The sequence below is a fragment of the Mytilus trossulus genome, chromosome 3, assembly GCF_036588685.1.
Source record: "Mytilus trossulus isolate FHL-02 chromosome 3, PNRI_Mtr1.1.1.hap1, whole genome shotgun sequence".
In the NCBI taxonomy this organism is placed as follows: domain Eukaryota; kingdom Metazoa; phylum Mollusca; class Bivalvia; order Mytilida; family Mytilidae; genus Mytilus; species Mytilus trossulus.
This window is the reverse complement of record NC_086375.1, coordinates 36,469,604-36,613,782: the sequence shown is the minus strand read 5'-3', so window position 1 is coordinate 36,613,782 and position 144,179 is coordinate 36,469,604. Positions and strand designations below refer to the sequence as shown.

General features: G+C 31.7%; 4 protein-coding genes and 2 long non-coding RNA genes across 8 annotated transcripts; 5 read left to right on the top strand and 1 right to left on the bottom strand.

Moving 5' to 3' along the window:
• Positions 1 to 51,582: 51,582 nt before the first annotated feature.
• LOC134711365 (uncharacterized) lies at positions 51,583 to 61,260 on the top strand. Its single transcript, XM_063571919.1, has 5 exons — positions 51,583 to 51,633; positions 52,114 to 52,276; positions 54,840 to 54,890; positions 58,897 to 59,046; positions 60,982 to 61,260. The coding sequence occupies exons 2-5, from the start codon at positions 52,183 to 52,185 to the stop codon at positions 61,242 to 61,244; spliced, it is 558 nt and encodes a 185-aa protein (XP_063427989.1). The 5' UTR covers positions 51,583 to 51,633; positions 52,114 to 52,182; the 3' UTR covers positions 61,245 to 61,260.
• Positions 61,261 to 66,797: 5,537 nt separating this feature from the next.
• Positions 66,798 to 84,708, top strand: LOC134711364 (uncharacterized). 2 transcript variants are annotated; one of them, XM_063571917.1, is made up of 6 exons: positions 66,798 to 66,901; positions 71,440 to 71,604; positions 72,304 to 72,460; positions 73,921 to 73,956; positions 82,297 to 82,446; positions 84,247 to 84,708. In XM_063571917.1, exons 2-6 carry the CDS (start codon positions 71,470 to 71,472, stop codon positions 84,501 to 84,503), a joined length of 735 nt encoding a protein of 244 aa, XP_063427987.1. In that variant the 5' UTR covers positions 66,798 to 66,901; positions 71,440 to 71,469; the 3' UTR covers positions 84,504 to 84,708. The 2 variants fall into 2 exon arrangements, with proteins under 2 accessions (XP_063427987.1, XP_063427988.1); XM_063571918.1 differs by having other exon boundaries at positions 66,868 to 66,908.
• Positions 84,709 to 95,828: 11,120 nt separating this feature from the next.
• On the bottom strand, positions 95,829 to 114,132 carry LOC134711361 (GRIP and coiled-coil domain-containing protein 1-like). Of its 2 annotated transcripts, XM_063571915.1 has the most exons (11): positions 114,084 to 114,132; positions 112,846 to 112,966; positions 112,141 to 112,280; positions 110,534 to 110,566; positions 109,091 to 109,231; positions 106,810 to 106,899; positions 106,249 to 106,377; positions 105,264 to 105,458; positions 103,687 to 104,056; positions 102,901 to 103,043; positions 95,829 to 97,396 (listed from the first exon to the last, which is right to left on the bottom strand). In XM_063571915.1, exons 2-11 carry the CDS (start codon positions 112,928 to 112,930, stop codon positions 96,584 to 96,586), a joined length of 2,139 nt encoding a protein of 712 aa, XP_063427985.1. In that variant the 5' UTR covers positions 112,931 to 112,966; positions 114,084 to 114,132; the 3' UTR covers positions 95,829 to 96,583. The 2 variants fall into 2 exon arrangements, with proteins under 2 accessions (XP_063427985.1, XP_063427986.1); XM_063571916.1 differs by lacking the exon at positions 110,534 to 110,566 and having other exon boundaries at positions 95,832 to 97,396.
• On the top strand, positions 97,713 to 98,823 carry LOC134711363 (uncharacterized). Its single transcript, XR_010106179.1, has 2 exons — positions 97,713 to 97,907; positions 98,740 to 98,823. It is a non-coding gene; the product is annotated as an uncharacterized LOC134711363 (long non-coding RNA).
• On the top strand, positions 101,891 to 102,723 carry LOC134711362 (uncharacterized). The gene is made up of 2 exons (XR_010106178.1): positions 101,891 to 102,400; positions 102,640 to 102,723. It is a non-coding gene; the product is annotated as an uncharacterized LOC134711362 (long non-coding RNA).
• Positions 114,133 to 114,357: 225 nt separating the features above from the next.
• On the top strand, positions 114,358 to 139,994 carry LOC134711360 (ESF1 homolog). The gene is made up of 15 exons (XM_063571914.1): positions 114,358 to 114,405; positions 124,354 to 124,734; positions 125,530 to 125,616; positions 126,129 to 126,221; positions 126,905 to 127,077; positions 129,177 to 129,303; positions 130,355 to 130,514; positions 130,923 to 131,034; positions 131,463 to 131,619; positions 133,200 to 133,358; positions 134,336 to 134,490; positions 135,324 to 135,444; positions 135,939 to 136,000; positions 136,808 to 136,966; positions 139,689 to 139,994. The coding sequence occupies exons 2-15, from the start codon at positions 124,368 to 124,370 to the stop codon at positions 139,977 to 139,979; spliced, it is 2,223 nt and encodes a 740-aa protein (XP_063427984.1). The 5' UTR covers positions 114,358 to 114,405; positions 124,354 to 124,367; the 3' UTR covers positions 139,980 to 139,994.
• Positions 139,995 to 144,179: the final 4,185 nt, after the last annotated feature.

The following is a 144,179-nucleotide window of genomic DNA, read 5'->3' as shown; positions in this document are numbered from 1 at the left end:
TGAGGATATGAAGGTAGCTTCTCCGTTCATTTTTGGTTCGTTTTGATACGAAATTCTGCTATTCAGAATATCTTTTCTTCCATATGTTAACGAAACTTGGTTGTTGAGTGATGACTCAAAACTATGCGAAACGTCAAATTGACTTCTTTTTTTCTTGAAGAGAGTTTCTAGTCGTGAGGCAAAATTATTGGAAGTTCCTGAGTGTGAAAGTTTGGCTGTCATTTCTTGATATTCCTGGAATGGCGTCTTTATATCAACAGAAACAGTTAATCGGTCATTTGTGCTGACTAATGCATCTAGTGTTATAGTTTTAGAATCAGAGTAAGTTATTTCAGCTTGAGTACGGAAGTTACTTAGTGGGCCATCGTGACTGAGTAACGCCTTAAGATTGCCATAATGTTTCACCGGTGTTTGAAGAGTTGCAGATAGAATCAATGGTTGAGATGTAAATTGCAAGTCACCAATAATGTCTTTTTTGTTCTTTGAAACTTCCAGATGACATTTAAAGTTAGAAAGTTGACCATTGTGTGTAAAGGCGGCTCTCATCTTTTCATATCCGTCATGAGGTGTGTTGACAGTAAGCTCTGTTACTAGTTTTGGATCAACCGTTAATTTAACATTAGCACCCCAAACTTGTTTCCCGATTTTCAATTCCGACTGACATTTGAAGTCGCGTAAATTCCCGTCGTGTGTTACAAAAGCGGACATTTTTCTGATGCTCTTGAACGGTGTGGATATTGAAACGTCTGCCTTCAGATTTGTTATAAAGTTGAATGTCAGGTCTCCCTCAATTCCCTCCTTCTTTCCCCATCCAATCTTTGCTTTTGTCTTGAAACTTGTACTTTTGCCTTTGTGTACAAAGAGAACTGTGATATCATCCATGATCGGAGATGCAACCTTTAATGTTCCTTTCATTCTTTTGGCATTTGTCATTTCTATGTCTACATTGATTGGCTTATTCTTCCCGTATTTTATGAGAATGTTAGAATTAATGCTTTTTCTATTTCCACTGTGAGAGAAGGAAGCAATGGTATCTTCAACAAGAGATGACTTCATAGTGAAGGAACCTTGGAGACTATTTCCATTATGGTAACTGATATCCAGTTGATGTTTGCCATTTTTGTCATACTGTAAGTAAACCCCAGATACGAATTGATTCCATGTTCCTTTGTGGCTCAAAGTAGCCGTTACTGGATGGTAATTAGGAAGACGTATTGTGACTGCAGCTTGGTAGTTTTTGTTGTATTCAACAGCAAGCTCAGCATAGTAAGTTTTTCTCTCTGGATACTCCATCTCAACTTTCGTAATGCATCCTTTGACGGTAGGTTCGTGTGTTAAACCGGCTGTTAAACGTTGTAATTTTTCAAAAGGAGTTGCAATACTGACATCAGCACTTAGCCTTTGTCCATCTAAAAGGGTTCTTGATGTCAATGATACGATCTTTCCTGGTAAGTATTCAACCTTGATATCGGTTCTCGATTTGTCATTCTCAGGGCGGTTTGAGAAGGTGATTTCACTGGCTGGAAGTTGTTGGTATTGAGTTTCGAGTCTTACATTACCAGACACACCACCAATTCTGTTAAATGTAGACTTGAGTTGAATTCTTCTTACAATTGGTTGTAGTTCAAAGCTGGCAGAGGAGGTCATTGCCTTCGAATTTCCTTTAAATTCCATCTCTGTTCTAAGTCTTCTAAATGATTCAAATGGTGTAGATAATGTAACCAAAACATATTTCTGAGATCCGGTTTTCAATCGTCCTTCTATTGCAACCATTTGTTCACCTTTCAGTAAGAGATTCCCGGTAGCAATGAGTTCACCATTTTCAGTTTTAAGATGACCTTCACTTGTAAAAAGGTTTTTGCTATTGTGGCTCATCGAGAGAATGGTGTCCATGGAACTGTCTCTATGTAAATGACTAACCATAAGTTGTCCTTTTCCAAATGGAGTTGTGGAGGTCAATGTATACTGAACGGATGCTTCTTTCCATGCAATATTATGTCTGCCCTTAATGTTAAAACCATAATGCTCTCCATTAATGTTGGTTGTGATGACTGTTGTAATATCATTGAGTGTATTACTGTGTTGCCATGTAGAATCGTATTGGCTTGTTGGTGAAGAAAGAGATAGTTTACCGCTCTGCTGGATCATAAGACCTGCTCTATCATGTGTGAGTTTGCCTTTGTATCTGTATTCATTTCCATTAATATTAAGAACTAGGCTGTTTTCGTTAGTTGTATCCTTACTTTGATGACTAAAGTCTAAAGATACGGTTTGGATGGATCGAATGTTAGATTTGACACCAGCATGTCCCAAGTATATGTTGTTTTCTTTCTTTGCAGATGCATCAACCCGTATAGAATTCTTGTTTACCTGAACAGTTACAAGGGATTTCAAGGAGTCTTTAGCATCATGGGAAATTTCTAGGGACGAGGTTTCAAATTCATTAAATGGTGTCTTGATGTTTAGAGATCCTTGTAATTGACGAATGCTCACTGTTTTTTTCAGGGAAAAGGCAGCCGATATTTGGTTATCTGGTTTCCAGTTGACATCAAAGTTTGTTTTATATTCGCTTGGGTCTGACAAATGGTTCATGCCAAGTTTAACATATCTTAATCCTTTTGCTGCAGTATGTACTGTTAAGCTGCCTTCGATTTTGACTAGATTGTTACCATTTTTCTGTTTCAAAGATGCGTCAACAGATAGTTGTTCTTTTCCGTGAGATATTATGTCAAAATGTGCATTTTCGTTTTTGCGATTTATGTTGATTTTGTTATTTTGCAGTGGACTTCTGAATTCAAAGCTTGCATCAATATCTTGAATGTTGTTGTATGTGAGTTGAGTGTCAACAAATATTTGTTTGTCCTTGTCTGCATTAACATCCCATTGAATGTCTAAATGTCCAACATAGATCGGTCCCTTCTTATTTGCTTCAAATTCACCTTTGACTTTTCTTGAAGGCACAGACACATCACCAAAAAGTCGTAAAAGTGCTGCTTTTTTGTATTGAGAACCAAATTCTACCGAATAGTCATTATTTAGTCGAAATTTGACACGGAAGTTTCTTGGATCTAGATTGAGCAGTGCTTCAAGATGGACTGGCTTCTGTCCGGACATACTTATATCAGAGCTGACGTCATACTCTTCATCAGACTGTTTAAGATCTTTTACAACTTTTGTTTTGTGTCCAACAATGTTTGAAATCAACTCATTTGTATATCTCCTTTTGTTCTTCTGTTCAAAGTTATTCGCAATGGAAAAGTCTTTATCATTCCATTTCAGACTTACATCCCCAGTTAAGGATGTAAATTTTTGGGACTTGTTCTTCATTACCAATGCAGCGGATATTGATTGCTTCTTGCCGTATGATAACCCAAAATTAGAATTAATACTCTTTGGATTGTGAGAATGCATACCTTTCAGCTTAAGATCTAATCCCTGAAAGTAGCAATATGATTATGTTATTATTTCTAAATTATTTTCTACTATTCCACCATTATCAGAATTTTAAATGTATATATAAGATGATATGTAACATATCGATTATCAAATAATTTCAATCGAGTAAACTCGCATAAAGTAAACCTTAAGTATGGTCCATTTTGGTCTTGGAGGTCCTGCGCTTTACCAATACAAAACTATACACATAACCGTTATCAGTGATCATGATTTTGATTTTGTTACCTGTATTTCAAAAATTAGAGTGTACTTTAAAAGTGTCAGGAGCCTGTAATTCAGTGGTTGTCGTTTGTAACTGTCTGTCATAACAGGTACGTTTTTATTGTTTGTTTTCTCAAATCAGACAGTTATCTTTTTTATTGTTTCACATTTTGTCATGTCAGTTGCTTTAATTCGCTTGATATAGACTCCGATGAATAGTTGTCTCATTTGTAATCATATCACACCTCCATATTTTACATTGATATACTATTTTCCATATGGCATTGCCTCCTTTATTTTTAGACCAGCATTTACTTTAATGAATGTATACTATCTAAATCAAAAAGGGGGATAATGGAGAGAGAAAAATAAGCATCTAATGGTATTCTATATTATGGTTTTCTTACCAGAGCCAGAAGTCGAATATCACCAGTTATATCTAATTCAGATTTCTTCCATCCCAGTTCGTGACGTACTAATGATGTAACAAAGATACGCTTGTTTTCATCCTTTGGTTTTGCACCATATCTAAGGTCAAAGTTCACTTTTGTCAATCTTGCTTTGTTGTTCATGTCTGTGTTGATAACAACATTGTAGTCAGCATTCTTCTTGAAAGTTAAAGATCTGTTAATATAGAAAACATTTTCATTTATTTTTTTCCCTTCCATCTCAATAATTAGCATTCCTAGAATTCGGTTCAGAGTACCAATGACTAGACATCCTTTTCTAGTTGCAGTTATGATGTAAAACACATAATTACGTTTCTGCAACCTTATATTATAGACGACATTCATGGCTTGTTAAATACTTTATGTTTTAAATACACCTTTTGATATCAAGGTGTAATACCACCAAATCATGGTAAGTCACATCCGGTTGCATACGAAAGTAGGTCTAAAAAAAAATTGCCTTGAATTTAACAGTTGTATAAAATTTACCCTGCATTTTAATGCACTTAAATTTTTCTGAGTCCTAAACATGTATGTTTGGTGTCTGAAAGCATCATTCCTTTTTGATTTGATGGTCTTAAAAAACATTTTGGATAGTTAATAAAATTGAGAATGGAAATGGGGAATGTGTCAAAGAGACAACAACCCGACCAAAATAAAAAAACAACAGCAGAAGGTCACCAACAGGTCTTCAATGTAGCGAGAAATTCCCGCATCCGGAGGCGTCCTTCAGCTGGCCCCTAAACAAATATATACTAGTTCAGTGATAATGAACGCCATACTAATTTCCAAATTGTACACAAGAAACTAATATAAAAATAATACAAGACTAACAAAGGCCAGAGGCTCCTGACTTGGGACAGGCGCAAAAATGCGGCGGGGTTAAACATGTTTGTGAGATCTCAACCCTCCCCCTATACCTCTAACCAATGTAGAAAAATAAACGCATAACACTACGCACATTAAAATTCAGTTCAAGAGAAGTCCGAGTCTGATGTCAGAAGATGTAACCAAAGAAAATAAACAAAATGACAATAATACATAAATAACAACAGACTACTAGCAGTTAACTGACATGCCAGCTCCAGACTTCAATTAAACTGACTGAAAGATTATGATTTCATCATATGAACCTCAGGCACAATCCTTCCCGTTAGGGGTTTAGTATCATACCATCATAACATATATGAGAAGAACATAACCCGTGTCATGCCAACAACTGTTTTTAGAATAAATGTCTTTAGTTCCGACGCAAAGACCTTATCAGTGACTCAATATTAACGCCAAAATATGCAATCTTTAATGACTTGACAACAGTATCGTAATTATATCCCTTCTTTATCAGTCTATTTAAAGGTTTGTAAAGGTTACATAGTTACCAAATGTAAAAATCGGGTTGTTCACTTCCGGTGATGGGTACTTTGTTATATGCAATGAAATGTAGTGTGAAATTTTCACTGTAGCACTGGGAAGGATTAAACTTTATACATGCAAAGTACTTCGTTGGTTGAAATAAAGGTAAATTCTGTACATTTTAAAAAAAAGTGCCAGTTAAACAAAGACTAATAGGGGAAAATCAATGGTGGTATTACACCTCAATGTGAAGCATATAAATATTTTAAAGAGATAATTAACAATAATGTATTAACCGACTATACTGAGAATTCACATTCGAATAAAATCTGTTACATGAAAGCTAAATAAAATGTATCACTAAAATTGGAAGTCCATTTTCTTTTGTAACAGGAAAACGTTAGAATTTAATATAATTGATATATGTATACCTGTTACAGTGAATTTGTATAATCAGAGATTATGTAGAATCCCTGATTTTTCAGGGAATATGTAGAATCACTAAAATCATTAGTAATTATATATAATCCCTGAAAATGACCAGTGATTTTACATAATCACTGAACATTTTAATAATTATTCTACAAATTCCCTAATATGATTTCAGGGATTATGAATAATTTAATGGTCCTTTGTTTGATAGACAAAATTAATATAGACAAATTATAATTTTAAAATTTTCTTTAAGTTTCTTTCATTTTCCTTGCCAGATGAAATAATTTTGCTTTTAAACACAGGGGATGATCTAAAAGATATAACCAACGCAAGGTTTTGAGATATAGTTGAAGACTTCAAAATTAAAAATATTAACCTTCCCTTAATAACGATGGATTTACATGTATTATTTGTTGATTAAAAGCCATTGTCAAATGAATATCCATGCTCTATTTGTAAATCCACAAGCATGTTATTTGTGATACATGTCAACTGTGAGAACTTAGGCTTCTAAATGTATAGAAATACAGGCAGAACTTGACAAGTAGAACAAACTTTAAGAGTAAGCTTGCATATTCTCATAGCAATTTCGACATGATAAAAAAGAAAAGAGAAACCCAAAACACATAATGGCAATTCTTAAAAAAAAGGTCTAAAAAGGGATATTGCCTGACCAAAAACTAATGGTATCTTTATCTTTCTTGCTCGAACCAGTTCAAGATTGCAAATTCCAATTTATTTATTTTTTTAATATTTTTTGTGGGGGGTGTACCTTCGTATGATTTTACTGAACTTTTTATTTCTCTTAGGCGTGTTGTTAAAATCTGATTCGATATGTGCAAGAAAAAGGTGTTAAAATGTGGATATTGTGGTAGAAACAGATGTGAAGCATTTTATTTTAAGATATAGTGTGAAACATTTTAATATAGTGTGCCTAACTTTAAAAAAAAATGATTTTATCATTTTGATATATTGTTGCAATTTTTGTTACTTTATTATGTTTTTATGTGATTTATAAAATAAATTATTTTATCTTTATTAACTTTCTTTGTAAATACATCTATTTCTTCATTTCAGTTATTATGTAGAATCCCTGACCTTTTTCTAGTGATTCTACATAATCCCTGAAAATTTCAGGGATTCTACATTATCACTGATTATACAAATTCACTGTAACATACCTACCCTTTACCAGCCATTAACCAGACACTCTTGGTGAAACCATAATTGATTTTACTGTTGAATGCTATTTTGTCCGCACTGATTCTGGGGATAACATAAGCAAGATTAGCTCTGGTGACTACAGCCGTTTTCCGAAGTATAACGTTTGAATTTCCTTTTGCTCTAAGAACTGGAGTTCTGATGTCAACTTTTGACTGATAACGGACGTTAGATTTCCTTAAGGTTCTCGTAAGTTTTGCTAAAACAGACATGCAGAAAATTATATTTTAACTACTACTCTATGGGATAGCTAAACTTTTTTCATTATTTATTTGTTCGATATCCGGAATTCTTATATTGCTCTTAATATTATATTTTAAAAGATTGACTAAACATTCAAGAGGATATTTTGCTTGATGTTATTGAGACTTTATTCATATTGATTGATTGACTTAAATAAATTGTAAAAAACTTACTGAACACTTTCACGGTTTTGTCCAATAACCTGTCAAATGTAATGTCTACCAAAATAAGAGCACCACTTTTATATTCCATTGATCCTCTAAGGGCTGTAACTTCGTCCTTTGGTGTACGGATGCACAAATAAGGCATTAACTTTGTTGCTTTGTTTGTTTGTGTATTTTGCAATCTGCTTTCAAAACTATAATCCATCCCAGGTTCAAAGGAGATGGATGTTTTTATAGAAGACATTGCTTTCTTGGAAATCAGGTTTACTGAAAAGAACATGTCAATTTATTCTAATATAACGTTGATATATAATATTGAAAATATTAAAAGTTCAGTTTTCTTTTTTATATTGATCCATTTTTTTCCATATATGTCATTGATAGGTTATCTACTTTGAACCGAACTCGATTTGTTATATTTTGAACAATACCAGACAGTAATCTGACCCCATCGGTATACTTGCTTTGAGAAATATACCATCATGTGTTTAACTATTAGCAGGTTTATTTTTAAAATGATTTCCTTTGAAGTTTTGAATATTTTATTTACTTAAATTTTACAACATTTGAGATATAACTGCACACAAAATGTTTGGGCACGAAACCCATTTACGGTATAACCCATAACCTACCTTTTGACTGAATTGGTTGCTTAGATAGTCCCTTTATGGTAAATTCACCATTGAAACTTTTGCCGACATCATACTCTACAGAACTGCTGAGTCTTATATTTTCCCTCTTCGGTATGATGATTTCAATGTATGGATTGTAAGTATAAAGCTGTCCTTTCCTTGTTCTGATCCATTCTCCAGTCACAGAGTATTCATCTTTGTCGTCGATAACAAGTCTTCCAGCCACTTGTTTCTGTTGATTGTCACCAACCAGTGCCCCTAAACATTTAAATCTTATTTACTATTTGATTATATTTCCGTAAATGTTCATATTGTTTGTGAGACAAAAAATATTACATCTTTAATAAAACAATTCGTCGACATTTATATAACTAGTAATACATAGAAAAGCAGACATATATTCTTTTATTCTTTTCACAATGGTCCACAATTATACGTATAGTTAAATAGTATGAAAATTCTGGTTTAAATTATAAAATTTAGAGCTGTCTTACTAATTTATACGAACGAAAGCGAGTTATGACTACACAGTGCTACTAATCATTTCATATATACCTTTAAGACAAAAATGCAGTAATCATTTCTTATATTTACAGCTCTTCAAATTTGAATTAATATCTTTACATTAAAGCTGATTTTTTAAGCACAAAATTTCATCATAAATTCAAACGGTTTATGTCTTTCTTATGATGACATTTATTTACCTCTAACTGAAACTCTCTTCCATGGTGAGATCATGCTTATTTCGAGCAGAGGGTCAGATCGAACAAGACAATCAAAACTCAATTCGCGGTCTACCTTAGAGCCTGGGGTGCTGAAGGCTACTCTAGCTCTGAATTCTTGTTTATCCTGCAATCAAAAAAGGGGTAATATATTGTATTTATTCAGCAAAAAAGATCAATTTTTGCATTTGACACAACTAAAAGCTTAATATTTGCGTTTTGTTTTCTGTGTTTTTCATTTGTAATTTTGAGTCGGGCATTCAGTATAAAAAAAGCTAACAATTTCGGTAAATGTGGGAGACAGACCATAGCGATGGGAGAAACTCTTTGCTAAATGTCGTTTATGGAAAATTAGGAATTCAATAAAATATAACAAAACGCCTAAAGCACCTCAAGAAATATATAATATCTGAAAACATAACTCGAAAAAATAATCTAAAATGTTATCTTCAATTGAAAGGCATTGACGTCATCGATTAGACAAAATTGAAGTTGGTGATAACCAAAAATTTAGACAATAAATATAGTATTAACTTCAGACAAAATCGTTTTTTTCTAGTGTATTGTTTCATCAATATATACATACGTACAAAAATGATAAAAAAAAATCCTGCTTCACATGTGGCACCCGTCGTGTTGCTCATGTTATTAAAAATCCGGTAAATAGTCTTATTCGGTAAGTGACATTCATGAAAAGGAAAGAGGATTGTAGTTACGACGTAAAAAAAACATATCCGATATCATTTGTGAAACGGTTATCCCATAACGGTCAACCAACTCGTGAAGGCGTCAGTGAAATTTACGAAGGGATAATTTCAACTTCAACATTTGGAATTCTTGGTTTAAATAACTTCCTTGTAAGTATCAACCCTCTATGAAGGACATCAAGATAGGAAATACAAGCGCGGGAAAATCGTATCAATTGGGAAATATATACTCCGTATGCATGCGTTGCTGGAATGTTGCTGCATAGAAATGTAGAATTCACAATTGTTAAGCTAAAATCATCTCGTTTGTCGTATAATTTTGTGTTCAACCGACCCCATTGTCAATTTCTAGATGTAAGTCAAGATATGAGGTAGTTTTATAAGTTTTAAATTAACAAAAAAAAATAATAGTTTGCAAACTAATTTTGAAGGATTTCACTTGTTTCTTTGAAGTTTCTTAAATAAAAAAGCATTCCTTCACCGAAATTATATTATTGTTTTTTTTTCATTCATGTCATATTATTCTAGGCATTTGGTCATTCAAGATGATTGCATATTTTTTTGTTGTTTGATACTGTCTAATCAGGTATAATCACCTTATTTTTATTAATAAATTTTAAAAGAGACTTTTTTTTTTTTATTGTTATGGCATTACCTTTACAAATTTGTATTCCATGTTGTAACTTTCATGTGTGTCACGTTTCAGAAGAGTGACTCCAGCACTTACTGGTCCTGTCATTGGAAAGTATGGAGCATCGGCTTTCAATGATGCATTTGGATACTGAACTTCGACACAGAGTTCCAGTCCGGTAATCTTGGCAAGTTTGTCTCCAGAACACACTTTCTTAGTCTGTCTGTTAGCAGTAATCATTTTCTGTTCTCTCTCGGATTCACGTTGGACAGTGAAAAAACCAGTCCTGTTGATAATAGACAATACCTATGTTATACAGATAAAATGCTCTACGGAAGCCAAATTATGCATCAGGTTTCTTTGATGACTTTTTATTTAAATTTAAGACGATCAATGTATTACTTATTTAGAATTCCATAATGTATAATCTTAAGATTATTTGTTTCAAGAGCGAATCATATTTCTATTCTTCTATAAAAGAATAAGACAAAATAATAATAGAAAGTTTTCAAAGCAATAAGTTTAAAATAAAATATAGAAATATTACATACTTGACATTGAAAACTTCCATTTTGTCAAATGGTGTTTTGATCTGTGCACTTAGTACTTTTCCATTTTTCAATTCTACGTGTCCTTCGAGAGAAGAGGAGGAATGCATAGTGGAAACCATCTTCATTCCACTTTTTGTTACAAATGCATCTACACTCATTATACTGTTGATCTGGACAACGCCACTGTGGAAACATTGAAATATTTATATTTAGAAACTGCGGCATTTAAATGAACTAGCATTGAATATTATATTTAACTAAGCCTGGAATAAATCTAACGAAGCATGATTGTTTTGTTAACGTAGAAAGCATTGTCAAACAATAATTATTAAAACAAACCCCACATATACATAAACACAATAAAAACTATGTTGGAGGTGAATTTTATTCGATTTTTTATGGTTAATATAAACTATTTTTTCATTGCTCTTAAATTTTTTTTGGCAACAAGTGTTCACATTTATATAAACTATCCCCATAAGCAACACGTTTCATTACATATGCCCAACTGATAGTGATCCTACGTCTTAATAAGTCACTTATGTATTCCCATAATTTATAACAAATTTAATTCTGCCAGAGATTTTCCCCATTTGACTTTTACCTAGTTATTTGATTTGATTTCGTCCGAAGACAGTTTCCAATCTTTTAATATGCCAGTCATACTTTACTAACCTTGGTTTCATATATCCATCCAAAGAAAGACTTGGTGATCTGTCTGTTATTTTTGTCAAATCCATTTTACCAGAGGCACGTAAATCAACGGTAGCTGATCCATCAATGGTCAAATTTAATGGGAAGCCAGCCATTGTTGGAATGATGACGCTGCTATCCAAGAACACGTAGCTCTGTGTGAAAGAGTATTCTTGTTTCTTGGCAAGAGCCATAAGAATGTCCAAAATATTGATTGATTTACCATCAGTGATATCACTAAGTCCTGTGAATCTTGTAAACAGTAGCTCATTTCCAAAAACTCTCATGTACAGATCTCCTTTCAATAAGTCAGATTTTGTGTCAAACTACAATAGCAAATTGATCTTGTTAAGAAGGGTTGTATTTTGGTTCAGTAAAACAAACTTAAATCGATACAAGTCATATAAAACAAACCAAGCTTTAAAATTTTGCACTATTTATCTACAAAAGAGTTCTTAAATTTGTAAATCAAAATGATATTTGAAATAAGATTACATTAAACCAATGGCACATTTTCAGACTAGATATTTAAGATATTATTAATGATGAAATTACCTGTCTGTCGATGTCTTCCATTTTTGTATTACTGATTCCTTTAATGTTCTGTTTTGTGACTTCTTTGACATCCTTTTCCTGGAAGTATCCGTTAGGTCCGAAGTAAGATTCAAGATAATACTCAAGTCCCTCCATTCGTCCACCGATTTCTAACAGGTTGACGGAATGTCCAAAAAGGTCGAATGTTATGTTAGTCATGGCAGATCTTGGTAAGAAAGATTTTGAAGACCACACAACATTGCTGTCAATAGAAGCTCCAGTATTTAGTTTCTCAAGGAAGAAGGAGCCTTCGTAGTTTCTGGAATATTTTAGTTTTTCAAGATCGAATTCTTTCTTCAGCGCCTGGTCGTTGATGATATTCTTTATGTCTTGTTTCAGTGGGCTTGAAGTCTCCATTAAATTTGTTAAATGAGACCATACATAAGAACCAACTTGGTTGACCTCTTCTGATTCAAGTACATTTCTAACACGAGACAGGACATTATCTGAAGGGCATGTCATAAGCGCCTGGTATGAAGCAATTCTCAATTCGGAATCCTCGTCTTTGTTCCTAAAGATTGTCATGACGTCGTCTCGCTGCAAGGGAGTATACGATTTATATATATTGAAGTACGCAATGTATGATGTTATACACTAGAATAAATTTTGCATAACTATTATTAGTGTTGTCTTTTATCACTTTATGAGTCATTTACACTAAAAAAAAAATTAAGCAGACTTAATTGGAAATTGTACAAAATTACAAATAAAAAAACTTACGCTTATTGCGCATGGCATGCGACGGAAGGCTTGTATAGCGGAAAGGCGGACTTCAGTGGGATTCTCTCTCTTGGTCATACAGTTCGAGATAGTTCTAATGGAATTACTAACGAATCCAGCATTTCCAAGTGATCTAAGACTACGGATCACCTAAAAAAAGTTTTAAAATTAATCTTAAATGATACATGAACTTTCTTTAACCCCAAAAAACAAAAAAAATACTTTACACTTCTGATTTAATCAACTATAGCAAATCCAGCATTTCCAAGTGATCTAAGACTACGGATTACCTAAATAAAAGTTTGAAAAAGAATCATATATGATGAAAGAACCTTCATTAACCAAGAAAAAAATCGATTATACACTTCTGATTTAATTAACTATTGCATCTTTTTTTATTCTAAAGTCATATAAAACTTAAATATTTAACAAACTTGTAATTCCTCAGGAAGAGCAGATTGTGTTTAACCAGTATTTAAATTGTTCACTTTTAATTCACATCAAAAAAAGTTCCATATATGTAAATTGTACATTAAATAAGGTCAGATGTCACCATTATATTTCACATACCTTCCCAAGATTGTTTTTGTCTACGTAACATCTAATACCAATCTTGTCTTCTATAGAAGCGATAATACTTGCAATGCCCACATCCTTTTCACATTCATTTTTCTTGCAGTAGGCATATATGAGTGAAGACACACCCAGCATAGCCTCCTCGTTGTCCTCGGATGATATGAGTGGCTGTCAATAAAGAAAAACGAAATCAGAGTATAAACCTGTTGAAACTAAAACCATTTTGAGCATGGCAATAGACTCTTATGTTCTTGAGACAAAGTTTCCGATTTTAAAGTGATGAGTTTAGTAATGTTGACCTTCAATGATAGAGGCATTATTCGCAAGATTACAATATAGTGCTCAATTTTGACAAATGTTTTTGTTTATAAAATTCCACTTTATTCAAAGTTTGATATATCGTAGGAAAATTGAATACGTTAAGTCACAACTGAAGTAACAAATATTTTTTTCAAACGAACATAAGACCTACTTTTACTTCATTCAGCATTTCTTTTGTCGGGTCTTTGATGAATGATAAAGTTGTTAGCCACATATTTGCTTCCATTCCACGAACTTCTTTCATGTTTATCAAGTTAGTAATAAGTCTCAATGAAGCTTTTGTTCCAAGCATTGGAACGGCATCAAGGAAGAATTTTCTGCAAAGAAAGTGTTTTATTGTCGAGCCTTCGACTTTATAGTCCGGCGGCTTTGTGAAAAATTGTGCACATCCTGTTACAAGCATGAAATTTGGCATAGACCTTCCTCAACTATTACTCTTTTATTTCAGATAGGGAGGCATTTGAAAAAAATGTCTCACTTCCGGTAAAATCCAAAATGGCGGACGTCATACTTAAACCAGCCCAATATCGAAGGCTAGCGTGTAAAAATGTCCTATTATCATGCTACTATCATAATATTTGATACAGACCTTTGTGTTTTACTACTTTTTGATAAATTAAATAGATTAGATGTCTTCAGAAACCCCACTTCCGGGTAAAATCCAATATGGCCGACATTGTACTTAAATAAGCTTATTTTTTAGAGAGGGTTATTGAAATGTGTTTTAACGTATCGCTACTATAATTGCATTGTGTATGAACCTTTCTTTGGTGCTTCTGATGGAGATAATGTATAAGACATATGTCTTAAAAACCCTTACTTCCGGAAGTATCTAAAATGGCGGACATAGAAATATTAATTTTTAATTCAAATTTTCACTTTTTTTCAAAATGTAAAGAAAATGATTTTATTTTGTGCTGTCATTAAACTTTTGACTTTAAGTTATCCCCAAAACCACTTATTCTAGCATGTTGTAAATATTTAGATATAAAGTTGACACTTCCAGTTAAAAATATGACGTAAATTTCAAAGATGAGTCCTCAATCTATTTCTTCGATGTAGAGTTTTGGATAGATTGATTTAAACATAATAAATCACTATAGTACTAAAAAATATTTAAAATTACTACTATTTGGCCAAGAATACATGCTTATTCACAGTCACCACCACATGCACACAAGGCAGTGCACATGATACCCGATTTTACACATTAAAAATAACCGCGGCATCCTTTCTTACATCCATAATATACAAACTTCTGAAAAAATGATGAGGTCTCAGAAAGAGTTTTTTTTAAAGGGACCCTCTTTGTCCCTTCGCAATCCATTAGTGACAAGACTAGGTAGCATAAGAGTCAATCCAAAGCTCGTCTCACTAAACAACTGCATGCTTGCGAAGACTAGAACAAGTCGTGGGAATAGCCTCACTTAAAATGCGTTTTCCCTTTAGTGCAAAAATTGACTTTCTTGCTTCGTTAATCATGTTAGATCTGATAAGTTTGTGCGATCTTACAGTAAACCCCGGTGATTAAGGCTGATCAATCATCATTCTTTGTGTTAAAGTCACATCTTCAAATACCATCAATGTCTCCCACGCAGTCATTTTTTTCCTTTTCAAGCAAAGAGAGAACAGTATCACAACCCGTAATAAGGTATTGGTCAGAAATAAAAGTGTGTAATAACTCATTGCCTAGTGCATTTGAAAGGCCATTGATAGATATTAATCCAAAGATTTTTGCCTCCCCAAATACAATCCATAGTTCGTCTGCCCCTATGTCATGGAATAGCGAAATAGTATTGACAGCATCATCAGTGACTGTTAATCATGACACGTTTAAGTGCGTGTTTCACTGCATCAGACACATGCACCATGATTTAAGTGTCAGTCTCTTTATGTGAACATGGTGCTACACTTAAAATACATCACGTGGTGAATAAGATAGAATATCCTGAGCATTTGTTGCTACAACTACCATACTCATCAAAGACTTCATTCACTCTTGTTACAGTCTCAAGGTATTTCATTAAGGTAAGGACATAATACCCAATCTTCATACTCGTTAGAAACACCTTGAAACTGTAACAACAGTGGATGTAGTGTTGGATGTGAACATAGACAATACTGGTAGTTTGAAAGCTGCTAAAAGAAGCAAGGGCAACATTTAGGGGAAAGGGAATACACAGACGAACCCAGGATCAAAATTGGGAAAGGTTTCTGAGAGATGACGACAGTAAGAAAGAACTTTTAAGTTTTCATTCACAGGAGCTTGCTCAAAATAATTTTGAGTACAAGGTAGTTGAAGCAACAAATGCTCAGGATGTTCAGTGTTATCCACCACTTGATGATGTTTCAAGTTTAGCACCATGTTTACACGAAGAGACTGACACTAGAATCAAGATAGATGTGTCTGATGCAGTGAAACATAGACTTAACTGAGTCATGACTCAAACAGTCGATACTGATGTCATTGCTGTTTCGCTATTCCGTGACATAGGGGCAGACACTTTTTGGTTTGCATTTGGAAGGGGAGAAGTATAAGATATATATATCAATCAATGACCTTTCAAATGCACTAGGCATTAAAAGATAACACGTTTGCTGGAAAAGAAACTGCGTTGCTGACATTAATGGAGTTTGAAGATGTGACTATAGCATTTAGAATGATGATTGACCAGCCAACATCACCATATGGATTTGATGTTTAATGTCATTGAAAACAATACGTGGTTTTGTTGGAAGATCGAAAAAAAAAAGAAACAGATTAGGTTTTAAACAAGGCAAGAAAATATTTGTTTTTGCAGAATTTATAGATGTGAGAAACAATACCACAGTCTTTGTAAATGTTGGAAATCTGCTCTCCGATTGTGAATTCCGGACTACTGAGTATGCTGATTGGGTATAATGTCCTTACCTAAATAAAATACCTTGAAACTGAAATAAGAGTGGATGAAGTCTTGGATGCGTATGGTAGTTATAGCAACAAATGGTCAGGATATTCTATCTTATCCACCACGTAATGTATTTTAAGTTCAGCACCAAGTTCACATTAAGAGGCAGACACTAAAATCATGGTGCATGTGTCTGATGCAGTGAAACACGCACTTAAACGAGTCATGATTCGAACAGTCGTTAATGATGATGCTGTCACTACTGATTAGCTATTCCGTGACATAGGGGTAGACGAACTATGGATTGTGTTTGGGAGGGCAAAATACTTTGGATTAATATCTATCAATGGCCTTTCAAATGCACTAGGCAATGAGTGATCTGAGTGATCTGAAACACTAATTGTTATCCATGTCTTTACCTGTTGTGATCTGGTTCTCTCTTTGCTTGAAAGGGGGAAAAAGACTATGTGGGAGACATTGATTGCATTTGAAGATGTGACTTCAACAAAAAGAATGATGATTGATCAGACTAAATCACCGGGGTTTTACTGTAAGATCGCACAAACTTAACAGATGGGTATAACATGGTTAACGAAGCAAGAAAATAACGATTTACGCAACAGGGACGGCTTTTTGAGGCTATTCCCTAAACTTGGTCAAGTCTTTTCCAGCATGTTAATCATGAAATATACTTAGGTAGGTGTTTAGGGAGACGAGCTTGGGGTTGGCTCTTATTATACCCACTCCAGGCGGGGACAAAGAGGATAACTTTTGAAAAACTCTTTTTAAGGCCTCATCATTTTGTCAAAAGCTTATACATTGTGGATGTAAGAAAGGATACAGCGGTCATTTTTAATGTGGCAAATCGGGTATCCCGTGCACTGCGATGTGTGCATGTCATGGTAACTGTGAATAAACATGTATTCTTGGCCAAATATTAATAATTTTAAATAATTTTTAGTACTATAGTGATTTTATTTTGTTTTAATCAATCTATTCAAAACTCTACATCGAAGACATAGATTGAGGAATCATCTTTGAAATTTACGTCATATTTTTAACTGGAAGTGTCAACTTTATATCTAAATATTTACAACATGCTAGAATAAGTGGTTTTGAGGATAACTTTAAGCCAAAAGTTTAAAGACCAGCACAAAATAAAATCATTTTCTTTACATTTTGAAAAAAATGAAAATTTGAATAAAAAATTAATATTTCTATGTCCGCCATTTTGGATATTACCGGAAGAAAGGGATTTTAAGACATATGTCTTATGAATTGTATCCCTCAGAAACAATAAAGAAAGTTTCATACACAATGTAATGATAGTAGCAATACGTTAAAACACATTTCAGTTACCCTCCCTAAAAATAAGCTTATTTAAGTACAATGTCAGCCATATTGGATTTAAACCGGAAGTGGGGTTTCTGAAGACATCTTATCTATTTAATTTATTCAAAAGTAGTAAAAAACAAAGGTCTGTACCAAATATTATGATAGTAGCATGATAACGACACATTTTTACACGCTAGCCTTCGATATTGGGCTGATTTAAGTATGACGTCCGCCATTTTGGATTTTACCGGAAGTGAGACATTTTTTTTTAATGCCTCCCTATCTGAAATAAAAGAGTAATAGTTGAGGAAGGTCTATGCCAAATTTCATGCTTGTAACAGGTTGTGCACAATTCGTCTGAAATATGCTTGTAGCCGCCGGACTATTATTCAAAAAAGCGAGACTAAGCGATCCTACATTCCGTCGTCGTCGGCGGCGTCCACAAATATTTACTCTGTGGTTAAAGTTTTTGAAATTTTAATAACTTTCTTAAACTATACTGGATTTCTACCAAACTTGGACAGAAGCTTGTTTATGATCATAAGATAGTATTCAGAAGTAAATTTTGTAAAATTAAAATTATATTTTTTCCGTATTTTACTTTTAAATGGACTTATTTTTTTCTGCGGGGAAACATTACATTCACTCTGTGGTTAAAGTTTTTAGAATTTTAATAACTTTCTTAAGCTATCCTTGGTTTGTACCAAACTTGGACAGATGCTTGTTTATGATCATAAGATAGTATCCAGAAGCAAATTTTATAAAAAAATAAATCCATTTTTTCCGTATTTTACTTTTAAATGGACTTAGTTTTTTCTGCGGGGAAACATTACATTCACTCTGTGGTTAAAGTTTTTTTAAATTTTAATAACTTTCTTAAGCTATCCTTGGTTTGTACCAAACTTGAACAGATGCTTGTTTATGATCATAAGATAGTATCCAGAAGCAAATTTTATAAAAAACTAAATCCATTTTTTCAGTATTTTACTTTTAAATGGACCTATTTTTTCTGCGGGGAAACATTACATTCACTCTGTGGTTAAAGTTTTTAGAATTTTAATAACTTTCTTAAACTATCCTTGGTTTGTACCAAACTTGGACAGATGCTTGTTTATGATCATAAGATAGTATCCAGAGGCAAAAATTATAAAATAATAAATCCATTTATTCCGTATTTTACCTTTAAATGGACTTAGTTTTTCTGCAGGGAAACATTACATTCACTCTGTGGTAAAAGTTTTTAAAATTTGAATAACTTTCTTAAACTATCCTGGATTTGTACCAAACTTGGACAGAAGCTTATTTATGATCATAAGTTAGTAAATTTTGTATAAAGATAACTCCATTTTTTCTGTATTTTACTTTTAAATTAACTTTGATTTTCTTCCAGTTAACATTACATACAGTCAGTAGTTAAAGTTTTCAACACATTTATTAGATTCATTAACTGTCCTAGATTTTTACCAAACTTGGACAGAACCTTCTTACAATCATAGGATAGTATCAAGAGGAATATTTTTATTGATTTTTTGCCTCATTTTTGTTGAGCCTGCGATTTACAGCAAAAGTAGGCGAGATACTGGGTTCCGCGGAACCCTTACAATTTTTTTTTCATCAATACCAATAAAACATTTAAAAAAAATCATCATTTCAAAATGTATTAAGCTTCCTAATGCTTCAGATAAAAAAACAAACTATAATTTGGTTGCAAGCGTTTCAAATTGAATTTGATATTTGACAAGAAGAAAAGCTAAATGCCGCTTACTCAACTCTTCTTTGATTCGATGCACAGAATCGGGTTCCTTTCACCTTTCTGTAAATCTGTTCCAGATCATCACTTTCTAAAGCCTTCATCAGTCTAACCAGTCCAGAAAACAAAAGTGGAGTATCTGGTTTCACACTGTCAGATGTGGATACACAAATTTCATTCAGTTTACTCATGACATCCCTGGGTGTACCTCTACCACCGTTAGAATGCACAAACGTCAATGGAACGCGGTGTCCAATGGAAACTGTAATACAAGTACACTGGTTCTTATAAAACTCGGAAATATTTCTGTTGAAATACATTGTAAAGATTCTTTTTATACTTATTTTATTAAAGAATGTTTAATTTTTATAGTTTGATGAGAGAAATATTTTTCAAAATTTACTATTTGTTATAAGAGTCAATTAACATTAAAATGATTCAGTGATATATCTTTCAATGTTTTCTTACTTGAGCTAGAATATGATACTCTTTCTGTTACATATTTCAATGTCTGTTTGGTCTTTGTTATAGCACCACTAGATTCCCTTGAGAATGGCCGGAGAACATGTTCCTCTTCACATACACTGCTCTGTAGTATACCAGCCTTGCTGATGTCTTGTGAACACTCATGGGTACCTTTTATCAATGGCAGAGACTGAATTTCCTAAAGATGTATATCAAGGTCCATTGTGAAATACATATATTCGACAGAACCGTCAATGCATCCGTTATAAAACTTTGCTTATTATTTATTCATTGTGTCTTCTGTTAGTTAAAAAACTCATTTATAGTTATATCTGTCTAAATACATGTACTTTTTGTGTGTAAAATCCTTTTATGTGTAAATAGAAGTCATATACAAAGTAAACGTTTATTCTAGTCTAAACGACGTATTCAATGTTCTTATCAAAATACTCTTATAGAAGAAGACGGATTGGAAGAAAGATAAAATAATAATTAAAACTTACAGATTGAATTTTGTATGGTGTTCCCTGCATCATTGTATTGTATCCATGTCTATCTGTACATCCAAGCAAGTCTTTGCTCTTCTTGATTGTTCTGGAGTACCATCCGGTGCTAGATACAGTATACGCTGTTTTGCATTCCCCGGTGATGTCGGTCTGTTAAACAAAACAAAACAAAACTAAGTGGTGAATATAGTTAAAGTGTTGTGTATATACTTTTTTTGCTGTATCGATTATGATTAATAAAACTTTGATATAATTACCATTTAATCTTTAACATAAAGGTGTAATTGTTAAATTATTTGAGTAAAACTATGATATAATTCTGTTTACCTCTTGGACTGTTTGATCCAGTGTCAGGTCATCCATTGAGTTTTGAACTGCTGAGAGGATACCACGTTTGATGTTAAGTACCCATGTTTTCTCAGGTATGGATGTACAAAGTTCTACAATTCGACCATCTTGGAAGGAGAATGCCAAAGCAGATTTTTCAAGGTTAGTTCTAAACTCTCCGCTCTTGTCGGCATCTATCAGTGTTTCAGGCGTTTTTGGATCTGATTCCAATAGTCTAACGTTGCCGAGCTATAGATTTGAGAAAAGAAATGTTCTTATACCATCGAAAACCAGAAATTAACTGCAGATTAGTGGTTAATATAAAAAAGAAGATGTGGTATGATTGCCAATGAGAAAACTATCAACAAAAGACCAAAATAACACAGACATTAACAACTATAGGTCACCGTACGGCCTTATAGGTTATTAGGTCCTGACATGATTTTAGACAATACTTTTTTTTTTAACATTTCTACGTAAATCAATTCAGTAATCATTAAGAAACAAAAGTCCGCAAATGCCTCAGGCAAAGTTAGTTTGAACAATGTTGAATTTTTCAAAACAATATTACAATAATTACAAATAAACAATAAAGATATAGGAATTCGGAAACGAGAAAAAATTAAATAGATCCGTCTGCTTAACTCAGAGAAAGTTGACATTATATGAATTTGGCTATTTGTATACCTCTGTTCTAAGTATTTACGCTTCCTTGGGTTTCATTTATTTTTGGCTTGAGCTTTCCTAATTAAGGTTGATTTATAAAGTGTTTTAAGTGAATACATATTCAGGTATCGCGAATCGAATTTATTCGTTCATAGTGTGTTAATTTACGGTTTTTTGATTACGTTAAGCAATCCAATTGATATTTTATCGTGTGTTTTTAGCTCACCTGGCCCGAAGGTCCAAGTGAGCTTTTCCCATCACTTTGCGTCCGGCGTCCGGCGTCGTCCGTCGTCCGTCGTCGTTGTTAACTTTTACAAAAATCTTCTCCTCTGAAACTACTGGGCCAAATCAAACCAAACTTGGCCACACTCATCATTGGGGTATCTAGTTTAAAAAATGTGTGGCATGACCCGGTCAACCAACCAAGATGGCCGCCACAGCTAAAAAAAGAACATAGGGGTAAAATGCAGTTTTTGGCTTATAACTCAAAAACCAAAGCATTTAGAGCAAATCTGACATGGGGTAAATATGTTTATCAGGTCAAGATCTATCTGCCCTGAAATTTTCAGATGAATCAGTCAATAGGTTGTTGGGTTGCTGCCCCTGAATTGGTAATTTTGATGAAATTTTGCTGTTTTTGGTTATTATCTTGAATAGTATTATAGATAGAGATAAACTGTAAACAGCAATAATGTTCAGCAAAATAAGATCTACAAATAAGTTAACATGACCAAAATGGTCAGTTGACCCGTTTAGGAGTTATTGCCCTTTATAGTAAATTTTTAACCATTTTTCGTAAATTAAAGTAATCTTTTACAAAAATCTTCTCCTCTGAAACTACTGAGCCAAATTAATCCAAACTTGGCCACAATCATCTTTGGGGTATCTAGTTTAAAAAATGTGTGGCGTGACCTGGCCAACCAACCAAGATGGCCGCTACGGCTAAAAATAGAACTTAGGGGTAAAATGCAGTTTTTGGCTTATAACTCAAAAACCAAAACATTTCGAGGAAATCTGACATGGGATAAAAATGTTTATCAGGTCAAGATCTATCTGCCCTAAAATTTTCAGATGAATCGGTCTATCGGTTGTTGGGTTGCTGCTCCGGAATTGGTAATTTTAAGGAAATTTTGCTGTTTTTGGTTTTTATCTTGAATATTATTATAGATAGAGATAAACTGTAAACAGCAATAATGTTCAACAAAGTAAGATCTACAAATAAGTCAACATGACCGAAATGGTCAGTTGAACCGTTTAGGAGTTATTGCCCTTTATAGTCAATTTTTAACCATTTTTACGTAAATCTTAGTTATCTTTACAAAAATCTTCTCCTCTGAAACTACTGGGCCAAATTAATCCAAACTTGGCAACAATCATCTTTGGGGTATCTAGTTTAAAAAATGTGTGGCGTGACCAGGTCAACCAACCAAGATGGCCACAAAGGCTAAAAATAGAACATAGGGGTAAAATGCAGTTTTTGGCTTATAACTCAAAAACCAAAGCATTTAGAGCAATCTGACTTGGGGTGAAATTGCTTATCAGATCAATATATATCTGCCCTGTAATTGTCAGATGAATCTGACAACCTGTTGTTGGGTTGCTGCCCGTGAATCGGAAATTTTAAGGAAATTTTGCTGTTTTTGGTTATTATCTTGAATATTATTATAGATAAAGATAAACTGTAAACAGCAATAATGTTCAGCAAAGTAGGATCTATAAATAAGTCAACATGACCGAAATGGTCGATTGACCCCCTAAGGAGTTATTGTCCTTTATAGTCAATTTTTAATTAACATTTCCACTGATACTTCTGGGCCAAGTTCATTATAGATAGAGATAATTGTAAGCAGCAAGACTGTTTAGTAAAGTAAGATTTAAAAACACATCACCATCAACAAAACACAATTTTGTCATGAATTCATCTGCTTCCTTTGTTTAATATTCACATATACAAAGGTGAGCGACACAGGCTCTTTAGAGCCTCTAGTTCTATGTTGTGATGTTATACTATTGTTTCCAAAAAATGGAGAAGGTTTGGTACCATTGAAACGTTTAATCCCGCTGCAAATGTTTGCACCTAAGTCAGGAATCTGATGTACAGTTGACATTTGTTTATGTAATTTAAACGTGTTTCTCGTTTCTAATTTTTATATAGATTAGAGCGTTAATTTTTCCGTTTGGATGGTTTCACACTAGTGATTGTGGGGCCCTTTATAGCTTATTGTTCGGTGTGAGCCAAGGCTCCGTGTTGAAGGCCGTACATTGGCCTATAATTATTTACTTTTATAAATTGTTATTTGGATGGAGAGTTGTTTCATTGGCACTCATACCACATCTACTAATATCTATATATAGATATCTTTTTAGCCTGGTAATTAAATATTATAATTTTGGAGCAAAGAAAACATGAATTTTCATTAGACTAATAACTTCAAGTATTTACCCGAATATTCATTTCACATTTTGAGACGACATCGATGTAAACTTTGGCAGTCAACTGAACTCCGGCTTTTTCCTCGGATGCCCCTTGTACTGTTGTGTCGACGTCGGTTGTGTAGTCATATTCGTAGGTTTTCCGAGTCTCGTATCCAAACTTCTTTTTGTCTGCAATAAATGTATATGTGATATGCTAAAAATGCTAATTTTTTTAACTAAAGTATTTTAAATGTGAAATAGTAAAGGATTAGGCAAAATTGGTAAGGGTTATAATATAATGAAAAACAATAAAAAAAATAATCGAACCTAATTAAAAAAATATTGCAGGTTCTTTTATTTGCTATTTTCACTTTTGCTTTAACTTTTTACATGTTCTGGATTGATTTACTCTACTATCTATCCTTTATTTTTAAAAAATAAAACAAAAACGCCAAAAAAGTGGTAAAAATCTTAATCAAAGTGTAGTTACTCTTATAAGGAGACGGTTGATTTTGACAATTGAATTTATTTATAGTGCTTGTCCTGTTGATCGTTTTTGCAATTTAATGTTTCTCTCAATTTATTCTGGATTTCAAGATAATATGCAAATTAAAAAAAAAAATGGTAAAATTTTTCATTTCAGTGCATTAACTCCAATAAAATATCGTCTGATCATTTTGACATGAATAGACAAGAGATCAACATTCGTAACAGTTTTGCCCTGGTAAGATTTTTTCTATTCATAACGGTTTTCAAACTAATTACCAACACTTGAATTTCACTTTATCTTCTATATTTAGTCAGTACGGCCATGTTGGTTGGCAGGCGAGGTCATCATTTTTTAAACTTTTCATCAAAGTTTCAGAGCAGAATATTTTTGGGAAAGGGAACGGATGACTACGACAACGACGACGGAATACGACAAAAAACGGACGACGGACGCCAAGTGATGGTAAAAGCTCATTTTGCCCAGTGTGCACGATGAGCTTAAATGAGGATGTCCATAAAACAATGCAAAATCAAACGTTATCAACCAACAAAACGACTTTAAACAACTATCATGATTCTGGATTTTTAAGCTCTTCAACTTCGTAATTCATTTGGCCTTTTTAACTTTTTTGGATTCGAGCGTCACTGATGAGTCTTTTGTAGACGAAACGCGCGTCTGGCGTATATACTAAATTTAGTCTGGGTATCTATGATGAGTTTATTTACACATTTTCCAAAGAAAAGAAGATTTGGACCTGTGCAAACTACTTTTGTATCTGATTTTACTCATAATTAAATGTAATATTTTACCTGTACAATGTGTTGCACATGAATCTGTTCTTAAAGTTGATCCTGAAAATAAAAAAAATATTAGTTAAATGTTTTTACGTGGGGTTAACAAAAACAATAAACATATTGAAAGGATCATAATTGTTGTTATAAAACTTGTATTGCTGGATCGCAGTCTTGTAAATAAATACCCCAAATCACCATTTGTTCTGACTGAAAAATTAAAAATTAATCTACGTAATGATTAACCGTTGTAATGTCGTAGCATATTGTAAAACTATTAATTCATCTAAATACACTAAAACAGTTAATTTTTGATAAGCTTGCAAAGCTGAACATTTTCCGAAAACCTCAATTTTTTAAATATAAAAAAGATATTTCGCTTATCAAACTGTCCGGATTTCAGGAAAGGACAACACTACTTTACTATAAGTTAAAACTTTTGTTCATAAACGAAATAACAAAAATTTAAGTATTCCAAATAATCTTTTTTATTGATGAAGCAAGAAATCGTTCAAAACTCAAATTACTGGAAACAAGGAAAAACCTTAATGCATTTATAACATAATTACTATCTGCATAAGAAAGAAAACAAAACATAAAAAATGAATGTATCTTTGATATTGCATTGATATCAAATCTGTCATATATTTCATTTTTAGAATAGAAAAGAAAATACAACTTACCCGCCCATGTTGATGCCACTAAGGCAAGCAGTAGAACAAATGTATGCCCCATTATGGAGCTGGTGGTTTGTACTAGGGCTCAGTTTTTTATGAGGTTGATCGCTAGTATACTACTCCTGAGGTAAAAATGACATTGATCTAATGACTTTTACTAGTAATTACGACTGACATATTTGGGACTTTGTAACCGTGTCAGTTATCTTTTATCAAGATATATATTTACACATGTGTTTATAATATGCAGGCACAATGTGTTTATGTCGCAATTACACCTTATATAGATGAGGGATAGGAGGGTGCTGATCCCGAAATCCCGGGGTTAAAAACATGAAATCCCGAAATCCCGGGCTTAAAAACACGAAATCCCGAGGTCCTGAAATTCGAAAAAAGAATTCCCGGATCCCGAAAGGGTCAATCCCGGAATCCCGGGATTAAAAACACCCAATCCCGGGGTCCAGATAAAGGTCCTATCCCCCCTCTATATAAGAATGCAAGATTTTGATAGGTTGATAGCTAGTGTATTTTTCGCATATTTCAAAATTTTCCCCTCATTTCAAACGAATTCGCCTGTTTTTCACCATTGTCGGTGAATATGCCTAAAATACAACGGTATTTGCCATTTTGGGTATTCTTTACTAACCCTTGCGAGCCAATTTCCGCCAAAATTTGTCGGATATGACGTTACTAAAAGAAAGCGAGTTAACGCGTATTAGTACATGTATAATTGCTGCGGTTCTATGGTAATATCCACTTATTTAATCTAAAAAAAAATGTATGCACAAACATGTTTATAAATTACAGCTCACAAGTTTTAACTTCACCTGTACAAAAAGTTTCAATCCATATTCTATGCGCGTGTTCTGATAAGCATGCACCAGCTGTGATACATATCCAGTTTCAGTGAAAGACACTACGACAAGAAATTGGACACAATTGCACTATTGTCATATCTTTAACAGATATATCATTTTATATAGGGGTATTTGCAAAAAATATCAGACTTAGAACCGAATTTACTGGTATTTTTCGCAAATAGCCCCTAATAACATGATATATTTGTTCAAAATATGGCAATAGTGCAATTGTGTCCAATTTCTTGTCGTAGTGTCTTTCACTGAAATGGATATGTATCCTGTCGACAAACTTAATTCCGCTTCATTTAGAACGCATATAAATCTATTGTGTCTGAGCGTTGATTTACAACAAAATCTTGAAATTTTGAAATCTATTTTTTGAAAAATCGGTGTTCATCCTCACCTGCCTTTTTGTGTTTTTCATATGAGGTAACTTAATGGCATGTGATATCTTAAACCATTGTCGTGATGTTAGCCTATTCATTTACTGTGGATTCTTTTTCTAGAATCAACACTTCCTTAATCTGTTGATGAAACGGACTCTCCAAATTATATTGTTTCCTTTGTGTGCCTAATTTCATTTAGTTTGAATTGGCTAATATATTGATATCAATTCACTAATGTTCTTACCTTTAAGGTAGCACAATACAAAGATTTTTCAACTTCCAATTGATTTGCAAACGTTCTTACTTTTAAGGTAGCACAATACAAAGATTAACTTCCAATTTCCAAACTTTTAAATGCTGTTTCTTTCTTAAGACTGCATATAAATGAATAAAAGAGGTATATATTGATAGATAAAAGAATAATCTTTTAAATAAATGTAATATTTTTGTAATGCAATCATTATGTAATAAATTATTATGCAATTAATGGCAATATCTTGGGCAGTTCACTTGAAATGAATTTAGCTATAGGAAATTTTACCGAAACCTTAATAAACATTCAGCTGGAGCTACAAAAGTGTGTCTCAAATTATTGTTGTATTCCATTCTCTTTTTGACTAAATTTTTAATTAGTGTAAACATCCTTACCACATAAAAGTAGATAACGCTTGTTTGATAAGGTGTAAAATTTGATCTTTACATTCTATCTGAAATCTGAGACACCCTTTTGTATATAATGACTCTAGAAACAACATAAACTAAAATCAACCCTCTAGGGGTATCCATGAAGAAGGTAATTTCAATTGAAAGTGGAAATATCTTGTAAAATGTTGTAGTCACAGTTAACATTATAATTGATTACATAATTGTTGTATAATACTAATATTGCATTTATTTGAAAGAACTTTTATGAATTTTCAAGCATTATAAAGAAATTTGTGGCATTTTAAAACTTGGGAATTGGAGATCTACAATCTTTGTATTGTGCTACCTTAATTTTTGTAATTTCTATATGCCTTCATTTGGAATCGAATCCTCCCTTGAAATTCGTTATTTGAGGAAGACATTAACATATCGACGAAACATCTCGGCTACCAATGGGTTACAATTTAAATTTCTATTTTATACATATAGATAAACAGATAATACACATCGGTTCAACGGATGAAAGGATTTGTACCTTTATATATACATAATAGGCAATCGCATAGTATTAGTTGGTAGCCGCGTGGTTAGCATGGTTATTTTATTATGACTATAACAAGATTTAATATTTATAAAAGAATAAATTTCATATCGTTGAATCCTCAAGCAAAACTCAGTTTAGTAGACTATATTAAAACATTGTTAGAAGAATATATCTCTCACTATTTTTATCTTTTAAAAATTAGAGAAATCATTAGAAAAATATTTTATATCGTACAATCCCGTTATCAAAGTAACAGATAACCATGCAGAAATATTGTATTAATTATAAACATATCTGAACTAACATTGAATTTCTATTTCTTTTAACTGACTATATGTTACTGTCTGTGTTTGACACCAGGTACTGAATAAAATTTTATCAATAGAAAAAAAGGTTAAGATCATTGAAGTTATAGATAATGCATATTTTAAGGTTTTTCTTGTCGTAGAACACACCGAGGGGTGTCAGGATTGATCAAATGAAAGACCGACCGGAGGGAGGTCTTTCTTTGAACAATCCTGACACCATGAGGTGTGATCTACGACAAGAAAAACCTTAAAATATGCATTATCTGACTTATATACCGTAAAAAAATATTAATTTTATAAAGATTTGTAAAATTTAGTATCCTTTTTAACCGACAACACTAAAGTGGGATATTCCTTTCTAATGCGTTCAGGTTTTAATACGCCCTGCGGCTCATCTAAAATGTGAAATAAAACTCACTGAATAATTGAGATATAAACCTTTTAAAAATTGTTATCCATACACAATAAAAAATATTACTGTAACTGCATGAAGTAAGACACAAATGTATTGTTGCCATCCGATAACGGTGTATGACAAATACAAGACACATTGTAAGTTATTTATTGTATCACTTAGCTTATGGAAAAGGGGGAGGGTATGGTTTTTTTTTTTCGTTTTGTTATGTTATTTCTATCGCGGAAAAGTTGTTATTTATTAAATCATTTTACTTGAATCGAATGAAAAATTCAGAAAAATTGTCTTTCGAATAGCAATACATTTTGTTAAAAGATAATCAGGATAAAATTATATACCCTCCACACCCGACCCTTTCGTGAGTTACGTTAATGTTATTCAATAGAATATAAGATTATTTTATTAGTTGATCATTTGATAAAAGGTATACATAAATTTTAAAAAGTTACGAACTGACAAGAAGACGAATATAAATACATGTAGGTGACAGTATGATTTCCTATTCAGTGTGTATCGTTCTGAACATGCATGAAATATTGGCCACTGGACGTTAAGCAATCAACCTATTCAGTTTGACTCAATAAGATTTTCAAAATCTTACACACGAATATGTTAAATCTGGATTTATTTTATGAAAGTCTACATTAAAATTCATCTGACCTATATGATAATGTTTCTTTATTATAGCGATAAATCAAAAAAATTTCACGTTATTTGTTTCTAAAATTAAATTGCGGGTCTACAATGACGGTTTCTTTTACATCTGTCTTCGGTTGAACTTTAGAAAATAAATTTCCAAATCGGCAACAAAAAACTATGAGACGAATAAAATTTTAAAGTAAATCATAGATTGCATGTTTATCAAGGAAAATAATGACCTTACACAGGTCATTATGTTATGCCTTGGAGAATATACCATTGAAACATGGTATCGTCCGGGTTGATTCTGAAAAAGAATAACCTGACGTTCTGAAAGAAAATAACTCCATATAGGTATATAAGTAAAGATAATGACTTATAGGTTTATGTTTGAACCTCTGCAATCTCTTTGTTGTCCCTTTTCTTAAGTTTTTCCTGTTTTTTTTCTTGTTTTGTATGTTATGGTGGATATTTTTGTAACAATTACAAGTTAACCGTTTATTTTTGGATTATTTTTGGCTATTTCACGAATATGAAACGAAAATGATTACAATTTATTTGATCATTTTTGTTTTAGAAGAATAATATGATTTCATCTGTTTAACTAAATAATTTTGTAAAAACTTATTCGCAAATTCCTATGCGGTAAAAATCGTTATGGTCTTGATTTAAGCTTTTTGCTAGAAATTTCGGTAACATACTTAGTATTGTACTTTATGTATGCTCTTTGGTCTGGTTGTTTTCTTTTTGACCCATTCGTATTTCCATTCTAAATTTCAATTGAAATACGTTCGAATATGTATTGGTATAACATAAAAATAAATCTGTTTAAAATTGAGAATGGAAAAGGGGAATGTATCAAAGAGACAAAAACCCGACCATAGAACAGACTACTGTAACAGAAGAATGTCACCAATAGGTCTTCAATGTAGCGGGAAACTGCCGCACACGGAGGCGTCTTTCAGCTGGCTCCTACAGTGATAAAGGACGTTATACTAGACTCCGATTAAACTTTTATGTGACTTATTCATTGAATTATTGTATTTATTGTTCCTTTTTTATCAGGCACTGATAAAAATACATAGAGATATATTCCATAACTGCATCAATCGGAATACGATATTTCTCCACTCGAGACAGTTAAATGTTCACATAAAAAACGCAAGGCTTGCAAAGCTTTTCAAATATTCAATATCTAAATGTCGTCATACATAGTCTCCTTTTTTGTGATGTCGCAATACGATTCAGAGGCAAACAAGAACATATTCATTTTTTGGTGGTTTGTTTTGTATATGCGACTCTTTGTATTTCTTTTGTTATTATTACGTGACTCTGTACTTTAAAAGATTCCGGCAGTATTCTTTTGGTCTATTATATGTCATTATGATATATTTCTATTATGTATTACTATATACGTTGAACCACAAACGTCAAAATCATCCAATCACGTAGTGGAATTAACTATTTTGGGATTCTCATAAATTCTACCTATAACTTTTGGACAAGTTTAAATCTTGGTCTATTTCTGTAATTTGTTCTTACATACTTTTGATTTTTTTTAACTCTGTATGCTTACATTGCCTATGTAAATTGTAAAACTGTTTGTATGCACATTGAACGACAAATTAATGTGACGTATAATAATTTTATGACGTCAGACACTCTAGTAAATCCATGTTTTCGTAGATAGATGTTTTTGTGTTCTGTTAAATTGTCCCTTTTAAAATTGTTATGCGATGATGACTGATGTACCCATATTTTGACTATTTTATTAATTGTGACTGTTTATTTAACGCATCATGTAAATATAACGGAATTTGATGAGACTGTTATTAAAGAGAGAGGGTTAGCGCTATAGCACCAGGTTTAATTCACCATTTTCTACATTTGAAAATGCCTGTACCAAGTCAGGAATATGACAGTTCTTGTCTATTCGTTTTTGATGCGTTTTGTTATTTGATTTTGCCATGTGATTATGGACTTTCCGTATTGATTTTCCTCTGAGTTCAGTATTTTTGTGAATTTACTTTTTTTTAACGCCAGAAACGAATTTTGACTATTGACGATTTGAAATCAAACGAGCCCTCATGTTGATTAAAAAAGAAAATCATCAGGTATGATTTAGGGTAAATATTAGAAAAATAATTAAGACAGGTCTGAAGTCAATATATCAATCTTTTTACTGTTAATAACGACGCTTTCTGAAATCTACTCTGAAATGCAATAACCTATTTTACAGTGTAGGACTGCATGATGTTAAATCAACAGATTAATCTTGCTTAAAGTAATAGAAGACATTATTTTTTTACGGTATAATTATGTTTTTATATTGTATATTAAATCGTTATTTTAGAATTCAGTGTTTTTTTTCCTCTACTGAGTTTTTGTTTATTTTGTATATGTTTAGTTTTTGTTTTGTTAGTTGACTGAGAGGATTGAGATAAACAAAACAAGTTTAAAACAGTCACATGTTTATATGTTTGTTCCTATTTATTGACCTCGTTAAACTTTTGTTTGTCATTACATTTTAATATTATCGGCTATTTTTAGATTTTGTTTAAATTATTGTTTTTATTCACAGCTTTTCTTCAAAGCTAACAAAACATATATACTTGATAGTTGTCGTCTCATTTGAAATCAATTCATAACTCCTTATTTATAAGAGTAAATAAACTCATCATAGATACCAGCCTGAGGATTGAAATTTTGTATTTGTGCCAGACGCGCGTTTCGTCCAAAAAAAGACTCATCATGCAGTGACGCTCGAATTTGGTAAGTCATATCCGATTTGTTGTTCGGCATGAAAAAAATAATAATGTTCAGATAATGATAAATGGAGTTACATAAAATGACTTTTTCTAGTAGTAAAATTGTTAGAAGAATTATTTATCTTTCAAGTCAGAGAAAAGAACATTTCTTATTAGAAAAAATATTTTATATCGGACAATCCCGTTATCAAAGTAACAGATAACCATGCAAGAAATATTGTATTAAATATAACCATATGTGAATTTACATTGAATTTCTATTTGTGTTAACTGACTATATATGTAACTGTCTGTTTGTACATTTCAATGTTATCGGCTATTTGTAGAATTTGTTTGAATTATTGTTTTTATTCACATTTTCTTCAAAGCAAACGAAACATATATACTTGATAGTTGTCTCATTTAAAATCAATTCATAACTCCTTATTTATAAGAGTAAATAAACTCTTCATATATACCAGGATTGAAATGTAGTATTTGCGCAAAACGCGCGTTTCGTCCAAAAAATACTCATCAGTGAAGCTTGAATTTGGTATGTCATATCCGATTTGATAAAAAAAAAAGCACGTTGTTGTTCAGCATTAAAAAAATCAATGTTCATGTAATGACAAATGGGAGTATATACATTGACATTTTCTAGTTCTTTCCGAAGAGATCTCGTGATTAATCAAATTAACGTTATACAATGTAAACACGTAATATAAAAAGGCCTTTCAAACAATCAAACAGTGTAAGAAGTTGACACAACCTAAGAGAGTCTCCGAAATCCAGTAGGGACAAAAACATGCAGTGGGGGTTCTTTCCCCATAGAACACAGTTTCACTCTTCCATATTGATATAAATAAATAGATGTGATATGGATTCCAATGAAACAGTTATCCATCAGACATCAAATAACATAGATGAAGGCTACTATACGCCAGACGCGCGTTTCGTCTACATAAGGCTCATCAGTGACACTCCGATCAAAATAGTTATTAAGCCAAACAAGTACAAAGTTGAAGAGCATTGAGGAGCCAAATTCCAAAAAGTTGTGCCAAATACGGTTAAGGTAATTTATGCCTGGCATGAGAAAATATTTAGTTTTAAAAAAATACATAGTTTTGAAATAGGAAATTTATAAAAATGACCATACAATTGATATTCATGTCAACATCGAAGGGCTGACTACTGGGCTGGTGAAACCCTTGGGGGCGAAACGTCCACCAGCAGTGGCAGGTACCAGGAAAATAATTTTGTACGCCAGACGCGCGTTTCGTCTACATAAGACTCATCAGTGAGGCTCAGTTCAAAAAAGTTTTAAAGCCAAACAAGTACAATGTTAAAAAGCATTGAGGAGCCAAGTTCCAAAAAATTTCGCCAAATAGGGTTAAGGTATGCTTGGCATAAAAAAATTCTTAGTTTTTCGAAAAATACATAGTTTTGTAAACAGGAAATTTATAAAAATGACTATATCATCGATATACTATGCGGCTGGTGATATTATCGGGGACAAAACGTCCACCAGCAATGGCATCGACCCATTGGTGGAAAAAGTAATCGAAGGTAATATTTGTATGTATGTTGGTGTTTGAGTTTATTGCACTTCAGTGTTCCTGTTGTTACATTGTTTTCCTCTTAGAGTTAATGTGTTTCCCTCGACTTTTGTTTAAAACCCAGATTTGTTTTCTCACAATTGATTTTTTTTACTTTCGTATACCACTGTTGCCTTTATTTACATCAAATGTTTGGTCAAGCTTTGCTTGATTTGTTAATGAATCTCTGAATTAAGATAAATGATGGGGGGGGGGGGGGGGCAGTGTCGTTCTTCTGTTTGTATGAACTTAATTTAACAACATATATGTCTTTCTTTCCTTTCCAGATTACCTTAGTTCGACCTCCGTTTCTTGTTGAGTTTCCTTGACTTTTTAAAATGAATTCTTCATCTTTGGATTGGATATTTTAGAAAAGTAGGCTATAAATCATTTCCATACAAAAACACTGACTACTGAGCTAATGCTACCAAGGAGACTATCAATACACTAGAAGCGGTATCGACATAGACGTCGTAATTTAAACGAAGTAAAACTGAAACCATTCTGGATTTGGCTTTTGTCAGGAACACTAAACAAAATTAAAGCATTTGAAATTTGGAGCTTTATGATACACAGGACTTAAACAGAACACCTCATGCCATCGTATATCAACATCACCTGTATACTGCAATAGACACCTGATAAAATTGCATGTGCATTTTAAAAATTGTCGAAAGGCGTTAGACATTTATATTAAATAATTCGTTGATTGATAGTTATGAACTATAGCGTCCATCCCATCAGTAAATTTAAATTCCAAATATTAGATAAAATTAGCGGACATCTGTTTCAATAACAGTTTCATGGCGTCTAGTTGGTCGCTAATGATGGCATGATGGCATATTGCATATTTAAAAGTATTTTAAAACTTCAAAACTTTCGTAAGACAAATAATAGGTTTAACTGAAATAATTATGTTGAAAATATGTGTTATTTTTGGTACTGTAGTTTCATCCATTCCAAATAGTCATTGTTGCTCTACAACTTCGTACTTTTTTTGGCCTTTTTAACTTTTTTGGATTCGAATTGTAGTGGATGTACAAAAACAAATCGGCTGACATAATCTAAATGTTTTAGATTTGTCGGGGTTATGAATTATGTAAGCCTATGAAGGGTTGTTATTTCTAAATCACCGTCGTTATTACATTCTGTTCTTTTCGGTTAATATTCAGCTCCAATACTTTTTTCTATGAGTTCATCAGACAAATGTAAATTGTTTACTTTTTGTGTCTTGTACGTGTTTTTGCGACGCAATAAAGCGAGATATTTGGGACTGCTTTTCCGACGAAGACGATGGCGACGGATTCGTATCAGGTGTCTGCTTAAGTTAGTTTGAAACGAACAGTTGTGATTGATCATTGCTTTTTACTATGAAATTGCATAACTATAATTACATATCAGATTAACGACTATCTTGAAAGCCTGCCATATAGGATATGGTCCATTGACTTTGAACTAATTAGCAGTGGTCAATGTTAAATTTTCTGCTTAAATTAGTTTGATGGGATCTACTTAAGATAGACCAATGAAATGTATGTATGAAGTTGTACTTCTATCAGTTTATACATTTCGGTGTTGACATGAATATCAATAATGTGGTCATTTATATATATCATTCATTTCCTGTTTATAAAACTTTGAATTTTTCGACAAACTAAGGATTTTCTTAACCCAGGCATAGATTACCTTAGCCGTATTTTTGGAATTTTGGATCCTCATTGCCCTTCAACTTTTTACTTGTTTGGCTTAATAGATATTTTGATATGAGCGTCACTGATGAGTCTTATGTAGACGCGCGTCTGGCGTACTAAATTATTAACATGGTATCTTTGATAACTTATTATAATGACCCGGTCACACTAGTACACAATCTCAACACGCTCGCCGCGATCTAAATCCAATTTAGATGGTGGTGCGGTCGCTGTAATGAGTAATGAATGTAAATTTTCTATGTTTTCACGAAGCTTCTACATCCTCATTACGCTTCTACAACGATCCCGCTATGAATAAACCACGTTATTACCACACGTGTTTTGCGACTTCACTACGATTGTCACGATCTTACTACGCTCATCACGTTCTCACTATGACCATAACACGATTTATCCCATTGCTCTTTTAATAACAATATCATGGCCTAGTCGTTAAGATTGTGCATTTGTCCATGATTGTAAGAAGCATTTATTCATATACATGGTCTTGTGTTTCCATGGTTCAATTGAAATTTATGTTTCAAACAAATCTGGAGATTCTATATACCAGTATTTTATGTGACATGACTTTTATATAAATCGAATTTGTCGTAGTATGAACGTATTCAATTCGTAAGAAAATCAGGTGAGGACGACATGAACGTGCTAGAATCGTATTATGGTCTTGAACAGCGTGGTATAAACTTTGTATAGTCTTAGTAGAAGTGTGGTCGGGTCGCGGTCAGAACGTGATGGTCGCAATGAGGTCGAAGTAACGTCGCTGCAAGATCATAGCGCCGTTTCTCCGACTAGAACCGCGCTCTCACTACGCTTCTTCTACAACCTGAGTTCACCATGACCACACAAGATTGTTTTCAACATGTTTGAAGTTGTTAACGCGAAGTTAGATCATGAAGACCTCAGCACGAACGTGCCACGACCTTACTGCGGTCGAGCTATTTTTTTCTGAGATCAGAGTGCGATCGTGGCCTTATGTGACTGCAGTATTACAGATTGACTGCTTTTTCGAGGTACTGCAACCTGGGATATAATCCAGTGACTGTGAGTTGAGTAGCAATTTACAATGCTAAGATTCCAGCTTAAGTAAGATTGATACGACCTACTTGTGAAAGATCAATAATATTAGGTATGAAGTTGTATTACGTTCAGTTCATATCTGTATGATGACTGTTTATATGCCCTTCGGCTTTCCGTAAAGTATGGTCCAGTGACTTTGACTTTTAACTTACCGAATAAGACTTATAACCAGGTTTGTACTTACACGAATAACATGACGGGTGCCACATGTGGAGCAGGATCTGCTTACCTTTCCGGAGAACCTAAGATCACCCTCAGGTTTTGGTGTGTTTTTTGTTAATATATCCACCACTAGGTCGATGCCACTACTGGTGGACGTTTTGTCTCCGAGGGCAACACCTGCCAAGTAGTCAGCACTTCGGTGTTGACATGCAAATCAATTATATGGTAATTTTTAGAGATTAACTGTTTGCAAAAGCATAAAATTTTCGAAAAATTAAGGATTTTCTTATTCCAGGCATAGATTACCTAGGCCGTATTTAGAATTTTTGGGTCCTAAATGCTCTTAAAAAAGTAAAACCACAAAAACTCCGAGGAAAATTCAAAAAGATAATACAAACACATTTACGGGATGTATACTAGTAAGTACCGAGTCACAGCAAATGGATATCACATGAAAAACAGACAGTAAAAGTAATATTTATAATAGAACAAAGACAAATGAAAGAACAATATAACACGTTTTGAAGATGATAGACATAGTCAGTACGCATAATCTTTAGATCAAGACTATTATGTAGTATTTGTGAAGTTGATACGGAATATTTATCAACAAGGTCTTGGTCCCTTTCGATGAACTTTTTTTAGAAAAAGGACGAAACATTCTTTGACATGCTCCTGGTTTATGCACTTTCTGCTCAGATACTGGTGACGTTTAACAAATACTAAGTAGGATATGCAAGCCCTTGAATATCGAGTAAGTTAGGAAATGTATATCCCATATGCAGGTGAAGTTGGTATATTGCTACTAAGGTGGAAAGGGGGGAGGGAGTGATTAATTTCAAAATTGAAATCGTGTCGTTTGTCATAGATAACTTTGGACTCGTTTGGCTTTCAAACTATTTTGATCTGTTTGTCCCTGCTAAGTCTTATGTTGACGAAACACGCCTCTAGCGTATTAAATTGTTAACCTGGTACCTTTGATGACTATTTCCTCCGACTTTAGATTTTCTATGTTGTATTTTGTGTACTATAATTACATGAATATCAATTATATGGTCACTTTCTATGAATTAACTTTTTAAAAAAAAAGTATGAATTATTTTAAATATTAAGGACGTTCTTAACACAGGCATAGATTACCTTATCCGTATTTGGCACTAATTTTTGGAGTTTTGGGTCTTTAATGTTCTCCACCTTTTTTTTAAAACTTTTTAACTATTTTGATCTTAGCGTCGACGTGACTGATGAGTCTTGTGTAGACGGGCGTCTGGCGTATCAAATTATAAGCCTGGTACTTTTGATTGTAACCATTTACAACACTGGGTCAATGCCATTGCTGTTGAACGTTTCATCCCGAGAGTAGTCAGTACTTCGGTGTTGACATCAATATCAATTATATGGTCCTTTTTTAGCTCACCTGGCCCAAAGGTCCAATCGAGCTTTTCTCATCACTTTGCATCTGGCGTCTGTAATCGTCGTCCGTCGTTGTCGTCCGTCGTCTTCGTTGTCCGTCGTCGTAAACTTTTACAAAAATCCTCTCCTCTGAAACTACTATGCCAAATTAAACCAAACTTGGTCACAATCATCATTGGGGTATCTAGTTTAACAGATGTGTGGCGTGACCCGGGCAACCAACCTCTATGGACGCCACGACTCAAAATAGAACATATGGGGTAAAATGTAGATTTTGGCTTATAACTCTGAAACCAAAGCATTTAGAAAAAATCTGACAGGAGTAAACTTGTTTATCAGGTCAAGATCTATCTGCCCTGAAAGTTTCAGACGAATCGGACAACCAGTTGTTGGGTTGCTGCCCCTGAATTGGCAATTTTAAGGAAATTATACCGTTTTTTTGCCCATTACCTTGAATGTTATTATAGATAGAGAATGACAGTAAACAGCAATAATGTTCCGCAAAGTAAGATCTACACAAAAGTTAAATGACTAAAATGGTCAATTGACCCCTTAAGGAGTTATTTTCATTTATAGTAATTCTTACCAATTTTTCGTAATTTTTTGTAATCTTTTACAAAAATCTTCGCCTCTTAAACTACAGGTCCAAATTTAATCATACTTGGCCATAATCATCATTGATGTATCTAGTTTAAAAAAATGTGTGCGGTGACCCTGCGAACATACCAAGATGGCCGCCATGGCTAAAAATAGAACATAGGGGTGAAATGTAGATGTTGGCTTATAACTCTGAAACCAAAGCATTAAGAGCAATTTAGACAAGGTTAAATTGTTTTGCAAGTCAAGATCTATCTGCCCTGAAATTTTCAGATGAATCCAACAACCGGTTGTTGGGTTGCTGCCCCCGAATTGGTAATTTTTAAAGAAATTTTGCCGTTTTTGGTTATTATCTTGAAATTTTTTATAGATAGAGATAAACTGTAAACTGCAATAATGTTCAGCAAAGTAAGGTCCACAAATAAATCAACATAATCAAAAAGGTCAGTTGACCCCTTAAGGAATTGTTGCCCTTTATAGTCAATTTCTAATCATTTTGTAAATTTTGTAAATTTTTGTAAATTTTAACAAACTATTTTCTTCTGTTTCTAATGTGCCAAGTTCATTATAAATTGAGATAATATTAAGAAGCAAGAATGGTCAGTAAAGTAAGATCTACAATCACATCACCATCACCAAACACAATTTTGTCATGAATCCATCTGTGTCCTTTTTTTAATATGCACATAGACCAAGGTGAGTTACACAGGCTCTTAAAAGCCTCTAGTTATAAATTTCCTGTTGACAAAACTTTGAATTTTGCGAAAAACTAAGGATTTTCAAAAACAGAGTTAATATTTGTGGAAGTCGCCGCCGACGACGACGACAAAATGTAGATTTGCTATGGCTCGCTTTTTCGACAAAACCTGAAGGCTGCACAAAAACGTATTCATGCTCTTGACAAGAACAAAACATATTTTTACTGTTGTCAAATGTCCAAATGTCGCTGATTTTTTTCTCTGTCTACTGATGTTTCTTTCTTCTGCTTTCGCAAACAATTGATCATTTCTGAGAAATACCATGGAAGCTATATGAAAACATTATAATCTAGAAATTAGTATATTTCAGAAATAAGATCACTATAATAAGCAAGGACTAAACAAATCAAATTATCAAATACTACTCATGGCTAAAGAATACGTAGAATACGGTATCGTTACTTTTTGTATCTGACAAACAAATGTCAAAATTATAAATAAAGAAAATGAACAAAAATATTGTTTGATTTGCTACGAGACAACTCAGTACTACCGTTTTAAAAAATAAGCACAACTCCTACCGTTAATTAAGCTATATAAGCCATGAAATGACAGGATGAAAATTAATCTAAAGGACAAAGTCAGAGGCCTGCTAATTGTCTTAAATAAAATTAACAGACAAAAACAAACAAAAAAAAACCAACTAATTTAATATGAAAGCAACAAACGAGCGTTCAACCTTCCCTCCACCAAACGACAGTTGTGTAACCAGCACAACAATAGAACAAAATGTGGAAGTCATATACAGAAGCCTTGATATTCATATGATGACGACATAACCTTTGAATCAGTTTAATTGAAGTCTGGAGCTGGCATGTCACTTATTACACAGTGTGATAATGACATAAAACGATATACATAGGGTTGGTAAATTTGAAATGCTCGAACCGTTTATGGTTAATAATTCATCTTACCGACTATCTTAACAAGTTGCATATAGATTGGTGGTCTATCAAAGTGAAACATTATTTAAGATTTAAAACCCTATTTTATTAGTCTATACAAATGCAAATGCCAACAATAACTACTTTTTGTTAGCTTTTAATATGTTTTCTGCACTCATTTCAATCGATTATCGTCAATTAAATTATTTTTGCCCGCGCTGAACGTTACGATTTTTTTTCTCAACTGACGTAATACCACTACTAATGGTAACGTGACGGTACCCAAATTGCACCTATTTTGACAGTTTTTCACCTACGTTTTTTATGATCAAGAAATGAATGAAATTAATGTGTTTATTTTGTAGCCCTGTCCTTCTTTATTGTATAGGTACACCAATTTAAATTTAATCCATATTGAGTCATTAAAAATGGGTTTGAATCAACCTCCAAACTATTCATGATTCTGTAATGAGGAGTTCCCAAATTGCATCCATGCTTAAATTCACATCGTCAAAAGTCTTATAACCGAGCTCTTGATTAATTTCTTCAAATATTTTGAACAATTGGATATTAGTCCATGCTAACTCTTCGTATTTTGCGAAATGGATACTTATAACTTATTGTATTTGCTACTTTTAAACAGATGACGTTTGGTGACGTCGCATGATGACGTTTTCGTTCATTTTGCTTTTTCAGTAAACAGTCCATCTGTTGATAAATACTGTGAACGTTTTGTGTATATCTAAATATGTTTACCTATGTTGAAAGACGTGCATAGTATCAAATCATAAAAATACAAATTGTTTAGTCACTGGGAAATCTTGTAAGATTTCCATTGCTATTTTTTTCTAAATAGGTGCAATTTGGGTACTCGGTGCCATTTGGGTACCCTCACGTTATATGAAAAACACGCCTACTGACCCCATATGAGTCACAGTCTCCACGCATTCACATTTAACCAATCATATTCCAAAAAAGGTATAAATGATAAGATACAAAAAGAAGATGTGGTATATATGATTGCCAATGAGACAACTTTCCACAAGAGACCAAAATGACACAGAAATTGACAACTATAGGTTACCGTACGGCCTTGAACAATGAGCAAAGCCCATACCGCATTGTCAGCTATAAAAGGCCCCAAAATGACAAAGTAAAACAATTCAAACGAGAAAACTAACAGCCTTATTTATATATAAAAAATATGAACGAAATTTTTTTAACACTTAAACAAACGACAGCCACTGAATTAGAGGCTCCTGACTTGGGACAGGCACATACATACATAATGTGGCGGGGTTAAACATGTAAGCGGGATCCCAACTGTTTATACCTATTTTAAAGAGCTTATCTATAAATACAAAATAGCAAAATATTACGAAATTAGTAGCACACAATAAGTCAGCTGTGAAGAGAATAAGTTCTAGTTTGATGAAAAAAGATCAAGCATTTATGAAAATTGTCCATAACCGTTTTCTACATATGCAACCTGTACCAAGTCATGAATATGACAGTTGTTATTTATTCGTTTGATGTGTTTGAGCTTTTGATTTTGTCATTTGAAAAGGGATTTTTTAGTAATCGAATCATATAGAAAAAAATTACGCAAACATAACATGTGTTCAAATATCACATTGACCATCAAAAGCGATGGGCAACGAAAATCACATGTCAAAGAATTAAATACATTACAATGACCAAACGTTAAAGACTAAAAAAATAATTACAATCCACACAATTGACACAATTCCGTCCTTCTTTTTCACAGGGCATTCTAAACATATCAAACATTATTAATACACACATGGTTTTTAATGTACATCAGACCCGGATACTGATCATTGATGCATTAAATTTTTCAGTGATACAATACAAAGTAGCACACATTTATACAGGTAAAGGCGTAATATTTGTTAAATATTTTAAATATCAACAATGTCGATACTGTATCTGGTAATTTTCAATTTTTTTAATGCAGGTCTGCGTTTTACAAATACAAGCATGTTATTATTTCAAGTTTTATATTGCTGTTTGATCCCATTCGTAAATAAAGGCAACAGTAGTAAACCGCTGTCATAAATCAATTGAGTGAAAACAAATCCGGGTTACAAACTAAAACTGAGGGAAAACATCAAATATAAGACGAAAGCAAGACATCAGAAATACTATATGAATATAGAATAAAGATTACGGTAGTCAAGGTACATTTATTTTTTCGGCTTTGTTTACTTTTACACAGTACATGATGTTTAATGCAAATATTATATATACATATCACCTCTTGCTACGCTACGTGAGATCTTCTTAAATGGTGCTTAACGATATCTTAAAGAGTGCAAATTTATACCGAAATCGTCTTTTTGTTGCCGTTATGCGTTTTGAGCATGGCTCCTTTTGTAAGGTTTTGATTTTTTTTTTATTGTTTTGCCAGATGTTCGGAATTTTCTGATTTTATCCATGTATTACCATTAAAAAAGGCCCGCAACATGTAACCCCTTCTTTTATTTTCATATTTTTATCACATAAAGTTTAAAAGCTATAAATTTGAAACTCTAGTGAAATCCTTGTTAATTTTCATAGTTTGTGAAACAAAACAAAAAAGGCGAATAATAAAAGTATGTCAATTCTAGAGCGAATCGTTTCCCGCCAAATTTTCAATGCTTATACCAAACATGCACAGATGCCTTTCATTTTTTTCTGCTTTTTATGTACCTTTATTTATATACTATCATTTTAAAACAATCTCTTACAACGTATTTAGAATTTTTGGGTCCTAAATGCTCTTAAAAAAAGTAAAACCACAAAAACTCCGAGGAAAATTCAAAAAGATAATACACACACATTTACGGGATGTATACTAGTAAGTACCGAGTCACAGCAAATGGATATCACAGAAAAACAGACAGTAAAAGTAATATTTATAATAGAACAAAGACAAATGAAAGAACAATATAACACGTTTTTAAGATGATAGACATAGTCAGTACGCATAATCTTTAGATCAAGACTATTATGTAGTATTTGTGAAGTTGATACGGAATATTCATCAACAAGGTCTTGGTCCCTTTCGATGAACTTTTTTTAGAAAAAGGACGAAACATTCTTTGACATGCTCCTGGTTTATGCACTTTCTGCTTAGATACTGGTGACGTTTAACAAATACTAAGTAGGATATGCAAGCCCTTGAATATCGAGTAAGTTAGGAAATGTATATCCCATATGCAGGTGAAGTTGGTATATTGCTACTAAGGTGGAAAGGGGGGGGGAGTGATAATTTCAAAATTGAAATCGTGTCGTTTGTCATAGATAACTTTGTACTCGTTTGGCTTTCAAACTATTTTGATCTGTTTGTCCCTGCTAAGTCTAACGTTGACGAAACACGCCTCTGGCGTATTGAATTGTTAACCTGGTACCTTTGATGACTATTTCCTCCGACTTTAGATTTTCTATGTTGTATTTTGTGTACTATAAGTACATGAATATCAATTATATGGTCACTTTCTATGAATTAACTTTTTAAAAAAGTATGAATTATTTTAAATATTAAGGACGTTCTTAACACAGGCATAGATTACCTTATCCGTATTTGGCACTAATTTTTGGAGTTTTGGGTCTTTAATGTTCTCCACCTTTTTTTTAAAACTTTTTAACTATTTTGATCTTAGCGTCGACGTGACTGATGAGTCTTGTGTAGACGGGCGTCTGGCGTATCAAATTATAAGCCTGGTACTTTTGATTGTAACCATTTACAACACTGGGTCAATGCCATTGCTGTTGAACGTTTCATCCCGAGGGTATCACCAGTAGTCAGTACTTCGGTGTTGACATAAATATCAATTATATGGTCCTTTTTTTAGCTCACCTGGCCCGAAGGTCCAATCGAGCTTTTCTCATCACTTTGCGTCTGGCGTCTGTAATCGTCGTCCGTCGTTGTCGTCCGTCGTCTTCGTTGGCCGTCGTCGTTAACTTTTACAAAAATCTTCTCCTCTGAAACTACTATGCCAAATTAAACCAAACTTCGTCACAATCATCATTGGGGTATCTAGTTTAACAGATGTGTGGCGTGACCCGGGCAACCAACCTCTATGGACGCCACGACTCAAAATAGAACATATGGGGTAAAATGTAGATTTTGGCTTATAACTCTGAAACCAAAGCATTTAGAAAAAATCTGACAGGTGTAAAATTGTTTATCAGGTCAAGATCTATCTGCCCTGAAAGTTTAGGACGAATCGGACAACCAGTTGTTTGGTTGCTGCCCCTGAATTGGCAATTTTAAGGAAATTATACCGTTTTTTTGCCCATTACCTTGAATGTTATTATAGATAGAGATAAACAGTAAACAGCAATAATGTTCCACAAAGTAAGATCTACACAAAAGTTAAATGACTAAAATGGTCAATTGACCCCTTAAGGAGTTATTTCCATTTATAGTAATTTTTACCAATTTTTCGTAATTTTTTGTAATCTTTTACAAAAATCTTCGCCTCTTAAACTACAGGTCCAAATTTAATCATACTTGGCAATAATCATCATTGATGTATCTAGCTTAAAAAATGTGTGCGGTGACCCTGCGAACATACCAAGATGGCCGCCATGGCTAAAAATAGAACATAGGGGTAAAATGTAGATGTTAGCTTATAACTCTGAAACCAAAGCATAAAGAGCAATTTAGACAAGGTTAAATTGTTTTGCAAGTCAAGATCTATCTGCCCTGAAATTTTCAGATGAATCCAACACCCGTTGTTGGGTTGCTGCCCCCGAATTGGTAATTTTTAAAGAAATTTTGCCGTTTTTGGTTATTATCTTGAAATTTTTTATAGATAGAGATGAACTGTAAACTGCAATAATGTTCAGCAAAGTAAGGTCCACAAATAAATCAACATGACCAAAAAGGTCAGTTGACCCCTTAAGGAATGTTTGCCCTTTATAGTCAATTTCTAATCATTTTGTAATTTTTGTATTTTTTTGTATTAACAAACTATTTTCCTTTGTTTCTAATGTGCCAAGTTCATTATAAATTGAGACAATTGTAAGAAGCAAGAATGGTCAGTAAAGTAAGATCTACAATCACATCACCATCACCAAACACAATTTTGTCATGAATCCATCTGTGTCATTTGTTTAATATGCACATAGACTAAGGTGAGTTACACAGGTTAAAAGCCTCTAGTTATAAATTTCCTGTTGACAAAACTTTGAATTTTGCGAAAAACTAAGGATTTTCAAAAACAGAGTTAATATTTGTGGAAGTCGCCGCCGACGACGACGACAAAATGTAGATTTGCTATGGCTCGCTTTTTCGACAAAACCTGAAGGCTGCACAAAAACGTATTCATGCTCTTGACAAGAACAACACATATTTTTACTGTTGTCAAATGTCCAAATGTCGCTGATTTTTATCTCTGTCTACTGATGTTTCTTTCTTCTGCTTTCGCAAACAATTGATCATTTCTGAGAAATACCATGGAAGCTATATGAAAACATTATAATCTAGAAATTAGTATATTTCAGAATTAAGATCACTATAATAAGCAAGGACTAAACAAATCAAATTATCAAATACTACTCATGGCTAAATAATACGTAGAATACGGTATCGTTACTTTTTGTATCTGACAAACAAATGTCAAAATTATAAATAAAGAAAATGAAAAAAAATATTGTTTGATTTGCTACGAGACAACTCAGTACTACCGTTTTGAAAAATAAGCACAACTCCTACCGTTAATTAAGCTATATAAGCCATGAAATGACAGGATGAAAATTAATCTAAAGGACAAAGTCAGAGGCCTGCTAATTGTCTTAAATAAAATTAACAGACAAAAACAAACAAACAAAACAACTAATTTAATATGAAAGCAACAAACGAGCGTTCAACCTTCCCTCCATCAAACGACAGTTGTGTAACCAGCACAACAATAGAACAAAATGTGGAAGTCATATACAGAAGCCTTGATATTCATATGATGACGACATAACCTTTGAATCAGTTTAATTGAAGTCTGGAGCTGGCATGTCACTTATTACACAGTGTGATAATGACATAAAACGATATATATCGGGTCGGTAAATTTGAAATGCTCGAACCGTTTAAGGTTAATAATTCATCTTACCGACTATCTTAACAAGTTGCATTTAGATTGGTGGTATATCAAAGTGAAACATTATTTAAGATTAAAAACCCTATTTTATTAGTCTATACAAATGCAAATGCCAACAATAACTACTTTTTGTTAGCTTTTAATATGTTTTCTGCACTCATTTCAATCGATTATCGTCAATTAAATTATTTTTTTTGTTTTTGTTTTTCTCAACTGACGTTATACCACTACTAATGGTAACGTGACGGTATCCAAATTGCACCTATTTTGACAGTTTTTCACCTACGTTTTTTTATGATCAAGAAATGAATGAAATTAATGTGTTTATTTTGTAGCCCTGTCCTTCTTTATTGTATAGGTACACCAATTTAAATTTAATCCATATTGAGTCATAAAAAAATGGGTTTGAATCAACCTCCAAACTATTCATGATTCTGTAATGAGGAGTACCCAAATTGCATCCATGCTTAAATTCACATCGTCAAAAGTCTTATAACCGAGCTTTTGTTTAATTTCTTCAAATATTTTGAACAATTGGATATTAGTCCATGCTTACTCTTCATATTTTACGAAATGGATACTTATAACTTATTGTATTTGCTACTTTGAAACAGATGACGTTTGGTGACGTCGCATGATGACGTTTTCGTTCATTTTGCTTTTTCAGTAAACAGTCCATCTGTTGATAAATACTGTGAACGTTTTGTGTATATCTAAATATGTTTACCTATGTTGAAAGACGTGCATAGTATCAAATCATAAAAATACAAATTGTTTAGTCTCTGGGAAATCTTGTAAGATTTTCGTTGCTAATTTTTCTAAATAGCTGCAATTTGGGTACTCGGTGTAATTTGGGTACCCTTACGTTATATGAAAAACACGCCTACTGACCCCATATGAGTCACAGTCTCCACGCATACACATTTAACCAAATATATTCTAAAAAAGGTATACATGATAAGATACAAAAAGAAGATGTGGTATATATGATTGCCAATGAGACGACTCTCCACAAGAGACCAAAATGACAAAGAAATTGACAACTATAGGTTACCGTACGGCCTTGAACAATGAGCAAAGCCCATACCGCATTGTCAGCTATAAAAGGCCCAGAAATGACAAGGTAAAACAATTCAAACGAGAAAACTAACAGCCTTATTTATATATATTTTTTTAACACTTAAACAAACAACAGCCACTGAATTAGAGGTTCCTGACTTGGGACAGGCACATACATACATTATGTGGCGGGGTTAAACATGTAAGCGAGATCCCAACTGTTTATACCTATTTTAAAGAGCTAATCTATAAATACAAAATAGCAAAATATTACGAAATGAGTAGCACACAATAAGTCAGCTGTGAAGAGAATAAGTTTTAGTTTGATGAAAAAAGATCAAGCATTTATAAAAATTGTACATAACAGTTTTCTACATATGCAACCTGTACCAACCTTTTCACAGTGCATTCTAAACATATCAAACATTATTATTACACATATGGTTTTTAATGTACATCAGACCCGGATACTGATCATTGATGCATTCAATTTTTCAGTGATACGATATAAAAGTAGCACACATTTATACAGGTAAAGGCGTAATATTTGTTTAATATTTTAAATATCAACAATGTCGATACTGTATCTGGTAATTTTCATTTTTTTTAATGCAGATCTGCGTTTTACAAATACAAGCATGTTAATATTTCAAGTTTTATATTGCTGTTTGATCCCATTCGTAAATAAAGGCAACAGTAGTAAACCGCTGTTCGACTGTCATTAATCAATTGAAAGAAAACAAATCCGGGTTACAAACTAAAACTGAGGAAAAAAATCAAATATAAGAGGAAAGCAAGGCATCAGAAATACTATATGAATATAGAATAAAGATTACGGTAGTCAAGGTACATTTATTTTTTCGGCTTTGTTTAATTTTACACAGTACATGATGTTTAAAGCAAATATTATATATACATATCACCTCTTGCTACGCTACGCGAGATCTTCTTAAATGGTGCTTAACGATATCTTAAAGAGTGCAAATATATACCGAAATCGTCTTTTTGTTGCCGTTATGCGCTTTGAGCATGGCTCCTTTTGTTTGGTTTTGATTTTTTGTTTTTGTTTTGCCAGATGTTCGGAATTTTCTGATTTTATCCATGTATTGCAATTAAAAAGGCCCGCAACATGTAACCCCTTTTTTATTTTCAGATTTTCATCACATAAAGTTTAAAAGCCATAATTTGGAAACTCTTGTGAAATCCTTGTTATTTTTCATAGTTTTTGAAACAAAACAAAAAGGCCAATAATAAAAGTATGTCATTATTAGAGCGAATCGTTTCCTGCCAACTTTCAATGGCTTATATCAAACATGCACACATACCTTTCATTTGTTTCCGTTTTTTTCGTTCCTTAATTTATATCCTATCATTTTAAAACAATCTTTTACAACGCTTGGTATTTCAATTTGGCACCACTTTATGAAATTTGGGGTCCTCATTAATGCTCAACTTTTTATTTTATTGGCTGTATAACTTTGTTGATCTGAGCGTCACTGATGAGTGTCATGTAGACGAAACGCGCGTCTGGCGTATTAAATTATAATCCTGGAACTTTTGATAAATATTAGTTACCTTTAAAACAAGGTTTAATCCACCATTTTCTACGTTAGAAAACGCCTGTTCTAAATCAGGTAATAAAATAGTCGTTTTCATTTGTCTGATGTGTTTTAGATTTTGATTTTGACTTGTGATAATTGACTTTCCGATTTCAGTTTTTCTTGAAGTTCGATATTTTTGATATTTTACTTTTGACTAATTTTAATATCAAATAATTGACAATTACAAATGTTTAAGTTTAGTGTGTAAGATTTTTGTGAAAGAAGTCCTGGATCTAGATATAAACGATGATTAAGATGTCTTATACACCATCAAATTATTGAGAAACAACCTATGTGTTCAGTTTTGAAGATATTTTGAAATATCGAAATACACAATAAATTACGTTGTACTGTTCCTATTTTCTTTCAGATTTACAGCTTTAATCCAAGATTCTCAATTAAAAAAAACATCAGTTAAACTACAAATGAACTTATATTCTGAGGAGTTAAAATTATCCTTGGCGGCCATCCTCGTTAAATTCAATAAATTTCACGTTTCATTAGAAGTTTCTATCTTTTTGTTATCAATAAAAAAAAAACCAATAACAATGTCTATTCCTGATTTTCGACTATATTCAAAATCTAATTTTTAAACTGCAGATATTTACCAATAATTTTGATAATAGAATGGATAACATATAAGCAAAAAATGTAAAGTATTAATAGGAATGGAGATAATTGATAAGAAATAACCTAAATAAATTAAGGCAACAGCAGTATATTAACTCATCAAAGATACCGCTATTTGAAATTCATAAATCGATTGAGAAAAAAACAGATCCGGGTTACAAACTAAAACTGAGGGAAACGCACCAAATATAAGAATACCACGACACAACAGAAACACAACATTAAAATGTAACACACTCAGAAACGAGATATATTATAACAATGGCCATTTCCCTGACTTGGTACAGGACATTTTAAAGAAAAACATGGTGGGTTGAACCTGGTTTTGTGGCATGCCAAACCTCCAGCTAAAATGATCATGTTAAATATAACATTAAAATGACAACATTACATGACAGGAATACAATACAAATAAATGGGAGAAAATATAGGACAGAGAAACACACAAATAATAGCTAACAAAAGGTAAACTAAAGCTACAGCATAAACATTGCATCTACACGTGCCATTTTTATATCTCAGCATTATGGATGGCATTCTTCAAAAAAAAATTTAGAAAGGCAAGAGGAAACTAATTTCTTCTGATTGTAAAAGAAAGATTTAACACCCATCCGGATATGTAAATTATATGATTTCACCTATTGGTGTTTAGAAAGAACCATATGTCGTAGATTTATCTGATATAAAAAGTATTATTCTTTTTTGTTTTAGTCCGGTTAATTCCATCAAACTCGATTTAAGAATGGAGAAATTGAGACAAATTGCTATTGGGACATGTATTGCTGGCTTTCTGATGGTCTTAAGTGGGATTGTAACACCAGGATGGCTGATTTATGACTACAGTGAGGAACAATTAGAGACGCAATGGGAGACAGAGGTTGGCCAATTATTTTTGTTCATGGCAATAAGAACACGAATTGGATTCAGTAAATAACTATCAACAAATTTTTAAATTTGAAGTTAATATTTTTTTTAGATAAAGACAACAGTAGTATACCGTCGTTCGAAATTAATAAATCGATTGAGATAAAAAAAAAAAAAAACAAATCCGGGTTACAAACTGAAACTGAGGGAAATGCATCAAATATAAATGGAGACCTACGACACAACGGAAACACAACAATAAAATGTAACACACAAAGAAACGAACATTTCTAGCAAAAATACAAAAATATAAATCAATAATAAGACATTGAACATAGAAAAGACGATGATTTAATGAAGATGTGAGGGTACTCATATATGAAAACAAAAATGAAGTTTGTTCTGATTAATAGATGTTTTAACTCCATCATGGTAAAATTACTCCGTGTACATGTAATTCAGCCCTATCTGGGTTGTGGAGATGGTCAATTTTTATATGCTAAATTTTTGCAACATATAAATTTTATAATGTTTGACAACTTTCATTTATAACATGGTATTGAAAGTTTATTAATCGTATTCAATATTGTATTATGCAGCTAAACATATCTCTGCCAAGCAAAAAAATTAAAGCAGCAATTCGAAAAACATCAGGTATGTATTCTTTAACAATTGGAAGACGTATCTGATTGAAATGATAAAAATCAATATCATTTTTGAAGTAAAAAAAACCAAACCAAAACAGTAAGCATAATTCAGAAAATTTGCTGAAATCAAAAAAGAAGATTCTAGACAAAAATGCTTTAGGTTAGATAAATAGAAATTAAATAGACAGCAATACTCAAGTGAAATTGTGGGTATACGCCAAACGGACAAAAATCTAACGACAAACCTTATTTTTTTTCTTATCTAATCATTTTGGCCAAAATTCAACATTATGGTGATTGTCCAGATACATATATGTTCACAACCAATTATGATAAGCAATAAAACAGTGTAAATCCATGTAGAATTATGTAGATTGTTTTGATATTTATTTTTTATATTCTTAATCTTTGAACCCCACAAAAAGTTTTATGATCTTTGACAAATGGTTCGAAATTAATTAATCATATACAATATTTTATTATTCAGCCAATTTCTGTAACGGTTGCCATTTCAAGAGAACGTGATCTTCCAAAAATTTTTTTTGGGCCATTTTATATGTGCTTGTGCTCGCCTTTGGATGAATTATGTGTTCTGTTTTCGTCAGGGAATTTTATAGGGTTGATAGAAAATACAATCCAAGATCATTCAGGTAATTTCTATTTATCGATTTAGTTACTGCACATTTAAAAATGAAATTTATTACATTTTATGGAAACATGTAGAACATGTCCTGCATTTATTCCACATTCACACCTTGCACTGTTGTGCAAACGTACTATTGAAAAGCCTTCTTAATTATTGACAAATGAAACACAGAAGCATTATGAAGGCTGTTGTGTTATGATTAGGACCATTCAACACAGATATTAGCTGCCTTGGCTTGACTAGGAATCTTATGAAAAATGCAGTTTAAATAACAAGAGATATTAAATCTCATATACACTCAAAAATGCCGCCACGCATATCCTTCGAGGAAATCATATAGCTAGGGCCTTTAGAGATACAGCACTACTTTCAGAATTTCCGCTGGAAATTTTGAATTTTGCAAAAAAATATAAATTGTGGTGATTAAAATGTGTGTTGGACGAAAGAAAGTCATAGTTCGACTTTCGGACTCTCTGCCTGATCAGACATTACTGGGTCTCACCTTGAACTCGTTGTGACTTTGAAAGAAAATCAAGAATCAGCTGATTATATTAGGAAAATCATACTAAAGTTTATCTTATAAACTTCAGGAAGTTATTGTTTTGAAGTGAGTAATGGCAATTGTTTTATTATCAGCAACGCAAAAGTTTGATGCATAGTTTTACTTAAAAATTTTCTTTTTAACGATGGTCCGGAAGAGAAAACTGTTGTTAAGAAGAATAACATTGAAAAGAAAAAAAACTGACTCCAGTCTTTATCCTCCAACAAGACGGAGGTATATGATAAACCTATTGTAGATAAATGTCGTGTCACCCGGTAAAAAAAAAAATGATGATGTCATGATCTATTATAGCAGTTTCACATTTTTTTGTAATTAAATAGATATAGGAAGATGTGGTGTGAGTGCCAATGAGACAACTCTCCATCCAAATAACAATTTAAAAAGTAAACCATTATAGGTTAAAGTACGGCCTTCAACACGGAGCATTGGCTCACACCGAACAACAAGCTATAAAGGGCCCCAAAATTACTAGTGTAAAACATTCAAACAGGAAAACCAACGGTCTAATCTATATAAACAAAACGAGAAACGAGAAACACGTATATATTACATAAACAAACGGCAACTACTGTACATCAGATTCCTGACTTAGGACAGGTGCAAACATTTGCAGCGGGATTAAACGTTTTAAATGTTCATTATTGATTATTACAAAGGAGATTAGATAATAGATATCAACATTATAAAAAAAACCAACAATGTGACAAAATGATTATTTCTTTTTCGAAAGAAGGAAAAAATTAAACTAAAAATAGGTTTACTTTTGTAGGCAAACAAAACATGGAAGTGGCAAAAAATGTATTGTTTATATAAACAAATGAGGTGGTAAAAATAAAATTGACCCAGTTTAAACCCTTACTACATTGCTCGTTGTTTTCAGAAAATTTAATGTTGACGTATCCTATTTATTTTTAGGGACCCTATTCAACCATTTGATTTAAATAAAATGAGGGAGATTTATCATTTGTATTCTCAAATACCTTCAGGATAGTTGTAAATTCAGAAGCGTGTGGATCATGCGTCTTGAAAAAACATAGAAACAACTGTTTTGAGAAAAACGAGCAATTTTAAAGCCGAAACGTATAACAAAGATCAATCCTCTATCCCCACCGATTGTGAACTAACCCTCAGCGAAAAGAAGGGATTTACTAGTTGAGCAACACTGATTTACTCTTGCATATTCTCATGTTATCCTTATCCTCTGTTTATAAGTGATTTTTAACAGCTATTTCTTACCCTTTTGCATTTCTTAAGGTAATCCTCTGTTTATGATCAGTGTTTTCCTTTGTACTGTTTTATAGGTTATTTTTATTTTGTAGTCGTTTCTTTTTCTTTTTATAATAAAAAATATTTATGATACTGTGGGGTTGTTATTTCTATTTTTGTTTGAAGATTTTTTTTTTATTTTTTTTTATTTTTTTGTTAATACAACTCTCGTCACAAAAGAAACACAACACAAAAATGCAACACACACAAAAACGAACTATGATATAACAATGATCATTTTTTGACTAGGTACAGGACATTTAAGAAAAAATTGTGGGTTGAACCTGGATTTGTGGCTAACCAAACCTCCCACTTTATGGCAATGTTAAATTTAATATTAAAATGGCAACTTTAAATGACAGGATTACAATACAAATAAATTGGGTAAACATACAGGACAGATAAACACACAAATAATAGCTATCAAAAGGTACCAGGCTTTTAATTTAATAAGCCAGATGTCACTGACATATCATATAACAGTCATAAGATGGCCGTTATGTAAATATAAGGTTAGGATAGTTTCGAAAGCAACGACCCTAAGTATTCAGGGTGTGACATTGATATTAAAACCACTCATATTCTTGACTCCTCAAAACGATTCTTTAATCTTAGCAAACATGTTTACAACATACAAACTCAAAATATATCAACATATCCACACAAATATATAAGAATATGTATATGTTACCTTTGCAATAGTTTATAGACCATTGATGTACGATTTGTATCATTTTAGATACAAACTTTAAAACAACGATGGGGTATCTGCATATATCCATAAAAACACGTAAGTTGTTCTTTTACTATAATCATATTTCGACTAAAACTAAACAGATGTTTTAAGTCGCAATTCAATACATATTTTAAAAATATATATTTGAAGCCGGTGTCATGGATATTAATGTGGTTTGTGTTTTAAAAGGAAGGCAAATGTAACCAAAAGGGACATTTAAAATCATATGTCGAAAATAAACTGATAACGCAATGACTAAAAAAAGGAAAAGACCAACAACAGTACATAAAACACATTATTGATTGAATCAACACCTAGAACAGAGCAAAACGAACTCCACAAATACACTGGAGGTAATATCATGTGCTTAAGAAAGGTAAGTATCCTTCTCAATATGTGGCACCCATTAAGTTACTCATGTTAGTACAAACCCGATAATTCGGTAGGTCACATTTGAGGGAGGGGGAGGGGAGTGAAAGGATTGCAGTTTGTATAATTGGAACATATACGTTTTCATCTCGTGTATAAAAATTGACGAATTGACGATATCAACTTCACCAATTGGAACTCGCAGTTTAAAAGCTTCCTTATAAGCGGCAATCCTCTTAAAAGGAAATCATGATATATATATTAGTCGAATGCGTTTTGTTTAGATATACTTATTCACTTTTTTGGTCTTTTGGAAAATGTTGTTTGTGCTGTTTTTATACCCTTCTACAACGAAATTTGTTTTACATGCACACGTATAAAAATTACGGGTTTTATCCAACGCAATCATAGGTTTGAACGTAGTTTTCAATTTAGACTCGTTTATATGTTTTTCGTTTGGGCTTGTATCATATTTTCCCTCCGGTTTATATGATCCGTTTATCCTATATTGACTCTTAAAATTCAAGAGTTTATCTAAAAATGAGGGTACTTTTTATATGGCCTTCCAAATACCGTTTCGATCCCTAACATCACTGAAGAGACATTTATTGTCGAAATCCGGATCTGGTGTACTAAAATTTTTTTACACCGTATGTTTGTGGCATAACATCGTGGCCACAAGTTAAATGTTTTTTTCTGTTTCATATTAAATTTATATTAAAGGGAAACTTCGCAAAAAAATCAAAAATTGATAGTATGTTCATTCTGTATAAAAATGCCTAAATTCATATATATTAAAGTTTTATTCTGCTAGATAAGAGATCACCATCGATTTTAAATTTAGAGTATCAATTCCTTGCAGTCGGCCATTTTGTCACCACCCCCGATTTGCACCCGCGATATGTCTAAGGACCAAAACTACAGTTACCCGATGTAGTCGTATTTGCGTGTCGATATCTTGTCAATCGTATGGTTGTTTTATCCGACTAGTTAAATAACTAAGTTGATACGGAAATTTTTTTATATTTTTTTTTGTTTGATAATCATGATCAACGTCATAATCTGTTATTTATAACAATAATGATAATATTGGAATTAGTTAAAAAGTAAAAATTTCAAATCATAAATATTAAAGTGTTCCTTGAAACTTGAATTGTTTTCGGAAATCTAGTTAGTTCATAATTCTTTTATGTAATAAACTCTATTTAAATAAATTAGGATCTTCGCTCCACTGATCACCCGCATGGCTAAAGGTATTACTCCCAAAGGTATTGCAGGGGGGGGGGGGGGGGTGAGGTGACACGTCCAGGTATTCAAGCGATTTCCTGTCGAGCTTGCAAATTCATCAGCGTTTCACCTCTTAGGGTATTGATCAGTGTACACGGCCGATAACTTAAAACTTTCCATTTTGAACTATTAGGTGTATATTATGCATCTCTATCTTGCGTGTCCGAAAGTGATATAATATACTAGTCATTACTAAACTCATATGCTTGTTTATGAATAACATTTCTGGTTTGAAGAAAATTATTTATAAAAATATAAATAATACCAAAAAATAAACAACAGATTTGATGAAATAAAAGTCTATATACATATTTTTTCCAAGGGTAAATTTGGTAAAATGTAATGTATGATCGTTGTCAATGATGAAGGACAGATCGGACCATACCAGAAATATTGCTTTAAAAAAATGTACGCACTTTTCAAATATCTGAAGTATTCGTGCGTTGTGAGATTTGAAATACTTTTATGAGAACATTAATTCCTAAATAGGTAATTAAAGATAACTTTGGATGGACTAAATTATATAATTGCAATTGTTAATGATCTGTTTGAAATATTTAAGGCTGACGATCCTAATCTAAAATAGTACAATTTTTAGTTCATACACTCGTGATTAGAAGGCTATTTTTATTTATGAATTTATACTTCAATTAAAATAATTAAATATTTTATCGTTACTGAATTAATCAAAAGTCATAATTCATTTAAAAGAGATCTTATCATGCTTATGCAAAATATAAAAATATACAACAGCTATCCAGTTATTGTGCGACCTTATTATTCCCGTTAATTAATTTTAATTTTTTTTTTTACATTTCTGTATCTAAAACTTTGACTGACTCGAAATGTTGTTCACACCTGCAATGCCAGTAAACCGTGACGCCTATATTTCACTGAATGAGGATCAAAGGATTAGAATTACATAATGATATCTTTTAATTACCTTGAGTTAACCTAGGCATTCAACATTCTTTAGGTTTCACAAAACAATACACATTTTATTTCCACCGTACAAGCAAGTGAAAATGTTTGATGGAATGAAGCAAAAAGGTCAGAATACAAACATGTATTTTTGATAAACAATTGATCATGTCAATTTCATATGTTTGTTTGAAGTATTTTTAGAAAAAAAAATCATAAAAATTTTCTTTTGTATGAATTTGTATGAATTAATTTTATTATTAAAATTCGTTTTAAAATATCCACATGATCTCAAAGTTGCATGGCTATCACTTACTTTTCGTTGGTTAATAACTACACCAAAAGTCGTCGATGCGCTTTAAATCGCGTTATTAGATGGTTAACGAACAAGACTTAAATGAGATATTTTCACTCCCGGCATGCATCAAGGACTTAAACTGCGTCACATAAGTCAGGAAGTTTCAAGAAATAACATTAATAATTCCCAATTTTCTTCTTTATTAGATTCCATATCAAAATAAAACTGGGTGAATATGTTTTTTATTGTATTATGAACATAATAAGATGAAAAGTGAAAAATCGAGAATTATCCCTTTAAGATCCATTTTGTTACATCTTGTGATCAATTTTATTTGGCAATCGCCAATGGCAGTCAGCAGGCGAGTGTGCATTATAGACAAAAGTTGGCCCATCTTGTATCGTTAACAGAAAATCTATTTTTGATTTTTAAGAATTATTCATAGCGTTTTGTTCATTTCGTTAATGTGTTGATTTATTGCTAATAGTTTGATAATCAATAAAATCTCTATCGAAAGAAAATGAAAAAAAAATATGAACAGAGTCTTCGATTCAACATTATACAGTAATCGCATTTAGTTCATATATACGTCCTGTTTTGTGGTTCGAAAACAAAATTGTATATGAGAAAATTTTGCTTTGTTTTATATTGAAGGATTATTCGACCGCATAGTTGTTTAACATTAGTTCCACTTATGCTATTCCTATATTATTTTTTTCACATATACGAACGAAGAGGGACAGCACAAATAAACTACTGATTTTAATTTTGAGACTAAAATCATTTTATGCACTAGTTTTATCATTTGATTTAAAAAAAAAACTATATGTCGTAAATTCTTAATATACGTCTGCTCAATAAAATGCCTTACATCTTTTACTTCAAATATGATATTGGTTTTGCTTATGTATGTACTTCATTTTCAATATTGAAATAAAAACTATTCTTTCAAAACGTTTAAAATTGCAATCCTTAGCTATTTAAATTCATTTACAATTTGCTTACATAGTCGAAGATGAACTGTATTCTACGCTGCAGTCTTGTAAATATATAATTACTTTAAGGTAATTGTCCTTATTTAAATACATTTGTGGAACTAGCTCTACCTCATCTTTAATTTGTCACTGTTTAAAGAACAAAATCATGTTGTATTTTCAATCATTTAATTTTTCTTTTTCTTTTCAGTGCTTGATAGGTATACTGCCCTAACTGTTGTCTGCACACTAGATTTGATACTGTCATTTGTCTCGTTGGTTTTAATCTTAGTGTACAACTGTAAACGGTATCCACGGAAAAGACTTGGAGTTATTTGTAGTATCTCTATGATTCTCTCAGGTATCAAACTAATTTTCTGAAGTCATATTTTTTAAATTTAAGTACTGTATTTCTTTTTAGCTCATCTGGCCCGAAGGGCCAAGTGATTTTTTCTCATCACTTGGCGTCCGTCGTCGTCGTTAACTTTTACAAAAATATTCTCCTCTGAAACTACTGGGCCAAATTTAACCAAACTTGGCCACAATCATCATAAGTGTATACGGCCACCATGGCTAAAAATAGAATATAGGGGGTAAAATGTAGATTTTGGCTTATAACTATGAAACCAAAGCATTTAGAGCAAATCTGACACGTGTTAAAATTGTTTATCTAGTCATGATTTATTTGCTCTGAAATTCCAGAGGAATCGGACAACCGATTGTTGGGTTGCTGCCCCTGATATGGCAATTTTAAGGAAATTTTGCCGTTTTTGGTTTTTATCTTGAATACTATTATAGATAGAGATAAAAAGTGATCAGCAATAATGTTCAGCAAAGTAAGAACTATAAACAAGTCATCATAATCAAAATGATCAGTTGATCCCTTAAGGAGTTATTGCCCTTTACAGTCAATTTTTAACAATTTTCATTAATTTGGTAAATTTATGTAAATTTTCACAAAATATTTTCCTATGTAACGAAAGGGCCAAGTTTATTATAGATAGAGAAGTAGCAAGTATGTTTAGTTACGACGTAATGAACATATCCGATATCATTTGTGAAACGGTTCTTCCATAACGGTCAACCAAATCGTGATGGCGTCCGTAAAATTTACGAAGGGATGATTTCAACTTCACCATTTGAAACTCTTGGTTTAATAGCTTCCTTGTGAGCAGCAACCATCTATCAAGAAAGTTATGATAGGAAATGCAAGCACGGGGATATCGTTTCAATTGGGATATGTGTACCCCGTATGCAGGTGCTGCTGGAATGTTACTACTTAGAAATGGAAAGTTCACAATTGGAAAGATGAAATCATCTCTTTTGTCGTAAAGTTTTGTTTCCAATTGACCCTCATTGTCAATTTCTAGATGTAAGTCAAGATATGAGGCCGACTTAACTGTATCTGTAGTATCATTTATCTCTAGTTCGATGGGATGGATGAGTTCAACGTAGTCACCAAATTTTGAATTATTTAGTGAAAGAACATCTTCTATATAGCGGAAAGTAGAGTTAACAGATATGGCTAACTTCTTGTCCTTCTTTCTAAGAAGTTCCTGTATGAAGTCAGCCCCATAATAATAAAGAAACAAGAAAGAAAGAAATATTTTTATTATTTTAATATGCACATAGACCAAGGTGAGCGACACAGGCTCTTAATAGCCTCTAGTTATTAACAGTCTCGCGCAAGTAAGTTCTTCAACTTTATACATTGTACCTTAATTCTAAAAAAAGTTATTAAATACAACAAAGACGGTTTAAATACATATGACATATGGACGAAAGATACTAGAGGAACAGTCAAACTCTTAAATAGAAAATAAACTGACAACGCCATAGCTAACAATAAAAACGACAAACAGACAAATAAAAGTACACTGATCACTGCAAACACTACCAAAACTCTGGGTAATAGCAGGTGATCCGGAAGTTATTAGTCTAAATAATTGGGTATATACTAACAGAAAACAGGTACCGAACTTTCCAAAGAATGTTCACTTATTTTTTTCATTATAAGTAAATAGTTCATATTTTTTGTTGTTGATAGTTAACATAAACATGCCAGCAATTTTGAATTGTCTCCCACTTGCACAAATACTTGCCGTTTAATCTATAGTATAAATACAAAGAGTGGCTATCAACCGAAGCTGCTTACTTTCTTCATATTTCTGTTTCAAACATTCAAAAATATTACTTTGTAAAAATGTAAGCAGAAGAACAACACTCATAATGATTTCAAATAAATATTTGAATGATATATAAAAATATATTTATTCGATATTTTCTTTTTTTTAAGGTACGACCACTTTCCTCTTTACATTGATATATTTGATAATGTACGGACGCTTCACGAACTCTCTGATTGTACAACCGTTTACAGGAGCCTTTGATTTTAGTTTTCCTTACTCGCCTGTACTGTGTATCTTTGGATCTATCATGTATTTTGTTTGTGCCAGCATACTAATTAAGCTGACAATACAATCAAAAGGACAGTTCAATTATGAGATGATGGTGATTGACATATCAGAGGGTGGAAGCACATACATCGCAAAGACATAAATGCTTAGGATTTTTACTTTTCTATTCTAACTTTTCAATAAGTGAATCTTTTTTAATTAACATATCAACATATAATCATTCATGTTGAATGCGAATGCAGAACTATTATATTATTCGGACATTTCTATTCTTGATGTTGTATTTAGTTTTGTTTTAGCCCAAATGATGCGTCTTAAACATCTTTTATAAACTATACGACTGTCGTATCAGTTAAATGTTAATCGTGCTTTAAAACCAGGTTATCTCCACCATCATTTACACGAGCAAACGCCTATACCACAACAATAATATGACAATTGTTTCCATTCGTTTAATGTGTTTGAGTTTTCATTTTTGTTATTTGATAAGGCGCTTTCTGTCTTCAATTTTTCATGGAGCTTGGTATTTTTGTTATTCTATTTTTTTTATATTTTTCTTGTGGTCTTAAATTGGAGCAATTCAACATGGAAACAGAAAAATGCGTTTGTCCCACAGTAAACAATTTCAGGTCCGCTACTTTTGCTTATCATTATTGACGATATAGTAAATGACTTTTAATCAAACTTTAACAAATGTTTCTGAAAACTTACTAACTCTGAATATAGTCAACATACGTTCAGATAGATAATCAAACAAACCAATTTAGTTAATTTCAAGTATTCCAAGGTAAATGTAGGTATAGTCTGAACAAAATAAAGTTTGAACAATGTATGCAACTAGGAATAAATATATACGATTTTTAAATGTACCAATTGCGGGGATTGATAAAAAGAAAACAATAGGACTTAATTGAATGCATTGAAAGCTCAGCGACTAATGATATATTTATAGATTATCGTTGATCATCTCAGCGTATTAATCTGTTTATCGCTATTTTACCTATGACAACGTTGTCAATTTCATGTCAATTTCATTAGCAACGCCACATAACTCCTTCCTTTCTAGCGATAATTTTCCATCTCGAGCGAATAGCATGATATTATCAGAATATTACATGGCATTTTTCATATCGCATGTAATATCAGCCCTAGGTTCAATATCAGCCAAGAGCCGCATGGCTCGAGGGCTGATAATACATGCGATATGAAAAATGACATGTTATTATATTTTTATCATATCCTTTAACAATGGAGAAAAATAACAGATTAATATATTGATCCTTTTACGTGGTTACCAAATAGAAGTTCAAAGAGTGAAAAGTTCACGGACGTCGGACCCCAAATCTAGTACAATCGATATGAAATCTTTCTATCATATGCCTCAACAGAGAAGAAAAACATTTTAATATGGACGAATCGACAAAAAAAAAATTTAACAATATACATACTGAACACAGTTTGGAAATGTAGTAACTTTCTAAATTAGGTTTGAAACTTTTCAAAAATGCATTTATCTAATATCTTTATTTTTTACCTTTTGTATTTACTTAATTTTAATTATTATTTTACACAGTATACTTTCCAGAATCCATATATTTGTTTTGTACACTAGTCTACTTTGTAATGTTTTTCACTGAAAACGTAGCATTGAGGTGTATTTTCCGGAATTTGCCGAGTATCACCGGATTGCCATGCGATAACGTTACGGAAAGGCATGTGATAACAGTCGAAGCCTGTGATAAACTTTTCATATCAGCCCGATAATCACCAATTCGAAAAATATGGAATTTACGTTAATTTCATGCTTTTATGATACAGTAAAAATCATATGTTTATATTCAGTCTAAGTATATAATAAAAAATATTATAAAAAAAAATTAGCAAAGGAAAAATTAGCAAAAGAGCGATAATTATCTTAATTGCCTTCCTGTTCATATTTGGCAATATTCCCAAAACTTACAAAGGTTCTCTTTACTTAAACAAATAAACAAAAAATACTCCAGTATCCGCAAATATAGCAACAAATATATTTACTGTAAAACAAACAAAAGCAGTATTATGAAAAAAAAGTTCTCGGATATTTACTTATGATCATGACATATACAGCACATTCTTATCTTTTTCCTATTTTCAAACTGTATAAAAATGAATTTCAATGACCACATTCCTGCAAACACCCTTATCAATAACTCTATGATACATATTCATGGAGAAAAACGAGAAAACAAAACAGTTGTCTTCAAAACACTACATAGAAAACTAAAGACTGAGCAACACGAACACCGTAAAAATCTAGGGGTGTTACACAGATAATGCCTTTTAATTGGCACCCTCTGTATTGCTCAGGGTAAGAAAAGATGAATGAAGATAACAGAAATAAACCCACATCACATCTCATTATCAATGAAAACAAGAAACAAAAAAACATAATAAAGTTTTAGACGGCTTCAAACCTAATTTGATCTAAACAAAATATCAAGTATTCATCGCATTCTGTGTAGCACTAGAATAGGGCAGTCAAAAAGTTTCAAGGGTATCGACGTTTGATTTCTTCAGTTCAACTTAATTCTGACGGATGTTATGACCTAAGACCAACTTCAATTAACAAACTATGTGTACCAAAGAAAAGGTTCCTAATGTAACCCCATGATGACGAATAAAAACGTTAATTTGCTCAAACTGTGGATCCTCTAGTGCAGTGGCATATGAAATCCAAGCTGGTTAAAACAAAATTGTATATATTACGCCTTATTTATTAATCTGTTCGTCTGATTCCAATTAGTAATGTATTTAATATTTATAACTAGTGCGAAACCATATCATTATATAGTACACCATATAAATGCATACGTATTATAAGAACTATTTGTCAACTTGCAGTTACAAACCCAAAGATAATATCATACACTTTCTAAAAAACAAAATACATATTTCACAGAAGTTTAGATTTTATCAACTTATCTCGATTTCATAATGATTCTACCGTTTAAACCCCAATACCTCCCTATTTTGCCATTATAAAGCAGATTTATTTTTGTGTTATTATTATGCATCCCGATGTTGGGTTACAATTTAGGATGGATTCAGCTTAATTCGATTTAATGGCAATCTTATTAAAATAAGTTCTCATCACTTGCTCCTCGATTTTTTATCACACAGCGACATATAAAAAATCGAGGAGCAAGTGATGAGAACTTGTTTTAATAAGATTGATTTAATTGATAAACAGATGTTCAATTTACTTCCAATTTAACGAACAAATCTTAATATACCAGGGATTATGATGATCTGAATTAGTAATCAAGAGATTTCGTATACAGTGTAACCTATACATCTTGGTATATATGAGGGATGTCAACGAGTACTCGAGTAATCGAATCGCACGGGAGTACCGAGTATCGATTACCAAAATAATACTCGACTAATCGGTTTCATACTAGAATGTTGTTGCTTTCTTAAGATAAAACAAAAACATATTTTTATTGAGAGCGCCTCTTAGGAAATCATATATCAATCAACATTAATAAAAATTAAAATACCATTCGAGTGTTTACATTTAGCTGTCAATCAAAATTCCTCCACACAGATATTGAATATATGAACAAAAGCACTTATCCATGGCTTACACTTTTAGATAATATTAGTCATTCCCCTGCTGCTGTACCGTCAGAGCATTTATTCAGCAGGCCTGTAAGTTACCTAACAAATTTGAGAAATCGTCTCGTCCTAGAAAAAGTTGACAAATGATATTTTTAAAATACAACACATTCGGTGTGTCGACCCTCAGAAATTGAAACACCCAAAACACTTTTAGACATATTGAGACAAATTGCAAATTGTTCATGCTTTGGCTAAGATCATATCCGTGTTACCACATGCTTACCTTAATTATTGACGTAAGCGTTACCACAATACATGATGAAATTAATAGGTGCATTCCCGTGTTTTACCAACATTTTCATCATCTGGTATATTGGCCACCTCTTAATGAATGGACAGCAAAGATGGGAAACTGGGAAAAACTCCCAATGGCAGTGGGTGCTATTGACGGTACCTCAACGGAAATTTACAGGCCACTTGTTGAGCCTCAGGAGCTTAATTATTCTGGACATTGCCACTTTCATTGCGTACATACTCAGGTTGTCATCGATAATTTAGGTAAAAATATGCTATACTGATGCTGGGTTTTTGGGACATCAAAATGACGCACAACAGTTTGCATTGATGAGGTCAATTAGTAGAAATGCGGAGCTTGACTTTCCTGAAGGAATAGTTTTACTGGCAGATACAATATATCCTAATAGATATCATCTTATGACACCCTAAACACGACACAAATACATCGAAAACCGGACAATTTAAAAGGAGGTGTCGCAAAATTAATAATTTAGTCAAAGAATACAGAGTCACTGTTGAACATTCTATTGGAGAATTGAAAAATTATAAATTTATGCAGACATCCGAGGAGAAAACTTCGTCATATAGTTAATATTATTGCTGCTTTTGTATGCAGGCGTAACGACTTGTTTCGTTTATTTGAATGAAAAAAAAATTATTTGAGTTATTTTCAATTTGTCAATATTGTACACTTTGAAATGACCCCTCTACAATTATCTGTAAATGTCATCATAAATGTAAACATAAAAGTTTAAAACACTTTCCGAAAATGTCTAATAGGCATCAATATATAAGTTCTAATCATCCTGCACCCTTTTGTTGATCATTAAATGATTTTTACGGTTTTCCAAATACTGTTGTTTGAGAGATAATTATTCTATAGATATTGATTAATTACTTGATTAGATCATTGACAAATTACATAATTAGTACATGTAGTAAATGAGCTATTAATAATGGTATACAAATCCTTGGACTATTATCTACTCCTAGGTAATAATAAAAAGGGTTAACTTTCATAAGACAAGGACCTTTTATTATGTGTTTGCATTTATTAAATGTTTTACAAAGCGATACTCGAGTACTCGCTCGGTAAATCCAACGAGTAGTCGAATAGTAAATCTTCACCAAGTTGACATCCCTAGTATATATCGGTGACTCGAAAGAAATTGATTTTAATTCAGCAATTTTGTACATTACAAGCTTTTCATAAAGGCTAGAGGCATAGGGGGAGGGTTGAGATCTCATAAACTATTTAACCCCGCCGCATTTTTGCGCCTGTCCGAAGTCAGGAGCCTCTGGTCTTTGTTAGTCTTGTATTATTTTAACTTTTTGTTTCTTGTGTACAATTTGGAGTTAAGTATGGCGTTCAAACAAATTGAAGTGTTTAACGACCTCGACTGGCTAAACAGTCCTCGCACGGTCGGTTATGGCGTTCATTATCACTGAACTAGTATATATATATTTGTTTAGGGGCCAGCTGAAGGACACCTCCGGGTGCGGGAATTTCTCGCTGCATTGAAGACCTGTTGGTGAACTTCTGCTGTTTTCTGCTCTATGGTCGGGTTGTTGTCTCTTTGACACATTCGCCATTTCCATTCTCAATTTTATATCTATAAACACATGTCATATAAATTATATGTATAAAAATAGATAATTGGATCACAAGGTGTATATTAAAGATTCTTATATACACTCACTGTATGCACTTTTCATAAGTGTACTATATATAGCTAGCAACTGTAGTTAATTTACTATTTTTCTATCTCTGATGGGAGGCAAAGTCATACCAAGCATGACATTTTGAGCCATTAACCACAACATTGCACACGTATGTTGTTGTTTTTTTATTTAATATAAATCATACCCGGATATTGATCATTGCAGCACATACTTATACAGGTAAAAGGTGATTTCATTTTTTTTTATATTTTATAATTTACAGGTCTGTAAAATGTCTACTTCTGTTCTTTCACCAGCCAAGACTTTTTCGGGCAATTTTTGTATATTCTTATTTCTTGATTCGAAGTTGAATCGGTGCTTAAAGCAGGTCTGAGATCTTGCTTCGAATGGAATATTTTTATTATAAATCGGAGTGTTGTTTCCGTGTGTAAACAACTTTATTTGTATGAAATGTGAATTTCGTTTTTCAGTCATGCCGTTGTCTTTTTATTTTCCACTTTATATTAAGCATATCTTTAGTACATCAAATAATGACTAAAACACTTTATATTATCTTCATGGTAGTCTTATATATTAACAGTGTTGTTGGCATCTTCAAGGTTGGTTTATGATTATTGGAGTGACTATAACATGATTTCCAAAATCGTTGAAGTTTCAACCGCCATTTAATATTATTAAATATTTTTGTCTACTTTTGTCAGGAACACCCAATAAAATCACAACATAAGTGGAAAGAAATTTTGCATATGGAAAGGTTCACTGGGTTCTTTTCTATCCTTTTATGTGCTCTTTGAGTAATAAACTGATCATTTTTCAATACAATATTTTGCACAGAATGTTATGCACTAATGATCTGCTATTTTAAGTGTAAACTTAAAGAAACACGCCTATGCAGTTTTTGTAATGAAACAAAAAGACAATAGAACATATTTTTGGGGAATTTTACATTGTCAAAAATGTTTGGGTTCAACTAGTTGATTAAATTCAGATTGCATTTATGAGCTTCTGATATCAAAACAGAACATCCTCTTGGGATCAGATATTATAAATATCTCTGAAAATGTTCTCACTGTTCTCATGAAGTACTATATTTATTCGGGTAGATTGAACTCACTGTTACCTTGTGTTAATACTGCATTTAAGAAATTGAAAACTTATTATATTATTGAAAAACTATCTTCCATCTTTCACAGTACTCCTACAGTAAGTGAAAAAATGGGAACCATTTCAACAATTAAGTTTATGATCTAAGAAAGATAACTCAAACTTAACTGAATATAAACATCCAATTGGACAGCAGTAAGTGTGCATCCTATATATATAACTCCTATTATCATAACATAGTAATACACATTTAATTTCTAAATACATATATGTGTATTACTATGTTATGATAATAGGAGTTAAAATATTGGTTTTATATGATTTCCAGATATTATCGGGAAGAGAAAATAACAACAAAATACAAAAAGTAAAATCACAAAAATACTGAACTCAGAGAAAATCAATACGGAAAGTCCATAATCACATGGCAAAATCAAATAACTAAACGCATAAAAAACGAATAGACAAGAACTGTCATATTCCTAACTTGGTACAGGCATTTTCAAATGTAGAAAATGGTGGATTAAACCTGGTTAAAATGTATGTTGCTATATATATATTTTTTTTTCTCTACGAGTACATGAATAAATACAATAACTATGTTGGGTTTTTTATATTATTTTTTTTTTGTCTTTTTTTTTTTTTGTTTTTGTTTTTTTGTTTTGTTTTGTTTTGTTTTGTTTTGTTTTGTTTTGTTTTGTTTGTTTGTTTGTTTGTTTGTTTGTTTGTTTGTTTGTTTGTTTGTTTGTTTGTTTGTTTGTTTTGTTTTGTTTTGTTTTGTTTTGTTAATATAATGCATATAAATATTGAATGAAATGAGGAAATAAAAAATCAAGAATTATAAAAAAAAAACGCCACTTAATTAAAGCTACGAAACTAAGATATCCTTTCAATCTAAATTTCGTTTTGTGCATGGCAAATGATTTCTTTGGGCCTATAGTTTAAGATAAGCATACCGTTTTTTAGAAACAAACACAGTGTCTACAGCTTTTAACAATACAATACAACAGCTTCAACGGAAACCGCTCAACCGAACGTTCTTGATAGTTAAGTTGAAATTATGACATATGGTTACACAAAGTATTATCAATAGATTGGAATAAACGGAATAACACTGTAACAGCTAAATAAAAGCGAAAAAGGTATACCCCTGTTCAATATCGATCGGATATGTTATAATTTTCTCAGTAGAAGTCTCTTTATAATTGATCTGGAAATACAATTAATGCGTGTATCACATAAGCGAATGAACTGTATACCCTTCCTGGGCATCCCTCTGGACGCCTTCTACATTTTCTACTTTCTGTTTCGAAGTGATGCACGCTTCAGTAGAGGCTGTATTCATAATAATATCTAAATTATGTGTATCTTCTTTCAATATCCCTTATCCCTTTTATCAAGACTGGCAGAAAATGTGAAAACAATGGAGATCGGTTTTGTATCCAGGTATAATTTTTGTCTACACTTAATAACAAAATAATCTAGTCGACTCTGCCTAATAGGAGAGGTTTGACGCCATGTACACTTTTTGTCATCTGGATTACAGGTTGTACATGGATCGAAAAATTTAAAAGTGTGTGAAATTTCTTCAATCTTATATCAAAATTTCTATTGTGCAGAATATTATAAGTGTCCATTTGAAAATATTGTACAACATTCTAGTCACCACACATTAAGATGCTAGTATATGTATAGCAAGTGATGTTGTGTTAAATATCACTAAACAATGATTATTCATCAGTATTAAATCTATTAAGAGTGGCAAAGGTTAAGCTTTGTTCATATAATGATAAGTCTAAAACAATAAAACGAACTTTCTGGTCTATCTTAGAATCATGAATCTTAAAATCTAGACCCCTGTTAAACATCACACTAACAACATGCAGCACTTCTATTGTTGCAGTGACTGAAAATGCATGTACTACCTCATTCATCTTGTCATGGTTTCTCGATATCCTCATTACTGTGAGTCTCTTGAAAACAAACAATAGATGCATATTTACCTCTTACCTAATCAAAATTATCTAATCGTTTTTTCTTGCTCGAAAATATGCCCCTTTCATTCATATATCAGACTGTAATATTAGTATCAATAACCATTAAGTAAAATGTTCAATAAGACAATAGAAAAACAAAGCAGTACAATGATGAAAATAAAAATGCATACCCGTTCTAACAGCACATATACATCACAAATACACACAAAAGATGGCGCTTGAAACAATATTTAATACACATCAGATACTTTTCACAGATTAGCTTTCATATGACAAATAACACATTTTTCATTCTGATAATTGGTGTTATATTTATTTTTTTTAAATTAATAGAAATGAGAACCTAGTATAATATTTTCTTTTTTCAATATCAATATAAATTTCAAGACAATAGACAATATTCTATTGGCACAAACGCATTTACAATAAATGGTAATGACCGAATGGATAAACAGTTTACAAAATGGAAGTAAAAAACAAACAATTATATATAAATGTGAATAAAAAATTAAAGGTATAATGAAAATCTATTGCAATAGTTTACTTCTAGTATTTAAACAATTTGTTACGAGAGAGGAAGATAAGTTTGATGCCGTATAAGATGTATTATTAAGTATAAGATTTATTTTATTTTTATCGCACCATATGGTTACATTTTTCACTGTAATTTTGAACATTTTTAATACAAAAGTCTTTCTAATACTGGAGTTACCTCTGCAGTGGAACAGCATGTGCTGTTCATTTTCAATTTCGCCACTTTAATTTTTTTTCATAAATTTCAAGTGTGTTGAAAACGAGTTTATTGTAAAACAGAAATAAAGTTTTTAAAAATGGAGTCAAGTTATATTGTTAGTTTGTTTTATTTAAATCTAAAAAAATCTTTAATTATTTTTTTTATCTATATAGTCATAAAGATCAAATTTTATTCTGTACTCTGTTCTTCAATTATATACACTACAGTTACAGAACCAGGCATTATTTCACATCTCGCTCGTGTTTAGTCTAGCTAACAGTCCAAGAAATCTTTGGGTTATATCGTCATGAAATTTAATATCATTCTTCAATCCCTTCTTATTTCTCATTATTTTGATTTTTATTTCGGTAGTTCTATGGTATATCTACATAGATATTCAATAGAACAATTAGTTCCAATATTAATTTGATGATCTTATAAATAAGTCCATTTAATAAATAATGAAATTAAGAACCAAATTTTATATGTTTACAATTAATTTTTAATACCCTAGACCACCTATTGTTTGTCAAAATATTAACATGGGTAGGCATTAAATTTGTCATCAATTTACAACTCGCCAACGCTCGGTATAAAGAAATTGACAAATGTAATTCCAACCCTTGTTTAATTGATATTAGTGTCTGACATGAAAGAATTATTTCTTAATTAACTATGTTAACCTTATCTTGACTTTAAAAATTTACGTTTTTACCAATTAATTTAAGATACAAATAATTGAGAGTAAGAACGTATATGCCTTGCTGTTGCTTGACCAGTCATTGACACATTGCATATTAAGCAATAACGGACGCAGATGTCATAATATCGTAAATACAGCATCTTCGTAAAATTGTTTTTGTTTTTGTTTTTATTAACAGTTAAATGTATCTGATATTATATTTGTTTTACATTTTCTACAGATAGGAGAATTCTCTCAACCTCAAATTGAAATGCAGAAATTAAGACAAATTGCTATAGGTACTTGTATTGCTGGTTTTCTTGTGGTTTTAAGTGGGGTTGTTACACCAGGATGGCTGATCTTTGAATACGATTGGAGAAAATTACAGGAGCAAAGTTGGATTCAGGTATTAACAAAATTTTATGAATAATTTGAAAACTGTTTGGAGTCAAAATATAACAATAAGTGAAAATTTGAATATTTTTCCTCATCAAGTAGTTTTTCCAAAGATTCGTCAATGATGATTGTTCCGATACATAGATGTTCACAACGCATCATGATAAACAATAAATCAGTGTACATCCAACGTAGAACAATGAAGGTAGTGGTGAGTTTCATTTTCATTTGCTTAATGTTTAACTCGAATAATTCAAGCCCTTTCCGTGTCCTATTTAATGTAGCCTTCGTAGATCAGCGGAATATAACGACTGAATTATTCGGGTTACTTAATCTTTAGTACCTTGATATAATAAAGAAGATATGGTATGATTGCCAATCAGACCACTATCTACAAAAGACCAAAATGACACAGACATTAACAACTATAGGTCACCGTACGGCCTTCAACAATGAGCAAAACCCATACCGCATAGCCAGCTATAAAAGGTCCCGATAAGACAATGTAAAACAATTCAAACGAGAAAACTAACGGCCTCATTTAAGTAAAAAAATCAACGAAAAACAAATATGTAACACATAATCAAACGACAACCACTGAATTACAGGCTTCTGACTTTGGACAGGCACACATGTTTTAAGTTTAAACAAATTGTCTTATAGCATTGTACTCAGACATATTTAATTGTATTCCATTGTTTATTTTCAGCGAAACATAAGCCTTGTGAAGAAAGTTTCAACCAAACAAAATCTACTAAAATTTGTATTCGGAACATTTTATATGCAAATTTGCTTTGATAAATTTTGTGTAGCGATGTTGTTAGGATATTTTATAAAAACGGCGAATACTGACTATCATCTTAAAGGTAAGTTGTATTCATAAATTTAGTTACTGCACAATGAAAACAATGATTCATTGAATGAATATATTTCAAAACGAATCTTTATACATATCCTAGGTGGATGCATCTTCTCTAGCCAAGGGTTGCGATCCAGACCCGCTCTCTCAACTTGCGACCACATCTTATTTGTTGCATTTTTTTTTTAAAACAAAACGTTTCTATTAACAAAAACAAAATGTACACATACATTCAAACTTAAATATGTCAACCAATCCAAAACGTTAGCTTAGAATATGCATATGTTACTGGGAATAAGTAAAATCACTGGACTAATTAGTGGTTTTGTAAAATCCATGAAATTGTTAGAGATTTTATAAAACCACTGAAAATAGAGCGAGGGATTTTGTAAAATCCCTGATTGCAATTTTAACTTGCTATATTTGTTGATATTAATATTAAAAATAAACTAATGATTTTGAAATGTATTTGTTTAATAAATACTATGAGCTAAAACTAGTGTATAATGATATATGTATTAAAGGCATATAAACAGATATTTAGACCACAAATCCTTGTCCATCACAAATGGAAGACAGTTTAACAGCTTGTCGAAAAGATATAAAGTTTACAATTGAAACAGCTGATGCGCTCAAAAACAAGGAATCAGTGGGTTCAAACTGTTTTTTTGTGTATGACCCTAACAGAATACCCTGCTTGGTAGCAAGACGATAGCATTTTTTAACGGTTTTTTTTTAACATCTCCAAATTGAAGAACTTCATACCTTTTTTTATATATCAATTATCATGTCACAATAACATGCTCTGGCCCTTATATGCATGACTTTAATATTTGCCACTGGATTAAATAACCGACCCCACTCAATTCCTTATTCCTTTAAACATATTTGTTGTTCTTCTCTTATGACAGCAATCAACATAATAATCCGTTTTTTATATTTGATTATGAAAAATGAAATAATTAGTTTTATTTCACAGTAATTACAGGAAAAACAATAACAAACTGTAGCTTGACAATAAGTTCCAAAATTTCATCATATTTTTCCCGGTTCCATATATTGCACTTTAAGTTTCCCTTAATTATTTGGAGTTACTTATGTGTATATGTTTGCTCTTTAATTAAAGACAACTGTGCCTGAGCTATTTTTCTACAGTATGTCAGTTGTTTAGGGCATTCAAATTGCTCACTTGGTATTAAAATTAATAATGCTGTAGGCTTCTTTCACAAAAATGTTTAATCGATGAGAAGGAATCTATTTTTACATATTCCATGAAAACAATCAGCGAATCTGTAAAAAAGATTTAAATTATTTCAGGGATTTTGTATAATCACTGGTCAAAATCAGGGATTTTATATAATCACTTATCAGTTCAGTGATTTTACAAAATCACTGATTTTACAAATTCCCTGTAACACATATATGACCTGTGAAAGAATTTATAGACATCTGGTGTATGATTTGTAGGTATTTTATCAGCGGCGGATTTTCTCCATTTACCAAGTAAGTTTTATTTGTATAGTTATCATATTTCGATTGTGAAAATATATTTTCAATTGTAATGTAATTAATTTAAAAAAAATATATTTGTACCAGTGTTTTATGATTGTGGATGTTTGTTTTTGGTTGTATTTTTTAACTAAAACATTTTTGCGGAAATGTGAGTAAAATTATCGTAATTGTTTGCGTCTTATCATTTAATTTACCGGTTTTGCACTTTATGTTGCCTCTAATTTTTATACAAAGGAGTAAAAGAGGGACGAAAGATACCAGAAGGACAGTCAAACTCATAAATCGAAAATTCACCAACAAGGCCATAGATAAAAATAAAAAGGCAAACAGACAAACAATAGTACAAATGACACAACTTAGAAAACTAAAGAATAAGCAACCACCAAAAACTGGGGGTGATCTCAAATGCTCCGTAAGGGAAAGCAGATCCTGCTCCACAGCATAAAGTATTTTTTAAATATTAATTAATTATTGGTTGATTAACGTCCAGTACAAACATTTCATTCATGTTCAGGAAGAGAACCAATTCAATTTACATGTAAATATAATAAGTAAATCCTGGTATGAAGTTCAGGGAAATTAAGATTTCGCTGGGAAATCAGAATAAATTTGATAGGAACGTCCACCACCTACGAACCTTTCAAAGAGTTGTTGCAAAAATTCTTAAAGTGTAGATAGCTGTATATTCTTTCTGCGTGAGCCATCGGATTCAAGGTCCTCCTTCTGACCGAACGTGGCTACGTACTTATATTTTACTTACAGCCAAACAGACGCCCAACGTTAGGAAGTTTTTTTTATGCCGGTCGATTAAAAACATGTAGTTACCATAATTTTTTTCCCAATCACCCTTTGGTGATGAGCGTCGAGTGAATAACATACTATAACTAAAAGTTGATAGCATCCACGTGAATCAGAGTTGGGTGATTTCATTGGCAATTTTACCACATTTTATTTTAAAACGTTATTGTATCGTGAATAGTCATCGGCACTAACAGTAGTACGCAGGTCGATGTCTCTATTGCCAAGAAACTGGTAACCCTTTTTGAGCAGATAAGTTGCCCCTTATTGTTTTGTGTAGAAGAAGATTTGAAAACATCGCAAAATATATCATTTGACTCAAAAAGTAGATAATTTATATGTTCCAGAACATTTGATTACTATTATTTGGAACATAAGCGTTTGTTCATGACCTTTTGCGTATATTAATATGGTCCGACCATATTCGGATTTTTGGACCATTTTGATATACATTCGTTTCATTATTCACGGGTGGGATCATATGAGTATGTATACTATATAGGAATTGTTTCGAATACATGTTAACCTCATTCCAACAGACACAGTATGTTCTCTATATCAAAAATTACAAAAGAACTAACTTAGATCCTTTGACTAGGGCAGTTTGTCTGAGTTTTGGGACGCGTGTCTGGCGTGTATGATGCGTAGATGTACGACCAAAAGCATATCGACAATGACACCTTTGATTATCTTCGACCTCTTGAACGAAGCAAATGCTGAAAGATTTTTTATGTTGCCTAAAAAACACAAAACGGGCAAATCCAGGTCGACCAATTGTTTCAGCGAATAGTCACCCAACTGAAAAGATTTCCGAATTCGTAGACCATCACTCAAGACCTCACGTGAAAAAACTACCGTTTTACATCTAGGATACGACTGATTATCTAAAGAAAATGGAACTCAATCAACTACCAAACAATACTATAGTCACATCCATGGATGTGTCTTCTTTATATACCGACATTTCACAAGACGAAGGAAAAGCAGCGTGCAAAGAGTTATGGAACACTCTTAACGAAAAAAAAAATCCTCCAACTGAGTGCCTTGTTCATTTCTAAATATATACATATGTTCGAAATTCATAACTCGATTGAGAAAAAATCAAACTCAAACTGAGGGAAACTCATCAAATATAAGAGGAAAACTACGACACAATAGAAACACAACATTAAAATGTAACACACACATAAACGAACTATTATATACCAATGGCCATTTTCTTGACTTGGTACAGGACATTTTAAGAAACAAATGGTGGGTTGAACTGGGTTTTGTGGCATGCAAACATACCGCTTTTATGACAATGTTGAATATAACATTAGAATGACAACATTACATGACAGGACTACAATAAAAATGAGAGAATATATAGGACAGAGAAACACACGAATAATAGCTAACAAAAGGCACCAGGTTTAAAATCCAACACGCCAGACACGCGTCCCGTCCACACAAGACCAACTAGCGACGCACAGATGAAAAAAGCCCGAAAGCGAAAACAAATACAAAGTCGAAGAGCACCGAGGATAAAAAGTTCCAAAAAGCTGTGACCAATACCGCCAGTGTTTTCTGCCTGTGACAAGAACATCCTTACTATTTAGAACAACTCATACTTTTGCATACAGTAAATTTCATAAAACGACTATACAATAGATATGCATGACAAACCCGAAGTGGTGATTAACTACAGAATAAAACAGCTACAATACATAATACAACCTAAACTGGCACATAAAAATACACAGCCGAGTTAGCAAAAGCCATCAACGCACAAAGTGAATTTCTAAAACTAGTGCTGAAGAACAACAACTTATATTTCATTGACAAACACTATCTCCAGATAGACTGCACTAGTATGGACACAAAATCTCAAGAAAGTATTTTCCTCAACCCTAGTCATGGCCTTCAGAAGACCTGAACACATCCCTGAAAATTTAGTGGCATCTGTATAAGCAAAGCAGCCTTCTCCACTTCCCGGTTGCTGAAAACAATGTGGTCAAAGGAATTTCTCGTGTTGTAATGATGTCAATGCAAGCAGTTCTTTCATCAGTTCCGTTACTAAACAAAATTATACCATCTTACTCAAATTCCAAATGTAAAACGGATAACTCAATTTATTTATTAACATGTGACACTTGTGGCATTCAGTATGTGGGAGAAACACGGGATAAATTCAATATCGGCTCCATAACCATCGTTCAGGGTACAAAACCAACAAAACTGTCCTCTCACAAGACATTTTTGCTCAAACAAACATCCTTTCAATAATGTTACTTTCCAAATCATAATAGTTAACACGGCGAGTGACACCACGGAGGAGGAGAAGATAAAACTTTTGGATCCACCGGCTCCACACTTAAGACCCTTAACGGAAAAGATACAGGAACAATAAAGAATAATTTAATACACAGCATCGTCCTTTTATCCGGTAATATTGTCCAATGAACGTTGCAAACTTCAACCACCAATTTTGTAAATAATCTTGAATTTCATCCAAATTATGTATTATTTACAAGGCAGCTAATTTCAAGTGCAATATGTACATTGGGCTGCAAAAGTTTCTTATCATCTACATACGATAGACACTGGTGGTAAGCGGATGGTCGTAACTAAGTTACGATTATCCGGAGATGGGAGACAACTCTATGGATACATTTTTCTTTTCCGATTTTCGTGCAGTAAAAGGTTCATTTGAGCCAAACCGCTTGTCTCATATACACTTATCGTGAGTTCGTTGATATTGAAACCAAATTTGATAAACAAAATCATTCCAATTTTCGTAAAATAGTTATTCAAAAATTCGAGCATGATTGTCGTTACTTTAAATGTGTGATGGTCGTAAATTCAACTATAGTATTTTGGATGATGGTCGTAACTTTTAAAGATGACCGTAACTCGAGTATTTAGACAAATTTTTAATTAATGTATTTTTAAGTAAAAGTAATAAACTCAGATGTCATGTATGATTTTTTACAAAAAATATTATTCGTTACTCTGATAATGATATGCAGAAATTAAGCTAGAGAATTAATTAAACATACACAGTTCTGATGTATTCCAAACGCTCATCATTTAGGAGCTACAGCTTAAACCTATCAACTTGCATTAAGCCAAAAAGTATGCTAGGGTTGAGTACTAATATATGTTTTACTGTACGTTGACTTAAGGCATAAAATTATTAAATGCACGTGTTTTCCCTCATTTGTTTTTCATTTACGACTTTTTTTTTTATATCTGCAATCATGTTGGCAGATGAAATTATTAAACGTACAAATTTGAACAATCATCTTTAACATTTAATCAGCTATTGCAGTTTTTATAAACTATTGGCCATCAAATATTCGGCTTTTGGTCGTTCAAGAGGAAATTAAATCCACAAATACACTTCGGAGTCTTGGGTTGAGTTCAATATCATTACAGCTGCGTAGTGCTTCGTAAATTTTGACTATTTAACGTGTAGCTATAGACTAGTTGCTACATAGATATTGATAGCAGCTACGTAGCCGCTACGATATTGAACTCTACCCAGGATTGTATAGCGTGTTGTCTTTATTTTTTTTTATCGATTACATAACGATTTTGTATTGCTGTATATCATTGATATTAGTTTTAATTATTGGTACATGTACGGAATGAAAACTGAAGCCATGGTGTCGCAATGAAAATTGTATTAACCTCGAAAGTACATTGCTTCACGCGCTGAATTTAAGAGGAAATAAAATACAAGGACTTACGTAGAACTGAATGTACTGTGGCAACTATCACATACAAACCCCATGCTATGCAGGTTGAACATTATGTGTATGTTACATGTTTATATTGTATGAATGGCTACACGCTACTCATGGACTTCGTCATTGGACATAACAGTGCACCTTATTGTCAGGTTGATTTTTCCAAAAAACAATATGACTTCTAAATATCCAAGCTAAAAATAAAGCGAATGTTTTTTCACTCAGGTACGGACCTGCGAATTCGACCGAATGGTCTAGTCTAGATAAGGACCTTCATAACCTATCAATATTTTTAGATTATTATGACTCCTTACTAATGCTCTCTCGACTTAATGTTTCAATCTTAAATTGAAGATTTAAAAATCAGCTTGAAGGCACATCCTCAATTCATCAAGAAAAGAAAAAAAAACCAGGATACTGTTATTTCATGCTATGTCCAATTCATTAAAAATGCTTTTCCTTAAAACCATTTATTTTGTAATTAAAAAATGATTTGATACATTTCGTGCTTTTTATTCCTAACTAAGAATGATCATAACCAGAGCTGTGATTTTTGTCTTAAAATGAATTCTCCACTTTTGAGAAATTCACATTTATGATGAAAGTATCAGCTTACAATAATTCAACTATTTTCCTCTGGTTAATTTTATACATTATATTTTCATTATATATGACTGTTCATTTCATTTTGTATTGTTTCGCTCGATTCGTTCCAATTTCTTCCGTTTCGCACTTTACATGTACCCCTCTCTTCACCCCTTTTAATTTTTATTATTTGATATAAAGAACTTCACAAATGTTTAACATAATTTATAAATATAATAAAAGACACTTTAAAACTCTTGACTTGCTTTGTTCGGTCCAAAACAAATCCAAATTCCCAAAAACTATTATTCAAAAACTTTTTAAGAATTTGAATTGATAAGTGTAATACGGGTTGAAATTGCTTTATCTAACGCTGTAAGTAAAAATCAAAAAAAAAAAATCAAAAATACATCATATTACATATGCATATAACAAAAGACATCATATTATATATGCATATAATAAAAGACACGTTTAAAACTCTTCACTTGCCTTATTGGGTCTTATTCAAAACAGAGTTACGACCATCACAAATTTTCGTTACGACCATCCTCAACATTTTTGTTTTTTTAGTTACGACCATCATGCTGGAATTTTTAAATGACTATTTAACGAAATTTGGAAGGTTTTAATGCATCAAATTTGGTTTTTATATCACCGAACCACCGAATAGCATGTATGAGTCTAAGACAAGCGGTTTGGTTCAAATGAACCTTTTACTGCACGAAAATCGAAAAAGAAAAACTTTTTTTGCTTGGTCCGTTTCTGTGTGTGTTGCGTTTCGGTGTTGTGTCGTTGTTCTCCTCTTATATTTAATGCGTTTCCCTCGGTTTTAGTTTGTTACCCCGATTTTGTTTTTTGTCCTTGGATTTATGAGATTTGAACAGCGGTATACTACTGTTGCCTTTATTTATCCCTAGAGTTGTCTCCCATTTCCGGATGGTCGTAACTTTTAGTTAGCTAGTGTGTCTAGCGAAATATTGCATTCATTTTTATCGTTTTGAAAATATTTTAAACATTCTAACAATTGCATACTAAATAGTGTGTTAAAATTAAATTGTTAGGCAATCTTTATATATATTAATTGAAAACAACGTTCAAACCTATGATTGCGTTGGATAAAAATCGCAATTTTATACGTGACAAATTTTGTTGTAGCGGAGTCTAAATACAGCACAAACAACATTTAACAAAAGACCAAAAAAACAGATGATTGTTTTTTTTAACAAAACGCATGTTATTAACATCGAACAACTGATGTTCTTAAACCCTGCTTGCTGCCATATATATTTTTATTTATGTTCACTAAATTAATTGTGTTCCTATATAAAAGAGGGCCGAAAGATACCAAAGGGTCAGTCAAACTCATAAATCTAAACCAAACTGACAACGCCATGGCTAAAAATGAAAAGGACAATCAGAAAAACAATAGCACACAACATAGAACATGACACAACATAGAAAACTCAAGAATACACAACACGAACCCCACCAAAAACTAGGGATGGTCTCAGGTGCTCCGGAAGTGTAAGCATATCCTGCTCCACATGTGGCACCCGTCGTGTTGCTTATGTGATTACAAATCCGGTAAATAGTCTAATTCGGTAGGTCACATTCATGAAAGGTATACATATAACATTATTATTATAACAGCCAAAAAGGGTTCAATTTTGTCAAATTACGCTAAGAAACATTGGTAATTAGTTATTCACTTACAAGTGAATGAGTCGACCTCTTTAAATCCGTATTCATGTGAACTTTAATTTAACCCCTAGCTAGAGATTGAAAACGCATGCATTGTACGTGTACTGGTTATTTAAAGAAAAATAATGTCAACAATGAAAGTGAAACTACGGTAAATCATTCGATTACTCATTCGATGAACATAAATTCATTCTTATACGGTTAAAAACAATGAGAAACATCTATTTTCAATCTATAAAGTAAAATCAAACAGACCTATAAAAATCCATTGCACGAGTTAGTTTAACCTATTTATGTCTTTATTTATGTTTGCATCGCTTATATAGTCATCTGAGGTCAAATCGATAGTTAATTAGATGACGTCTGGACTAAAATACACACGAAACCAACCTATATATTATCTATCCAATGCACTGTCAACTGTTTATTTTAGACTTTTGATAGTTGGATAAATATTTTACATTGTTATATTTCAAATATGAGAATTCGAGTCAAATCGGTGACCATAAATTTGACAGCTAGTACCCCTTTAAGAACAGAGAAACAGCAATTATCAACTACTAATGATTTTTAGCTAAAAATTGATTGTATTTCAATTTTCATTTATACTGATTATTTTTTTATTGTTTCAATAAGTCAAAATGCCTGTTTTATAAATTACAAATTTACGACATTTCCAATTTCCAGTTAAAATATCCTTACAACGTTCATCGTATGAAGTAATCAGACCGTACGCGAATGGTAGGACTATATGATCACGAACCAATGGTTCATGGTTCGATACCAGTTCCGGCGAGACTAAATTTTCGGCTCTCGCTTGACACCATTTGCGAGTATGGTCTTATGGAATCGATGATAGTCCATCGGACGGGTTAGATAAATGACTGACCCGTGTTTAGAGTAAACATATCTCTTGCACTTATAGACACCCTTGTAGATTTCGAAAATAGTAGACTAATGCCGAAACATAACAGCACTCGCACCCGCAAAGTAGAAAGGGGTTAATATAAGTTGTAATAACTTGTTTCCAATACCACTATTAACAAATATGGTTAAAACAAAAAACTAAAAAATGACCCCGAACATAAACAATAAACTTTAATAAAGATAACAGAGGGACATTCATACTTATCAGTTGATAATAAACTGACAACGCCATGGCAACAAAACAAAAGACAAACAACAGTATACAAAACACAATATGGAAATATGAGGACTGAGCAACAGTAACCCAATCAAAAGCTGGGGTGACATATATAATACATTCTATAATTCTAAAAGCTTTTGAAATTGCAATTCTTATAATTTAGTTAAATGTTTGGAGATACAAAGAGGTAACATTGGTTTTTTTTTGTACTGTACCTTCTTTTAAATATGGACCAACTTCACGAAAACAGACCTGGTTGGAAATAAATTGAGAGGTTAGCTATATATTATAGAATACAACACTATTTGAAAGAGAAAAAGAAAGCTGTTGTATTTACTGCAGTAAATCCTTTGTTACTTTCAGTACATAAAACGTATACTGCCATTGTTGTAATTTGCTCACTAGCTTTGATACTGTCATTTGTCTCATTGGTGTTAACATTAGTGTACAACTGTAAACGGTATCCACACAAAAGACTTGGAGTTATTGGTAGTATCTCTTTGATTATGTCAGGTATTGAATTAATTTCTTATAGTTTTTATTTGTAAATATGATACAGTATTTGTTTATTTCTTTATATTATCTAGCCTGTTCCTACTTAGCTAACAATACAGGCTCATGATTTCACAGACCTCCAGAATCAGTAAATACATGTCTTTAAATGTCATTGTTATACATTGTACCTCAATTAAAAAAGTAAACAATAACGACAACGCACAACGCCATTTGCACATATATCTTGAATTAATCGAAGTCTTAATAACTGGTTACATGTTAACATAATAAAGCAACTGAATCTCCCAAAAAACTCTCGTTTATTGTATGTAACATCTCCATATTTCGTATATGATTTGTATATCTACAAATATTTGGTTCGTTAGAATTTTCCCCATGGTTTACTCGTCGATACACCATTATGCCACAACCACTTCCGTAACCTTCACAGTGACCTGTCAATGCGCAATACATACGAATGGGATCCAGGGGTTTAACATAAGGCAAAATCCGGGGTACTTTGCTTACTTGCATAGTGACAATATTGTCTTATCCTGAGGAAGCCATATTCAAAATAGAAATAAAGTAAAAAATAAGAGATTATTCATGATTTGTTCCATTAGTGACTAGCAACAATATGTAACAGGCTTATAGGTTGATTTCATATTGGGTCAGTATACACTCTCACAAGTTAATTTGACAGATTTTATGCTTTAAAATAAAGGATTTACTGTCTATTTTGAATTTTGCCATGAAAGGCTTTTCATGATTAACATCAAGATTTCGCACACATTTATTGATATAATTTCATCAGCTTCTTATAAATTTCCAGCAACATTTTTTTTTTGCATTATTTCTGAGAAAAAAGTTGTGATCGACTTCAAATGACAGTATAGTTTATAAAATCTGCAGTGATTTTAAATGAATCTGATTATCAAAGCAAAAAGAGGGATGGCACTCAACTTTATTATAGTATGAAATTCGTTTGGGGAGTATAGGCTTGGCATTTCCTTTATCTATATTAAGTAAAAATATAGCCACAGCATTAAACTTGAAAGTTATAGTATCTCCCCTTCCAGCGCTGGAATATAAGAGGTTTCTCCATTAGAAATATCAATCAAAGAAAGTTAAAAATATTGTTAATCTCAATTGAAAAGGTTTATGAAATTGCATATTAGAAAATATTATTACATGACCAAGGTACATATTAGACGTTTTCACAGTTGTCCCAAGTAAATTAAATTTCGGCAAGAAAAACATGTTAGTATATTTGTTTGAATAATTCTTCGAAAATTGAGTTAACATGACTTGTTCTGTTCTGATATCTATAAAATATATAGTCATCATACTACCATTAATTTAAATAAATAATGCAGTTATTGGTTTCATTTTACAAACGTCAGCAATAAATATCTCACGAATTGTGAAATAGTTTACCGTTGTACATAATGAGTCGAAAGTTTTTTTTTGTTTTTTATCATTTAGTGTACTATAGTATTAGGATTATAATAGTAATAAGAGGAAATGTGATAAACATTGGTTAGTTGATAATGATACGAACTAAAAAAAGTGCTAAACTCTATTTTTTATTGTTTTTAAAGAGATACATGTATTCAAAATTTCACACAAACCTCATGTTATAAAATATAATATATTTTGATATTTTAAGGAAAAACCTTTAATTATTTTCATATTTAATTATAAAAAGCATTCAGAGTTTAAAATTAGAATAGAATCAGATCCACAATCCTAGTGATTTCAGGTAAACACGTGAATAGTTTAAAAATATATTTATACGATGTTTTATTTTCTTTGAAGGTACGACCACTTTCCTCTTTGCATTCATATATTTGATTATGTATGGACACTACACGAAGCTGTTACAACCGTTTACAGGTGTCTTTGACTTTACTTTTCCTTACTCGCCGGTACTGTGCATTTTTGGATCTATCATGTATTTTGTTTGTGCCAGCATACTTATTAAGCTGACAATACAATCCAAAGGACAGTTCAATTATGAGATGATGGTCATTGACACATCACAGGGAGGACGCACATACATCGCAAAGACTTGAATGCTTCAGATGTTTACTTGTCAACTCTTTTCTGAGTATTTTTTATTTGTTTTTAAAAATATAAATATATTGCAATTAACTATCATGGCGAAATTGTGCATGTTCAACAGAGATCGGATCTAAAGACAAAAATAAATTATATGTGTAAACATTAAAGGATTATTACTGACTGCAATTTCTTAGTGCGTAGTCATAAAAAAAATATGTACCAGTTTTTTATAGTATGAATATTTTCATTAAACTTCGTCGTTTCCCAACTTATTGTTATTATATAGAGTGATTTCAATTCAACATTTTTTTTTAATCGATTGAATACCAACATAGTCCAGTCAAACTAAGATTCAACCTCGAACTAATTGCAACAGAAAATGTATTAGTTATAATCTATAGCAGTATGCCCTTAATATACACAGAACAAATTTCATAAAATCTAACTTGGAAAAACTCAAAATCAGCATTTTTAATTTCCTATGGAAGTTAACATTGGAAGGGGAGATAACTCCGCAAAAATGAGTCATTTTTTAGTCAGTTTTTTGGTTGATTTTCTTGAAATTTATGTAAAGTATGATAATTTGATGGGGTTATAAGTTTGTATTTAATTATATTATATAATCTTCTGCTCATGAAATTTACAAAACCGAAGTGTTATGGGTAGTTTTATTTTATTTGTGCAGTTTTCATTAAAGAAATTGAAAATTTGGAGCTTTGTGACCATTTTGAAAAGTTATGTGAAAATTTGGTACTATTTGTATCTGTATATTATATTTTTTTCAGAATCTTGCTTATCTAAAGAAACTTTAAACATAAAAAGAAGAATACATGCTTAATTCTATTTATTAAATTTGAGATTCTTTACCTTGACATGTTGAAAAATTCAACAAATGGTCAACTAATTAATTACGACATTTAGATTAAAGCTTGATAACATATTTGAAAACACCTTTAGAGTTGTCTGTCATACTCTAAAGACCGCTAAAATATCAAGAATCAATACATTCTAACGAATAAAAGCGGAAAAAGTTGTAATTTTGTAACAATTTTTATTGATGTTTTTGCCTTTTTTTTGCAAGAGTTATCTCCCTTTTCAATGCAAATCTCCATAGGCATTTAAAAGGTGATTTTTAGTATTCCTCAAGTAAGATTTTATGGGATTTTTTTCTGTGTATATTTGGATTATAATGCTATAGATTAAAAGTTAAAAATCTTCTGTTGCAATTACTTTCTGATTAGGGTCAAATTTATGCTAGATTGACTGGACTAACAGTTAATGGTGTCATGTATTAATATTATTAATGGATGATTTTCCTCGGTTTAGATGTGTGACCCGGATACGTTTTCGCTGAATCGATTTATGACTGTCGAACAGATGTAAACTACTGTTTCATTTATTTATTAACATAGAAAATAATATAAGTTATATACGTTCATATCCGTAAATATCCATATCTACGGATATGAACGTAGATAACGAATTTATCCCCGATCTTAGTCCTAAGCAGGCGAGTTTTATGGAAATTCGGGTACAAAGTGTAACGCGAAAACAATGTTTTTTTCATTATATAAAAAAGTTTTATTGAAATTTGGAAATTTTACATATTTTTTACGGGATGTAGGGTACTACCTGTGGTAGAACCCTACAGGTAGTCAAATATAAGACGTTTTTAATACACAGACAGAGAAACTGGATTGAGTCAAATTTGGCGCTCAATCTTGTGAGCGTTACGCCATAGATGGTGTGACGTCAACGTGGGTAATTTGCATAGCTAGGTCAGTAGTATCATTCCTTGAAAATGTGGCAGTCAAGTGATGCATTTAATGAAATGATTGTAAACTATCGGCATAATAGGACAAACTCGTTAATGAATTCAATATTTTATTACAAACATCATGGATAATCTACAGAATTCAATATTTCGCAAGGCGCAATCATGGAACTAAAGAAAACTTGCGTGAAGTTCCCCGGGATAATGGTTAGCAACGTCCGGGGATATGGGTTAGCAACACCCAGGGGCTATGGGTTTTGTAACGACGTGCGTTAACCAATCAAAATCCTAGATATATACTAAGCCGGGGATAATTAGTTTTAGTAGATCAGAAAATATTGTTGTGGTCTTTAATGATGCTCTTATTTTTTAGTGTAAATTCACATTACTATAAGACGTGTCACGGTACTTATCTATCCCAAATTCATGTTGGTTTTGATGTTATATTTGTTATTTTCATAGGATTTTGTCTAATGCTTAGTCCGTTTATGTGTGTGTTACATTTTAATGTTGTGTCGTTGTTCTCCGCTTATATTTAATGCGTTCCCCTCAGTTTTAGTTTACCCCGATTTTTGTTTTTTGTCCATGGATTTATGAGTTTTGAACAGCGGTATACTACTGTTGCCTTTATTTATTCATTTAGAGAAATGATACTGCACGGACGGAATGTCCTGAATTCAAAGTTAATTGCGCCACTCTATAGGACACGTAAACTGTAATGCCAGTTGACAATGATTATGTGTTACAAACTAATATTGAAAATTATGAAAATAAGTAAATGTAGTATAATTACCAATGAGACAACTCTCTACCAGAGACAAAATGACATAGAAATTAACAGACTAAAAGTCAGCATACGTCCTTCAAAAATCTAAACCGTATATTAGCTATGGAAGTCCCCGGAATAACAAATTTATAAAACAATTCAAACGAGAAAACTAACAACCTGATTTATTTTTTTAAAAAAGGAACGAAATACAAAGGTGATACAAGGCAACATACGATAACCAATGATTTACAGGCTCCCGACTTCGGACATGCCAGAAACAATGTGGTTTGCTTAAAAATGCTATTTGGCGCCCAATCCTCTCCTTACTTTGGATAGCGGTGTAACAGTACAACATATCAACACACTATAGGAATCAGTTTTAAAGAGATGAACTCATAAGATCGATATATAGCAGAAAAAGAAGTATCAAAAACACAAACCAGTTGTATCTCGACAGCAAAACACACGAACAGATCTGAGATTACTAACAGTTACTGACATGCATCTAGCTCAAAGCCTTTAACAAAAATATAAATAAGTATATAAGGCGTACGCATCAATCAAAGTACAATAGTTTGTTACATGGAGAGGTATTGATGGCCTATCAGGCAATACATTTAGCCCTAGATGCGCATTTAGAAAAATAGTGTTACTTCAAATGAAACTGGATGCAAAATATTTGAAAATAGAAAACCTAATCCAAACGGTTGGGAGCTGATAAATCAAAAGGGTTCAACAGATAAGCTTAGTCCGCATAAAAAATCAGAACTATGCACGAAGCAGATACAATAGTTGAAAGCAGAATTGTACGTGTTTCAATACGGTTGTTTAGAAACTAACTAGCACTGATTACATGTGTACAACAGATAACAAGAATTATTTTGGCTTTAAAATTAATCTTTCTTTATGTAACAAAAAAATATGTTCTGCAAAGACTAATCAACGACTTACCTACAAGAGTACTTTATGAATTAAATATGAAGACCCCTTTTTAGTGTAGAAATCAACATTGTTAATCATGATTTGTTCCACAAGGATGCATACTTTTCAATGGTGTATGTATTTTACAAGTTGATTTCAATAGCGGTGTTGTTTTTTGTTTGTTTGATTTTATCAATTCCTTGGTATCGCGGCTCACAATCTCATAAAGAGATGCGTGTAGTTGGCCCAACCGAGTGATAAGCGATGCAACTTTGTGAAAGAAAATTATAAAGTCTTGACAAAAGTGTCCAAGAAAATCTGAGAAATATCACCAAACGTTTTGCATCAGATAAAATCTAATCTCTTTAATAAAAAGAGTAATAAAGCGGGAGGTACTAAAAATTTAACACCAAAGACATTTTAACACTAACAACAAGAACAATACATTCACTACTATTTTAACATAATATGTTAGTTGTTATCAAATAGTCAGTTTCTATGTATGCTGACGGGTGGCTTTTTATGCATTCGTGTGTGTTTTTGTTGTTTCGTTGTTTTCCTTTCATAGTTAATGCGTTTCGCTCAGTTTTGGTTCAAGACCCTGATTTGTTTTCGCTTAATCGATTTATGACTATTGAACAGCGGTATACTAATGTTGCCTTTATTTAACCCCGATAATAGAATGTAGAATGTCAAAAAAACACCTTAGAGATATTTCATATTTGACAAACACACAAATAAAAACCAAGTATGATCTACAAGGCTCACTAAATGTTCATTGTGAGCCTACAAAACAGTCTGTTTGCCAATAGATACATATCAGAAGGTAATATTTAAGAAAAAACAATAGTGAAACAGCAGACTTATCAGAAAATGTCGCAAGGAGATCTTGATAAAATTGTGTCAGTCTTGCTGTTGGGATCATAAGTTTGACTTATACATATTATTTAAAAATATAATTTTATTAATAAATATTATTACAATTAAACTGATGCAAAGCTAGTCCACACAACATAAACACCATAATATATTGAAAACACAAAAAGAGATAAAACAAATTAGAGTTTTAAATGCCAAATCACTCGAGATTTAATTATGACTCGAGTTCTACTGTTGAATAATATATCGAATTTCCTATATAATGACGTACTATATTGTACCTTTTCTGAAATAACAGAAAAAACAAATGTGATAGAATATCATCAATGGTCCATATGATAGGCTTTATGTATTTATTGTTGAAACAGAGTCGCAAATCAAAGTTGAGCACGGTTAAAAAAAAGTACCATTCTGTTTGACTTCTTGGCCGAGTTCACTTGATACTCTCTAGTAAACTTTACTTACTCGGGTTTCAACAATACAATTTTACTTGAACCACTCGAGTTAACCCCTCGTACCCTAGTTCCAACCCTCACCGATCCAGGGTTATACTTGAGAAACTCTTGAATGACGTCAAACCAATGATAATGTTTTATCGTTTATGGTTGGTCAGGGCCTTAACCTAGAGTTACTTAGGCCGAGTTCACTTGATACTCTTTAATCGACTTCAGAGTTAATAGATTATCACGTGAACACACTAGAGTTTATATACGGAACAACTCTAAGTAACTCTAGGGTAAGGCCCCACCCAAGCATAACAAAATGAAATATTCTCATTAGTTTGACGTCATTCAAGAGTTTCTCGAGTTTAACCCTGGCTCGGTGAGGGTTGGAACCAGGGTAATGGGGGTTAACTCGAGTGGTTCAACTTAAATCGTTTTGTTGAAACCCGAGTAAATAAAGTTGATTCAAGAGCTTCAAGTGAACTCGGCCTTAGAGTTGTTCCGATTATCAACTCTAGTGCGTTCACGTGATAATCTATTAACTCTGAAGTCGATTGTAGAGTTTCAAGTGAACTCGGCCCTTATGTCATCAAAAGGTATATAAAGGCAACAGAAGTATACCGTTGTTCGAAATTTATAAATCGATTGAGAGAAAAAAAAATCCGGGGTACAAATTAAAACTGAGCGAAACCCATCAAATATAAAAGGATAACTACGACACAACAGAAACACAACACTAAAATGTAACACACACAAAAACGAACTATAATATAACAATGACCATTTTCCTGACTTGTATCTAGGAGAAAATGGTTGGTTGAACCTGGTGTTATGGCTAGCCGTGTCTCCCGCTTACATGACAATGTTAAATTTAACATTGAAATGACAATATTTTATGACAAGACTACAATACAAACAAATGGGAGAACATATAGAACAGAGACACACACGAATAATAGCTATCAAAAGGTACCAGGATTATTATTTAAGACGCCAAACTCGCGTTTGCTCCAGAAGAATAAACAGTGACGCTCAGATAAAAAAAGTACAAAAGCTAATACAAGAATAAAGGTGAAGAGCAATGAGGATCAAAAGTTCCAAAAAAGTTGTGCCTAATGTCTGCCTAGGATAAGAACATCCTTATTATTTAGAATAATTCATACTTTTGCAAACAGTAAATTTATAAAATAAAATTAAAAAATACTATATAATAGATATACATGATAACACCGAAGGGGTGACTAACTACAGAATAAAAACGAATACATCAAACAATATAAACTAGCACATAAAAAGTCACAGCCGAGTTAGCCGAAGTGAGAGACGCACAAAGTGACGTCACATTTGACTTTCTAAAAATTTCCGAAAAAATAGGATAGAATTATGATAAAATTTAAGATTATGTTTTGATACTGATATAACATTAATTAATAACAATGAAAGTTATAAAACTAATTAATTTAAATTGTGACAGTGTATGTCAGTGTTTCTTATGAATCAAACTTTAAACCAGATATATCGTATAAATTTAGTTCACTCAAACTAAAATCTGGGGGATTAATTATCTTTACCATAACACACGAATACAACAGAAAAAAAGATTTACAACTACAAACGTTGAGACATTTAACAAAACCCGCTGAGAATAACAAATCTATAATACTAAAATAACGAGGTCAAATGTGTCAGTCGTCATGGGGTAAAAACGACAAATCAAGAATTCAACTTTATATATCTGGTAAAAAAGTGTAGACACATCAAATTTTTTAGGGAAGAGAGGGAAAATACTAGTAACATAATGTAATACAAATTTGCTAATGTCATGACCCTTATAAAACTTATTTTTTAAAAGTACGCGTATAAGCATTACAACACACTTTTTGACACGAACAAGTTCGGCGCAAAACGGAGTTTGTTCAAAGAAAAGAAAAAACAGCTGATGAGCACAAAGGTTTACCTTCGTATGTACAAAAGTCATTTAATGACATTTGCCCCATGAAAAAATGTTGGGGTTTATTCATTTTTGTTTTACCTTTGGTAAAATGAAACAGCCGCCAGCGATGATGCACTATAAATCAATTAAAAAGTGTTATCTTGACCTCTCTTCACTTTCATCTTGCGCATTCTGGAATCAGTAATACAATTGAGAATGGAAAATGGGAATGTGTCAAAGAAACAACAACCCAACCATAGAGCAGACAACAGCCGAAGGCTACTTGTGTCATAGAATGAAACGTCCCTTACAATCAATTGTAATCGGTCAACTCGTGCATGGCACTACCTGTCAGGTATAGTTTTACTTCTGCATAGGAAACACAAAAGCCATGCGAGTACAAAGTTTATATCAAGGTTCCTGACTCATATTCCAATATTCATGATATAACTGCACGGCCAATCCCAAATGGGACGAATGTTGCTACAGAAACGATTTATTTTTCAAAAGACATACATTTACGAACTTTTGTTATCTTAAGGGACAATATACGGTTCAAAAGCGCCTTTGTGGAATTGTTCAACAATTAACTAACAAATGCACTGCAGAAGCGGGCATCTTTCCCATAGAAACACCCAACGAGGACATAGCCCATAAGAGCGCTGGCGGCAGAGTGAAGTATTTGTTGTTCTTTTAATGTATTTTTGATATCTTCATACACATATTGGTGTATTTCAGAAAGATTTAAAATATACTTCAATTTTCCTGCAGCAGATATGGCATCCCCTAAATTGAGTTCAGAGATAAATATATTAATCTGAAGATCTGTTTACTTTTTGGTGACGATTCAAAATTTTAATTTTTGAGTTATTGAGTTATTGAGTATTTTTGTAAAAAAGGGGAACGTGTTTTTTGACATGTCACGCCCTATCTCAAAAACAATTTATGATTATTGCTTAAAGCTTTACAAACTTCTTTGTTTTATTAATCTTAAAATCTGTATATTTTTGGGTTTTGATTCAAAATTTCATTTAAGTGATATTTAGTTTTTTGTAAAAAAAAAAAAAAAAAGAGTGGGGTTTCATATGTCCCGCCTTATCTCAAAAACAATATATGATTATTGCTTAAAAATTTCTCAGAAACTATTTATGATTATTGCATAAAACTTCCACACAAGGCGTCGGGCGTATCATGCGCTCATGGCGCAGCTGTTTATTTTTTAAATCTGAAAAAAAAAATACCATGTCAAGAAATATGCTTTTAAAAAGCCTATAATAACCCCTAAAATTCAACATTAACAGATTTTAACAATTAAATCAAGATGCACAAAGTTTTAAGTGTTGTCAGAATATAGGGTTCATTTGTGCTTAAACAATATCACAATAACAATAAAGTGACCTTAATTTTGGACAAGGTAAATGGCATAAAGCCAAATTTGTCAACTCCTATTGCATGAATGGGAAACTGACCTTTCAATTCTCAAGGCTAAATAAGTATTTTATAGGCTAAATACAAACTTACCTGTCATGGTAGAATTGCAATCCGAGTGATACTGTTGTTTCTCAAGTCACCATAAAACAGCGGTACACTACACATGCTAATGCTGCCTTTATTAATAAAAGTTTTTTTTTTCCAAAAAAGACAGTTTCTTTTCTGATATCAACATATTTGCAATATGTTTTGAAACTGCAATTTTCTCTGTATGTTAAAGTGTCGTTAATTTTTTGTTTCAATTCAGCGTTTCATTTGTTTTCCTCTTATAGTTGGTGCGTTTCCTTCGTCTAAGTTTGTAACCCGGATTTGTTTTCTCTCAATCTATGTTTGATTTTTGAAAAGCGGTTTACTACTGTTGCCTTTATTGGACGTCTTTTGATATAGATATATAATAAGCTGACGAATTGTTCAAATATATCCTAAAATGTTATTAAAACCTTGATGGCTACACATGTAGCTGTAATACGGTGAATTTTGTTAATAAAAGCCACGGTATAAAATATATTTTTGGAAAATCGGCTTTATCTCATTGAAATATTTTTTCCCCCGAGGTCTGAAAATAGATAATAATAATAATGAAACTGCATGTTATGACCTTGTCTCTGCTTCTACTTTACAGTGATTAATATGTGTAGAGCCATTGTTGGTGTTTGCTTGCTAGCTTTCATACAGTCATTTGTATCCTTGGTTTTAACCTTTGTGTATTGTTGTAAGCGGTATCCACCAAAAAGACTTGAGGAGTTGTTAGGAGTGTCTTCTTAATTCTTTCAGGTAACAAAGGTGTTGTCACAACAACTTAATATGTACTCATCCTTACTAAATTTTCAAACAGTTTTCTTTAACATAAAATAAAAGCACTATTTGGGGGATTTTTGGTCTTGCGCTTTTCTAAATAAAAGATACTATCAAATTTATACAATATTTGTTGTTGTCGATGGGGTTTCCGGCATAGAATGGACACATGTTTCTGCAGGTTAAAGCTTGCCAATATAAATACTATTCAACTGACAATTATAGTTTGTTTTTTCATATGTTGTGCTGTTGCATCATTGTCCCAGGTTAGTGGAGGGTTAGGCCCCCATAACATTCTAATTGTTTCTTTCCCATGATGACAGCCTGTAATTCAGTGGTTGTCAGTTGTTGCTGTTTATCAAAAGATGTTAATTGTTTTGTACCATAACAATGCTGTTTTTTTCTTCTTCTTTGAATTGTTTAATATTTGTCTCTTGTTTGCATTGATTGATATTTGTCTTTTGTTTGAATTGTTGAATTTTTGTCATGCCACGGCCGTTTTAAGTTTGATATGCATATATGCTGTTTTGATTTTGCTAAAATGCTTTACAGTGACTAATATTTTTTTTATTTCAATGTCATTTGGTCTCTTTGGGAAAGTTGTCTGATTGGCAATAAATATATTACATGTTATCCATAAGGATACCACCTAAACTAGAAGGTCTACTTATATCTTCATCTCTTTTTTAATGTTGACTCAGATTGGCAACTGCAACATTAGAATGTAAGAAAAGCTTGAGAATCAACTTTTCAATAGTTAATTTCCTGTGATTAATCAAATTAAGTACAAAGTTTGAAAAAATTACAATATGCCAAGTATATGAACAAAAGGTTTTCACTATTATGCTAATAAGTTGTTCAAATTTTGGCAAATCTATCAGATTTTGGTAAAGACTGTACTATTGATCCTTTCAATAAATATTATCTCTCAAGTCCAATGCCCATGAGGTCAAGGCACAATAGACAAACAACTTGATTTGATCAAGGTGAAATAAATGCATGCTCAATAACAGAGTAATATGTCAATATATGATACTAGCGAAAAACATCATAAACATGATAAAAAATAATAAAAATAAAAATACATTTGTTTATTGATTTTATTTGAACAGCTTTCTAGCTTTTTAATAGTGGTGCAAATAGGCATCAACTATTCAAATATTCTCCTTAAAATGTAAATAACAATTCCATATTTTGTATGACATAGAGTATTGTACTAACTTAAATTTGCTCTTTACTGTTTTCTAAGCATTATGTATTTTAAAAAAACAGTCAATTCTGAACTATTCATTGCATCAAATTACAATGTGTGAAATTATTTTCTACATTCTTTGTGAGGCATGTTTGGCTGTGTCAGAGGAAAAATATACAGAAAATCTCTGTTTACTTCAGCAAGTTATGATTCTTATCTTAGACTTAGAATTAAAACTAAATCAAAAAGCAATATACATATTTTGATACCCTGTAGCTTTAAAAAAGCTCACAAAATTACTTTTCATTCCACATTTTTTACCAAGCATGATATAAACACTCACTAAAGTTTTGGCAAAGTATAATAAACAAACCAATTGAACATACATGTAGTTCGGAATTTTTAACAACCTAAATTAATATTTAATAAAAATGACCTTGCTATGAATTCTAACTTTAATGTATAAATTGGTTAGACAGACAAAGCACGATCAAATGCATGCCACATGGTGCCTACATGGGAGAGTTTAAAAATGTACAAATCACAGGCAGATTTAACCCTGTCCTTCCAACCATCAAGGAGATACACATGGTTGATGCATAGACTTGTATAAGTCCCAAACCCCACATGGCCTTAGATATGCACAGCAAACGTATCTTAAAAATAATAGTGGCATAAAATTTATATGGGATTCATAGATAAACTAACTCAAAATATGAAAAACTTTTAAAAGCCAAAATAAAGATATAATGTATGACCTTCAAAAAGCCTCTTATATCACAGAAACTAAAAGTACATCATCAAGGAAGTAGAGCCAGGAACCCCATTAAATTGCCCTTTTAAGAAGTTTTTTTTTTTTAAACTTTTTCGAAATGAAATCAAACGGGTATGCAATGCTAGAGGCATATTTAAAAGTATAAAACGAAAATTATGTATCTGTTTCATATTTATGAATATTTTAGGCAGAAATAAGAATAGATTTCATTTTCGTTCATTTTTCTAGAAATTTTCCCACCTATATATATATGATTATGTATGTGACACCACCCCTTGTCCATTTAAATTTATATTTAAAAATAAAGAATATGGTACATAAAGCCTATTTCAGCAAATTTGTGGGCAAAGGGTGGTGCCACTGTAAATTTTCACAAAACTATCATAGAATTCTGCAAAAAATCAGTTTTTTACAGAATTCCCCTTCATTTAGATGTCACGATTACGTCACTAATGACCCTATTGATCAAAAATATGTTTTAACTGAAACAATAGGACATTTTAACACATGTTTTAATCAAATATCCACTACATTACCATATTGAAATTCCTCAGATTTTTAGGGTCAAAATTGTGAGTTAGTTAACCAACACCTTTGTTGATATATACATTTTGTACTGTAATAACCAGTCAGCATGGAATATAGGTTGATAGCAAATTGCAATGCTATATAATAAAGCTTTAAACAAGTGAGATTATTATCATTAACAGTGATTATCAAAATTAAAAAAAAATTACAACTTTTGTTAAACCATACAGGATAGGCCACTCAAATAAACACACGTTTCATAACACTCATTCATATATCACACACTATTCAGTCCACAACCATAAGAGAACATCTAATTTTGGTCTTTCCGGTCATTCTTTTACAAAAACATTTCACTATAATTCTCAATATCAATATATATACTAGCTTTTGTTTTTCTAAATTCTAAATGGATTATTCATCAAGAACAAAAGACTTCATAAAAAAAATATCGTTTACAGATGACCAACAACTACATACCATATCATCACAAAATATCATGGTCATATAAAAATAGATCGTTCACAGCCTTCAAAGGAATGTATCCATATAAAAAAAAGTCCCATAGAAGATACCAAAAAAATATGAATATTATTTCCACCATCCCCTAAACTGAGTATGAACCACAACTTTTTCTTGAGGACTAAATTGTAAAATAGTTGTTATAGCATTCAACATTTGTTGTTTTGACTGAGGATCAGTTGTAATCAGAAACTTATACGCCACATTTTTCAAATATTCCAAATTAGCCCCTTCTCTTGATTTGTCTCGTTCGCATTTTCTGATTTCTTCTTTCATTCCTTCTATTTTATCATGAAGCTCTTCTTCTCTTGTACTAGCAGTGACTTGTAACTCCCTAAGTGCTGTTTCTAACTGATGTTTTTGTTTCCTGAGTGAGTTGATCTCCACATCTTTTCTCGCTATCTCCTGAGAAAAGAACAACATATTGGAATCGTTCTGTCCTAAACTCCGTAAATTAAGAAGACGTGAAACTGCTTCCTCTTCTTCTGTCTTTTGGCGATTTAAATCTTGTGGAAGTTCCGCGGATGCACCAGAATCTGGAGGATTTCTTAGATGTGGATAATATGGATTTGCTTCAAAATTCTGATGTCTGAAAAAGTCTAATTCTCTATCTTTTTCTGCTAGTAATGACACAGTTCTGTCCCTTTGTTTCTTAATTTCCATTTCAAGTTCAGACATTTTATGACGATGCTCTGCTTCTGTCAGTGCCACATCATGTTTATGTTTTTCTGTTAGATTTATTGTGGCTTTATGGGAGTTTTCTGCTTTCTGTTTTAATTTTTCACATTCATCTTCATGCTGTAGATGATGTGATTTGACTTTCTCTCTTAGATCTGTTATTTGTGATCTAAGGGCCTCTACTTCTTTAGTTGGTCCAGTATCCTATAACCAAAAAACAAAACAAAAAAGTTAGTAGTTTCAATAATTTTCCTTGGAGATAAAATAACATTGGTTACAAATGAATATAGTAAGAGCATTGGATTATACATGCATAGGCTATAAAACACATATACTTAAAAATGTTGTGTTTACTGAGGCAAAACAATTAATTATAAAGTTTTTTTCATTTTAGCCCGAATAATGGAGAACAAGTTTTCTTTTTATTATCTAACAATTGAAATCAAATTGTTAGATTTGAAATGTAATTCCAAATTGTTGGGTTACTTCATTAATTATTACTGAAGTTATTTATTTTATTTGTAATACTTGTAGATACGATTTTGGGTATTTGCGCATACATGTAACGTTGCGCTCTTATGAATTGCTATATTTCCCGTTTTTAAAGTTTTATGACGTTTAGCCTTTTACGTACGTTACGTTGTCTATAGTTTTTATTCATTACAAATTATTTGATTACGGAGACACATCGTTATTTATAGAGAGATCATAATCGGTAAGAAATAATTTATGTACATTTTTAAGAACAATATTATTATTTAAGGTGGTATGGGAGTCTAAAATAAAAATGATAGAATTTGTTTATACTTTGCCAAAATGTAGTATCTATTGATACATGTTAAAAAATATTATAAAAATGATAGGTCACCGTGCATTTGTTCAAGCTACGGGTCGTGACAAAATGACACATTTTGTATGGATTATACAGGAAAAAACACCATTTTGTGAATAGAAACTAAACGAAATGATAGAATTGTAAAATAAATTAGGAAAATATAGCTTTCAAACAATTCTTTGATAATATAAGAAAAGATAGGGTCACCGTGCGTTTTTTCCAGCTAAAATACCAAGTAGGAAAATTCCATGAACAATCCAACAGAAAAGGCACTGTTTTAGAGTTACCTCCCCTTAAAATGACAATTTCAAAATATTTAAAAACAACCAAAAATAATCTACACTTGTACATATATTTATATTTATAAGTTATATTCGTATAAATTGGATCTTTTAAATATAAAAACACATGAAATATCTGCATTCTTGCATCAAATTTTGCTAATTTGATAGAAAATATGGACCTTAGATTCTCTGTTTTTTACAATCCAAGATGGCGAAAGACACCCATACCACCTTAAAGAAGAAATATTAAGAATTGTAAAAGTATTTATAAAGTAATATTTATTTCAATTAACTTTTTACTTTAACAAGTTATTCATTAAGCGTGAAAGAAAGTGTTTCCTATTGTTTGTTTAGTATTATGATTTTAGTGTTTTAAGTTATATTTTTACTTACGATGTATGTTTATGTGTATTTGTATTCTATTGTAGAGAATCGGTTGATATAATATATGAGTATAAGAAGCCAAAATTAAGTGTAATTTTGAGGAATAAAAGATACATATTTATACCGCATACTTGAGTTATTGTCTTATTATAATTTGATGCCTGCCTGAATGATGTGATCCGCTACAATTCTCGATTCACTCCAAAAAGATGGATAGCGAAGAAGCGTATGAAGAATCTCGGAAGAGAAGAACAGTTAATTTGTCTCAGCTAACTAAGTTATACAATGAATTAGAAACAAAGATGATTTCACGGGATAATGTGAAAACTGTGAAAACACTATTCACAAAATTGTGCGACCGATATGAACAATTTAAAACTGCACATCTGGAATGTTTGGATTTGTGTACAAACTCGGATATTTTTGAAACACTAGAAATGAACTTTGATAGTTCACAGAAAAACTTTACAGAATTTCGTGAAAGATTCAATGAGTGGATGCGCGAACAAGAAATTGCAAAAGATGAAGAAGACAAGAATAGCCGTGTCACGTCAGTGTCTCGGACTTCATCGTCAACACAGTATAGGCTGAAGCTAGCGAGGGCCAACCGCTTAAAGGCCGAGGTTCAAGTGAAGAAAATGGAAGAAAAGCAAGAACTAGAACGCGCTCGTCGAGAAATAGAAATGAAAGAACAGATGTTAGAAAGAAAAAGTCAGCTAGAAGAAGCAAAGTTAGAAGAATCTGTGTGGCAAGAAGAAGAAGAAGAAGAAGATACTGAGGTAACATTTAAGAACCAGCAAAACATAAACGTGCCATTTAACACAGAAAATAAGACACTTAATAATAAGGAACATGTTATAACAAAGAGTACAGAAAATGCCGTTTCAAGGATAGAGTGCACCACTCCCGGAAGTTTACAGTCAAGCAGCATCATCGATACTGCATTCCAAAGATAAGCATCAACACTACAAGAATGATTCAATCTACCTAAACCTGAACTTTTGACTTTTGATGGAAAACCCACAGATTACTGCAAAAGAACTTTGAAACGAATGTTGAATGTAGAGTTACAGATGATCAGTTAAAGTTAAGTTATTTAATACAGTATTGTAAAGGTGAGGCTAAATCTTCGATTGAAGATTGTGTATTGTTAGAGAAAAAGGGTTATGAACGTGCTAGGTCTATTTTACACTCACGTTATGGCAGGTCACACATGATAGTTAGGTCTTATATAGAAAATCTTGTATATGGTGCCCCGATAAAGGCGTCAGATTTTGAGTCACTTTCAAAACTAGCTCTTGAAATGCAAAAGTGTGAGATAACTTTATCACAATTAGGATATGTTTCTGATATAGATAATACTGATAATCTTAGAAAGATTGTAAAGCATTTACCTATGCATTTAAGGGTAAAATGGGTTGATATTGCTCATTCCATAACTGAAAATGGTAGAGAACCTAGATTTTCTGATTTAGCAAATTTTATTGATAAAAAGTCTCGTCTAGCTTCGTCAATGTTTGGTCTAGATCTCGTAAGAGAAAACTCAAATACATATAGAAAAGATATAGACAAACGTACTGATATTAATACAAGAGAGAAGGTATCTACATTTGCTTCTAATAATATGTATGACAGCAAGGCTACGACACAAGATCGTAAATGTATTTGGTACATGTAATAATTTAGAATTGTGTGTTAAATTCAAGTCTATGAGTTTAACCGATAGAGTCAATTTTGTAAGAACTGCTAAGCTATGTTTTAATTGTTTAAAGGGTAAACATTTTTCAAGGGACTGTAGAAAAGCTAAAATGTGTACTGTAGAAAGTTGTAGCTCTAAACATCACATTTTAATGCATAGTTGGGGTAAAAATAACAACACTGATCACACGGCTACAAAGGTAAGCGTCCATTGTTCATCCGCCGGGACAGTTATTAAGAATTGTCTAGGAATTATACCCGTCGAGGTTAAAGGGTCAAATCGGAAAACTTGTCAAACTTATGCCTTGATTGATGATGGAGCGGATAAAACGTTATGTGACGAGCGTTTGATAAAAATGCTAGAAACCGTAAGTAGACCGGTTACATTTAAAATGACAACAGCAACAGCACAGCGAGTCCGACATGAAGGTCAAGAGGTTGACTTACATGTACAATCAGTTGGCAGCAACTGTCCGATAACACTTAGTAAGATAATAGGCACCGATACACCAGAAGCACACATTCCCATAGAAGTGCGTTCAGGTAGTAGTCATGAGCCATATGCCGTACGAACACGCTTAGGATGGATCGTTAGAGGACCAATCAACAACACAAGCACCAGTGATGTAGTTAACATCAATTTTGAGCATGCAGATAATGTACTCTTGCAGCAGCAGTTAGAGCGACTTTGGACCACTGATTTTCTCGATCAGCCTAGCACGGAGAAAGTATGCATGTCTCTGGAGGATAAACGCGCCTTGAAAACAACGGAGTCAACAATAGCCTATGAAGATGGACACTATAAACTCGGATTACCGTGGCGAGATGAAAATGTAAAATTGCTGAATAATTTGTTAGGTAACAGTAAAGTCGTGATAAACGAAATACCTAATTCGAAAAGAGCACCTTCAGATGAAATTTTGAAGTCAAACACAGCGTTGCCGACCGATCGCGCACTAGGCGTAATATTGGACATAAATGATGATGTCATCAAATATAAAGCCAAACTCGAGGAGAAGCCGCTGACAAGACGCGGAATAACTTCTACGGAAAGTCCGATATTTGATATACTCGGATTTATTGCGTCAATCATTTTAAAATGGAATATTATATTACAAATTCTAAGTAGACTGTCAATTAAGCTTGGATGGGACGACCCTATACCAAAGGACAAAGAAGAAGAATGGCTAAAATGGAAATCGACACTGACAGAAGTTGAAAATATATCAATACCTAGATGCTTCAAGATAAAAGACATGAAATATATATTTGATGCTCAACTTCATATGTTTAGCGATGGTTCCAAAATTGGGTATGGAGCATGCGCTTACTTACGTCTCGTGGACACTAATGGAAAAGTGAACTATTCACTTATTCTGGGAAAATCACTTTTAGCGCCATTAAAACGGGCAACAGTTCCAAGACTAGGTGCTGTAATTCCTTTGCAAACTTTACAAAACAATTATATAAGAATTTAAGATTAAGATGGATGACATTGTAATCGTTGCGGATGACCATACATGGAGAGGACAGTGGCCATTGGGCCGAGTAATTGAGGTCATTAGGAGCCGCGATAGTCTTATACGTAGTTGTGTGATCAAAACAAAAGAGTCAAAAATTTTAAGACCAGTAACAAAACTATGCATACTTGATTGTTCTCAATAGAATTTACAATAATTAATTGATATTTTATTAGTTTTTTGTGTGATGACAATTTTTAAGAAATGTCATGGTGGGGAGTGTTAGATTTGAAATGTAATTCCAAATTGTTGGGTTACTTCATTAATTATTACTGAAGTTATTTATTTTATTTGTAATACTTGTAGATACGATTTTGGGTATATGCGCATACATGTAACGTTGCGCTCTTATGAATTGCTATATTTCCCGTTTTTAAAGTTTTATGACGTTTAGCCTTTTACGTACGTTACGTTGTCTATAGTTTTTATTCATTACAAATTATTTGATTACGGAGACACATCGTTATTTATAGAGAGATCATAATCGGTAAGAAATAATTTATGTACATTTTTAAGAACAATATTATTATTTAAAGAAGAAATATTAAGAATTGTAAAAGTATTTATAAAGTAATATTTATTTCAATTAACTTTTTACTTTAACAAGTTATTCATTAAGCGTGAAAGAAAGTGTTTCCTATTGTTTGTTTAGTATTATGATTTTAGTGTTTTAAGTTATATTTTTACTTACGATGTATGTTTATGTGTATTTGTATTCTATTGTAGAGAATCGGTTGATATAATATATGAGTATAAGAAGCCAAAATTAAGTGTAATTTTGAGGAATAAAAGATACATATTTATACCGCATACTTGAGTTATCGTCTTATTATAATTTGATGCCTGCCTGAATGATGTGATCCGCTACACAAATGATCAAAGATATATAACATAATATATAATTCAATAACACTGAAAACAAAAGCAAATAATTGCTCTGGGTATTTTTGTAAACACAAATTTTCATTCTCAATATTTTTGACAAACCTTTGTGTTTTTATTTTTCAGAACAGACTGAGCTCGTAGTTTATATCTTTCAAACTCTTCCTTTACTTGTTCATAATCATCTTTAGCTTTATCACAGAATGGACAGTCATTTAAAGTTGCATCTTCCTCATCAGTAAATAAATCTACAAACATGACAAACATTAAAAATAAGAAAGAAATACCTGTGATTTGCATACATTTTTCCTCCCTCAGTACAAACTAATTACTTGATGTTCAGGGGTTGACTTTTGTTGATGTGGTTAATAAGTATTTCTCGTTTCTCGTTTTTTTATATAGATTAGAACTTTGAATGGTTTTACACTAGTCATTTTTGGGGCACTTTATATCTTGCTGTGCAGTGTGAACCTAGGCTCTGTATTGAAGGCCATGCTTTGACCTATAATGGTTTACTTTTACAAATTGTGACTTCGATGGAGAGTTGTCTCATTGGCACTCATACCACATCTTCTTATTTGATATAAAAACTCTTTTTTTGCCCTTACATCATAAAAATATGGAATATTTTAATAAAGATAAGGGGTTGAAGTCATAAAACTTTGCTCAGTGCTCGGAGCAAAAAAATCATGCTCGAAACTTGAAATCGGGCATTTTGATTGGTTGATTTTGGAGTATGAGTACAAAAAACTGACTCCAAAGTTTTATGACCGCAAGGCAAGGTCATCTGTACCACTTTCTTTATAATAAATCAGGTGCTCTATATATCATGTCATTGTGTAAATGTATAGAAAAGGAAGTTAAATCAAATAAAACAGCAAAAGAACCAACCTTTTAGCTTGACAGGATTTTCTGAATGTTTGTTGGCAGATTTTAACAAGTCTTTGAGGTTTAATATTTTTTCAGCAAAGACCTGTGGATCAGATGTATCATCATCTTGACCATAAGTCCCCGACGACTGAGACTGACTCAGTGCCGTGTTCTCTAGATCTAACTGAGTCACTCTTTCTTTAAATTTCTGTATAGTTATTTGGTCCTGGCATTTAAGTCTCTCATACTCTCCAACAACCTTTGATATTTCTGAAAGTTTGGTTTCCAACATGGCTACCCTTTCTTCGCTATGGATAGACTGCTGCTGAAGTATCTTCTCAGATTCGTCCAAATTCCTTTGTTCTTGGTTTATATGTTTTTGGTTTTCAACCTAAAGTAAATAGAGTTTCATTATTGGAAATTCCTTTCGATATTTCCTTGAATTCCAAATGCTTTTTTTGCAGTTTAATTTCTTTTAAATCTGAATGAATGATTTGAGAAAATTGCATATCTTAGTAGTTACTGACCATAATTAATTCCATGTAATAATTCTAGTTTTTCTGCCATAGTATAATATTACATTAAGGTAAAAATAGATAATATCACATTTTTATTCGCATGGCATTATATTTTAGCAATCAGGCAGATCTGATTAGAAGCTAAATAGTCCATCCCAGTACTTTTTTTTCTTGAACAATTAAAATTATTTATCTATCAGTTCAAGAGTTGCAGCCTTTAATTGGTGATTGACAGTCGCAAACACAGTTTAAGTGGCGAGGCATAGCAGAGCTAGTAAAACAGATATTTGCAACTGTCAAATCAGAATTGACAATAGCAACTCTTACACTTCAGTACTGATATTAGTATTCCAATGCACAACAAAAAGAAATTGTACATTCATGACATTAGAGCTTGTAAAAGTGTAAAAGTTAAGATAGAGCTAAATTATGCAAAAATTCAAAAATGGTTTTAACACATTTATAATGTCTGGGCAAAAGATAACATCATTAAAATGAAAAAGCCCAAATTAAAGATTATTTCATTACAATATCATTAAACATTTTTTGTAAGTAGATTATTTTTCATTTCGAATACATTGTATTAATGGTACATTGGTGGATTCCAGCAATTCAAAATGATGGTCCAAAGGCATGTCAATTGTGAATTAGACAGTACAAAATTTTCACATAGAGAATTCAATACAAACTTATCAAAGAAGAGCGGAAGATACCAGAGGGCAGTCAAACTCATTAATAGAAAATAAACTGACAACACCATGGCTAAAAAAATAGAAAGATCTGTGAATGCTTTGAATGAGTAATGTTGAGGTTCAAATAAATTACTAATTGTTATATTGTTCAGTTTCTATTAAACAATTAGAAGTAAAAGCAAAGACTAGTTGGTTTTCAGTCTGGATTATGTGTTACAATAAGGTGAAGTTTATAACTTCTAATTGTTTAACAGTGCCAATATATTGCTTTTTTAATGTTCAGTTTTCATAGTTTTAAATTCATAAGAGTGAAATTATTTTTTAAGAATTTGACACTGCATAAACCTGGATCATCAAAGAAGCCCCACAAAATTTGACTTTACTTTACCTTGAGACGTTCCATTTGTTTCTGGAGCTCTAAGAACTCAGGACTTGGTTGTTTTGCCTTACGTTCAGATTCCCTAAGTTTTTCTTTAACATTCTGAAGCTCAGCTGACAAATCTTTCAGTCTTTTCTCATACACCTCTGATAAATTAGGAACTAGTTTTTCTTTTTCTTTTAAAGCTGCTGTTGCATCCTCCAGCTAAAAAATATAGAATTTGAAGTTTCTTTACTGAGCCTGAGCCAGCTCACAAAGCCTTCCCCAACCTAAAAAGGGAGACGTTTCTTTTTATTTCTGATTTCAGACAATCATAGTGTATTACACCTAGTGACCTCAAAACCTTAATGGGTCTTTCTCTTATCATGTTTTTCCACAGTTCAAAGTTGCAATTCCATAAAAAAAAAATATATGATTAAGCACCAGGGTATCATTTACCTCTAAATGTTTGGTTTATATTTATTAACTACGACCCTATCTTGGAAAAAGTTACTTTAAATCAATAGGGGTCTTCTTCTAAATCATATATGGCCTGATATAAAAGTTATCTAATATAAAGGATATACAGAGTTGTCTCATTGTCAATTAGACCTCATCTTCTTATTTCTATTCTTTATATGATTTAGCATCTGGAAACAAATTTCCTGCTGAAAGTTCTGTATTTTTTTCTATAACTTTGACCATAACCTTAGACATGGTGACATAAAAAGCAACACAGATCTTTTTCTCATTATGTGCGAATAAAAATAAGAAGATGTGGTATAATTGCCAAAAAAAACCTCTCCACCAGAGACCAAGTAACATTGAAATTAGACACTGACTATCTATCAGCAAAACCAAAGGCATATTCAGCTATAAAATGCCTGTAAATGATGTCCTATGTAAATATATCTGATTTAGCATCAAGAACCACTTTCCTGCACAAAAATCAACCTAATTCTAGTAAATATGACCTTGACCTCAAAATCAATTCTTCATCTAAAGGGATGAATACCTGACTCTCAAACTGTTCCTTTATAATTCTCTCAGCAGACAGTAGTTTCTGTAATTCTCTCAACATAACAGCATGATCTGTCTGTTCCTTTTCTCTATCTTTCTGCTGACTGATTATCTTTGACTTCAGCTAGAATTAAAAGACCATTCTTTTAGAATCGTAATCCAAAGTTGAACATTTGATCTATATTATCATCAGCAATAAAATCATCGGGTAGTTTATGTTTATCTTACACCATTCAATTAGATTTTCAAAATTTTAAAGAAATTTCTCAAGTATTACATGCTATTTTTTATAAATACTCACCACTCCATAGACACAGCATAAACATAACCTATTTTAGTTCATTTGTCATTCTATCAGTAATTTCATGTAGGTATTGTGTGGATTTTTGATTTCATATAGATATTGATTGGAATTTTGGTATATAAGTATAAAAAATATGCTATATCAAATGTATAGTCATTGATGATAACATTAACAGTACCAATTTTATTGTACCAGATTGCATTTCAAAATTGATGTCTCTTCAGTGTTGCTCAAGGCTAAAATTTTGCATACCTCTTGTACTTGTTCTTCCAGCTGTTGAAACTTTTGTTTGGACTGCTCTTGTTCTTCACTGATTCTTTTAGTTAATTCTTCATTTTCTGTCTGAAATTGTTTTCAATTTATGCATATTTACTAACAATTTATGAATATGTACTTACATTAGCAACAGAGATGGGTCCGATTACTTTCAATGTAATTGATTAAATTACAATTACTTTGGCATTTGTACGATTAAATTAAATTAACGATTACATCATTTCTGAAAGTGTCTGATTAAATTAATGATTACATTGGCAAAGTAATCATGATTACATCTGATTACAATGAATAAAAAAAGAAATGATGTATATTATAAAATGACAACCTCAAACTTCATCTATTTAATAAACCACAAAAGTTCACTACAGACATACATGAACATTGTGTCACCCATTACACTTTATCATCATTGATCTCTGAATTATTTTAACTTCAATTGAATCTGGCTTCATAAAGAGTTTGCTGTTTGTCTTCTGACCTCTTTAGACTTTAAACTACTTCAAGGTGCAGTTTATGAAAGTTAAAATATGGATGACTATGTAAGATTTTAATAGAATTGTTTAAACAAATTGTTAACAAAATACAATACTATAAATCAATGCATTTAACATGTCCAGTCCAAGTACATTACTAACATTTACTTATTTGAAACAAGATATTTGTCCAACTTTTAATTTAGTTTGTGCTAATTAGATAAATTTTCACATGTCTGATTAATCTTTTATTTTATATATTGTCCTAAAGCTACATTATGTATAATACTCAATTGGAAATTGCAATAAAAACAAACCTTAATTGGTTTCCTACCTGTCAATTCAGAGTTGACAAAAATCACAATATTAACAAAAGATTATAATTCAGGGTTAAAGAAAAGAATAATATCACTTAAATATAAAAAAAATTAACCAAATATATATGTACACCTTTAAATTGTGAATATATGTACAGTATCTTTTACTAGAGACATAAAATTGCATTACATGTATCTTCTTAGGCTAATGATGACTTTAAATACTGTAACAGTTTATTTTTTACTGAAGTATACAAATCAATTATAAACATGCTTTATAAAGAAAACCAAACTATCTTAACTTGTTGAATATTCATTCTATAAGAAGAACAAAAAGGTTCATTTATTGACCATAAACATAGTTCAAGTTTTTTTTCATTGTAATCAGAATGTAATCATAAAGTAATCAGGATTACAGGGCATTTTCAGAAGTAATTGATTAAATTAAATTACATGTAATCAGATTTTTGGCTGATTAATGATTACAATGATTACTTGGAAAATTGTAATCAATTACAGCTGATTAACGATTACAATTACAATTACCCCAACTCTGATTAGCAACACAAAGGATGCCACATGCGGAACAGGATCCGCTTACCCTTCTGGAGCACCTAGTGTAAGCAAAATTTTATTTAGAAACAGATAAATAAATATGTACATCAATACAATACATGGAATGGAAAACAAGCGACAAGTCACTTATACAAATTCCTCTCTCTGGAGCACTTGAGATCACCCCAGCTTTTAATTGGCTCATTTGCTCAGTATTTAGTTTCTAGTATGTAATATTTTGTGTACTATATATTGTAATTAGTCTGTTGTTCTATTTTTCTTTTCTAGCCATGGCTTTGCCAGTTTATTTTCAATTTATGAGTTTGAATGTCCCTCTGGTATCTTTAACCTCTCTTTAACAAACCAAAATAGTCAAGGTGATCATGAAATTCAGAAGTCTGTTTTCTTCAAATTTCTTTTCTTGGATTGCTGTGTCATTGGTGATTCACCACACCCCTTTTTATTCATAATAACTACCATATATAAGGCCTAACAGAAATTCATTTTAGGATATCATTTGTCAATGAATTTTACTGTTGTAAACATTGAAACTTACATTGACTGAATTTAATTCTCTTGATGTCTTTTGGTTTTTGTGGTACTGTACTTCATCAACTTCTATCCCAATTACCAAATAACTTTTTATTGTTTTTTTAGTATTATCATTTATATTTATTGTAATGAGGTCCCTCTAGGTTATACAGTTCCTTCTGTATTAACATATTTATTTATTTTGGCAATCAAATTTTATATTAATTTTTTTTAGAGTTCCTGATAAAGGTATATAAAAATCATTTCAAAATGTTATTTTCATTTTCTGATATGCAAGAATGGAAAAAAGACTATTACATAAATTTTTTTGTAAAGTAACTATGTTTGCAATAATCTAGAGTTATCATTTAGAATTACCAGAAGCCTTTTCTTATCAGCAACATAACTCGCTTCTACTTTTGATTTCTCCTGTGTAAGTGTAAACAGTGATGTTGTCAGAGTCTGTAAATGGTCCTCTTTAGGTTTATCATCACTAGAATCTTCATTAGAAGACTTCTCCTAAAACAAATATTTTTATCAAATTAAAACCATGAATGATGTGTAAATTAAAAGGACATGTGCATTGAATTTTTGATACTGCAAACCAACTAATTTAGGAAGCATTTGTTTTATTTTTCATGTTTTTTTTTAATTACTTTTTGAAGTAGAAAAAAAATGTGAAAATACAATTGTCAGGAATATATGTAGTTTCTGATAAGCTTTTGTTTCATCAAACATCTCTTGTTTTTGAACTTGCTTTGTTTGTTATCTAATTGATGTATGCTCCACATGACCAGACCTTTAATGCATATGGAGCAATGAATAAGGGAAACTTAAATGTCTTGTTTGTTATCTAATTGATGTATGCTCCACATGACCAGACCTTTAATGCATATGGAGCAATGAATAAGGGAAACTTAAATGTCTTGTTTGTTATCTAATTGATGTATGCTCCACATGACCAGACCTTTAATGCATATGGACCAATAAATAAGGGAACCTTAAATGTTTTGTGTGTTATCTAATTGATGTGTACCTGACATCTCCTGACCTTTAATGCATAAATACCAATCATGGAAACTCAAATGCAAAATTTAGGAATTGACAAAATCTATAAATATGAGTAGATGATCATTTCTGTACACTAAAAATAAATACTTTGTGTATTGTATCAGAGATCCTTGTTTAATTCCTACAAGCAGGTAACACCTCCCGAAAGAAAGCTTATTTTTTATAAGCTAGAGTTAGAGGAGGAGATAGGGTCTGCGCAATGCTAGGCAGTGTTGTTGTAGAAGTTAAAAAAAAAGTACATGTTCCAGCCCCAGCCCCGGGGAGGAAATTATTAATCAAATCTACTCTAACATCGTTAGCTTGATTTTCTAGGCACTTTATATAAATATATAAAGCTGAAAAATATCCAGATATAACATCGCATAAAAAATATGTAAGATAAAATGTATATAATGTTTTTTTCAATCTTATGCAAGTTCAGACACAACCTGATTCTATTTTGAGGATTTACATTGATATTTGTGAAATATTTTGGCAACAGCTAGCAATAATAACACATGATTCACAAAGGCTTTCTTATTCATAGCTCGCAATACAAATAAATTTGCTTACAATGCATGATAACTGTTACCTCAAAGGAAAAGCAGGAACCCCATGATTCCAAAACATGCAGCATGCAAGTAAATCCTTGTTATTTGAGCTTTTATGCAAAACAAGGTATGAAATAAATATGTTTGGAAAGCTTTTAAGAATAATGCCACTGATTTTTTTGTTTTAAGATAAAATAATATTTATGTCCATGAAACTCACCTCTGAGTCAAATAATAGAGCTAATAGAGGTTGCTAAAATGCAAAATGTTACAAAGCATACAACACCTTAAGACTTAAATAAATGTCATAAAATCATACTCATAAAAAATGGAAAACTAGGAAAACAGTGGGCCCTGTCCACAACATCTGTATTGACCTGCTCAAAAGTCATCGAATGATAAAGTTCTCTAGCTGCTTTGAGAAACTCTAAAGTGATTCCATCAAAAATTAAATTGGATGTCAACAGTACTTAAAGACAATTGAAACATTTAAGAATTGAATGCTTCTTTTTGTAAATTTATTGGGGTGTAAAAGCGTTGACCGAAGTACATTTTGTATGAAGCGCTTCATTCTAAAAATGTATGCACAGTCAATGCTTTTACAACCCTAGTATAAAGTTAAAAAAAGAAGCATTCAATGCTTATAATTATATCCTGAAAACACGATTTTTATCAAGTTTTATTTAATTCACCTGTGCACTTTATTGTGGGACCTCGTGTCATCATGGATGATAAATTTTATTGTCTAATGCAATTGCTTATGTAATGTGCAGTTAGCCAATCAGAATTACGTATTATAATGAAACATACTTCTAATGTAATTATTAAGAGGTAAAAGTCATGCCTGTATTGCAGGATTTATGGATGGGAAAACCACCGTCATATCAGTTAAAAGAAGGTCATGACAAGTTAATCCAGCTCACCACAGAAATATTTTGGTTAAATAATTATTATATAATTAAGATCTGACAGTATTTCATGTATTATGTTATATATAGATATTAAGTACATGAATTGAGAGGGCTTCTTAAGTTTCATTGTAAGTTAAATTGATGTGTGTAAATGCATACTTATTTTAAGAAATTTCAATTTGGACTTTTTGGTACCCTATTCAAGGCAAAGTATACATAAGAGAAGTAATTAAGACTTTAATCAAATGTAGAACTTTTTGAACTGCTTTGAATCTAAAAAAAAAATTGAATGCTGGATTTTTCACTGTTTTTTTTCTTTCTTACACTCTATACATCTAGTTCTAAATATATCTTTTACATGTTTTAGATCAGGGCAAATTACATCTGAACATTGAAAAATTATGAATTTAGTAAAAAATTAAAAAAAAATTAATCATGTTTATTATATATTTATGATAGACTTTTATCAAAAATATGAAAACAAATATTATCATGATTAAATGTTTGTTTAAATGCTAAATTCATAATTTTTCAACATTCAGGTGAATGAATTCACTCTGACAGTTCTAACTGCATACAAAACAATCTGGTGGAGAAAAATCAGACCTGAATTACCTTTCCCTTACTTTTGAATACAATATTCTGTGGAAGCACCTGCGATTTTTTTATATTTTCAAGTTTTGATATTTTCTCATGCAAGAAAAAATATATATTTCACTCAATTCACATAAAATCTTGAGACAAAAAATGATAAGTCATTAACTACGATGTAGTAAGCATAACTTCTGATAAATTTTAGACAAGAGAGGCTTCTGTGAAAATTAATGTGGAAATAAGCTTAATTCTTCAAAAGTAGAAAATTATGGAATAAGTGAAGTTTTTTCAAAATTTTAATTTTATTAAATTCTGTACATACTTCTTGGCTGACATTCAGAGGGTCTTGTATTGAATGTTGGTTCTCATCTTTATCTTTTTGTCTAGAACTGGTTAATGCCTTGATGCTTGCTTCCAATGCATCTTTTTCTTTAATAACTCCTTTATAAGCCTGGATAACATCTACAAAAGTTTATTACATACAATGAACACTGTTTCTTTAAGGCCATTTATATCATGTGCAAAATTTATAAGCCCACAAATTAACTGTAACTTATTTTAAAACCCCAATAACATTTGGACGGTTTTGCTCAAAATTTCATTTTGATGAAATATTTTGCCAGGTCACTACACATGCTACAGAGAATAGACAGTTCAAAGATGTAAATAACACAGAATGAGTTAACCCCAGTACTATCAAATAAAACCAAATCTTGTTTTTCTTGTTCAAAAAGAGATTAAATTTACATTGAATTTCATATCTATACTACATTGTTGTAGTACAAAAAATGTATATGTTATCATAAGTGTATGGTTATAAGATACTTTCATTTGCCATTTATTTTGTTTACCCGGGAAGATTTGGATTGTTTCTACAACTTGTATTCAAGACCTATCAGCTATTTCATGTATTTTAAGGGTCCAAACCATAAAGATATTTATCATCAACCAACAGTTTAATTTCCTTGTGCTTTCCTAAGGACCTTATTCAAAAACTTGTAGCTATCATGCAAATATTAAAATTTACCTCTTAGCTTTGCTTCATACTTTTGTAACTTTTCCTTTTGTGCCTCAACTGTTTTCACTAGTTCAGATCTTGTTGCTCTATCCATGGTTCTGAATGATCATCCCATTTTGTTTAAATTTGCCTACAAATAAAAGCACAATCCTTATTTCATAAACACAACATTCTTTGGAAAAACATCTCATCACGTTTGATGTGAGCAGTTTGCATTGAATATAAAAGATGTATTAAATTGTTATTGAACTACATGTTTCATAAATTGTTGACAAAGATATGTGTCTCGTCTGTATGTTGTTTTGATAGTATGATAACTTTATAAAATTATCAACATTTAACTATGCAAAACATTTAAAGTCAATGAACCATGACTGAAGGAACATACATGTATGCAATATCCATGGAGATTAGAAATGCACTATAATTGTTTATTATAAAGAACTGTTTTTTTGTACTGGTATGGATAGTAAACCCCATATTGACAGAAACAAGTGCCTGTGCATTGGTGCATATAAAAGGAAGCAAGTTAACTCGTACCAACGAAAACTCGTACCATGTTAACTCTTACCAAAAAAGTTAACTCGTAACACTGGGAAGCCGTACCACTGCAAACTCGTACCATCAAAAATATATTAAAAATTAAGAATATTTTATGGTATTTTTTGGAAAACCTAATAAAACTAATGTTAAATTACTTGAATTTTATACTGGATTTTATAGACAAAAATCCGAATGTTTTTCTACAAAGCTTTATTTTTTAAGCTGATCTTTCAAAGTAGCTATAATCCAGAAGAAAGAAAAAAACATTGCTTTAACTGTACCTTAAGTTGAATATCTATATCCAAATTAAATTAATTAATGCTGTAATCCATGATCACAAATTGAATGCTTGGTTTACAATTGCTGAAAACCATGTGCTTTTTGGTGGAAAAATTACTTTGGAATGATTAAAATTAAATTCAATAATTATCAGTAAAAGATTTTAAAAAGTCTTTTCAAAAGAGACAACAAAGCAAATCTTTTTTTTTTATACTGGTATTGATAGTAAACCCCATATTGACAGAAACAAGTGCCTGTGTTTACAAAGGTACGGGATAACTATAATTAATAAAAAAAATAAGGTTTCATTTTTTGTTGTTGTTAGGTACATTGGAAACATTTTTTTTAATAACATAACAATGAGTAGTGTACATTATGCTCAGTGTGAGTGTTTTACAGCCATGCTGTATCAATATTTGGTTTACCGTTGCTTGTTCTCTGTTCTCTGGTGACAAATTTTAATGTTAAAGTTTTTGAGGATAACTCCTAAAACTGTCCGAACGTTAGCGGAAGTGTGTTGGCATTATTTTATTTCAGCTTTAAAGGCTTTTTTGATAGTAATATTTGATATGAAACCTATTTCTTGCAAAGTGAGCAATGATATTCAAAACAATACTATTTAAAAGGATGTAAATATTCAATAAACAGTTGTTTCTTACAAACCGGAAGTAAACAAATAAATTCCGAATATTACTTCCGGTTTAAATCAACCCTCAACACGTGAAAGAAGAAACTGTAAAATTTATTGTATGTCTCCTTGTATTTGTATATAAACAGTGTTTATTTATGGTCTAGTTATAGAAAAAAATTGAGGCTTTTGACAAACATAATACCCACTGCACTTCTGAGTAAACACTTGCATTCATAACTTATAAGGTCTAGTCCAAATAATATTTATCTGTTTATGACGTCGGGCAAGGCTATTTTAATTTTTGGAAAATGACGCAGTCATTGTTCCATAACTGCCGACCTGATTTCTCTGCCTACCGCGCTTGGTTTCGTATTTACTAATTTCAATACAAACTGGAATGTGCTTGTGTTATCATTATGCATGAGCATTGTGTAGTAATCAGCCAGGAACCAGTTTACAAACTAACTGGTTTTTGTTTGTATTCCACTACAGTCGAACAAAATGTTGTAGTTTGACAGGAACCAGTCCAGAATTTTGTAAACTACAAAACGTAATCGGTTATTATCATTCCGTTTTGGTGTTTCATACCGACTTATATGGTTTGAATAAGCTTAAGACCCTTCAAACATTAATGTGATAGGTATATTTAAGACTGTTTTACAAAAGGATGAAACTGTTTTGCTTTAAAAGTCGTACTATAGTGATATATGTTATGTACGGATTTCCACTCTCACCGGTTAATTTCTTCTTTTACACGTGCTTTTGAAACTTCCTGTTTAAACATCGCAAGTTTTAAAATTGTTTTTTGAGTGAATTAAACTTATTTTAACAATCACGAAGCGTTCGGGAATCATTTCAAGCAGTTTCCTCTCTCTTTGATGATGGAAAATAGGTTTTCTCAAGAAAATACCGCAAACGATCGCAGAGGAATTGAAACGTACAAGTCAAGTCGGCACCTGGTTAAATTGGCATCTAGTCAAATCGGCACCTATTTGACGTCAATTCGGCTTCCAATAATATTTATTATAATATTTTCTATTCAATTAATTAATAACTGTTACCAAGTACATAGTGAATATTAGGTAAACAACGAAACCAAAGTGAATATGTTGTTGTGTATAAAAGTAAACAACGAAGCTATTGTTTTAACCATTTGACAATTATTAAAATTAAATGGAAAACTATGAGTCCCTTTCAATAAATCAAACTTTCATGCCAAATAATTAGCAAATTTAAGGTGTTTTTTTTTCAGTAATGTTTAAACAGCATTAAACAAACAATCCTGTAAAAGACTCAACTGGTTAAATAATGCATAAAAATATCCAATATCTCATGTATTAGTCCAAATAATAATGACGTCTGACAAGGCTATTTTATTTTTTTCTGGGACGCCTTCCTAAGACGTTCGTAGGAAGGCTTCCTAAGAAGGCGTCCCAGAAAAAAATTAACATAGCCTTGTGGTCATAGGAAGGTGTCCCAGAATAAAATTTAAAAAGCCTTGCCAGACGTAATAATTATTTGGACTACTCATATATATCATTAAAAATACACCAAAAAATTCATGTAGTTGAAAAATAAATACATACAAAATGTACATGAACATCCAAAAAAAGTGAAAGTTAGTATTAACTCTTTTTGCTTTAAAAATTTACAACTGCATTTAAGTATTGAATGCTTTTTTTTTGTAAATTCATTGAGGTGTAAAAGCGTTGACCGAAGTACTTTTTGTATGAAGCGCGTAAGCGTAAGCGCTTCATTCTAAAAATGTGCACACGGTCAACGCTTTTGCAACCCTATGAGGTTACAAAAAGAAACATTCAATACTTATAATTACTTTTTTTAGCTAGGATCATGAAAACACGAATTTTATAACTTTTTTATTCAATTCATCTGTGCACTTTATTGTGGGACCACGTGTTATCATGAATGAAAAGTTTTATTGAGTGATGCAATTGCTTGAGGAATAACATGTGATGTGCAGTTAGCCAATCAGAATAAAGTATTATAATGAAACATATACCAAATGTAATTATAACAAAATACATTATGTTGTAAGAGTTATCTCCCCAAACACTGTTTTTCTTGTGGCCACCTCTCCTTCGTAACCGTAAAAGATTTTATTTTACCAAATTGCTCGTTACATATTTAGGATAAGAATATTCGTTTGAACCATAGCTCTATGGGGACTCCATATGAGAGTTATTCCCCCTTTTTCATTTGATTCAAGCGATATGCATTTTCAACTGGTAAACCATAACTGATAGAGACCTAAGGTCTTCATGAGGTCATTGGTACTAAAAATGAAAATGAGGTCAATGTCAAAGGTCAAGGTCATATTATAAATTTTGATTTTGGCTTATTTTCACTTCTTTTCAAATACTGTATGACATTTTGACAAATAATTTTTCATAAATTATTAGTTGCGACATGTCCTTACTTGTATATTTTGGTTGAAAGGCTGCGCATACAATAAAAGGGAGTTTTTGTCCATCTTACATTTAAAATTACGCGTCAAGTGGTAGTACTCATTAACCAAACATATTAAAGACCTAGGATATTTTGATTCAAGGTCCATGGTTTGTGACCTTGAAATTGAGGTCAAGGTCATAGGTTAATAGGACGTCATAAAGCCATAGGAACTAACATTTTAAACTGATTTTTCATATTTCAATATAAAAATAGATCTTTTCTAGTGGAAAGACTTCAATTGTTCTCTGAACAATTTGTTTTTAATTTACTTCATATTTTGTGGGAGAAGGGGGTTCAGACTATGTGGTATCAGGTCTGTTTGCGCCCAATACACTTTCGCACCTCGCACGTTCACACCCAATGTTCGTTCGCACTCTACTCATTCGCGCCCAATTTTAATTCAAATTCAAGTTGAATAATTGGAAAATCATGATTGTTGTTTTAAATTGCTTTGGTGTAAATACTGAATGTATTTATAGCTTGGTATGAGTAAAACATTGAAGATTTTAAAGGAAAAACACAAAAGATAATTGTTTTTAAGCCCTTTGATCTGAAACAACGAAACAATAAAATATAGGAACCAAAATATAGCAATCCACTATTATAACCAAAACATGATAAAATTTATTCAACACACAGAAAAAAAAATAGTCAGAATCTCACTTCATTATGAAAGAGGTCAATGAAACAAAGTATAGCAATACACTAACCAAAACATGATTAAGAGTTATTCAACGCTAAATAAAACGTTGACAAAATACCACTTTATTTAGAAAGGATTATTATTATCTTTAACAATACGCTATCCAAAACATGATTAAGATTTATTCAACACAAAAAAAAAAATGCTGTCTCACTTTATTTTGAGACAATGACAACAATTATACTTATTAGAAAACACTTGCTTACAGAGTTATTAAACACAAAACCAATTAAGATTAGTTGCGAACATGTAGGGTGTGAAAGTGAAAGGGGGCGAACATGAGTTGGCGCAAACGTGAATGGGCGCGAATGGACCCGGATTCAGCCTATGTACCAGTGAGAAATATAGAAGCCTTTCCACGGGATTTATTTGTACAATTCAGGTAGTCTTGACCTATTCATTTGTCTTAAAAAAAAAACACCAGCCAGTTGGCACCTTCACTTCACACACACACATATACGAATATCAATTATATGCAGTTACGAGACATGTTGCATTGTTAAACAAATTACGGTATGTGAAAATCAAGAATTGCATAAAAACTATCCCAATATTAGAGACAGTGGCGTCATTTTTCTTCAGAGCTTTCAGCTCTTTGATTTTTTCTGGGATGCCTTCTTTGTAGCACGTCATAATTATTTGGACTACATCCACAGGAGAAAGCGAGAGAAGCTCTACTGTGATAGTCGACTTTGGTATATTTTTACCCCCTTATTGATAGGATTTCAAACTCCTGTGCTACATCAGATCATAACTGCATAACTTATTCTGAATTATAGTTATCCCGTACCATTGTAAACTCGTACCAATGTCAACTCGTACCCCTTTACAAAAACTCGTACCAATGCAAACTCGTACCAATGCAAACTCGTACCACTGCTAACTCGTATCTGAGACTATTATAGTAGTCTCAGCTCGTACCAACTTATTTAAATGGTGTTTAATGATGTATGTAATTTACTTTCACTCAATACCTCTCAAGTCTGTAAAATGTATCAATAATTTGAAAGTACAATGAACAATTTGCAGCTAATGTTCCATGTCTATTGGATAGAAAATACCGTGGCAGATTTGCTTTGTTGTCTCCTTTGACTTTTTTCAACTTTTACTGATTATTATTGAATTTAATTTTTAATCATTCCAAATTAATTTTTCATGAATACATGTAAATCCTAGCACTTAATCAAAATGATTATGAAATTGAAATTCTTACTTTTTATAAATAACAAGTTACAATGAAATGTAACCGTTTCCTGTTCCCGAATTTTCCCGCCAAAAAGCACATGGCTTTCAAAATAGTAAACATAGCATTCAATTTGTTATCATGGATTACAGCATCTTAAGGTACAGCAACTTAAGGTACAGTTAAAGCCAATGTTTTTTCTTTCTTCTGGATTATAACTACTTTGAAATATCAGCTTAAAAAATAAAGCTTCTTAGAAAAACATTCGTATTTTTGTCTATAAAATCCAGTATAAAATTCAAGTAATTCAACATTAATTTGATTAAGTTTACAAAAAAAATAACATAAAATATTCGTAATTTTTAATATATTTTTTGATGGTACGAGTTTGCAGTGGTACGACATCCCAGTGGTACAAGTTAACTTTTTTGGTACGAGTTAACATGGTACAAGTTTCCGTTGGTACGAGTTAACTTGCTTCCCTTATTCTCTACTCACGAAACAGCAAAAGTAAAAGTTCGACAATCTAAAGAATATCGATAAAATGTTGAAATAAATCTCTAAATATACCCATTGTTTTTGTCGAGCCTGCAACTTTTGTTGAAGACATAGGGATAGTGATGCGGCGGCTACGGCGGCGTTAGCTCACTTCTTAAAAGCTTTATATTTTAGAAGGTGGAAGACTTGGATGCTTCATACTTTGTATATAGATGCTTCATGTTACAAAGTTTCCGTCAGTCACATGTCCAATGTCCTTGACCTCATTTTCATGGTTCAGTGACCACTTGAAAAAAAAGTTCAGATTTTTTGTAATGTTGAATTCTCTCTTATTATAAGTAATAGGATAACTATATTTTATATGTGCGTACCTTGCAAGGTCCTCATGTCTGTCAGACAGTTTTCACTCGACCTAGACCTCATTTCATGGATCAGTGAACAAGGTTAAGTTTTGGTGGTCAAGTCCATATCTCAGATACTATAAGCAATAGGGCTTGTATATTTGGTGTATGGAAGGACTGTAAGGTGTACATGTCCAACTGGCAGGTGTCATCTGACCTTGACCTCATTTTCATGGTTCAGTGGTTATAGTTAAGTTTTTGTGTTTTGGTGTGTTTTTCTCATACTAAATGCAACATGTCTACTATATTTGATGTATGGAATGATTGTAAGGTGTACATGTCTAGCGGGCAGATGTCATGTGACCTTGACCTCATTTTCATGGTTCAGTGGTCAAAGTTAAGTTTTTGAGTTTTGGTCTTTTTATCTAATACTATATGCCATAGGTCAACTATATTTGGTGTATGGAAATATTTTATGATCTTTATGTCAGTCCTGCAGGTTTTATTTGACCATGACCTCATTTTCACGGTTCATTGCACAGTGTTAAGTTTTTGTGTTTTGGTCTATTTTTCTTCAACTATATATGTTGTATAGAAGCATTGTTAGCTGTACATGTCTGCCTGGCATGGTTTATCTGACCTTGACCTCATTTTCAAGGTTCATTGGTCTTTGTTTATTTATCTTGATTAATGTTAGGTTTATGTGACAGTTGTAATAAATCTTTATACTTAGGACTATCAACATAATATCAATGATTAGTACATTTTAATTTTTATTTATCTCTCCGTTTATATATGTTTAATCGACCTACCAAGGATTTGTATAGTTAGAAGGATTGGAATCTCGTGGGCTTTTGCATAGACTGTAGAATAATATCTTATGCGGCGCGAGATTTTGTGAGATTACCTGTGATGCATCTGGAAAATGGTAAATGTACCTTGATCAATGGCGGAAATTTGCATCACCTAAACAAACTGACACCTGATATGTAAGTATAACAATCCATAATTATCAAATTTTATGCTTGAAATAAGAAGTTTAAAATGGTTCTGGTGTAATAAATACCTTTTACGATCGCAGTTAGAGTACACGGCTCCATAGAATGAATTTGCATAATGACCGAAGTGACCTCACCCTATCCCACCTATTGGGCGATCCTAACATCATCTTATATTTTCTGAAAGGTATATGATTTCTTCATGTATTGAGTAAATTTCGTAGTGATTGGTGCATTAGTTTTCCTATTTTTTTTCGTTTCTTTGAGCTGATTTCAACAAAAATGGCGTTATGGTGCGAAAATGGGGGTGGCTTAGGAAAAATAAATAAAGTTCTTCAATTGGCCTAGATTCTTGTTCAAACTTGTTTATAAACGTAAAACATTTGTGATAAAGTGTATAGAAGAAAGCTCAAATCGCTAAATAAGGTAATTGTGATAATTTTCTGTCTTGAAAAATCAATGTGGTTCTCAGATGAATCGCAATTTACCAGGCGTAAATTGGAAGGGGATCCAGTTGTCATAATCAGCTGATACTTCCTTCCTGTTTCAACCGATATGAAACCGTTTTAAAACCATGTGTTTAGAAGTAGTTGAACGTCAATTTTAACAAGCCATGTTCCATAGAAAACACCATGGTTGCATGGATGGTAAGCTTTTCAAATGTTCATCCCAATGCCGGCAACTGACCTTCCTAGTAAATCACGTTGTCGTTGTGTATAAATGAATTGGTCATGAATGTACTTTTTAACGACGTTAATACACCAACACAGCTCATCTGCTTATATAATGCATAGGTAGTGCTGTTTTTGTCTTCATTTTAAATCATTACCACCCAGCTTTATTATGCATGGTATTGTTATGGACTCCCTTAATCTCTATCTGTTTATACTACATATCACATGTATTACAAGTTAAACATTTTATACAAGGCTACATTATTTTTTTCCTTCAACGGTGTCAAATTATATATAAAAAGGCCTTGGAAGATGTTTTCCTGCAACGTAGTCCAAGAAAAAAATAGAAATAGCCTTTCAAGGTGTCTTCCTGCTTAGCCGTCAAGTAAAAAAATGATATACCCTTTTAGACTGGTTATTTATTATATTTCGTAGTGTACTGTATCTTAATTTTATGATCCATTGCCCCGTAAGATAAATCGTTGGCTATTATTCAGTTATTTTATATATACATGCATATATTTAGAAAGACCCAAATACAAATGAAATAGTTCCAGTTTTTTTCCTAAATCACTCAATATCAAATTTTCCCAAATTTTTTATTGTTTAATTTCAATATTGTGAAGATATGAAAATTTCATTTTGTCGTTTGAACACCCACATGCATGTTATGACAATGTGCTACATAATTAATGATTCATTTAGGGCCTGCATTACCTATTATGATATGTAAATGTGTATATATACATAGGTTTGTAGTTAAGCAAGCACCATTATATTAAAGTATGATTTTTTTTGGTAGCGACATCAAATGATACTACAATATTGAAAATATAAAAAAATATTAGAAACATTGCTTCATGTAGATAATTCCTGAATTTGCACAAGCTGACATACATTTATATGTAGCATAAACCCATAAATTAGAAAACTAACATAAATCTTACAAATATAATTGTTCGAGCAGAGATCTTGAGGTAATATTACTATTGTTAAGACAGATTTGATATTGGAATTATTTAATACATATGCTATTGTATTGTTAGTGCCACATGTAACCATATTACACATTTTTTTTTCCAGTATTTTCCAAAATGGCCAAACTGGTGAATGTTAAGAAGAAAAGGCCAGGCACAAGAAAAGTCCCCTAAAAAGTCTTAAGCAGTTGACCATTCATGTGCTTATCATGTGGACTGACATATGGCATGCCTTCAAATATAAATACTTGAGTATTGGTACAACTTAATGCGACTATTGACTAGAATGTTCCTCCGAATATCACCTATGGAAAGATATACCAACAGTATTTCATTGGATCATTAACATTCAATCTCTTTTAGCAAAAAATGGAGAGCTACACTTTGTGTGTAGGGGAATTTGATAGTGACTTGATAGATAATCATGTGCACATGACACCAGCTGAACTAGATTATATCTATATTTTAACATAAAAATAAATCATAGAATATTTTAAATTCCTTTACATGCCAGAATAATTCAATATTTACCTAATCTGCTTGGTGTTGAGGGTATATTGACTATTCTCTTTCTTGTCACCGACTTTGTTTATCCAGTTTTTCATATAAATCTGTGTGATTAATGTCTATGAGGATGTGTAGTAAGATAAACAAGGACACATAGAATATAATTGAAATGAGAAAACTATCCATCTAATATCAAATGAAGATTTTAAAAACTAGTTGTCTACATGTAAAATAGATGAATGAAACCAACAGTCCATACATAAAACATGTAAAAAAATTTTTAGTTTGTATACCAAATTTAAAGTTAAGACATAAAAGTTTAGAGGTGTGGTATGATTGTCAATCGAATGAGACAGCTCAGTTCACCAAAGTTCAAATGATTTGAAGTCCCTGTAAGCAATTATTCAATTGATCTTTATTTCTTATCTTGATAGACAAAAGTTATTGTTTTACATGTATATTTGAAATTGTGCGCTATAAAGTCAATACAAGCCAAAATTGTACAAAAAGTATCTACTGTTAGACATTAAACATTTTTGTCATGTTTACAAAGACATTTATTGATAAATATCTAGTCGCCACAGTTAAGACCGAGCAAGCAACAAAGTTACTAACAGAAAAGTAAGACTTTTATTTTAATTCTTGATGTAATCTGCTGTTACTTACCTCCTATGTAGTACAGTCAGAAAAAGATAAAAGAAGTCTTCTTTGATATATGACAAGTTGCTCTTTTCAAGTTAACTTCTGTATTTTACTACATGTATAATACATAACCAGGAATAAATTCATGATTGACTTCTTGAGTGGCCTTTATGACAGAGAGCTGACACTATATTAAGGTTGTCCTATTTAATTCATGCACAAATTAGAGTTAAATTTGTAAGTACTCTGACAAGAAAGAAAAGTTCATTTAAAGATGTAATGTTATTTATTTAATAGTAAAATTAAAAACATTGCTTGCAGTACACACTGGCTAACATGTCCTTAATGCCTTTATCATGGTTATGATGATTGAAACCAGCTAGCTAAATAAAGAGTAACATGCAGATCAAGGCAGTTTGATAGGGTTTAGCACTGGGCCCCCTCTTTAACAGTACTTGTCCCAACCTTGTGAATATGATCAGCCACTGACATGTATATAAAACGCAAATTATGCAGTGAATCGTCCTGAAATGTGTGGTCAATTCTTTTTTGCCACAAATATGGTTTTACAAGAATGAGATTTTGTTTTCATTTCTTTGGCAATTGACTGAAAATAAAAATTTACAGAAGTTACATACAAACACATTGTCAACTGTCGTAATACACATCGTTACAATGTCCATCAAATAAAACACTTAAATACACTATTTTGGCAATTGAAAATTAAGTGGTAATCAATAATAATTACATTTAAGAATGAATAAAGTCCGTTACCATAACAATATTGTCTATACGTGACAAAAATAAGATGTGTACAAAAATTTCGTTCCGATATCGTAAGTGACAAGTATAAAATGTAGAAGTAGTGGCGAGTAGTGCAGTCTCGCCGCGGAAGAGATTACGATAAACCGTGATATTCCAATCCTTCTAACTATACAAATCCTTGGACCTACCAACCTTATTTTTGTTATATTTGTACAGTTTTCACAGTGACCCATCCATTCCTTCATTTAAACTTTTAGTTTTCTAATGGATGCCAAGTTTAGAGAGATTCTTTACCCTTTTCTTTCAGAAAAAAAACTTAAGATGGATGAAATAAATAAAGATAGCAGATTTTCACAGATCAAAAATGATCCAAAATTCAGAAGAATGCCAAGAAAAGAAAAGAAAGTCAAAATCGATAAAAGATTTAAAGACATGTTTAGTGATAAAAAATTCAAGTTGAAATACTCTGTTGATAAACGTGGAAGACCTGTCCAGACAACAACAGATGAAAACTTCAAGAAGTATTATGACATATCAGACAGTGACGAGGATGATGATGATGATGACAAGGAAAAAGAGAAAGAGGAGGAAGAGGATGATGAAGAAGTGAATGGTGATGAATCAAATGAAATACCTAAGAAGTCATCACAAAAGCAGAAGTTAAAAAACACATTAAAACAATCTTCAGGTATATAGTGCAAATTGTGTAAAAGTAAACTACATTAGAATGAGGTCAGCTGCTCTAAACAATTAAATTTAGATGTCTTGTTTTGATGATGAACTCCTCTGAAACAAGATATATGTTATGCACTTTACAAATAGTTTTGTTTATCTCTTTGCTATTTTCTTTTTAAATTTGCCAGCCTGAAAAGCTTTGTTATATATTAGTACTTTGTCTGTCCATGAAACTAATTTGTTTGGAATGACAATCTGATTAAAATCCTACTTTCACTCTTTAAACTTTTCAACAAAAATGGAGCAGAGTGAAAATTAGATTTCATCAGATAAGATTGAGTGATTTACAATACACTAGATGCTTATAAATAGGTTATTAAAGGTTATAACACTCTAGTTTATAACACTGTCACATATAAAAAGAGGGATTTCAGAGAGAATCTCATATACATGTACATATGTAGTCACAAGCTATTACTGAGGAAATCACCATATAGCAGGTGTAAGCTAAAAATTAAATCTTCATTTCTTGCGTTTACATAGTTACATACATGTAGTACTTTATCATGCAGTGACGGGTCCGAAGGGGGGGCTCCGGGGTTGAAACCCCCTTTTTTGGGGGGCCGAACAATGCATTCGAATGGGGAAATATTGTTGGAACTCCCCCTTTTATCCTGGGTTGGAACCCCCCCTTTTAAAATGGCTGGATCCGCCCCTGCCATGGCTATTGCTGAAGATGTATTTATATACTTTTCAATGAAAAATATATGGAGTACTATTGCTTAATTAAAAATATTAACTTTCTCAGATGTCCATGATGAACCAGAAGAATCCCCTGATGATGAAAAAGAAGAAGAAGAAGACAAAGAAGAGGAATCAGAGTCAGATGAATCAGGTACAAAATGTGGATTTCATTTTTTTTCCAGCTGATTTGTCTTAGTGATTTTCTTGATCTTTGTTCTTCACTACTCTTCATTCAGTCATAAGTTCATACTAACATCAAATTATATTGCTGTTCTATGATTTTACAATTGTGGCATCAAAAAAAAAAGATTTCTATTTCTTGTGAACCATGAAATATTATAATTTGTCTTTTTTTTTATCTTAAAATCTGATTACAAATATAAGATTACACCATTGATTATCATGCATGTTGGATTCAAGATTTTCAAGTTAATATATTTAATTTGCACGTTTAACAGTCATGACAGTCAAGCTTGAAATTTAAAATATACAAATTTTTGTTTTTAAGAGAAAGTGTGATGAAGTGATATAGCTTTCTATTGATTGAGAAACATTATTAAATTACATGTGAAGAATTTAAAATCACTTTGAAAAATTGAAATACTACCTATTTATTTTTATTACTAAATTACTTAATACTAATAGATGTTAACTTTTTTCTAGGATTGGGAAGTGGTCCAGATTTAGCTAGAGGAGAAGGAAATGTAGAAACATCCTCAGAAGAAGAAGAGAGTGATGAGGAAGAATTTGATAATGGTTTGTTTACAACTCTCAATATAATTTAAAAGACCCATAACTGCCACTAAAATTGAAAATGGACATGGGGAATGTGTCAAAGAGACAACAGCCGAATGCCACCAATGAGTCTTCAATGCAGTGAGAAACTCTTGCACCCAGGGGCGTCCTTCAGCATTCTTTCCTGCTCTGCAACAGTTACAGAGAGACATTTACAAACAAACTGAGTTATAATTGAATGAAATGTTACAGAACAATTCAAACGTCATTCATCATGTAACACAGCAAAAATTAGAAATTAACTATAATCTCACTCTTTTTTGCTTTATTTTTAACTATTATAAATTAATAATGTAAAATATCTAAAAATATAACAAACTCAAAATTTGGGATGCAGGGCAATGTTTCACTTTTAAACCTATAATTCTCATAATATTATAGTATTTATTACACCAATACCAATACCAAATTGTTTATTATATTGACATGTGTTTTATATCGGGGCCTTTTATAGCTGACTATGCGGTATGGGCTTTGCTCGTTGTTGAAGGCCGTACGGTGACCTATAGTTGTTAATGTTTGTGTCATTTTGGTCTTGTGGATAGTTGTCTCATTGGCAATCATACCACATCTTCTTTTTTATATATTAGGTACATATTTTTAAAAGCACCAGACTTTTAAAAAAACAGCTTTTTAATTTGCAGATGACAACTTAGTTATAAATATAGCAGACTTGGATAAAGATGCAGTAGAAGCACCTGAGATAACCAGTAGATTAGCTGTCTGTAACTTGGACTGGGATAGAGTCAAAGCACAAGATATATTTGTATTGTTGCAGTCATTTAAACCCACAGGAGGTCTTATAAAATATGTAAAGGTATGTCATCTGTATGTTAAGTACTAAAAAACTGTACTATATATACCATGGTTTTTACGAGTTAACATATTTAAACAAACGAATCCGAAGGATGAGTTTGTTTAAATATGTTAATGAGTAAGACACATGGTATATAAAATTTGTAATATAAATAAAATGATTGACAGCTTCAAGACCTTCAACTAATATTGGAAATTGATCACGTTACAGTTTTATCCAATGAAATGGAAGCTCGCGCAAGTCACTTTTGCGCCTCGAGTATGATCTTAAAAATTTGTGTATTTCATGTAATAGAACCCCTGAATTTGCAAAAAAGGAAAGAAAATGTCAGATTTTCCCGATTTTTATTTCATTTTGCGCCCCGTTTATGGTTGTTTGCTTCCAGCGTCAGACAAGGATTTAATAATTATTCTAATGGCGGTAAGAATTGTCTTATTGTTTTTTTTTGTTTTCAAGTATCATACAAATTAATAATATTTTACAGAATTTTCATCTCATTGAAAAATGCATATTTATACATTTCTAGTATTCGTACAAACTGCTTTCTTCCATTATTTTATTAATTCAATTATTAGATTATTTATTAAAACACAATTTTAATGATAAAACACTGTATTTTAACAGTTGCCTAGATAGGGTACTTGCGTAGATAGTGTACGTTCCCCTAATTGATCGCAAAAAAAAATCATGTTTTTTCAGATATTTGTAGCCGATATTTATTCCCTTTTATATAGGTACCCCCTTTTTTAAATCGAAATTTAATTGGATCTTGCAAAGGGAATGATAGTTTCACATTTCATTTTTTCACAACTTAAAGAAAAACATTTAGTAATTGTTTCAAAATTAGGTGAATTCGTAACAATCCTATATAGTTTGAAAAAGGTTTCTTAAGATTTGGGTACACATAATTTTTTGCTTTTTGTTATGAAATGAAAACAAATAAAGATCTTGACCTTTTAGTACGTTTAACAGTTTCCTAAATATTCAAGAGGCGGATACATTTAAAACTGAAAAGGTGGAGCTTCAGCCATGGAATAACATGAACATGAATATGTTATACCATGGCTGAAGCTCCGCCTTTTTCCCTTTGAATTCTAGTTGAGTTGCATATTTAATTAGCAAAGTATGGTACAACATTACTTTGCTTATAATATACCATGGTTTTCCCTCACCACAATTTTTAAGCAAATTATTTCATAAAAACATCAAAGGAAAAAATCCAATTTATGTTACAAGTTATATTGTACTGAATTGAAAAGAAGGGACATGGTATATTGATTAAAGAAATAAAACTCTATACACATCCTTCATAAACTTTAAACTGTTCCTCAATTAAAAGTCATGTTCAACATGAATTTAGATATATTTGGAGCACAAGATATTAATTAAGAATGTTAATGAAACGTAAGAATGTACTTAAGTGAAACTATAAAAATCAAGAATTTAAAATTGATACTTAAAGTCTAAAGATCTTTAATTAAGGAACAAAATTAGGTAAAAATAAAATATAAAATACTTCTAGTTTATGAGGCTTCTTTTTGAGATATTTGAGTTTGAAAACACATGAGGGGGGGGGAGGAAGGCTGACAAGGACTTTCACCTTATATTTGCATTGGTATAATTTGGGTCTCAAATTAAAAGAAAAGAAATTAAGAATCTGCTTAAATGACCTTTTACGTACTATTGAAGTATGATACGAAAAAGAAAAATGGGGTTTTACGTGTTTATGAGCAAAACATTTTACCCTATCTATATCATAGGAAAAATTATAAGGAGTTCATTTATACTTGTTTGAACTTTCTTGATAAGAGTTTGAGATAGTTACCTACTAGTTACCTACTAATTACCATTCATTCACTCAAAACTACAATATCAACTTTATATTTTAAATGGTCTCATATATATATTGATCTGATTTTTTGAGACATTCAACCTATATGGATGCAAATAAACTAGGATTTGTTAATCAAATCAAAATACCTGTCTATGAGAAAATAAAAAAAAGAACACAACTGAAAAATCTGTCCTTAAATCATTTCAAAATTTATTTAATATTAGATTAAAGACCTTTGAAAAACTCATTTGTTTTATGATTATAGGTGTACCCCTCAGAGTTTGGAATAAAGCGTATGGAAATGGAGGCATTAAAAGGACCAATGGAATTAACAGAGACACCTCTTGCGAATCAAGACAGTAACGAACAAGATGATCAAGATGATGAAGAGGGTAGGTGAAATGAATATGAACTACTGGAGGAATTCGATGCTTTGAAAATAAATTCTACATCTTCAAAAGTTGAAGGAGAAAAAAATGCAGCATATGTTGTACCTGCTAATATGTAAATGGACATACTGTGTTAAGGAAGTTTACTAATTTTGATAACTAGTCTTCCATATAAAAGTATGCATACATACAACCATGAATAAAAAGAGATGTGGGGTATATAATCATTTGAAACAATAGACAACTTTATTTTCGATGCATTTCTGTCAAAAACTCTGGTTTTAGTGAATGTCATTTGTGCGTTTAGGGGCGTTGTCGCTTCCTTTGTAATGTGGAGCAAGTGGTTGGAAAACTATAATTCTATATTGTACAAATTATTCGGGAAGTTGAATTCTCAAAATTGACAATCAGCACTGCTGTCATTAGGGAATTGTCATTAAGTACCTACAGGACAACCATTATTTCTAGTTTATCCTGCACAATGATGATCACTAAGATGCTTGATGAACGTTAATAGTGCAGGGATACAAGCAAGCCCCTCTATTTGGTAAATGACGTCATAAATGCACGCATAGTTGTCGATTTTTTTTCCTGTGACTGATGAACTTGAAAGTAGTCTATTCAACAGCACAAAGCAATAAAATGACATTCAGAAGTCAAAGTACAATATAATCTTCAACAATACACAGATATCAAGCCAATATACATAAATTGCTGGAGAGTAAAACTTGTATCATTTGACTGACATGCTTAAATCCTGTTGCCAGCAAAATTATGACAAATCCCTTGCATGGATACTCGATGTTCTAAAGAAATCATATACACATAGTAGTACCGGTACATATTCAATAGTGTAAAAAATTATTATATATATACAATAACAATCGTCTGGTTGACTAAATAATAAATCAGAAATTGCTGTTGTGAGATAATTGAAATGACACAATGAAAGGCTGAAAAGTATGTGAAATGACAATGCCTGTATGATGTTGAGTTGATTTATACCAAGGAAATTGTCTAGTATTGAATTTTTTTTGAATTAATTTCTTTTAAGGTGGAGGTTTTCACACAGAGAAGCTAAGGAGATACCAATTAAACAGACTTAAATACTACTACGCTGTAGTAGAATGTGATTCACAAGAAACAGCCAATAAAATCTATGAAGAATGCGATAATATGGAATATGAAAGTAGTTCTAATAAATTAGATTTAAGGTAAACCAACATTTTGTTACTTTAATAATTTTCCATAACAAATTTTACTAATCGAGAGCAGTTGAAATCTTGCATCAAGGTCTAAATTTCATCTTATTATCAACTACCAAGCCATAAAAAGTCAGAAACAAATTTGCTATTTGTAAATCTTAATCAATTTTTAAGTCTTCATAATTTACAAAATATACTTTATACATCTACTATCTCTGTATTTGTGAATCACATGTTTTTGGTGAAAATGCTTTTCAGGTTCTAATTTGTGGTGAATGAGTAAAAGAATAATTATTGTGGCTGTTTTTAAATAATTTTTACATAGAAGATAACCTTATTGTAATTTAAAAAAAAAAATGACAAGTTTTGATAACTGAAAAACCGCTGCAACTTGATCGACTCTCTTTTCATTGACAGGTTTATTCCAGAGGATATGACCTTTGACCATGAACCTAAAACAGTGTGTACAGAACCACCAACCTCATATACACCTTCATTATACTTTACAACAGCTTTATGTCAGTCTAAGGTATGTGTAGAATTAATTACCAGTCTTGTAAGATTCAGGTTATGTCTAAAATTTGCAAAGTTTTTTTGCCTGTGTTCACTATAATTAGTTTTGTGCTAAAGTTTAATATCCTTATTTAAGAGTATAAGGACAATGTGGGCATGATATGTATCACCCATATATGGATTAGGCTGTTAAATGTCAATTTAATTATTTTCATTGGTTTCAATTTTCAGGGATATTTGATTCTGTAGCTTTGTCAAAGTTTGCTCACAAACCTACAAAAAACCAACACATTAAGATATATAAGCAGTCGACATACATGCAATGAAAGTTAACTAGAACGAATAGACAATATTAGGTTTGAATGACATCTTAGCATAATAGTACCTCACTCTCAGTATATTTAAAAAGATTATGTAAAGTTAAAACTTTTTCCATATTTAAAGGTGGATTTAACATGGGATGAGACAGACCAGGACAGATTGAAGGTCACAATGAATCCTAGCATAGGAAAGAGAACAAAGAAAGGGAAAGGTGAAGTGAAGGAAGAAGATTTCAAAGCTTATTTAGCATCCAGTTCTGAAGATGAAGATGAGGACAAAGGTAATTAGCTTAAGGGATAATCTAAAAATGTTAAATATAAAGATGTAAAGTCTAGAAATGTAACATATAACAATGTAAAGTCTTGAAATGTAACATATAAAGATGTAAAGTCTAGAAATGTAACATATAAAGATGTAAAGTCTTGAAATGTAACATATAAAGATGTAAAGTCTAGAAAGTAAAGTCTTGAAATGTAACATATAAAGATGTAAAGTCTAGAAATGTAACATATAAAGATGTAAAGTCTAGAAATGTAACATATAAAGATGTAAAGTCTAGAAATGTAACGTATAAAGATGAAAAGTCTTGAAATGTAACATATAAAGATGTAAAGTCTAGAAATGTAACATATAAAGATGTATAGTCTTGAAATGTAACATATAAAGATGAAAAGTCTAGAAATGTAACATATAAAGATGTAAAGTCTAAATGTAACATATAAAGATGTAAAGTCTAGAAATGTAAAATATAAAGATGTAAAGTCTTGAAATGTAACATATAAAGATGTAAAGTCTAGAAATGTAACATTTAAAGATGTAAAGTCTTGAAATGTAACATATAAAGATGTAAAGTCTAGAAATGTAACATGTAAAGATTTAAAGTCTAGAAATGTAACATATAAAGATGTAAACTTGAAATGTAACATATAAAGATGTAGTCTTGAAATGTAACATATAAAGATGTAAAGTCTAGGAATGTAACATATAAAGATGTAAAGTCTTGAAATGTAACATATAAAGATGTAAAGTCTTGAAATGAAACATATAAAGATGTAAAGTCTAGAAATGTAACATATAAAGATTTAAAGTCTAGGAATGTAACATATAAAGATGTAAAGTCTTGAAATGTAACATATAAAGATGTAGTCTTGAAATGTAACATATAAAGATGTAAAGTCTAGAAATGTAACATATAAAGATGTAAAGTCTTGAAATGTAACATATAAAGATGTAAAGTCTTGAAATGTAACATATAAAGATATAAAGTCTAGAAATGTATAATTTAAAGATGTAAAGTCTAGAAATGTAACATATAAAGATGTAAAGTCTAGGAATGTAACATATAAAGATGTAAAGTCTAGAAATGTAACATATAAAGATGTAAAGTCTAGAAATGTAACATATAAAGAAGTAAAGTCTAGAAATGAAATATATAAAGATGTAAAATTGTACAGGAATTTCAATTAACATTTGATAATGAATGTACAACAGTCCTTAGAGCATAATTGTGATTCTTCTGGCAGAAGTCAAAATCTCCCGCTTTTCATACCCTCTTCAGTCCCTCACGTTGATACCAATTGATGTAAGCTAACTTTCAATTGAAAAAAAAACAATTATTTAGCTTTTCTGAGCTATAGGGTTTTATTCATTTTTAAGGATGGGGATTTTTCAGTTTTTCAGACAGGAACTCAATTCTTTGGGAAGTTTCATGAAACTTTGGTGACTGGTTTATATCTATTTAAATAACCTCCCTTTAGATTTTACAAAATCCTGATTTGACATTGTGGAGTTATTGAAATTTATTTTTATAAAAAGCAACACACAGCTCTTCATTCTATTTAATATTTTATCAATTGACAGCTGGGTCTTTGGGAAACTTAGATTTTGGAGATGAAGAGAGTGAGTCAGACAATGAAGAACAACAGATCAACAAATATAAAAGTTTGGTACAGAGTATAAAGGAATCAGAGGAAAAGAAGAAAAAAAGAGATGTTGAAATGGAGATAACTTGGGAACCAGGTACCAAAAAACATACTTCTTTATATTTAGTTACATAACCTTCTTCTTCAATTTAAAACAAAACTTCTATTAGTTGGGGCCATAAAAAAGTAAACATTAGTTTCAACTCTCACTGGAAAATTCAAAATAATATTGACTGCCCATTCCGGGAAAACAAACTTCTGAAAATGCTTTTCAATATGTTCGTATGACAATTACTTAACTACCGGTATGTAGGTCAATTTGTTGTATTTTTTGTTTTCTAATGTTTGTGAAGAGAGAACTTAGTGGATACTTGATAAAAAATAGTAATTTATTATGTCAAATATTTGTAGACTTCATTGATGTGTATATTTAAGTATGATTTTAAGGATGTCTGCTTGTCATGTTTTGGAATTTTTGTCAAGATTTTCGGATTCCTCTGGTTTTATCCATTTGAATGCCTTAAAAAAAATCCCCATGAACCCCTATTTTTCTTTTTATAAATCTTTGACAAGTATAATTATGAGTAATTTGTAAAAGTCTTATAAAATTTTATTTATTTTTTATTAGTATTTGAGAACTATAAATAGTCAATGATAAAGCCATGCAAAATCAAGAGAGAACATTTTCCCGCCAAAATTCCAATGGCTTATATCTCGAAAACAAGCACATTGACCCCTATATTTTTTTTGCTTTTTTGATTCCTCAATTTATTCCCTATCAATATATACTAGTTTTATGAAAAGTTATTTATTTTGAAACTGAGCAGCAGACATCCTTAAGAAGGTGTTATTAAGATAAAAACTTGTGTCAAATTAATTTATCCTATGAACAACAAAATATGCTTGAACTAACAATTTTAATGAATGGCTTTTCTGATTCATTTGAAGCCTAAATAAAGTTTTAATAATAATTTTCAGCAATTTTAAAATGGGCTCTTTTGTTAGTGTCGACTGTAAATGATTATTTAAAAATTTAAGTGCTAAGGTTATATTATTGAATTATGTTGATTGAAGGATTAAAAGAATCTGCAGAAAAAATAATAAAAAAGAAGGAAAAAGAAAAAGGCATGACTGTATGGGATAAATACTTAGAAAAGAAAAAAGAAAAGAAACAAACAAAGAGAGATGATAGAAAAAAACAGGACAAATCAAAAGAAGAGGATTCAGAGGTATGAGGAAAATATATATTAGTTTATGGGTTCATGATTCAAAATCACTGCATTTCTTTTGTCAAAACCAAATGTAAAGGAACAGTGCTTTTATTGCTGATATTTTTCTCATCTTTACAGTGAAACCATTTACATTAAGCAAAGGCTTACACCCTATTATTTTCAAAGTTCAATATTGCCCTCTGGCACTCTGATTCAAGTAGAGTTTTTTTTAGCATCAAGAACCTTTTATCTGTGTGTATCACAGTCAGGTACTAAGGATAGTTAAAGTAAATTTATATAGTAAATGTATTATAAATTCATGAAATGGACTGATATACAGACTCATTGAATAATAGAAGGTCTACTCTCATGCTGTCAATTTTTTAACCTTGCAATTTGAAAATTTCCTTCTTAGCTAAATCTCTAATGTGACATTTTCTTCAGGGGTCAAATAGTAAAAAGCAAAAATTTAAAAAAACCACTCAGACGTGTATTTAAGATGTTAATTGTTAAAGAAATATTGAGATATATAGTGTTAACTATTATAAATTCAGAAACTATAGCTGGCATCTAGCATTGTGATTTTGTCTTTTTGAACTAAGTGGGGTTTAAATTTTTGCGATATTTAGAAAAATCTTGTTTAATTCATATAAAAAAAAATTCAATTGCCAATTTAAATTATCTCGATTATTACCCTGTCACATTTTTTTTATTAATAAAATCATTGCAATAATTTCTGAATTTACAGTATTCAACATGTTCAAAAATATTTTAATAGACAATGGTGGTTGTTAAATATTAAGAAAATAGAAATAATGAATTATATTGTTGATTTATCTCCCTTATTCCAGTCTGGATCAGGTGATGAAGAGGCTTTCAGTGATGATGATGTACCAGAAGATCTTAAATCAGATCCTTTCTTTCAACACAGTGATGATGAAGATAATCCTAAACTGAAAAAGAAAACCAAAGGTAAAATTCTGATTTACAATCCACCACCTTCTTTAAATGACAACTTGACAAAAAAGCCAAATTGTTGTATTGAGATGAGATAAAAGTAAATATTAACAGTACTCCCAATCAGACACAAAAAGATGAAAGAAACCTTATTGCTGTTCAACACTGATTTCAGCACTATTGTGTTTTTTGGGCAGTCAATTTTTAATTGAGGGAGGAAGCTGCATGGTATTGAGGGCACCTGCCACATGAGGGTTAAACTCAAAACCTCAGTGTGCACAAACTAAGGATACGTTTGTTTGACTACTTAGACCAGTCAGCCACCAAGGCCAATTATAATAATGATAATTGTACTAAAGGTAAAAAACTGAGATGCAAAAATTTGAAAACAATGAAGTCAAAAACAAAGTTATCTTCTCCTGATTGCCTTACAAATAAAAGCATTCTATTTTCTTAGTAACATGTGACATTGCTATCTCATCTCTAAACTTAACATTTATTCAATGTAGGTAAAAAGAAGATCAAAGGAAAAGAAACTCCAGAGGAAAAAGAGTTGAAGGAAAAACAAAAGGTTGGTTGATAAATAAATATTTTCATTAGAATCTAGAAGAAAATTTTTACTCTTTGGCCATAACAGAAATATTCTCATTATCCTCAAAAGCTATGTGGGAAATAATTATAGCATACCTATTTATATACAACTTAACTTTGGAAACACTACTTTATTAATAATTTTATTTATATTTGATTCTATTATGCTTTAGTTGACTACCTAGAAAGTATCTTATGGTAATTACTCTGTCAGTTTTTATGCCACACCTACAATAGTAGAGGGGCAGTATGTTTTCTGGTCTGTACATCAATCTGACAGTCCATTCGTCCGTCCGTTCGTTTGTCCGTCCGTCCATCTGTTCGTCCATCCGTCCATCAGTTAGTCCCGCTTTTGGTTAAAGTTTTTGGAAAGGTAGTTTTTGACGAAGTTGAAGTCCAATCAACTTGAAACTTAATATACATGTTCCCTATGATATGGTATTTCTAATTTTAATGCCAAATTAGAATTTTTACCCCAATTTCATGGTCCACTAAACATAAAAAAAAGATAGCGTGAGTGGGGCATCTGTTTACTATGGAACACGTTCTTGTTATGTCTTACAATTAATCAAGAATGTCTTTAACAATTTCCCAAGAAAATTGCACAGTGTTAACACCTATAACAGAAAGGTCCTGTTCTTTTTTTTTGTGAAATTTGTGAAACATGTTGTTATAAAGTTAGTTTTTGTTAAATAAAAATATCTGGAAATTCACATACTAAGTGTAGAAGAACCAGCTTTAATTAAGGTAAAGGAATGCATATATTGGGAATTTGTTTTTGTTACAGGCAGAGTTATCTCTCTTGATGATGGATGAAGATAATGATGAAGATGACAAAAAACATTTCAGTTTGAAAAAACTTGTACAAAATGATTCAAAGAAAAAAAAGAAGAAGTTGCAAAAGGGAAAGCTTGAAAGCAAGAAAGAAGATGAAGATGAGTTTAAGGTAACTAATTTAAAATTTCAGGTAGTATATTGATTTTTTTTAAAAATATGAAAGAGTAGAAGTCAGCAAGCTTGTTTTCAATCAATATGCTGTGCATTTTTTTTTATATTCAATGAATTATACATGGAGAAATAAATTTTATGTTGATAGAAAGAAAATTGATACTAGAATGTTTAAATATAAATGAAAGCAGATGGAAATTGTGATGTCACAATGCTTTATTAATAGCACAAAAACCCATGAGACTAGGATACATGTCTATAAAACCAATTTATCTGAGTTATCTCCCTATTAGTTTTCCAATACAAATTCTTAATTTTAAATTTCTGTGGATTCATAATTATTGGTTGGGCACAAATTTTTATTGATATCTTGGGAAACAAAATATTCAGAAGTACAAAAAAATATAAAATTTTGAAATCAAATATCCATGAAAAAAATGAATCAACAGTAATTCAAATGAAACTTCAGATTGTGTGTAAAGAGGTATATTATTTATTCATAATATTGAATGTGTTTTAGGTTATAAGTTGTTTAGGTTCAAAAATTATTTTTCAGAGTTTCTATTACAATATATAAAGATTTGGATACAAATTCAGCAAACAGAATGTTAAATCTGGGAACATTATGATATTTTTCTGAAGTTTTTAGTAGTCTAACATACTGCACTGAAAGTTATTTATTTTTGCCAAGTAAATAAGAGTTGAGAATGAAAACGTGAATAGGTCAATGAGATGACAACCTGAACAAAGAGCACAAAACACCCCAAGCCCACCAATGGGTTGTTAAAAGCAGAGAGAAAATCCCACAACGAGAGGCAGGCTTTAGCTAGCCCCTTAACCATAATGTATACTAGTTAAGCAAAATGAATGACACACTAACTATGAAACACATAATTAAAAAAACACATTAAACAAACAAAGGTTAGAGGTTTCTGATGTATAAATACAAATATGTTTAGTGATATCTCAAACCTTCTTCCCCTATACCTTAAGCAAATGTGGAATAAATTCACACATCACTAAGCTCATAAAATAGATATCAGTGAAATATCATGTACAGTATTATGTTGTAGTCATATCAGTCATTCATTATGATGACTGATGAATAATTTTATGCTTGCTCAAATTTTGTTTATAGACTAAATATTAAGTATTTTTGTGTGTTAACTGTTTAATTTTCAATTTGTCAGCAGCTGCTTAAGAAATGTGAAAATTTGTTCCGTATAAATATTGTTGCATATTCAAAAATATATTGCAGTTTATTATACTGTTAAGTATCTATCCAGTTTACACGAAATTGATATGTTATTTTTTTTTAACCAATTAGGTGAAATCACATGATTTATTTAAATCAATTCTTTGTGTTGATCATCGGTTCACAAGATTGTGCATATTTAGTTGAGATCTTGGTTTTTCTTATAATAAAATAGGCTAATCATAAATGGCATACCCTTTAAAGACAAATCATTAGTTTGACATGTTCACAAATGTTAACTAGAGACTATCTATTGATTTTGTCATAACCAGAAAATGTTGGGCCATATCTGTCCCACAAAAAAAATATGATTTATATACAGGTAAAATAGGTAAAACAATTATATACATATATTTTTTATCTGTAGCAAAAAAATGATAGTAGGTATAAAAAAAGATGTGGTATGATTGCCAATGAGACATCTTCACAAAAGACCAAAACAATTAACAATTATAGGTCACCGTACGGCATTTAACTATGACCAAAGCCCATACCACATAGTCGACTATATAAGTTTTTTTGAATTTGAATAATAATAGCATTTAAAATATATCAATGTTAACATCATTATTTGTTTTTTTTTAACCTCATATTAAAAAAAATGAATTTCAAACTTATATCTGTCAATGAAAAGCCAAGAGAAATTATAAATTTATGATTTAAAAGGTTTTGAATTGAACAAAAAATAAAACTGATGTAATTTTAGAAACTATTCAGAAATTTACGAAATAACAGGGAGTTTTGTTTAGTTGTTGCTGAGCAATAACCTAAAATTTAAATTATCTAGAACCAAGTTCTTACTTTTTGACTTCAGATGAAACAGATATATTTAATAAATTTTTGGCATAAGATATTAATATGAATATTTATAAGAAATGGCTTACTCTAATTTCTGAAATTATTGATTGATTCAATTATCTAAGAAAATAATTGCAAGAAAAAAAAATCATTAAAATTTTAGCTTTTGATAGGGTACTTTAATTTTTAATTTTCTATTTTATATAAATATGAAATATATACACAAAAATAGCAAAGCTTTAAAATTGTTCAAATACTATACAATCAAAGGACAAATGTAGTTGTTGATGCCATATATACAAGCCCTAAATTGCCCAGAATCAAGTAAACTTTTGAATACATTTTACTATAAGGGCTACTGAGGTTTTATTATTATTCTTGGGATAACATTTATTGTTGATTTTGTGGGAACCCCTGAACCACAACTTTTAATGTTCAAGACAATGTAACTTTTCTTAAACCTTGCAGGCATATCTCAATTAACTGTATACACATATTTAAACCATCTGTTATATCTGTATATTATGTTGTTGTAAGAATATATCATAGCCTTCATGTTGAATATTAAGACCTACATATCTGAAACTACTGTCTAATTCTTTACCACACCATCAAATAGTATTTTCTAATAAAAAATATCTTAAAGTATTTCTTTTTTCTTTTTCAGATTGATACAAAAGATCCAAGATTTGAAGCTTTATATACCTCACATATGTACAATGTTGACCCTTCTGCACCTGAATATAAGAAAACAAAAGGAATGAAAGATATCATTGATGCCAAACAGATATTCAGAAAGACAGATAATAAAAGAAAATCTTCACAGATAGATGAAAATGTGATAAAAACCAAAACAGCTAAAGTGAATGATGGTACAACCCAGACAAAAGACACTTCTTTACAGAAACTGGTAGAATCTGTGAAAATGAAAACAAAGCATTTTAAGAATAAAAAATAATTATAAACTTACTGTTTTATCATTTGATAACATTTTTCGCAAGAAAAGGAGGTTAATTAATTTTGCTGCATGGAGAATAGTTCTTTAAATCTTACAATTAATAGATGAGTTTATAAAGATACACAATTCTATACCTTGCCTATCAAGGGCTCTGTGATCAATTATTAAACCCCACGCAACAAATTTGTGTAAGGTATTACTTATAATGATTTCGACCAGTCTGTCCAACCTTTTGTCCGACAGTCAGTCTGTCAGTCCTGTTTTTGTCATCATAACTGCCATGAAACCTCTCTATAGAATTTCATAAAACTCCGTTAGAGGACAAGGACATAATATGTAAATGTGCAAATCAACAGGAAACATTTAAATAATTTAGGAGTTATGCCCCTTTTGGACTAATAATGTTGGCATAAATATACTACTGCAATAGTTTGTCATCTCAACTTATGAAACATCACAACAGAAAAACATCAAACTTTGATGGCAATTATTACATAAGATTTGCATATCAACAGGAACTTTTGATTCAATTTGTTGTCATGGGGTAATGCCCTTTAAACTTAGAATTTTGCCTAAATATACTTCTGCAATATTTCTCTGAAATCACACAACAGAAATACATTAAACGTTTGTGATAAAAAGGACATAAGATGTAGATGTGCATATATATTGACAGGAAATTATAATTCAACTTGTTTTTTAGGCTTTATGCTCTTTGAACTTAGAAATTTGGTCTAAATATGCTACTGCAACAATTTGGCATTCAACTTCTCTAAAACCACTAAAATCTCTTGACAGAATTTCATCAAACTTTGAAACTAGAAAACTCTTGCCAGTTGACTTTTAAAAAGTTATTATCTTTAAACTGATGAGATTTTGTTTGCCGAGTGACAATTTGGGGTATGGGGTATGTAACATGGCTTCCAAAACGATCATATATTCCAGACAAGTTTAATTTGTCTGGACATTGTCCGTCTAATATAAGCATTAAATCGTCATCTACTTTTTAATATCTTAAGAGATGGCCATTTTAACATAATTTACCAAAATATGATCTTTTTGACTCAACCTTTTGCCAACATCCTGACATAGTAGTGAGATGATTATTAAATGATATCAAAACAAACCCTACTATAATACCTTCTCATTTTAATCAAGGTGAATGAGTGGTCGGACAGCTGAACGTTACCTGTTGACTGTTCAGCTGACATGTAAACTAAATATTTTATAACATTCTACCGGACATTGATTGGTCTATATAAAGATATTTTGAAGCTGCTCACAAAGGTTTTTATACGACCGCAAATTTTGAAAAAAATTTCGTCGTATATTGCTATCACGTTGGCGTCGTCGTCGTCGTCGTCGTCCGAATACTTTTAGTTTTCGCACTCTAACTTTAGTAAAAGTGAATAGAAATCTATGAAATTTTAACACAAGGTTTATGACCATAAAAGGAAGGTTGGTATTGATTTTGGGAGTTTTGGTCCCAATATTTTAGGAATTAGGGGCCAAAAAGGGCCCAAATAAGCATTTTCTTGGTTTTCGCACTATAACTTTAGTTTAAGTTAATAGAAATCTATGAAATTTTGACACAAGGTTGAAGACCACAAAAGAAAGGTTGGGATTGATTTTGGGAGTTTTGGTTTTAACAGTTTAGGAATTAGGGGCCAAAAAAGGGCCCAAATAAGCATTATTCTGGGTTTTTGCACAATAACTTTAGTTTAAGTAAATAGAAATCAATGAAATTTTAACATAATGTTTATGACCACAAAAGGAAGATTGGTATTGATTTTGGGAGTTTAGGTCACAACAGTTTAGGAATTAGGGGCCAAAAAGGGACCCAAATAAGCATTTTTCTTGGTTTTCGCACCATAACGTTAGTATAAGTAAATAAAAATCTATGAAATTTAAACACAAGGTTAATGACCATAAAAGGAAAGTTAGTATTGATTTTGGGAGTTTTGGTCCCAACAGTTTAGGAAAAAGGGGCCCAAAGGGTCCAAAATTAAACTTAGTTTGATTTCATCAAAATTGAATAATTGGGGTTCTTTGATATGCCGAATCTAACTGTGTATGTAGATTCTTAACTTTTGGTCCCGTTTTCAAATTGGTCTACATTAAGGTCCAAAGGGTCCAAAATTAAACTAAGTTTGATTTTAACAAAAATTGAAACTTTGGGGTTCTTTGATATGCTGAATCTAAAAATGAACTTAGATTTTTTATTATTGGCCCAGTTTTCAAGTTGGCCCAAATCGGGGTCCAAAATTAAACTTTTTTTATTTCATCAAAAATTGAATAAATGGGGTTCTTTGATATGCCAAATCTAACTGTGTATGTAGATTCTTCATTTTTGGTCCCGTTTTCAAATTGACCTACATTAAGGTCCAAAGAGTCCAAAATTAAACTAAGTTTGATTTTAACAAAAATTAAATTCTTGGGCCTCTTTGATATGCTGAATCTAAACATGTACTTAGATTTTTGATTATGGGCCCAGTTTTCAAGTTGGTCCAAATCAGGATCTAAAATTATTATATTAAGTATTGTGGAATAGCAAGTCTTTTCAATTGCACAGTATTGTGCAATGGCAAGAAATATCTAATTTCACAATATTGTGAAATAGCAAATTTTTTTTTAATTAGAGTTATCTTTCTTTGTCCAAAATAGTAAGCAATAAATATCTTATTGCAAGAATTTTTTTTAATTGGAGTTATCTTTCTTTGTCCGGAATCAACTTAAATCTTTGTTATATACAATATACAATGTATATTCACTTTTTACTACCAACTGATAAATTTAAATAATCTTTACCATTCAGTGATAACAAGCAGTTTTTTTACATTTTATTTACGGTTTATTTTATGATGTATTTAAATGAGTAGTTATTGTTGCAAACTCCATTAGAATATTTTAATTGAGATTAGTTTTGGAATAAGGGAAAGGGGGATGTGATTAAAAAATTGGGTTTAAATTTTTCTCATTTGAAATTTCATAAATAAAAAGAAAATTTCTTCAAACATTATTTTGAGAGGATTAATATTGAACAGCATAGTGAATTGCTCTAAGAGAAAACAAAAATTTTAAGTTCATTAGAACACATTCATTCTGTGTCAGAAACCTATGCTGTGTCAACTATTTAATCACAATCCAAATTTAGAGCTGAATCCAGCTTGAATGTTGTGTCCATACTTGCCCCAACCGTTCAGGGTTCAACCTCTGCGGTCGTATAAAGCTACGCCCTGCGAAGCATCTGGTTTTAAAAATTAATTATGTAATATAAAATTTAAGGAGCATCCATTTAATTTTATTTTTATTGTTGAAATTGATAGAAATATTAACTTGACAGATAGATAAAATTTATATAAAATCTGGAAAAAGTTGTATGTATAATGCTTGAAAGACGACATACCAAATCTCTTATATCTATCAAAATTTCCCAATGCATAGGGACAAAGAAAACCAGGGGTTATAGTAGGTATATTAGGGGTGCTGTTTCCGGTGGCAGTGCCAGTGTGAACAATGTATTAGATTGTTATTAGGTCTAGTAAGTTGGAGACCACAAGTAGTAGGTCAATCATATTTGGTATGTAGTTGCATTAGCATGGGCTCGTCTCATTCTATGGAGATTATTTGGCCCTGCCCCCTCAGTCATGGGGCTATTGACTTTGAAACTTTTGCTTTCTTTACATCTATAATTTTGTGATTAGGTCATTTTATAGAGAACCACTAGTGGAAGGTCAATGATATTTGGTATAAAAAAAACCTTGCATAATCTTTTATCTTTGTTTTCCACTATGTTGATGATGTCTTTTGATTATTCAAAATTTGATGTTAAATTGAACAAAATTTGACCATGCAATTATATGCATCAAAACAGAAAATTGACCCAAGTTCTTATCTTTGTTGCATATTGTTTATCTTTATATACCTTCATATTCTTGTAGTATCATCACTCATATTTTTATCAGCCCATTCTATTGCTTTTTGTAGGACATTCACACTTCTTCCTCTTTTTTTTTGAAGCATTCCACCACTTCTTCTGGGTCATTTGCTATTTGATTTTTTTTTTTTATAATTTTTGACTTTAGTTTTTGAATAACACATAATTTGTGATATCCTCACACTTGAGTGCACATTTGTATGACGGCCAGTTCTCCGAATTTGACAAACTATCTCTCAACCAAATCTTTCATATAATGAAAT

What these genes read in the sequence shown, in the direction of transcription:
- LOC134711364 (XM_063571917.1), top strand. Translation starts at nt 71,470, where the DNA reads ATGCAGAAATTAAGACAAATTGCTATAGGTACTTGTATTGCTGGTTTT. An exon ending in TACTGACTATCATCTTAAAG is followed by an intron (nt 72,461 to 73,920) that starts GTAAGTTGTATT and finishes TATGATTTGTAG; the next exon opens with GTATTTTATCAGCGGCGGAT. An exon ending in TATCTCTTTGATTATGTCAG is followed by an intron (nt 82,447 to 84,246) that starts GTATTGAATTAA and finishes TTTTCTTTGAAG; the next exon opens with GTACGACCACTTTCCTCTTT.
- LOC134711360 (XM_063571914.1), top strand. Translation starts at nt 124,368, where the DNA reads ATGGATGAAATAAATAAAGATAGCAGATTTTCACAGATCAAAAATGAT. An exon ending in CACATTAAAACAATCTTCAG is followed by an intron (nt 124,735 to 125,529) that starts GTATATAGTGCA and finishes TAACTTTCTCAG; the next exon opens with ATGTCCATGATGAACCAGAA. An exon ending in AGATGAAGATGAGGACAAAG is followed by an intron (nt 131,620 to 133,199) that starts GTAATTAGCTTA and finishes ATCAATTGACAG; the next exon opens with CTGGGTCTTTGGGAAACTTA.
- LOC134711361 (XM_063571915.1), bottom strand. Translation starts at nt 112,930, where the DNA reads ATGGATAGAGCAACAAGATCTGAACTAGTGAAAACAGTTGAGGCACAA. An exon ending in CTCTATTATTTGACTCAGAG is followed by an intron (nt 109,232 to 110,533) that starts GTGAGTTTCATG and finishes TATTTGTTTTAG; the next exon opens with GAGAAGTCTTCTAATGAAGA. An exon ending in AAATCCTGTCAAGCTAAAAG is followed by an intron (nt 103,044 to 103,686) that starts GTTGGTTCTTTT and finishes TCATGTTTGTAG; the next exon opens with ATTTATTTACTGATGAGGAA.
- LOC134711365 (XM_063571919.1), top strand. Translation starts at nt 52,183, where the DNA reads ATGTGCTTGTGCTCGCCTTTGGATGAATTATGTGTTCTGTTTTCGTCA. An exon ending in TACAATCCAAGATCATTCAG is followed by an intron (nt 52,277 to 54,839) that starts GTAATTTCTATT and finishes GTATCATTTTAG; the next exon opens with ATACAAACTTTAAAACAACG. An exon ending in GCATATATCCATAAAAACAC is followed by an intron (nt 54,891 to 58,896) that starts GTAAGTTGTTCT and finishes TTTTCTTTTCAG; the next exon opens with TGCTTGATAGGTATACTGCC.